General features: G+C 45.4%; 1 protein-coding gene across 2 annotated transcripts; it reads left to right on the top strand.

Annotated features, from left to right (window-relative positions):
- Window positions 1–3511: 3511 nt before the first annotated feature.
- On the top strand, window positions 3512–77099 carry ZNF185 (zinc finger protein 185 with LIM domain). 2 transcript variants are annotated; one of them, XM_036739893.1, is made up of 21 exons: window positions 3538–3601; window positions 10917–11063; window positions 33155–33227; window positions 33848–33968; window positions 34632–34697; window positions 37571–37609; window positions 38572–38649; window positions 40008–40100; window positions 43209–43250; window positions 44332–44415; window positions 45708–45800; window positions 50327–50416; window positions 51372–51467; window positions 53474–53560; window positions 53950–54039; window positions 57083–57181; window positions 60188–60277; window positions 64643–64840; window positions 71038–71140; window positions 74401–74499; window positions 75515–77098. In XM_036739893.1, the coding sequence occupies exons 3-20, from the start codon at window positions 33200–33202 to the stop codon at window positions 74497–74499; spliced, it is 1596 nt and encodes a 531-aa protein (XP_036595788.1). In that variant the 5' UTR covers window positions 3538–3601; window positions 10917–11063; window positions 33155–33199; the 3' UTR covers window positions 75515–77098. The 2 variants fall into 2 exon arrangements, with proteins under 2 accessions (XP_036595789.1, XP_036595788.1); XM_036739894.1 differs by lacking the exon at window positions 38572–38649 and having other exon boundaries at window positions 3512–3601; window positions 75515–77099.
- The last annotated feature ends 24669 nt before the right edge of the window (window positions 77100–101768 follow it).

The raw sequence follows: 101768 nt of genomic DNA, 5'->3' as shown, positions 1-101768 counted from the left end.
ATACATTAGCCATTTCTTTCAGGATCTGCATTCTTGATGACATGCTTAACAGAATTAAGAGCTTAAATGTTACCTAATTAAGAGAGTGAGTGGTGCTTGGCATGCCTTCCAGAAGTTGGTTTATTTCCATTACAACCTTTTAGTTTTAGCTTCTTTGAGAACGTGTCTTTCTGATCAGCAGTAACCCCAGGAAGTTTGGATCAACCTCAAGACTTGAGACCCCTCCTAGTAGTACCAGATCTCAAACTGCACTACAAAGCAGTAATCATCAAAACAATTTGGTACTGAGTCAAAAGTAGGTTGATCAGTGGAACAGATTAGGCACACAACATACAGAAGCGAACAAACACAGGGGCCTGGTGTTTAGTAAACTAAAGACTCCAGCTACTGGGGTAAAAACTTACTGTTAGAGAAAAATTGGAGAAAACTAGAGAGCAATCAGGTAGAAGATAGGTATAGACCAGTAACTCATATACTATGCTAAGCCTGGTATATACTATATACTAAGATAAGCTTCAAAGGAATAGACACAAAAGGTGACTTCATAAATATGGAAAAAATTACCTTTCAGAGCTATGAATGGGGAAGAGTTCTTGACCAAACAAGGGATAGAAAGGATCACAGAAATGGATCATTTTGATTACGTAAAATTAAAAGGGTTTTATACAAACAAAACCAATGCATTAGAAGGGGAACAAGTAACTGGGGGAAATTTTTCTCTGATAAAGGTCTCATTTCTAAGATACATAGGGAAACCAATAAAAATTTATAAGAATAAGAACAGTTCTCAATTGACAAATGGTCAAAGGATTTGAATAGATATACTTTAAAAGAAGGAATCTGAGCTATAAATAGCCATGTGAAAAAATACTCCAAATCACAAATAATTAGAGAAATGCAAATTAAAACAACTCTGGGGTTCCACTTCACACCCATAAGATTGGCAAAGATGACCAAAAAAAAGGAAAATGACAAATTTTGGAAAAGCTGAAGGAAAACAGGTACATTAATGCGCTGTTGCTGGTGATGTTGCAAATTGGTCTAACTGTTCTAGAAAGCAACTTGGAACGATGCCACAAAAATTACTAAAATGTGCACACCCTTTAACCCAGTGATGCCCCTACGAGGCCTATATCCTAAGGAAGTTTTTTGTTTGTTTGTTTAAAAGAGCCAAAGGACCCATATGTACAAAAACATAGCAGTTCTTTTTGTAGTGGCAAGGAGCTAGAAACAGAGGGTTCCCATCAATTGGGGAATGGCTGAATAAATGAATAGCATGGAATAACTGTCATAATGTTGTAAGTGTCATAAATGACAAAAAGGATAGTTTCAGAGAAACCTGACATCTGTATGAACTGATAAGAGAGTAAAGGGAGCAGAGCTAGGAGAACAGTGTAGACAATGTTATACAATATCAGCAACTTTGAAAAGACTTGGGAACTTTGATTATGGTTTGCAGTGACACCACAATTCCAGAGAGACCAGTGATGAAGCAGGCTGCCCACCTCCTGCCTGGAAGGGTGATAGACTCAAGATGAAAAGTGAGACATGGATAAATAGGGAATTTGGTTTTGCTTAACTGTGCATATTTGTTACAAGTATTTTGTTTCTTTTTTTTTCTTCAGTAGAGCGGATGGTGGGAGGGAGAGGAAATATACTTATGATAACTGAAAACAAAATAAAAAGTCTAACGGCCCCAGCCCCTTAAAAGACTATGTTATTACCTCTTCAGGAATATAGGTTCCTTCTATAGCAGAGTTAATTAACCGGGTGTCCATGAACTTGTATGAAAAAAAATCTTTATTTTTACTAACCTTTCATTTCCTTTGTAGTTCTATGTATTTTATTTTTTTCTTCATTTAAACGTGATTCTGAGGAGGGGTCCAAAAACTTCACCAGACTGTCAAGAAGGTCCATGACACAGCCAGGGTTAAGAAACCCTTGACCCCTATGAGGACAGGCTCTGTCTCAGTGCTTAGGTCTACTTCTCTGTCACTCTGTCACATTAATTTAGATTCCATTGTGGTTAGGGGTGGGAGACCAGAGAAAACTCAAGTCTATGGTTCTTCCTTATGCAGTCACCATTGCCCTGCTGACAGGGACAGACCCCTTGGAAAGTCCCAGCCTAACCTTTCTGTCTTTGGTTACTTGCTAGGTTCTTTTTCATACAAGATTCTTAAGTCAATATGATCCAGAATGCCTTGGACATCCACTAGTTACCATGGGCAAGTTTTTAACCTCAGTCTCATTTACTTATCTGAATAATATTAATAAGAATAATTAATGATAATACTAACCTACCTTACAGGGTGGGGTGTTGTGAGGAAGATGCTTTGAAAATTTTAAATAACCTAAATCTGACATCTAACCTCCACTGACACAAATACCAGATCCTCTGGGAAAGGCCCTGACTTAGCAGACAGGGACTTGATATGGATTAAAAAAAAAGTCAGGTGGAGAAGAGCTCAGGTTTACACTGGACTTGAGTCAAAAGTCCTGAATTTGAATCTTGGCACTGCTCCTATTCTGCAGTATAATTTTACATGTCCCTTAAGTATTCTGTGCCTCAACATTCTCATCTGTAAAACAGGAATGATGAAAATAATAGTGGCATCCCTACTGTGCAGGGCTGCTGAAGAAGGACCAAATGAGAGGCAATGGATGCAAAGTGCTTTAGAAACTGTAACGTGTTCTGAAAATGTCAACCATTGTCTCTTTTTGGATATTTTCTATGTCACTAGACATCAAGCCCAGAGTCCATTACTAGGGCCATGCTGGAGACCTTTTAGGCTTAGTCTTGCCTTCTAGAACTTATCTCCATAGTGAAGTACTGGCAGAGAACTTTAGTGAGAAAAAAGGTAAACTTTAAAACACTACAGAAATACGAAATTATGGGGGTACTACTAAAAAAAAGTTTTGGGCAAGTGAACACAATGTCTAAGACATGCCAAAGGGTTTCTATCACCCATTTTTCTACAACTCCACCTGCTAAATTGATTTTCAAAGTGACTAGCTAATTCTAAGTAGGAACTGTTGAGGTTCCAATTTATGATGCAGGGCCATAGTGGCCTTGGCAGACAGAAACTGGGTTAGAATCCCAGCTCTGCCTCAAAGATAAAATTTTAAAAAAAAAATATCTCTTAGTGGCCTTGGCCAACATTATTACTTTCTGTGTTGTTCCTGTGTCCCTATCTATAAAATGAGGGAGTTAGAATAGATAACCTCTAGGACCCAGTTCCTTTTGTCCGGAAACATCCATTGGTCAACCTACACAAGGCCACTGATTTGAAACCAAGTTTCTACTCATCCAGAAAGAACTAGTCAGCCTGGGCAGCCTTGATGGATTTGACACTAAGTTTCCCTATACCCCCAATTCTTATTGGATGATCAAGAAAAAAAGGGACTCCATTGATGATTGGGACCCCTGCCTCAGGCTACAATATGATTGGTAGACATTGAGCCTGAGGGGGAGGATCTACTAACAACCCCCTTCTCATGCCAGGCAATAACTGGTGTTGCCCAGCTTGCGCATCAACCAGTCTCACTTCGTTGGGTTGACTGGGACGATCTGCTGCTCTCTCTGAATTGGATTCTACTTCAGGTCAGTGATAATATACTTTAGAGTACCTCTCTATTTGGCAAGATGGAGCTCCTAATGTTCTCCATGTACCTTGGGCCAACCTTGGTGGACCCTTACTTGGGTAATTTTTTTTTATTGGGGGTTTAGTCCTCTGCCTTGGAAGATGTGGATGCTTTTCAAAAGCTTCCTGAATACCAGGGCCCATTTCTAGATCACTTCTCGTTTTTATTTTCGTGCTTTGGCCCTCAGCAAAACTATTTATGGTCCTAAATTTTATTTTGGTAAAACAGTAGAAAGGGCAATGGCTAAAAAAGGAAGAGAGCCCTGGGTTTTAATCCTCCCTCTTTAGCTCACTTAGTTATTATACTGTTCAATTTCCTGTAAAGTGGTCATAGTGACATGGTCTTAAGTTACCTCAGAGTTGTGAAAATTAAATGAGATGTGAGGAGTGCATTGTAAATCAGCTACAAGAACGTCAGCACAGCTTCTTCTCCTTCATTTTATTAGAATTACTTTTCTTGTGTTTGTTCTGGATCCTGGTCTGCCCAATTCTATAACCTAGTCACTTCTGTGACAGAAAATAACTGGGCATTGGACAATGGAGGCCTGGTAGAGGAGGCCTTCGGTAGAGACCTTGGCCCCCTGCTGAGTGCATTATGGGGGCCATCCTGACTGTTGGGCAAGAATTTTACTGGCAGTCCAAAGCAAGAACTGGCTCTGAGGCTTGGTCTTGGTTTGGCTGTTTCAGGGACTGGAACAAAGCAAGCCCATAGGCTTGCTTTGGACTGGATGTTTTCTCCTGAGGAAAATGGAGAAGAAAATGGGGAAAGCCAGAGCGGGGAGTGCCCTCTCAGGGGGCCAGGAGGTGCTGGGCAAGCTTCGAATGGCCGAATGGCAGTTTCTTGGGTCGGATTACTGAGCAAAATAATTATGAAGGCATGATATAAATATCTCCATATAAATAATAATACATTTTTATTGTTAGGCCTAAGTTTTCCTTTATTAATAATTTGCTGGCTGCTGACTGCCAGGAATTAAGACTGTATGGAGCTCTTTTGAGTCTATTAATTAACCCTGTGTGAGTTAAGCTGAATGTTAGCCACTGTATAAAAAAACCTTCACTGTCCCTGTGCACCTACTCTGGCGCTCCCTTCCCAGCCCCTCCCGAGCGCGCTCCGTGCCCCGCCCTTCTGTCTCTTCTTTCCCTCTTCCTTCCCTGCTCTACTCCCGCATTTCTAGACCCTTCCCCATTTTCTATTACTTCTAGCCCCTCCTCTTTGCGTTCACTGTATCATTTCACTTCACCCCCTCCCTTTCACTTGCTCTTCCTCTTCCGCAACCTCAGTTCCGCGCTTTGCCCCGCCCCTTCCGCAGCCTTACGGTCCTTGCTCCCGCCCCTTCCGCCTCTGTGCTTAGCCTCTTCCGCAATCCTATGCTCTTAGTCACGTCTCTCTGCACCTCACGAACCACCCCCCCACCGCCCCACACGCACCCCCTCCGCGTTTAGCCTCTTCCGTAACCCTATGCTTTTAGCCCCGCCTCGCCCGCAATCTCGGCGCTTAGCCCCTCCCCTTCCGCCATCTTCTCTCCTTGATCCCGCCCATCCTGTGGTCCTCTTTCCTTGCTCTCGCCCCTCCCTTGCCATCCTTGCCTGGATTTCTTTGCTTTCGTGGTCCCTCCACCTCTATGCCCCGCCCCGCCCCCCCTCCCTCCGCCTTCCCTTCGCCTCTTTCTCGTACTCGCTCGCTGTCTCTGAGCGCTGCCTCTTTCTCTGTTCTATACCTCTATTTCTCTCTCTACACATCTCTCTCCTCTCTGCCCCCCTGGAACTTGCTCTCAGTATCTCTCTGTCTTCTGTGTGCTCCTTCCTCCTATCAGAGCACCTGGGTTCAAATTTGGATGAGTCATTTAATCTCCCCTTGGGATGAAGAAGGCTTGGATTACGTGGGCCCTTTGGGTCCCTTCCAGCTTGGGGCTACCTTAGGAGATGGTGGGTTTGCCCTCACCATAAATCTTCAAGGATACTTGTTAAAAAGCAGATTGGTCAGTGAAACAGAGTAGGTACACAGAAACTCGGGAAAACTGGAAAGCAGTCAGGTAGAAATTAGGTATAGACCAGTAATTCACATGGTATATACCAACATAAACTCGGAATGCATACATACATGGTTTAGATATGAAAGGTCACATAAAAGAGTAAGAAAGAAAGTGCCTTTTAGATCTATGGAGAGAGAAGATTCATGACCAAATGATGGAGGGGATCACAGAAGATAGAGTGAACAGTTTGGGTTACATAAAATTAAAAAGGTTTTGAACAAATGGAACCAATACTGCTAAAGTTAGAGGGATACGGTGAACTGAAAAAAAAATATTGGTAGAAAGTTCCTCTGGTTGAGATCTCACTTCTAAGACCTACAAGGAACTGATTCAAATTTATAAGAACAATGAATGATGAATAAATTAATAAAACATTTATTAAATTAAACAAGTCATCTCCCAACTAATAAACGAAAGCTATATAGATAGGTAGTTTTCAGTGAAATCCAAGCCATCAGCAGCCTTATGAAGAAATGTTTCAAATCACTACTAATTAGAGAAATGCAAATTTACACCACTCTGAAGTTCTACTTCACACCCATCAGATTGGCAAAGAACAAAAAAGTAAGATGACAAACGTTGGAAGAGCTATGGGGAAATGCATATTAGTGCCCTGTTGGGGGCTATAAATTGGTCCAGCCCTTCTGCCTAAAAAGTCACTAATCTGCGTTACATTTGACCCAGAAATATATTTACTAGCCCTGTACCCCAAAAAGATGAAAGAAAGAGGAAAAGAACCTATATGTTCACAAATACTTATAGTACCTCCTTTTGTGGTGGCAAAGAACTGGAAACTAAAGGGGTGTCCATCATTTGGGGAATAAGTGAACAAATGATGACAAATGAATAGAATGGAATACTATTATATTCTAAGGCAGCTGGGGCCCAGTGAATAAAGAGCTAGAACTGGAGCCAGGAAGCTCAGGGTTCATCTCCAGCCTCAGACATTTAGTAGCTCTGTGACCCTAGGCAAGTAACTGATCTACCTCAGTCCCCTCATCTGTAAACTGGGCATAATAACACTTACCTCTCAGGATGATAAAATGCGATATTTGTGAAGAGCTTTGCCAAGCTCTTAAAGCACCATATAAATACTAGTTATTATTGCTACTGTTATGCTGTAAAAAATGATTGAAGCAGCTGGTTTTAGAGAAACCAGGGAAGTATGAACTGATACAGATTCAGGGGAAGAATTTTTATAATATCAACAACATTTTAAAGACTAACAACTTTGAAAAACTTCAGGACTCCGATCAATGCAGTGACCAACCATGGGTCCAGGGGACCAATGATGAAGCATGCTGCCCATTTCCTGATGGAAAGATGGAGGGACTTAGGGTGTTGATTGAGACATATGTTTTGGGACGTGACCTGTGTGGAGATTTGTTTTGCTTGATTATGTATATTACAAGGGTTTTGCTTTTCTTTTTTCCTTTTTCTTTCAGTTTGAGGGAGGGGAAAAAATAAATGCTTGTTAGTTAAAAAATAAAAATTCCCTCACTCCATTCCCCAGCCCAATCCCCAAAAGAGAGAGAGCTTCAAGCTCTCTCCAAGGTGTCTTGGGGCTGACTGTAGAGAAGATTCTTGTCCTGGTATCATTTGGACTATATTGTCTCCAAGGGTTCCTTCCAGATCTGCCTTTCAGTGATTGGCCTATGGCCATAGCTGGTAAGTGTCCCAAGTGGGATTTGAACTCAGGGTATTCCCTCCTGACTCCAGGTGTGGTGCTCTAGCACACAAGGTAGTTCTCTGTACTACCAGCTCGAAGTCCTATTCCTGGCTCACTCCTGTATGATGATGGCTCACAGAGTTGGGATTAGGGTTAGCCCCAATTCCCTGCCAGAGCCCCGGGCTCAGGAAGAGCTGTGGAACTCAGGAGTGGCCACTAGAGGGGGCAGAAAGGCCAATACCCTGTCCCAGGCAGGAAGTTCCCCAGGGCAGTTTGCAAACCTTGTTAGGGTTACCTACTCTGTAGGGGCCTTCCAGCCTTCCAGTGCTCTACAATTTTATGAGAATGGTGTGTGTGTGTGTGTGTGTGTGTGTGTGTGTGTGTGTGTGTGTGTGTTACATATACACACAGATACATTAAAATGTCAGTATGGCATAAATACAGAAGCTGGATGGAGGGCCAGCCCTGGAGTCAGGAAGACCTAGCTTTAAGTGCTGCCTCAATGAATCCTAGCTCTGTCACCCTTGGCAAGTCACCTAATCCCTAAGCGCCCCCTAGGAAACCATCTAAAACTATAAAGTTACACACTGAATTGCTGATCTGCATTGGTGGAAGAAATGTTCCATACTAAGAGCAATGCAATGCACACCTGCCTATAGCACTGCAATCCAAGGTCCAGACCAGAAACAAACAGCAATTTCACATCCCAAAAGGCTAGAGCATCTCACTAAGATAAGGGTACAGACCTTAAAGCACCCTATAAATCTTGGTTGTCAATATGGAAAGGGAGCCAGCTGGCTGAAGAAGGCCCTGAAGAAATAAACCCCAGTCTATCTGAGAAGGGGAAGGAGACCAAAGAGAGGCCCACAGCTGGCCCAGGAAACACTTGGCATGGCTTTTTTGGAAGAGCTGCCCTATGCCAGGTGATTGGGCATCTTGGGGCACGGGTCATGTCCTCTGAATTCTGGGGTCCTTTAAGAAAGCTGGAGGCCCAGTGTGCCTTGGTGAGGCAGGAAGCAGGCTGGGTCATGGCCAGGAAGAGCTGACAGAAAGGAGAGGGGTAAAATCAGATTGTTGCTCGAGCAAGGCTCTTCCTCCAGGCTTTGGAAGAGGAGGGCCTAGGGAGAGAGAAAATGAGCCAGGACCATTCATGCCTAAAATCTGACCTCCCCCCCACTCACATCCACCTTGGGTTCCATATCAGCCCCCAGCTGCGGACCCGGGCCCTGCCTTGCTTCCAGCCCAAGGCAAGAGTTGGAGGTCTAGCCATGGATCCCAAGACCCAGGCCCACTGGGCATCCAACCTCTTCCTCCACCCCTCCCCAGGACCCAACCCAGCACTACTCTCAGCCCCACCCACCTTCCGCCTCCCCAGCCTGGGAAGCTCCCCAGTTGGCACAAGAGAATTATTCTGTTCCCCAGAGCAGAGATAATCTCTTCATCATAAACTGCTTGTGGCGGGGGGGTGGCACTGCCCTGAGTGCTTGGTAACAGCTCAGCTTGTGAGGCCCACTCTGTTTTTCTTGGTACAGAAAAGAAAGAAACAAAATTGTGGAAAGCAGCCACCCTCTCCACTTTGCCCCCTTGTCCACTTCCCTCAGTCTGACCACCAGGCACTGCACCCCTGTCTGAAGTCCTTAGTGTTGTGCCGAGCATCCCCTCTGTTTGCAGCTAGTGGAAGACATTGGAATTGCAAAACCCTTTGCATCCATTCTCTCATTTGACCCTCACCATAAACCTTGCAAGAAGAGTACTTGGAGATGTTTAGGATTTCCATTTTTACAGAACAGGAAACCGAGGCTGAGGTCAAGAGACTTGCCAGTGCCCTCTCAGGAAATGCTAAAGCGGAAAGGAAGCTCGAGGTTCCCAAGCCAGCTCTCTCACTTAGTGCCTCGGGAAGGTCAGATTCTGACCGAGCCCCTTCCTTTCTTGGCCTCAGTTTTGTCATCTGTACAGTGAAGAGATCGGGCTAGATGATCTCGAGGATCTCTCCGGCTTTAAACCTTATCCCCTGCCCCAAGTCCAGCGCCCGGTCCATAGTAGGCACTAAATACATGCCTAGTGATTGATTGCCCCTAGGAGAGAACCGAAGCTCAGAGAGGTTTACTCGAATAGTGGGGGCCCTTGCTCCAACCCATCTTCTAGGTCTTCCATCCAGTGTTCTTTCCACCATACTTCACGGTCTTCCTGGAGCTGGGGAAGTTGCAGGGCCATCTGGATCCCTGGGGGCTGGGGCCTCCCCTAACTGGTAAACAGAAATCACCAGCTGCCATCTCCTGGGCCCCACATGATTATAGAATCATGGGTATGGGGGGGCAGGAGAAGGGATCATAGATCTAAAAGGGCCCTCAGAGACCATCTAGTCCAATGGTGTCAAAGTCAGTTAGAAATAGATCTGTGAAGGCTGTAAGCAGGCCAAGCTGGAGAAGTGGATGTCCCTCATCTAGGCCATCTCTTTCATGCTACCAGAGGCCAAACTTGGGCTTTCAGCGGTCCAGGGGGCTCCATTTGCCCAGTACATCACTACCTTCTGTTCTTAGAGAGGTGCCACCATGTGCCAGAGGCCAGTCTTAGACTCAGTCAGGCCTCCCTGACTTTGAGGCTGGCTCTCTCCCCACCTCACCCTGCTACTGGAAGGGGCCTCAGAATCCAACAGGATTGTTCAGGTCTTTGGAGCCTTAGAGCCCGAACTATTCTGATGCAGGGGAATAAGAAGGCAGAGGAGGAGGGCTGAAATCTCAGCACTGCTGTTTAGGGCCTGTGTGCCCAGGCAAATCCTTTTCTTCATGGCTATTTAGGGGAAATCCACTTGCTTTTCCAGCTACCCACTGGCAGAGAGTGGAGAAACACCTCCCTCACCACCTCAAGAGGAAAGAAGTATCTCTTTCTCTACCAAAAAGGACTTTTCTGCCCTGGGCCTAAACTCTCCATCTGTGAAATGGGCCCACTAATAAGTTTTCAGCTAGGGCAGGCTTAAAAAAGTACCTGTGGAAGTCTCAGCTCAATGTGAGACCAGGTAAATGAGGTTGGGGGATGGGTGGGGGTCATTCCTCTCCCTTTCTAGGCTGCTTTCAGAGATCCTGGCCTTTACCAGGAAAGGGCCCTGGTCTGCAGGGTCCACTCTGCCCTCCCCTGGATTATAGGAGGCAAGCAGAAAAGGGATCTTGCCCCGCAAGGTTGATTTTTCAAACAAGCCTCTGGGGCTCTGATCAGCAGCTGGGGGAGCTCTGAGAGGGGCTGGCAGTGGGGGAGAGCCTGGCAAGCTGCTGCCCCCTGCCTGGGGAATGGTGAGGGAGTAAATCCCTCCTCCAGGAGAGAAGAGAGAGGAGGATGGGGGCCAAGGAAAGGAGGTAGCTGAGGCCAGAGAGAGGGCAGTAGAGCAGGCAGGTGAGGTGCTGTGTGTGCGTGTGCGTGTGTGTGTCTGTGTGTGTGTGTGTGTGTGTGTGTGTGTGTGTATGTCTGTGTGTGTGTGAAGAGAAACCTGTTTGTTCCCCTGAAGGGCACAACACACCCAGCCTTCTGCTCCCAGACAGTTCCGCTCTCCTGAGTGTCTCCTTTCTCTCTGTTCAGGCAGGAAACTATCCCAGCTGACCCCAGGGACCCAGCCCCAAGCTAGCTCTTTCTTTGGAAGGGGCCGGCAGAACCCAGAAGATCCTGTCACCTTCGAAGTGGCAGTCAGGCCTCTGAAGCCTAGCAGAGACTGAAGAGCATTAGCAGGTAAGACTGGCTAAGCATCCAGCCCTGGTAGGGGAGGAAGATCAGAAGACAGATGGGGGGGGGCTACTGGGGAAACAGCACCCCTGCTTTGGGGCTATGATATCTGGGCTCTGCCACACATTTGCTGTGTGACCCTAAGTCCCCTCATGTCTCTGAGCCTCAGCTTCCCCATCTGTAAAGCTAGGGGAGCGGACAAAATGATCTCACAGGTCAAGTCCAATTTTAACATTATGGGAGCTTTAAGAAGGCAAGCAGCCTCCATAGATGTGTTCTAGTAGCATGGTTTAGTGGAAGGAATTCTGTGATTGGAGTCAGATGACCTGAGTTCCAATTCTGACTATGTCTTTTATAATACTGTGTGACTTTGAGCAAGTCAGCTAACTTCTCTGGGCCTCTGCCTTAGGGATGAGGGGTAGGAGGAGCTAAAAGGGCCACATTCTAGGTCTCTGTTCCTATACTTATCATTCATCAATGATGAAATAGCCTGATTTTTAGACTAAATCGCTTGGCTCCCTCCTTGGATATTGTCTTCTTTATCCTCACTCAGTCTTGAAGAGAGAGAATGGTTTTGGAGGGTTTGATCTGGTTGGGCCTTGTCCGCCTGTGAGACTCAGGCCCCAGGAAGCTCTTCGGAGGGCTCAAGGCCCAGAGTGTGACTTGGTATCTTAAGTGATCATGAATCCTGTGGGCTGACCCCAGGAGGTCTAAAGTGCTCTCTGAGATCCTCAGAGCAGAGACTCTGGGTTAAGCAGCCCAGGGGTGGTGTGGGGGGTAGGGGTGGGAGTGGGGGTATTCTGCATTATCTCATTAATAGACAGAGGAGCGGGAGTGACTTTGGGGAGGAAACACGAACAGGATGGGCCCCTTGTGAGGAGGGAAGAGGTGTAGAGCATGGGGCCCCTCGACTCAGGGCTCCATGATGGGCTTCTCTGCTCGCTCACTAGTGAAGAAGCTTTGGGCTGGCCGTAGCTCAGCCCTGGCTCCACAAGGCTGGCTGGGCTCTTATCTCCTTGGGGCTGAGGGAGGCAGGCCAGCCTTGATGAAAGGGAGCTGAATTCCTAGCCTGGGCCAGCTTTCTACCCTCCAACGTAGAGAAGCAGTGGGGTGGGGGTAGGGAGGACTGGGCCCTGGCTCGGTAGAGCCTCTTCATGTTTCTCACACCCCCATTCTCCCACTCCAAGAGCATCAGCCAGGCACCAGAGATCCAGAGAGCTGGGGCACAGGGTCTGGCATTCCTAATGGACTCGATTCTTGGTGGCAGCCTGGTTTGTGGGGAGCAATGACACATAGTAGAAAATAAAGCAGGCTGGGAGATGGAAGCTAGGAGCTAGACCTGGCTCTGCTATTGAAGTCAGTGGGTGACCCTGGGTAAGTTCCTTCCCCTCTCTGGGTCTCAGTTTCCCCAGCCACGTAAAGAAGTTGAGCCAGCTAGCCCTCTAGAAGCCCTTCCAGCTCCTCATCCTGAGTCTTTAACTTAGAGTCTGTCTGGAATCTTTCCTGACATCAGGTCACAAAAAGGAGAACAGTACGGTTCAAGAGAAGGAGCGCTACATTTGGGGCCAAAGGACTTGAGTCACGTCAGTGTCCCCTTTTGTAAAATGGGCGCTGGACTAGATAACCCCCCGTCCCCCTTCCAGCTCTGGGTCCCCTATGAACCTGCCCTGGGAAGCCAGTCTTTGCATAGGGTCCAGGAGGGAGCTAGGTGCCATAGGGGCTACAGTACTGGACCTGGAGTCAGGAAGACCTGAGCTTGTGACACTCATGACCCTGGGCGTATCACTTAAATTCGCTCAGCCTCAGTTTCTTAACCTGTAAAATGGGGCTAATAATACTACCTACCTCCCAGGATTGTTATAAGAATCAATATGTTAAATATTTTGCAAACCTTAAAGTGGCACATAAAAGTTACTACTGTTATTGTGATGATGATGTCCAGCTTCCCTACTTTCTTCCTTATCCCCTTTCCTTCTTTCAGTAAAGTTGGGATTCCCCTGTGGAACTTTGGGATGGAACAGGGGAAAGGACTCTGACCTGTTAGTCAAGAGGTTCTGCTATTAACTCAGTGTGACCTTGGACAAGGCCCTTGTCCCTGAGCCTTGGTTTCTCCCATTTGTCAAAGGATGTGGGGCTGGATGAGATGATGGCCAAGAAGAGTACTTCCAGCTGGCAACATTCCGTGACTTCTAAAAGTGATGCCCAAGTTAGTGTAGACTAAATATTCTGCATAATAGGTCTGGGGTTGTGCATGGGACTCCAGTTTCCAGGTCACGGCTCAGAGATAAGCATCCCCTTGGTGCTTTTTCCCGGCTGTGTGTGTGTTGGGAGAGGGGGTTACGGTGACTGCCCAGATATTAGCATCCAGCCCAGCCTCCCAGGAGCACCCTCCCCATCCCCACCTTGGCAGTGAAAGATGGCCATAAGGAAAGGCCCACCTGCCCCTTTTCCTTCCTGCCTTGGAAGAGTGTCAGTAACGCCCCTGTGCCACCAGCCTATGATCAAAATAGCTACCATTTAATGCCTTTAGGTTTGCCAACCACTCAAGGATTGTTGGTTCAGTGAGGGAAGGCCCCCCATTTTACAGATGAGCAGTCTGAGGCCCAGAAAAGTCTGGTGACTTGCCTGAGATCACAAAGCCAGTTAGTGAAAGAGATGGCCTTCAAAGCCCAACATACTCCAAATCCTCAGCTGCCCCCCTACACACCTTCTCACTGAGCCTCAGAAGAGCTTGGGGTGGGAAGAGATTTCCACATGAGGAAATAGATTCCTGGAGGTTCAATCCCTTGCTCCCCCCTGCCTGATGACCCCCTCATCCAGGGCTGTTGCCATAACGCAAAGCAAATGAAGAATAATGGTAGGGGTAGGGGGCCCTAATCCCTGGAGGGAGGATGCAGGAGTGGCCCCTTAAAGAAAGTGGCACTGGAGCAAAGCCCAGGATCCTGCAGGGCATGACACAAGGATGAAAGTACATTCCAGGTAAAGGCATGGAGGCCAAAGATGGAGTGGTTACATACTCGGAACAGTAAAGGGTCCTCTCTACAGTGGTTTGGGGGAGGGATTGTCAGGTGACCCCTGGGTGCCCTCTGGAGCTTCTTTATGCTGTCCTGAGAAGAACATTGGGTTTGGATCCTGCCTCTCTTCTTTGCCATCATGGGCTATTGAATCCCTGCCTGTCTGGGCCTCAGTATACTCATCTGGAAGATGGGAGGGTTAAACTGACTGGCTGTTAATGTGCCTTCCAGCTGTGAAGCCTGTGACTTTTCTCACTAGCTGCCCTCTTTGAGGCCCCAAATAAGGACGTGGGGGTGGGGGGGCATGCAAGGCCTGGGATCCTGATTCCACACACACACACACACACACACACACCCTTGCCTTCATTATTTTCCATCCCAGACAAACTGACCATAGGAGTTGTTCCCAGGTTGGGCACGGCACGTTATGTCTGACTCCAAGCCTTTCCTGCTATTTGTCTCTTGCCCCCTCTCTCTCCCCACCCCCGCCCCCAGGTTCATCACTCTTTAACCCATAAAGTCATTTTGTCTTACCTGTACACATATTATATCCTTCTTGAGCGCAGAGAAGGTTTCTTTCTTGTGTTTGTTTACACAGTGTCTGGCACATAGTAGGCACTTAATAGATGTCCTGTCAATTGAATGTAGTTGAGACTGTGGCACTTCCAAAGCAGCTGGAAGGGATAGAGAAATCAGCTTTTCTACAGCCATTAGGAGCCCTGAGCTTTCATCCTAATTCTGAGCTGAACTGAGCAACCATCTCCCCTTTTGGAGGTGCAGTGGGCCTAGAGGCTCACATGAAGCTAACAACTCTGAGGTCCCAAGGCTGCAGTGTCCCTCCCCTGGTCAGGATGACTCCCTGAGCTCCGCGTCCAAGTGCCATTTTGAAATGCTCTTCCACAGTCCATGGAGCTTCCCTTTCTCAGCTCCATTGGGGGGCTGGAGCTTTGGGAGGGATGTCATGGAAAATGAGGTGTATTCTTCCCAGGCATAGGAGCATCCAGGGGGGAAACAGCAGCCATCCAACTCTGGTTGGCTGTTACAAGGGCAAGTTCTCTATGAGGTGAGGAACTGGCAGCCAGGTACCAAAGAGACTGGCAGGAGAACATTCCCCAGAGAAGATAGCGGCTGCACTTTGTTTTCCCTGGGTGGCGCTGAGGTGGAGGATGTGCTCAGGGACTTCCTTCCCATGGATCATCTCACTGCCCTTCGACCCATGGAAAAGCATTCACTGCGTACCTACTGTGTACTGGGCAGTACCTACTGTGTGCCGGGCAGTACCTAACATGTACTGGGCAGTGTCTGCCATGTACCGGGCAGTGCCTACTGTGTACTGGGCAGTACCTACTGTTTTGAGGGAAATACCAAATTTTGATAAGGTCTGTTTTCTGTCCTCATTAAATTTATAGTCAATGTTACTAAGCAGCTCAGATGTGCCAGGCCATGTTATGCACATGCGGGGATACAAAGACAGGCCTTGCCCTTGCAGAGTGGGCATTCTGGGTGGAATTTAAGCTCTGGAGTCTTCTCTTCACCCATACCCATCACCCTGTTTTCTCCAGTCCCTGAGTGCTTGCCTGGGAGTCCTTATTCAGTTACTCAGGAGTCCTGCCTGACACCCAGGGCACAGCACCAGAGTCCTGGGTTCCAAATGTCCACAGACCAACTGGTCTATAGGAGAACCCCAGGCCAAAAGACACGGTGAACTAGGAGGAACGGTGGCGAGAGGTCCATTTCATCTAGGTAGGAGGGAAAAGTGTACCATGAGTCATCTCAAAGTGGGGAATATGCCAAAATATATTTACTTTGTAAATACAGAACACTAGGTCTGGAATCAGAAGAACCTGAGTTCATATCTAGCTTCAGATACTTCCTAGCTGTGTGACCCTGGCCAAGTCACTTAACCTCTGCCTCAGTTTCCTTATCTGTAAAATGGGGATAATAATAGCACCTACCTCCAAGGGTTGTTATGAGGATCAATTATAATTCTAATTAGCACAGTGCCTGGCACATAGTAGGCACTATGTAAATGTTAGCTATTATCTCAGAATAATGTTTTGAAGTGCACAATATGAAGTATATAGTATTACAAAGGAAACCAAAAATCAGTAAATGCTCACTCCCATCATTGCCTGGGAGCAGTTATCTCGGAGAGTGCTTGGATTCAAATACAGGTTAGACTGGCTGGCCTCAGAGGTCTTGGGACTCAGCTTGAGACTCAGCTTGAGACTTTAGAGACCAGACTTGAAAATCCAGCTCCTGGTTTCAGCAGCAAATACACCCAGGAAGCTGGTGTCAGATGGCACCAAGGTCATGTCTGCTCCTTGGTCCCCCAAGGACTGACCCAGAGGAGTAGGAGGGGGCACCTCCTTCCTAGAGAAATAACACACACCCAGCTTTGGTTTTACAAATTGGGAAAGGTTCTAGTGGGAGGATTCCCTAAGCGAAGTGCCTTCATTCTATCCACAGCCAGGCTGAAGCTGCCCTAGGCCTTGGAGAGCCAGCTGGCTCCAGTGTTTTCCTGCCCCTCTGTCCAGGGAGGAGAGGTGGGACAGGGCTGTGTTTTTCTGACACTTCAGGATTAGACTTGAGAATGCAGGCCTAGGTAGCTAGATGGCATAGTGGACCTGAGGTCAGGAAGATCTGAATTCAAATCTAGCTTCGGACATTCATTATCTGCATGGTCCTGGGCAACCAATTGCTTAGCCTCACTTTCTTCTTCTGTGATGTGGGGGTGATAATAGCATCTCCATCCCAGGGTTGTTGTGAAGCACAAACAAGATAACATGTGGAAAGTGCTTTGCAAACCTGAAAGTGTTCTAGAAATGCTGGCTGTTTTTCTTAACAAGCCTCTCAGCTGATCAGAGCATGGTTCCCACAACATGCAGGCCCTGAGAAGCAAAATGTGCCCCTGGAGCCAAGGGAGGTAGAAGAATTCAGGGCTGAGAGAGGGGAGTCCTTTGGGTCTGGCCCCTCTCCCCAAGGAGTCATCTGTGGCTCCACCCCACTCCTTTCCACTCTATACCGGGCTTCGGTGCCTGCCTGGCTGCCACAGTCATGCCCTAATTAGATTCCAGACCTTAATCCCACTGAAGCTACTGGTTCCTGACCAAGGCCAGTAGCACTGGAGTCAGAGAGGAAGGGCATCTAGTCCAACCTCCCTGTCTTACAGAGGGGAAAACTGAGAGGGGAAATGCCTTGTTGAAGGGTACCCAGAGAGTGGCAGAGTCAGGCCTCTGACTCCAATGCCAGGGGCTTGCCTGGGCACCATTTCATGTTTGGGCATCACCTATGGAGCAGTCATTCCATAGTGTGGGGGGCTTTGTAGTGCTGCACCGGAGGACCAGGTGGAGCCCTCAAGGCCAACCTGAGGCCTGGCACATAGAGCTGGGGGCTCATCCCACAGGTTGAGGGTAGGGGCTAGCATCCCCAGATCTGCTGCTCACCCCCCTTCCCCATTAGCCCGTAGGGAGCCAGGAACATGCATGTCTAGGGGGGCCGAGCTGCTCCTGCCACTAGGCAGGAGGGTGTCACAGGAAGTACAGGAGGAGTGGGGCCTAGCTAGTTCCCTGTGTGTTGCCTTAGGCAAGTCTCTTCCTTCCTCTCATCAATAAAATGAGGAAGCTGGACTCAATGGCCTCTCTTAGGTCTCTTCAAGCTTTAAATCTGTGATCGTCGGGTCCCATGATCCTGTTCAATTCTGACCAACTGTGTTAGACCACGTTTTATTACCACAGCCCAGGCTAGATAGAAAGCAATCAGGGCCTTTGGCTCCATGTCAATTTCCTTCCCTGTGCTAAGAAACCTTAACATGCCTTCTCAAAATGGCCACCCTCCCTTTTTTAGACAAGATGGTACTTAATATCGAACCTCAATACAGCTCACTAAACTTGCTTGGTAATTATATTTCAATTACTTTCAATCCATAAAATGTTACTCAAATCTCTTTCACCTCAATTTTCTTATCTATAAAATGGAAGAAATAAAGCTATTACACCTACCTTAAAACACTGTAGAAAGAGCAGCTTATCATCATTGTTATTGGTATTAGCCATAGTAATAATATATTTGTGCAGACCTCTGGTCTTACTGCGGTAGGGGAGCTGGCTGGCCATATGCCCTTGGGCCATATCTCTTGAACCTCTCACTAAGAGCCTAAGTTACAGACATGTTGCTGATCTGACCTAGTGGAGGGCTCTTAGAAGCACTCTAGACTTGGAGTTGGAAGGGACCCCAGAAGCCATCTAGTCCAGCCTAGAAAGTTTCAGCAATTTGGTCGTGATCGCCCTACCAGGACATGTCAAAGGCAGGGCTTGGTCCTGGGTCTTTCTGACCCCACGGTCACCATTTAGGAAGGGGCCTTTCATATGAATAATAGTGAAGAATACGCTTGTGCCCTTTCTGGCCCTCTCTGTCCCCATTGGCATCCTCTGCCCATTAATCCTCAGTGGCTTTTCCTTCTTCCGTCATCACTGCTGCGGCCTGGCTTTTTCTGGCTCTGCTTTGGCCCCCCCCTTCTTTGTTAGCCCTCCTGCCTATTAATCTTAATGGCATGAGAGCATTCCATAACATGAATGTACCACACTTTCTCTAACCATCCATCGTCCTGTTGTTTGATGTTTCTGTTGTTGCTAGGCTTTTTGTAATGACAAATAATACTGCTGTGAACGTCTGTGAACACATAGTTCTTCTCCCCCCTGCCTTTGTTCTCCATAGTTCATTCAGGATATGTTCCCATGAAGAAAATAAATAGATCCAAGGGCATGTTCATGACCACCTCTCTGTAGTCCCAGGCTCATCGAGTTAGAGGTGGAAAGGAGGCACTCAAAAGCCATCTAGCCCAACTACCTCACTGGACAGAGAGGGAAACCGAGGCCTGAGGAAGTCCTCGGGGTATAGAGTGGCAGAGCAGGTTGTTAACATCCAGATCATCTGAGTCTGATTCCAGGGCCCTCCATAGTTATTCGCCTAGCCCTCTCAGATGGAAAACTCACCATCACAGGCAGGCTGGCATGTTGTCTTTTGTCCTGAAGCCTAGATGAATGGGCCAGGGCTGAGGGTTATGGAATGCTCAAGTTCAGGGTACAGAGCCTAAGAAAGATGCTACAAAGCCACATTGGAGAAAACCCTACTGGCCTCTGGAGTGAGCATCTGCCTTTAAATTAACCATTGCTCCACAAGCTGATGGGACTGGGTTTCTTGGCCTTGTGCCCAAAGGGACCAGCTACTGCCTACTAGACAAGGAGGCAAAAATATCCAGTGACTACTCATCTATCAGTGACTCTACTTTCCTTACCTGTCAGTGAAAGGAGGCAAGGAAGTTGGCCTCTTCCTGATGACTGTGACTGAGAGAATTTGCTCATGGCTTCCCAGACTATGAGTGTCAGAAACGGGACTCTCACCCAAACCTCCAGTGACCCCAGTGTTCTTTCCAGGACACCACTAATGTGCTCACTCTACCCAAATCAGAGGGCTAGTGAGGGGAAGGAAGCTAGTCACCTTTCTGGCCAAGGGCACATTGATATATAGGCGGCATAGCTGGAAACTAGAACCTGAGGGCCCCAGACTCCCAGGCCAGGACACTTTCTGACACCATACGTTCTACTAATAGGTGGCTAGGTGGCTCAGTGGATAGTGTTGGACTTGGAGTCAAGAAGATCTGAGTTCAAATACTTCCTAGCTGTGTGACTTAACTTTTCTTAGACTCTGTTTCCTTGTCTATAAAATGGGGATAATAACAGCATCTACCTTGTAGGATGTTGTGAAGTTCAAAGGAAATAATGTCGATCAGGTGTTTTGCAAACCTCATAGCTCTGATAACAATCATTCTTATTTTTACTACTACTACTACTACTTCTCCTCCTCACATACCAGCTAGATGAAGGGCAGGAGGGGGCCATGTTTCTGTGGCCTCGTAATGGACTTGTCCTTGTCAGCCAAACTGGACCGTAGGACTATGGCACATCCCTTTGGAGTGAAGTTGTTAGTAAACTGGCCCAGCTTCATAGAATAGTTTGGTTGTGGCCTCTGGCTCTTACACTTGGCAAACTCAGCGAGTCTATGCCTACAGAATGTGCTTCTGGGGCCTGGAGGAGAGGCTTGGTAAGGCTGCTGGCCTATAATGGGGGGAAGGGAGTTTAGCAGACTAACCACAGACTTCATGAGTTAACAATGGCAGCCACAGAAAGCTGACTCAGTCGCAGACTGCATGAAGAAGAGGCCTGGTATCCAGGACTTTGTTGTTGTTGTTAAGTCGTTTTCAATCTTGTGTGACTCTCCGTGACCCCATTTGGGGCTTTCTCAGCAAAGATACTGGAATAGTTTGCCATTTCCTTCTCCAGCTCATTGTACAGATGAGGAAACTGAGGCAAGCAGGGTGAAGTGACTTGCCCAGGGTCACTCAGCTAGTAAGTGTCTGAGGCCAGATTTGAATTCAGGAAGATGAGTCTTCCTGACCCCAGGCCAGATACTCTGTCCACTGCAGAGCCCCCTAGCTAAGGAAATGCTAATCTTCTTTCAGTCTGCCCTGGTCAGATCTCTTCTGGAATACTGGGGCTAGATTTGTCCTCCTTGACCCCAGAAGGCAACTGGTGCAAGTCACAAAGAGGAAGTTTCAGACTTGCCGATGCCATGTCCTTCTAACTCTAAGGTTCAGTGATTCTTTTTGAAAGGGAGGGAGTGATTGCCCAAGGTGCCCCAGCCAGGAAGGGCTGAGCTAGGTCTTGAAGCCAGGCCTGGAGACTCAGGCCCAGACCACTCTCACTAAACCAGTTATTTCTCTCTATTTGGTTGGCCGAGAGCTAAGGATAACTCACACAGAAACCAAGGGAAATGTTGAAATAGGAAAAATCAGCAGGTGTCTATTGGCTATAGTAATTTCTTCCTTCTTTCTGAGCACCTTCCTACTGCTTTTTATTGCCGTAGAAACCTGATAGTGCGCAGGCCCAGAAAGGCCTGACAAAGGCCCGAACAAAGAAACCCAGATAGGCCTGAGCTCTTCTTGCTTGCTAGATCTGAGCACAGGGTCTCAGATGCAGGGTCTGGGAGGTAAGGAAGGGTCCCTGCATGGAGGGACATAGGAGGCCTTTCAGAAAGGAGGAATGGAGGCAGTACAGGTGGTTCAGTAGGTAGAGCACTGGCCTTGGAGTCAGGGAGACCTGATTTCAAATCCAGACTTAGATACTTACAAGCTGTGTGGCCCTAGGCAAGTCACTTAACCCCTATGGCTTCCAAAAAAAGAGGAGAGAGGGAAGGAAGGAGGAATGATGACAAAAGTGAGCTATTTAGTAACGGGGGGAATGCAGAGAGCAGTGAGCCAGAAGGTATATAGCAAGATAGATAGTCATAAGAACATGGTATGCATTTGTGCCCCCCTCTCCCCTTTTTACCAAAGGAGCTGGGATGGAAGCCTGTAGGGCAGGATAGAAATCGTCAGTGTGTTTGGATCCAAGGGCCACTGGTGGGGGTGCGGGGCAACGCTGTGACTGCCCTGAGAAAAGACAGTTCAACCGCCATGACCACACCTTCAGTTTCAAGCTGGATGGCCCACAGAGACCATCTAGTCTTATGCTGTCATTTTACAGATGAGGAAAACTAGCCCCCCAGAGGGGTTTAGTGATTTGACCGAGGTCACACGGGAAGTCAAGAAGCATTTACTAACTCCTACAGGGTGCCAGGCACTGTGCTAAACTTGGTAGATACAAAGAAAGGCTATAAAAATAGTCTGTGCCCTCCAGGATGTCATAATCTAATAGTGGGGGCAGAAATGGGATTTGAAGCCATATCCACCACTTTTTCCACCCACTTTTTCCAATGAAAGGGCATACATACGACGTGCCTCGCAGAGATGGAGGAATGAAGGAACTTGCTTGGCAGTAATCAACCAGCAGTAATAAGCAGGATACATTAAAGTACTGGAATCTGCATGAGCCTGGGAAGTGGGTCTCCTTCCAGCTTCGACCCCTGATTTCTGCCCATGTAGACACATCACCATACTTTTACCTTTGCTACCTCCCTCCTTTGTTTTGCAAAAGGCCTCAGTGACTTGTATTGGTTTATTGATGCTCTTCAGTTTCAGATATCACATCTTGTTCATTCTTGAAACGTGGAGGGAGAGTCACTAGAGCAGTGGCCCTGTCCTACATGATTCCATACCCCTAATGTGTGGGGATTTATCCATGTAAATTCCCTATCCCTCCATTACACTTCACTTATATCAAAGAAATGGTTAAGTCCAACTGGCCAGACTGCCAGTTTATGTGACATTCTGCTCCTTAATCCACCACCATTCTACCAAGCCAAGGGAATGCTGCTGATCTTTGGTTTTCCATGTCTAAGACTGACCATTACCATGAAGAGAAGTTCCAGTGCCCTTCCAAGTTGTTTTCTTTCAATGATCATCGCTGTCATTTTAGATATAGTTCTTTTGGTTGTGCTTTCTTCATACAAGTCTTCTCATGTTGCTCTGAGTTCTTAATGGTCATTGCTTCTTCTGGTGCAGTAATGGGCCATTATTTGAAATACCCCAGTTTGGTTAGTCATTTCCCAACTGATGGCTGCTAACTTTATTTCCACTTTTTGGCTAACAAAGACAATGCCGCTGTAAACATTTGTGTATGTGTGGGGCTTCATTTTCCATCTTTGGCCTCCTTGGACAGACACCTGGTAATTGGATTGCTGGATCAAAAGGTTTCAGCATTTGAGTGATTTTTGTCAAAAAAAAATCCCAATTGTCTTCCAGAACAGATGAGCCGACGGATAGCTCCACCAGTACTGTATTTAATGTGCCCATTTTATAAATGGGGAAACCTCAGCTCAGAGGGGTGAAATAGTAAGAGTGGGGTGCGTAGAAATAGCATTGTATCTGCCACTAAGGACCTGGATTCAAATCCTACCCCTGAAGCTTACTAACTGGACAAGAGACTTTCCTTCTCTAGGCCTCAGTTTACTCCTTTGTATTAAATGGTCTTTAAGTAAGATTTTTCCAGCTCTGGGCCCTATGACAATGTCTTGCCCCACAGTAACATGACTAGATAGATCAGTAACAGATCCAGAACTAGACCAGAGGTCTCCCACACTGTCTGTCCAGGGTTCTTTGCCCTTAGTGCCTACCATCATGGGCCCTCACTAAATCCTTGAGTGGGAAGAGTTGATAGGACTGAACTGTGTTCTGTCCAAGTGGCAGACCTCTTCTCTGCAAATGATGCCCCATGACAGGGACTTTTCAGTCAGCTTCACAAGCTGGGGGAAGTGTGACTATACAGCAGGGAGTCTCAAAAAAGATCTAGGGGTCTTAGAGTATTGCAAGCTTAACAATATGAGTTAGTGGCTTGATAAGACAGCCAGCAAGGCTAGTGAGAGCATGGACTGTATAAGAGAGGAAGAATGTCCTGAACAAGGGAGGTGATAGTCAGATATCATCTAGAATAGTGTGTTCATTTCTGCACACTGCATTTTAGGAGGGACACAGATAAACTAGAGGGAGACCAGGATCATGAAGAGCCAAAGGTGAACAGGTTGAACTGCGGATGATTTGCCTGAAGAAGAGAAGGCTTGTGGGAACCATGATAGCTTTCCGAGTATTTGAAGAGGAATTTACATACATACATAGGAAGAGGGATTTACCTTGGTCTACTTGGCCCCAGAAGACAGAAAGAGAAGCAATGGGCAGTAGTTACTAAGAGACATGTAAATCCAGATGTGAGGTCACAAAAAAAATCTCCCTTACAATTTGAGCTGCTTACAAGTGGACTGATCTGCCCCAGGAGGTAGTGAGTTCCCCACCTCCAGGGATGTATTAGAGAGGATACTTGTTTAGGGAGCAGATTGGACTTGAGGGCCTCTGAGGTCCCTTCCAGCTATGATGAATCCGTGACAGAGTTTGGACTATTCTCTATGAATGCAGAAGAGTTACAAATGCCAACAACCCAAAGCAAGTCAGACTTCTCAGGAATGAGAACAGTACAGCTAGAAACAACTTAAGAACGCTGCTGATTAATCTCCAGGGTTCAGGCAGCTCAAATTCCCTGACCCTTGCCCCCAAGAAGGACAAAGAGCCAAGCCAACTCAGACCCCAGGAACTTCCAGTCTAAAACAGACTAGAGGATCATAATCTAAAATTGGAGGGACCTCCAAGATCATTGAGTCCTGGGCCATCATCTGACAGATGCCTTTGTGTGCCTCAGCCAAGGTCCCCCAGGTTCCGTCCGGTTCAGCATTCTTTCCATAGTCCCCTTCTAAGCCTCCTCCAGCTCTGACACCAGTAAATCAAATCCTGACATTCTAAGAAGAAGCTAGGGTAACATTGAGCCTTGAGAAGGGGATGTTCTTTCTGGTCTTTTAGAGAAAGATTGGCCTGCCCCATCCCTGTGCTCAGTACAAAGATTGACCTGCCCCCTCCTTGTGCTCAGCCTCGCCTTAAACCCCAAACAACAATTCAGCCACATGAGCCCCTTGCAGTGTCAGTGTTCACAGGAATACGGGGTGTGCACTGGCATATACCCCTAGTACCTACAAGCCCAAACAACTACACACACACAGGCTGCCCCACATCCTCTTGTGCTGGGAGATGCCAAGCCAGAAGATGGGGTGCAGTGTCGATCTCTTTTTTCCCTCCTTTGCAGCATAGCTGTCCAGGAGGCAGCTGCTCTTGGTTCTGCTGATCAGCGCCTCTGGTTGTCCTGGCACCAGCCCAGTCCATAGGCCGAAACGGGTCTGAGTTTTGCCTGTGTGGGGCAGGCCTAGGCCTGGCTTTGTGGTGTCTCCAGAAGGTAGGATGGGACCCACAGGTAGCTGAACAATCAGCCCTCCTCCCCGCTGTCAATGACTTTTGAGGTTTGAGAAATGCTAAGGCATTTAGGCCAACCTTTCAAAGTTTTGGGGTATCACTATTTCTCCATGTATACTCAGAGGTCTCAGCTGCCAGGGTGGAGCAAGGAGGAGGAAAAAGGAGGTTATTTGTACCTTTGTGGCCTGGGCTATGATCTACAGAGCCCTTTGTAGGATTTAGCCCCACGAGAGACCTCAGAGATGTCCTAGTCCAGCCTGCCCTTGCCTCCCATTATTTTTTACAAACGAGTGAAATGATCCCTAGAGGGGAGAAGGATCTTGGCCAAGGTCATACAGGTGCTAAGTGGCAGAGTTAGCATTTGAACTCAGGTCTTTAGACTCCAAGGCCAATCCACTTTCCATCCTATCATGCCAATAGGATGGAAAGATTTGTTAGTGACCATCTAGTTCAGCCCTCTTTATTTCATGTCTGAGAAAACAGAAGCCCAGAGAGGAGGAGGGGCCGGCCAAAGGTCCTAACCTGGCCAAAGGTCCTGGCCCAGCCAGAGTCAGGCAGAAGGGCAGGCCTTTTGTGTAGAGTTCTGCTTCTGGCTCAATCTCTGGGAATGCTTTTCAGGGAGCTCTGATCTCCCTGACCCTGTGGACATGGTGGGATGCAACGAGCTGATGAGGCCAAGCCCCAGCTTGGGATCCTGGAGCTTCTTCCCTTTGGGACCTTGGGCAAATCATTCCTCATCTGTCTGGGCCTCTGTTTCCCATCCGTACAATTCAGGGGGCAGCTTGGATGATACATAAGGGACCCTTTCCAAGCCTGAATTCAAATTTCAATAATTCTTCTTGCAGGGGAGGAGGGGCCGGCATGGAGGATTCCCACTCCCAGCTCTAAGGAAAGGAAACTGTGCCATAGTGGGGAAGGAAGCAGGAGGCATGTCTGCCAGCCACTGCCCCAAACTAGCTGTGGTTCTTTGCACCCAAATGGGCCTTGTTCTGCCCAGTAGAAAAATGAGAGGGCTGCGCTTGATGGTGTCTCATTTCAAATTCTCCAGGCTCCGAAAACAAGAGTATAACTAGATATGAGGGTGGGGCCCAGTGCCTATGTGTAGGAAGGAAAAAATAAGCATTTTGAAGCACCTACTATGTGCCAGCACCATACTAAGCTATCTCGTTTGATCCTCATGGCAACCCTGGGAGGTAGATTTTACATTTTACAAATGGGGAAACTGAGGCAAACATAGGTTAAAAGACTTGCCCAGGGTCACACAGCTAGTAAGTGTCTTTTAGGTCTTCCTGATTCCAGGCCCAGCACTCTATCCACTGTACCACCCAACTGCATCTCTGTTAGCTTAGAGTATCAGGATCAAATGCTAGCAAGGGCTGACCTAGAGGGAGTTGGCATCAGCTCCCAGAATCTGCCCAACTTGGCACGATGAAGGCCAGGGAAGGAGACATTTCTTCCTATCTCTGAAGCCTGATAGTTGTTGAGCCCCGCCAAGGCAGCAGTCTCCACTTGCCCATCTCTTAAGCTATGCCCCTGGGTAGTGCTACTCTAAAGGCTCTGATTCCTTACTCTGACTTCAGGAAGGCCAGTGACAGGGAGCAATGAAACCAGCAGCAGGGGACCCTGCTGCCCTTCCTCGTCCCAAGCAGCCAAGAGCCCCAGGAGGAAGGCTAGTCAGCCAGGAGCTGTGGGCAAGAGACATCATCCTAGCATAGGTAGGCCACCCTGGGCCATTGCCACTAGCCCTCACCCTCCACTCCAGGCACATCTTTGTCTTGGCTCCTCTTCTGCTTTGCTCCCTATCACCTCCCCTTATCTGTATCTGTTCCCCTTATCTCTTCCTTCTCCTCCGTTCCAAGATTCAACCCTATATGCATGGGTGAGGATTTACTGAGCCCCTGCTCACTGTAAGGCTTTGGGAAGAGGAGAGGAGACAGGACTCCAGGGTCCCTTTCCCTCAGAGAGATTACTGTGTTAGAGGAGATGAGAGATGTACAAAAATAATTCAAACACAAGATGGACAAGATGTGACGAGTAGAAGCAAAGTCTGAAGGCTGTGGCTGATGAGTTCACTTGAGGGAGACAGGCCTGTTGCTATATGAGTGAATATAAATGAACTGTATAAATGCTTCTTCCATCTATATTGGATGGATAACAATCTAATACTTCCTGGAAGAGGTGGTCATTGAGCCAGGCCTTGGAGGATGGGTAGGTTTCCCTAAGAAAACTGGCATCCACCTTGTTGCATAGAGAGGAGAGACAGAAGCCTTATTGCTCTGGCTAAATGGCAGATGGGGCGGGGTAGCTGGGTGGGTAATGTAGTCAGGCCTGTACTTTAGAAAAATGGTTTGGCAGGTGGAGAGACCATAGAAGCCTGGAGTTTGATTAGGAGGCCATGTGATAGTCCAGGCAAGAGAGGTAAGGCCCTGAACAAGGTGATAACCTAGTGAGTGGAGAGAAAGAATTCCTTCCAGACCCTCTACCCTACTGCGCAGGCCTGCAGACCCATTGGAGATACATAGATGCTTAGAAAACCCTGGGCAGGTTGGGGGGATTGGTATCTGCCTTTCTTCTGCAGGTTTCTCTAGCTTGGGCAAGCCATGGGCCCATATGTTTCCACCTAGATGGGAGACTGAAGCAACCGGTAGGGTTTGTTAGGACAGGACAGGCTAGGACTGGCTGTCTGGAAGAACTATAGCCAAGTTATTCAGGTCTATAAAAACAAGCCAAGGGTAACTACTGTCAGCCTCCCACAGCCCAACCTAGCAGGCCCCACCAGGGCGCCCAAGAGGCTGCTCGCAAAGGCCCCACCATGCCCCAGGCCCAGCAAGCCCTGCCAGGATGGGCCTGGAGTGGGGCCCATAGGAGGCTCCCTCCTGCTTGGGATGATGAAGGTGATAATGAGGAACTAATCCCTTTCTGTCTTCCAAAGCTGGGTTCAGGAAGTCTCCATGACAGTCCTTATCACAGGCAGAGGTATGAGCCCTGTTTGAGAGATGAGGAGCCAGGCTCAGGGAGCAAGGAGAGTGGCTTCTCTAAAAGGACCATTTCAAGGATCAGGAAGAGGAGGGCTCATGAAATCATTTTGGCATTCAGAGGGACAAGGCCCAAATCTGTTCTCTACCATTCACTGCCCGTGGCACAAATGGAATGGGCTGCCAAGGGGGTAGTGAGTTTTCCCCTCACTGGAGGTCTGCAAGCCAAGGGGCATGGCCATTCACCAGGCATGTTGGAAAGAGGATTCTTTTTCCTATATGGTTTCAACTGGATGGCCACTGAGGTCCTTTCTCACATTCACATTCTATGATTCTGGTGCCCTTGTTAAATCAATTCATTCCCCCAACAAACTGGTATTAAGCAAAGCCAGTGACTGCCACTTTTACCATGGGCATGATCTTGAGCATTCTCTGAACCTCAGTTTTCTCATCTGTAAAATGAGAGAGCTGAATTAAATGCCCTCTGAGTTCCCTTCCCACTCAAAATGTGTGAGTCAATGGACACCTGTGTGCCAGGGATCAGCCTGGGTTGTCCTGAAAGGTTGCGTGATATTCCCTGGAAACCTATAGACCGAGCAATGGTCCCCTGGAGGTAGGATTCCTTTCTGACCGCTTTGGAAACCAGAGAGCACCTAGCTGTAGCAGGTGGTTTGCAGTGTTTGTTGATTTGGTTTGGTTTGCTCCGAGTGGGTGTAGGAGGACCTGCCCTGGAGGCCAGGGATTCCGAAATTGGTTCAAAGCAAGAACCCAGGGTTGGGGTTAAGCAGGCACATGCATGCGCATGCACACACACACACACACACACACACACACACACACATGGCAAAGTGTGTGGTCTTTTGGTGGCCTTTACTAAAGTGGCTTTTCCACAGAAGTTTGGAATCCACTTTTTAAGTCATCCAAGGGAGGCTAGGTGTAACCAATGGAATAACTATTTGCTACAGGCTGAAAGCAGCAGCAGATATGTGTTTGGAGGGAGGAGATGGAAGAAATGATTGATGGGATCTGTGGGTTTGCACAAACTGAACAGAATGGAAAAGATGGGAAAAGAGCTTTAGAGTCTCTCAATGCCCTCATTTTACAGTTGAGGAAACTGAGATCCAGAAAGGCAAAGTAATTTAGCCAAAGTCACATGATTAATGAGCAGCAGGGCCAGGTCTAAAACGCCAGTTTCTGGGGTCCCAGGTTTCACTACACCAGGCTGCTGCCTTAGACCATAATGGGGAGGGAAGAAGGTAAGAAGCATTTTTAAGCATCATAGAGGATCATGGGATCAGAAATCTAGATCTGGAATGAACCTCAGACCAAAGTCAAACCCACTCATTTGACAGTTGAGGAAACCAAGGCCCAGAGAGGAGAAGTGACTCACTCATTCAAGGTCACACAGCTAGTAAATATGAAACTGGGATTTGGAGCCAGGTCCTCTAATTTCAGATTCAGTAAGTTTTCCACTCTACCCAGCTGTAGCAATTCTAATCACTTAGATAAGAACAGAGTTCAGTGAGTGATAGGAAACCTGTTGTTTGATATGCATCCCTCTAAAAAAAGCCATTCAGTGACCCTTTCAATGAACAGAGCAATCAGAGAGGGCTGAGGCATCCCCCCATAAGTCTCAGCTCTTGGGCACTGGACAGCTGAAGGCACTGCTGGTTGAGCCTGTAATGGCAATTCTCAGCACCGAGCCCTGACCCTAATGGCTACACAGCCCCACCAGGACTTGACTGTACATGGGCTAATTTCTTTCTTTTTCTTTTTTTCTTAATTTATTTTAAACTTAAATACACAAAAAGAAAAGAAAAAGAAACATATTATAAACTTAAATACAAAATAAGAAGAGGGGGAAAAAAGCATTGCCATGTGCACAGCAGAATGTGAGACGATTCAAAATATACAGCAATTAATTTCCATTTCGAGAAAGCCTGTACAATAAACACTACACGTTGTGTTCAGAGCTGTCCAGCTTTTCTTTGCTTCCTTGTGAGTTTTCTTTTGTTCTCTGCTGTGCACTTTTTACTTTGTTCTTTTTTCCCCTTCCTTTTCCTCCTCCCCCAAGAAGGTTACAATTAAACACAGACATACATACATACATACATACATACACAGAAACATGCAGACATACACACCTACACTTACATACACATACATCTGCTTAGATATCTATAATCATACTCTGCCATATACATTCATATGCATCTACGTAAGACCATACCATACTTGTTTGTCCTCTGTTTCTCTGAGGGTAGAGAACATCTTCCTTCATAAGTCTAAGTCTTTCCATAGTTTTCTAAATCCACTGACTCGTCATTTCCTACGCCACAGCAATATTCCAACCTTATACTGTCTAGTTACTTTAAATAGTCCAAAATGATATTGATTAATATGACTGACATATAGTATAGTTTCTCTATTTTTCTCTTTTGATTAAATCTATTTTAGCGTGAATTTTGTTGGAGATTATGATTACTACCCCTGGCTTTTTCCCCTAATAAATTCTACTCCTGATCTTTATTTTATGTGTGTGTTTATGTTTACATTTTCTTTTATTTTGTGTTATGTTCTTATTCCTATCCCTTCTGACTCCTGCTTTACTTCTACCTCACCTCCTATTACTTAAGCTACCCCCCAAAGCTGTCTCCCTTATCCTTTCCCCCCAACATCTCCCCCTTGCCCTCTCGTTTCTGTCTGAATTTAGAACATGATAATTCTTCTGTAGGCTTGGCTTCATTTGTTTTCCTTTTCAGTTGTAATGGGGAAAAGAAGATGAAAGAGGGGCTCAGGGAACGGGGGTGGTGTTATGAGGGGATGGATCATTGACCAAGGGAAGACAGTACAACTCAACTCTCATTTTGATTCTATTTTCTCTGCCAGGGATCTTTGATCTTTGGACTAGAAAGCACAGAATAAAAATGGCTTTCAACCCAAGATAAGTAGGCAGATAATAAGAGAACATTTTGATGAGGACAAGTCACTTGTCCCAGAAGAACCATATGCCCAGGTACTGAAAGAACTAGCTGACGTAATTAGTAAGCCTCTATTGCTATTCTGGAGAACAGAAGTTAGCCCCAGGCTGGAGAAGAGCAAATGTCCCAAATTTCAAAGAAGAGGAGAAAGCTAGCTGCCGATCATGGGCCGGGGGCTTGATTGAAGTTCCTGGCAAACGTCTCCCACTTCTTATTAAGGGGACAGTTCGTGAACATTTAGAAAAGGGAGTATTTAATCAGAGAAAACCAGCATGACATCTTCACAAACAGGGTTATGACAGGTTGGCGATTGACTGGCAGAGGAGGGGGGTGCTAGAAATAAAAGTTTACCTAGATTTTAGCAAAAAATTTGCCCAAGTTGTTCATGCTCTGTGTGTGAACAGTATGGAGAGATGTGAGCTTTATTTTTTCCAATTACATGTAAAGATGATAGTTTTCAATATTCACTTTTATAAGATTTTGAGTTCCAAACTTTTTTTCTCCCTCCCCAAGACAGCATGTAAGCTGACACAGGTTATACATGTACAATCATATTAAACATATTTCCACATTAGTCATGTTGTGAAAGAAGATCAGAGCAAAAGGGAAAAACCACGAGAAAGAAAAAAAGAGAGAAACTAGCCTGCTCGATCTGCATTCAGATCTGCTCCATAGCTCTTTCTCTGGATGTAGATAGCATTTTCCATCATGAGTCTTTTGAAATTGTCTTAGATTATTGCATTGCTGAGAAAAGCTAAATCTATCAAAATTGGTCATCGTACAATGTTGCTGTTACTGGGGCACAACCCTTTATAGTTGGATGAATTTGGAAAAGGTGGGATGGCAACATCCAAAGAACAGTCCATAGTGGAGACTCCTTATGTCTCCTCAGAAAAAGTCCTCCAAGGAGTGCTCCAGGGACCTGAGCCCTGTTCTTCTTCAACATTTTTAGCTAGGAAGTGCTGGGCTGGGGGCAGGGGGTTAGGGGCCAAGTTGCCTGCAAGCTCACATAATCTTTGGCTGCTTTAAGAAGGGTTCTTATCCAGAACTCACAAGCCAAGGATATTGCCAATCTGGAATGCCCTGGGCAGGCCACGTCTGGAGTAAATGGGCTCAGGCCATTGATGAGCTGGAGACTGGCCAGAGGAGAGCAACCAAGCATGAGGAAGGAACTGGCTGAGATCAGCTGGAACAACTAGAAATATTTAGCTTGAAAAAAAGATGATTTGAGGGTGAGGGAAGGGGATCATTAAGGGATGACAGGCTCTAAAAGACACAGCCATCATGTGATGTCTTCAAGTAATTGGGAGGCTGGCCTATGAATCCGTCATTCAACGAGCACTTATTAAGTCAGGGGCAAGGGAGGGAGGGCCTTGATCTTAGCCCACTAAGATCCAGCCCAACTCCAGGCTGAATCCACCACAGGTAGTGTGCTTGGGCCCTAGTCCAATCTCTCTAGGATCCGAGGGTACTGAGAACTGGAACCTGTAGAAATCCTTGATTCTCATCCCCGTATCTATGGGGCACAGTACTGATGGTCTTCTTCATGCCGGGCTATGATTTAGCAGAAGAGAAAAAGCCCTGCTATTCTTGGCAATCGCTCCCACCTGGGCTTGACCCTTGGCCCTGAGTTTACCTCTCTGGGCCTCAGTTTTCCCATCAGTAATGCTGGGGGCAGGGGTGGGCAGGATGACCTCTGAAGGCTGTCCTAGGTCTAGCATTCAAAGAGCCTGGAGGAGGAAGAATATTTTCTAAGTGCATTATATTAGGGGCAGAGAGTGGATTTGCAGTCAATAGAGCTAGGTTCAAATCCTGTTTATATCTTATGTGTGTGTGACCTCAGACAAGTCACTTGATCTCTCTGGGCCTCATTTTTCTCATCTGTAAACTGAGGAGGTTGGATTAACTGATCTCTGAGGTTCCTTCCAGCTCACCATCTTTGATCTTATGATTTTCCATGAGGTTTCCTTCAAGGCTCAGCTTGGAAAGCTTTTCTGTAGTGGTTAGTGTTCGCTCCCCACTCCTTCAGTTATCATGTATGTACTGAGCCGTTTGCATGTTGCTGCTCCCCCCTCCTCCCAGCAGAATATAAGCTCCTGGAGGACAAGAACTGTTTCCATTTTTTGGTACTTTGTTGGATTAAGTTAGTTTGCTGGGCACACTCAGCTGCTCAAAGCTTCTAGGATCATTGCTGGTGGGTTTTGTCCCTATCTAATTATCCACAGATGTGAAAAAGAAGCCACTGCTGCCTGGCATAGCTCTCCAGGAGTGGTGGGACTTAGGGCACTGAACCAAGTTCTGCCACTGCATGCAACAACAGTCACTGTCTTATTTCCCCCAGAACCATTTGCTGTATTGCTCTGACCTGTGAATACACAACCACAGTATGATGCCTTTCGGAAAAACCCCCAAAGGTAAGTCCCTTGGCTCCTGCCTCTCAGGTCCCTATCCTTTTCTTTCAGGCCTCTGCCCCTCTCCTTTGCTCTCTGAGGATGTCTCAGCTGAGAGGGTTGGGCTGAAAATGCTCCAAGCCCAGAGCAGACAGTGGATATATCTGTCACAGATAAAGACTGAACTTGGGTGTAATTGAGAAACAGGAAAGAAGACCTTAGTCTTCAACTGTAACCATTGGTTTGAGCAAAGATCACCTTGGTTTTCTATATTCATTTGTGTCCATCAGTGAGCAGGGCTAATACTTGGAATATTTGAAAGGACCAAGTGTAGGACAATTGTAGGATGATACATTTACCATTCAAAATCACTAAATATTGTCACACACGCACACACACACACACACACACACACACAATGGTGATAATGACCCAGGCATAGAACCTTATTTAGCTAGCAGATGGTTATATTTCACAAGATGGAATAGGACCCTCCAAACAAATGGGCCCATCAGCCTTGCCTATTGAGGGACATTTACCCAGTTCATCCTTACCCATGACATGGTCACTTCTCCTCGCCGCCACCACCCCCCCTCCCAATTTCATTTTCCTTTGGAAAGTAGCTATCTGTACTTTCTTTATAGGAAATCCTCAATCCGAAGAAGAAGATAGAAAAAATGTCATCAAACAAATGAAAGTTCGAACCATCATCAAAGATGACAGTAGCTGGATTCACAAACCAGATGATACAGAAGGCCAGACCATGTGAGTACTCTAGAGAAATTCCTGGTTGTGACTCTAGAATGCCACAGTCTCCAGTAGTTCTCTTACCTGAATGAAGTGGGGAATGGGTGGAAAAGGGCAGGAAGGAAAGGAGCCCTGCTAAAGATGGTGAGAGAGGCCCAGCCCAGCCAAGAGCCAGGCCCTAACTGATGTGCCAGTGTCAAGCTCAAGGCAGTGGGGTGGGGGGAGATACAGAGCTTGAAGTATGACCAGGACTGGCTCCTTGTGCCCCTCATGCCTGGTTCTTGAATACCCTTTTCCCTGTCCTAAGGGTAGCTAGAGACCTTTTCTCTTAGTTTCAGGTGGTCAACCTAGCTAGCTTCCTGACTCTTGACTTAATAGTGGTTGAATTGTCAGATATCTTAAGTCAGTTCCCATATTCTTTGTCACTCATTCACCCCAAATCTAGAATGAGGAAGGAAGAGCTCCTGTCAATGGGCCCCAGAGGCCACCAGGTGTATCAGACTGAAGTACTTAATGGAAGAAGGTGGCAGCTGGGGAGAGAGAATACTGGCTGGGTAGATGAGGCAGATTTGGGCCAATAACATGGGATAAAGGTAGATTTGCTTTCCCCTTCCGGGAAGTAGCTCTAAGTGGGACATTACTGCCTAGGAAACTCAGCAAAGTTATATCTCTTTTTCCCAGAGAGTTACCTCCCAGTGAGGAGCACATTTCAGCTGTACCTCCACCCATAACACCCCGGAAGGACAGGTATGATGAAGGCACCTTTCCAGACTCCTTGGCTCATTCTCCGTTGAGGCAGGGGCATGGCCCACTATGTAGAGGGTAGCCCTCTCATCTAGCCCAGCACTTCTCACCACACACAGGTGGTAGAAATGCAGGGGGATAAGGATGTTTTGGAGAGCCCTAGGGGCAGTGGGGTCAGATGCTACAAGAGAAGTGACATGAATGTTCATGACATTTGGTGTAAGAGATCATCACTCACTGGAATATAGTCAATTCCTTCCTGCCAGAATAATGGGTTTGAGCAATCATGATCATAGACAGTGAAAGATATTCCATGCTAGGGAGAGGATTTTCTCTGTTACCCCATGTCTGCTGCCCTGCCTTTAAAAGAGAGGTGGGCTGTGTAAAGACGAAATTGTACATGTCAGAAGACCTAGAGTAAAGAATGGGCTCTACCATTTAACAGCTGTGGGATCTTGGCCAAGTCATTTTCCCTTCCTTGGGCCTCAGTTTTCCTCTTTTGCCCAGATGCCTGGGCACTGTCACCTGACCAACTTAGGCATCCTAAGGACTCCTGGACCTTGCCATCTGCCCTGCTAACAAACCTATCAGAGTTCGGGGCCTTTCTGTGTGCCCTGAGGCCAAGCCCTCTTTCATGAATATGAGTTCCCTGAGAACAGAAATGGTCTTGCTTTTTCTTTTTGTATCCCCAGCATTTAGCACAGTACATAGTTAGCACTTAATAAATGCTTGCTCATTCATTCATCCATTCATTCATGCCCTGCTCTATATAGATCAAATGAGGGCATATGTCAAAGTGCTTTGAAAACCGTAGACCCCCATCCATATGCATTCCTGAGAGTGTGCCTTCTTACAAAGTGCAGCGTGGCAGCCTCTTGGTGGCGCACATGGTGCATGCCAGTTACAAACCAGGGGGAAGGATGCTGTCCTACAAGGCGTCCTGACACTCATGTCTTTGAAGTGCTTAGAGCTCCTTGGGAGAGCATCGAACAAATGTGTTAGGAACTAGGGGCAGCATCTGTAAGTCCTGAGAGCCTCCTGACACATGGATGTTATACTGTTACTTTCCTTCAGGTTGGGAACAGCAGGTACTCAGTTAGCTAACTGACCCCCACGCAGGGTATCTATCTCTCTGCTTCTCAGGGTCATAGATGTCGGAGCTCGAAGAAACCTTAGGAGTCCACCCAACTCCCTTTATTGTCAAAGGATCAGAAAACTACCTTAGAGGCCAGGTAGTCCAAAGCCATCATCCTCCAGGTGAGGAAAGGCAGGAGGGAGAGCTTGAGGGACTTGTCCAGGGCCACACAAGTTCTTGTTGGAACTCGGGTCCTCTGCTCTAGAGCTAGTACTCTTTCCACTGAGGGAAGCCCAGGCCCAGAGAGGGGAAGGGGGTTGTTCAGGGGTGCACAGCACAGGTGGTAAATTGGCTGGCCTTCCTCCAAGCTCAATGAGCTTACCACTATGTCCCACTGCCTGTGCCAGGGGCCAGCTCCAAAAGTTTAGCCTAGGGGGAGGGGGGAGACCCTCTGACTCCAAGTCCAGAGTGAGAGAGGCCAGCCCAAGAGCTCCATAGGTTGTTCTCAGGATGTAAAAAGAAGTCCAAAAAGGGCTGGATCCTCTATGGAGGCAGAGCATGAATGAGAATCTCTGAGAGCAGAAATCACAGCTCAGTTGTGGTCTGCACTCCAATAGAAATGAGGGCCACTAAACCTGCATCAGGATCCCCTGTGGCCACATACTGACTTGGAAAACCACAAGGGGCCATTATGTCTTGGCTACTGTAGTTTCTCTTTCTTTTGTTAAACATTTCCCAATTACATTTTAATCTGGCCGCATTAGCCAGAGCAGCCTGCTAGACACCTCTGGTCTGTACTAACAAAGGAAATCTCCATGTGAAAGAAAGCACCACTCTTGGAGTTAAATAGCTGCAGCAGAGTGGATTGGGAGGCTGAGGACATGGGTTCCAATCCACACTGTTACTTGGTAGCTATTTGACTGTGAGCAAGTCACTTCTCTTGAGGCAGCTGGGCCTGGAGCCAGGAAATCCGGAATTCAAATATGGCCTCAGACATTTAACTAGCTGCATCATCCTGGGCAAATCATTTCACCTCCATTTGCCCCAGTTTCAACTGCAAAATGGGGATGATAACAGCACCTAGGATCAAGTGGGATATTTGTTTAAAAAAAAAGTTGGTACTATATAAATGCTTATTCCCTTCCCTTCCCTTTCCCTTCTCAGAACCTCAGTTTCCTCATCTTTAAAATGTGGGTGTTGGACTAAATGAGGTCCCTGCCACCTCTAACTTTCTAATGCCACCTCATTCTCTAGTCCTATGACATCTTTATGGATGTGTTGTAATCCAGTCTCACAAGATGTTATCAGTGGGGAAAACAAAGGAAGCCGGGCTCTTAAAAAAAAAAAGATTTTCTTTTTTATTGTGAACTTAACAATCACCAACAAACAAAAATGTTTCAATCTAAAAAGAATGAGAAAGAAGCTAGTATTGGAAACTAACTGTTATGTACACTTGACTTTATTTAGCAGCCCCCTCGAGGAGGAAACTGAGGCCCAGAGCTGACTAGTGATTTGCCCAAGGTCTCCCAGATGACTGATCCTTGGACTCCCAGTCCAGTATGATTTGTTCCCATGGTGCCGTCTGCCTCCCAGGCATCCCTTTCCTTTCTCAGGAAGGCAGGGTGACTGTCCCAATAAGCAGTGCTGGACCAAGGCTGGTACAAACCATGGGACAGGGCCTGTGCCTTTCCGCTGGCTGCTTTTGTGGCTCTTCTCCTTTGGGGCCTTTAACTATCCTTGCCGGGCCTCTCCATTGCAGCTGAAACTGGCAGCTACTGACTTGTGTTTTCTCTCTGTGCAGGTCTCCAGCTCCCAAGCCTTCATCAGGCTACATTATCAGGTGGGTGTTAACAGGCAGGAGAGCTAGAAACAGCAGGGGACTGGTGGGTTTCTGGGTGCTTGCCAAGGCCAGTGATGGACTCTAGCCTAGAGGCTGAAAGCCTACTTAGTGAGATCATTCCTTATCTCCCATCTGGAATTTTTAGGCAAAGGAAATGACAAGGTCAAGTTTGAGGTAACTGACCCCGAGGAAGTGCATTTGGAGCTTTAGAAGAAAGTAGTACTCATCACCTGGCTGGGGGCCTTGTCTTTGATAGGCCCATTGCAGAATGGTCTGCCTGAGAGAGCCTCAGAAAGTTCCCTCAAGGCCTAGAAAGTCAACTTCTGTTTCTTTTTTTTTTTTACAGGGGGGAAGGTAGGGCAATTGGGGTTAAGTAACTTGCCCAAGGTCACACAGCTAGTAAGTGTGTCACGTGTCTGAGGTCAGATTTGAATTCAGGTCCTCCTGACTCCAGGGCCGGTGCTCTACTCAGTGCACCACCTAGCTGCCCCCATAGAAAGTCAACTTCTAATGCAACCAGAGTTGGGAGCAAGGTTGCTGGTCAGGAAGGGACTATACTGTGACCTGGGGCCTCAGCAGACACTTTCCAGGCTAGTGAGTACCTGGAAGAGTGGATCCTTTTGTAAGTAAAACCCCTGAGATGGAGGGATCCAAGATGAACTTACCATCCCCCCAGGGTGCAGTGTGCCAGAGGGCTGTGAGATTGGCTCTAACTAGGCAAAATGCCACACCATAGGAAAGGAGGGTCTCTCTCAATGAGTTTGATGTGAGCTTTGTCAAACTTGAAGAGATACCCTCTCTAGAATGCATAGGCAGGCCTGCTTACCACCCGTGTAAGGAGTGGCTTCCCAGCCCACCTCCAGGCTTGTGTCAGCTGTGTTCTCCTTCCATGGATTTCTTCTGCCACCTGCTCTAAGTCATTTGGGGCGCTAATGACATGTCTCCTCCTCGGGTTCATACAGGGGCGTGTTCACCAAGCTGGTTGACAGCTCATCTCTGCCGCAGACTCAGTACCCGACTACTTTCAAAACCCCCAAAAGGTTGGTCCAGTGGGAGGCCCTAGAAGAAGTCCCATCAAAGAACACATCCTCTGAGTACCAACTGGTCCTGCTCCCTGTGGCCAGCATGCCATTCTGTGTGCCCTGCCAAGGGCTGCTTCCCAGTTCAACCAGAAGCTATTAAGTATGGAGTGGAGGGGGCAGGAGAGGAAGCAGCCAGCAGCTCCTTGGGTGCAGTTGGCTAGTGCTGAGCTATACTAAATCTTTACAAACAAATTTAAGTGGAGTCAGATTAACTGTATTTTAGGAATTAAGCCACCAGCTTCCCTCTTCACCCCGTCCTTTTCACACACATTGGCTTGAGATAGATTTGGAGATACTCAGAGACTTACAAAACTGTGGTTGGGCATCTCTCTTTCTTGCCACAACAGTGAAGGTGTGGGTATTGGTAGCAGCTGGTCCTCCTTCTGGCCAGGACTGATCTAGCCGGAGGAAAGACAATGCAGACGGTGGCATTGCTGGCTCTTGCTGTGAGATGCTCAATCAGTCAGTCAGCCAACAAGCATTTATTAAGCACCTCCAGTGTGGGTGCTTAGCACTGTGCTAGATGCTGGAGCTCAATCTGGGAGCCTTCCTTGTACCCAGAATCCTCTTCAGAGCATTTTATAGGTTCCTGTTTTAATTGGCTCCTCACAGCATCCCTATGATAATAGTGCCTATAATAACAGCTGATATCTAACCTAAGATTCCCAAAGGGCTTCACATAGAAATTTCACAGAAAAAGTAGATACTCCCTTCGCTGGTGCTAATAGCTTTCCTCCCACAATACATATAAATGACTTATTTGATGGATTACTGAGTTGTTGGGGGCTGTCTAGTTCCTCCTCTAGCAGCCATCCTCCTGTTGATGAGCCTGTGCAAACATAGCTAAGGCTAGTCCTCAGAAAACAGGCTACCTTATCTCCCTTGCTTAGGCTTGCAGGGCTTGAAGCTCTAGCCCAGTGAGTCACATAGCGTCCCTGAAGCACATCAGTGGAGCCACAAACAGAATAATTCATGTTTCTGTAGCACTGTATGGCTACCAAGTGCTACCCCCCCAAAATGGATCTGGCTAGACAGGCATCTTATACTTAGTCTTCGGGAAAGAGCTTTCGACATGAATTCCAACAACGCTGCACCCCAACCCCTGAGTTCAGGGGAAACCCAAGACCTCCATCCACAAAAGGCTGAGCTGAGAGCCTTCTTAGCACTCTCTTCCGAGTCTGAAAGGAAAGAGTAATTGGAGAGGGACTGGCTAATCTCTGGATCTGATAAAGCAAACTTTCAGATGTTTGGGACCCTGGACAGCTCCACAGGCCTGCAGCTAGAGGGTGCTGACTGAGTTTGCTTTGCTTTTCCAGATCTACGGTTTCAGAAAAACCTGTCCCTGCCATCCTGCCTCGGTTCTCGTCCTCTAGCTACAAAGTCAGTCCCGACGACTACAACAAGAAGATGTGAGTGTGCTTCAGGATTGACCCTCTTTTCTTTTTCCCTAGAGGTCACCATATAGTATGTAGTATATAGTATGACCAATGCATCTGGGGTCAGAGGACTGGGTTCTAATTGTGTTTCTGCCACTCACTTAGATGTGTGTCTTTAGGCAAGTCACTTCCCTTCTATGGGGCTCTGTTTCTTCATCTGTAAATCAGGGATGACAATAATTGTCCCATGGGCATGGCAGTTGGCTGATATTTGCATAGCACTTTATTATTACTTGGGCAGCTAGCTGGCCTGGAGTCAGTAAGACCTGAGTTTCAAACTGACCTCAGACATTTACTAGCTGTGTGACCCTGGGCAAGTCATTTAACTGCTGGCCACCTTAGTTTTCTCATCTGTAAAATGGGTATAATAATAGCACCTACCTGTCAGGGTTGTCATGAGGCTCTAATGAGGCAGGCCTTAAAATGCTAATTAATGCTAGTTATGATTATTAGTTCAGTCCTCTCATTAACTGGCTCATCAAGGCTGAAACAACATGACTTGACAGAGTTGCAGAACTCAGAGCCTTCTTGTTCCTGCTTGGGCTTGGCCGCTTGTTCCATTTCACTATAAGTCTCTGAGGGGCCTTGGAAGTTCCTGCCCCTTCTAAGTCCTCACGCTGAAAAATGCCCTCTACCTCCAGACAGATTGAAACAGTGTAGAATTCAGGGCTGGGGAACCTGTGGCCTAGAGGCCACATGTGGCCCTCTAGGTCCTCAAGTGTGGCTTTTTGACCAAGTCCAGGTTTTACAGAACAAATCCTTTTATTAAGGGGATTTGTTCTGGGAAGTTTGGATTCAGTCAAAGCTGCACTTGAGGACCTAGAGGGCCACATGTGGCCTTGAGGCCAAAGGTTCCCCAGCCCTGACCTAACCTCTGTCTGCCTCAGTTTCCTCATCTGTAAAAAGAGTATAATAATACTACCTCCCTCACGGGGTTGTTGTGTGGATCAAATGAGATAATCATTGTAAAGCACAGTGCCTGGCACATAGTAAGCACTTTAGAAATGTTAGCCATCATCATTATTACTATTACTACCACTACTATTAATGATCAGTTTTGGAGCAGGCCAAATAAATCTGGCTCTCTAAGGCAAGGCATAGTTCACGGAAGGCCTTGAATAGCAGGCAGAGCAGTTTGGAATCCGGAGAGTGGACTAGCATCCAAAACTTGGCCTTTTCTCCTTGTGGACAGTACTCTACAATATCAGACACAGCCCCATGGATGGGGATGATAGTGCCTTAGTTTTTCCTGTTGATCAGCAGCAAAGAAGATCCAATGACTAGAAAGGTTGGAAGAGGTTAGAGGAGGGGCCTCTCCCACTTTCACTTCCTCTCTGAAGCAGCCCAGGAAATTCCACCTTAGTGTCATTGGGCATCGTGCCTCCTAGTGCCCCCCTCTTGGGATGGGAAGGGTGGGATTTTCCTTAGCCAGGTGGCAGATGGTGCAGTGGACTTGGATACTGGGGGTGACACCCGAGAAGCTCAGCTTCGTATTATGGCACTCCTACCTACTTACCTACCTACTGACCTTGGGCAAGTCACCCCTCCTGGGCCTCACCTGGCTCTTCTGTAAAACTAGGGGGACTGGTTAGTATACCATAACCCTTCAAGCTTCAGGCTCCATCATTGCCTGAATGTTAGCTACAGGACCTACTTGACTTAACTGAGAGGGCTGAGATTCTTATGATCTCCTTGATGATCTGATCCCCTACCACATCCATATGCTTGGTGTAAAGTGAATTAGAAGAAGCCTGTGATGTATACAGAAGGGCTCCATTCTAGGGAATCCCAAATGCCAATGGTATCCAAGAGGCACACTCCAAGTCTGGAAGGTGCCCAATAGGTTCCAGCCTGCATTGGAAGAGGCTGTTTACTCACTAAAAGTACCCCATGCTAATGAAATCACAATCCAGTTAAAAAACCTGTCAGGTCTCCCTGAAACTTAGATTTAGGGCTTGGAAATCATCGAGTCTGACCCCCCTCCCATTTTACAGATGAGGAAACAGGTTTAGAGAGCCGTTGCCCAGGGTAAAAGGAAGGAATGAGATTTAACCCCAGGTTCTCTGACTCCAAATCTAGTGATGTTCCCCCCACCCATTGTGTTACTAATGTGTAAATATGAGAGGCGATGGAAAGGGAAGATCTCGGCAATGGCGGGATGGGGTCGGGGGGTGTCCTCTATACAGGCTCTCTTGTTCTCCTTCTCATTTCCCATTCCCCTAAACAATTTCCCACCTAATGCAGCTGATTTTATTCAGACATGAATGTAACTCGGTGTGGTGGAAAAGAATTTCTGGATTGGGAGTGTGAAGCCCTAGAAGTGAGCCCAGGATTCTGTTCTTAGCTGTGTTGGTCAGAGGCTAGGCATCTTACTTCTCTTAGTTTCAATTTCCTTGTCTGTAAACAACCCCTGCACTCCCTGCCTGGAATGGGGATGGTTGGAAGGGCAGAGGTGATGCTGGAAGGCCTATTTGAACTTGAGTTATGGGTATGGCCCCCGGTGTTCTGCCTCAGGAAGAATTGAACTCTTAGTGGTGAGGGACCCCTTCTTCTTGCTTGCCTGATTGAAACAGGGGTGGGCTGGGTTGAGTATCGGGACCCCTTGCTCTTTTATACAAGCCACCCAGTACCCTAAGCTGCCCGAAAGCCAAACAGGCTTCAGCCAGAAGCCAGGTGGGCCATGTGTCCCCATGAAAGGTACAGTCAGAGCCCTGGCCCCTGTCTCCCCACTTGGCTCTTCCCATTCCCTGCCCTTTTAGAGCCGAAGCCTCTAGAAACCTGCCTCAGAAATCTGCCACCTGGGAGCGCTCCTATGTGTTATCTGCTGCCAAGAAGAGCTCAGTGTGAGTGCATATCCCGGGGGGGGGGGGGAGGGAGTTGTGGGCTGGGGAGTGGGGGGAAAGAGAAAGGAAAAGGACCAGGGGGTGGAGACTGGGAGGTGGGATGGGGTGGCTTAAAGAGTGCAAGGTTATGTCATTTGAATTTGATCTGACACTGAATGTCTCACTCTTGTGTCACATATTTTGTTTTGTAATCCTACAGGCCAGCAGCTCAGGTTTTGTCTTTGTGTCCCCCTTCCAGGAGTTCCCCTCAGGATTTAGCACCTCCTTTTACGGCTAAGAGGTAAGGCTCTAGTGAGGAGGGTTCTAGCAGTTCTCTCCCTGGGCTAAGGAGAAAGTCTTCTCTGGGCTTTCCTGCCTTGCTAGTGGGGTGGGCCAGGGGAGGAGAAGGCCTTGGGCTCTCTTGGAGACCAGGAGCTGCTGCTTGCATGGCTTCACTGGGCACTGCCAGCCTGGGAGAGGCTCAGGGGGCAGGCCTAGAGCCCTTATCCCAGACAGGCTAAGTGTGTAGGGCTGGAAGTCACAGACAGATCTGGGTTCCCTTCACTTTGTCCATGGAAAAAAGTGTGCCCTGGGCTCCTGTGCCCGTGGAAAAAAAAAGTGCAGGTGCTACATCTTTTGACCAAAGATTCACAGACACTTGAAAGAAGAAATCATCAACCATTTTGCCTTCTCATAAAATATCTTTTTCTCCTGGGAAGAAAGGGTGTTGTGGTAGATAATCCTCTGGCCTTGGAGTCAGGAAGCCTTGCCTTAGACTCTGGTCACTCTTTATAATCCTTCTCTCTGAGCCTCGGTTTCCTTATCTTTAAAATGGAGCTCATAATAGTACCTACCTTATGGGGACTAAGCACACAGTAAGGATTTCATAAATGCTTACTGACTGTATAATGTCTATAAAGGGCTTTTAAAAACCTCAAAGGAAATGAAAGCTAGCTTTTCTACACCAAACAGGCAAGCGTCTTGTGTTAGTAGAGGAGAGTCTAGAAAGTCAGTTCCACAACGGAGAGCAGTCTTCCTTCAGCTTTAGCCCTGGGGGCAGGGCGGGGGGGGGGGGGGGGGGGGGGGCTGATGGCAGTGAGCGAGCCTTCTCCCTTTTGGCCCCTGGAACTGAATCACCTAAGCCTTGAGTTCCTAGAGGAACAAGGAGCTGTCCAGCATGGGGAGCTCTGAACATTCTCTTCCCCATCCACGGGAGTATGCCAAGAAGGAAGAGGGTGCCTTAAGACAGCCCAGAATGGAATGTAAAGCTGCTTCTGGGTTGGCCTTCTACTTTAAAAGAGAAGAGGCTGAGTAAATGAGGAAGACGTACAGTGACCCCTTGTATCTCTTACTGAGAATATCTTTGTGTTACTGCCTTGAAGAGTTGAAGTCGTGGAGGATGAAGGCTCTCCTGAGAGGAGTCAGACCCTGCCATCTTTGTCAAGACAGCGTTTCAGGTTCACCAGGTAGTTGTTTCCACTTTGTTTTGTTATACACTTTGCCCTGACCTCCCCTGCCAGCCTCAGTTTCCCTAAGAGCAATGGGCTTAAGAAGGCTCTCCTTCCATCTCTTGCTGAGGCAGTAACCTTAGCTCTCCAACCCCAAGTAGAGCATAGCAGGGAAGAGGGGAAGGCTTCAGGAGACCTTCAACACTCAGGTCCTTCTGGCTGACCTCTCCTATGCACTGAATCATTTTCTTGCACCTCTCATCTAGTTGATGAGAGGTAGCATGGCCTGATGGATAGAGAGCAGGCCTTGGATGCTGAAAATTCTGAGCACAAAGCCCATCCTTGCCTGCCACATTCTAGCTGCCCCTCCCCAAGATATGTCACTTCTCAATGGGTCAGGGCAGCTCTCAAAGATGAGAAGTTGTAAAGGATGTGCAGACCTGCTTTGGTAGGGCGGGTGCCCTCCCTGGGTGCTTCCTACACCTATAAAATCACAGGGCTGGGGGCAGGAGGGAAAGTGCATTCATGGATTTAGAGCTGTATCTGACCCATCCCCCTCATTTTTCAGATGAGGGCACTGAAACCCTGAGAGGTTAGGTGCCTTGCTCAGGTCATACAGCTAGGAAGCTCCTGGATTTGTTCCCAGGTCCTCTATCTCCAAAGTCAGGCACCTCGTCTGAGAACATGTCTCCTCTCCCCTGATAAGAGTCAAAGATCTGAGAGCAGATGGGCCTCCTCTTTCATCTCCATATCCACTCAAGAGAGGAGGCTTTACCAAATGTTTCTTGAATCTTCCACCTTCTCTGGCACTTTTGCAACTATCGCATTAAATTTAGTGTACACCTAAAAAATCTGTACACAATAGAAGTTTACAGTTTTATGCATTTCTCTTTTTTGTTCTTTGTACATTGAAATGTTGGTGTTTGTTAGTGTTTGCTAGATTCATAATGAAAAAGAAAAATTGAAATGAAAAATAATTTTCAAAAATTGACTTTCCCCTCTTTCATGGCCCTTCCTTGCAGAGCTGTCTCTAGCTCCAGAGGGGTCTCTTCCCACTCCTGACCTCTGTGCCCTCTTCTCCACCTCCCGATGGTTAAGGGTCAGCCAGGCTCCTGATACCCCCAGCTCCAGCAGCATATGCGTGTGGGCTTGTTAAGGGTATCTGATTGTTCTCTCTCTCTCAATCTCTCTCTCTCTCTCTCTCTCTCTCTCTCTCTCTCTCTCTGTCTCTTTCTCTCTCTCTCTCTCTGTCTCTCTCTCTCTCTCTCTCTCTCTCTCTCTCTCTCTCTCTCTCTCTCTCTCTCTCTCAGTCCTGATTCAAGCAGAGAGAGAGCAGGCTGCTCAGCTTGGGCTGGAAACGTGTCCAGGAATCTGTTTTCATCTCCCAGAGTTCAAGAGTCCAGGTAAAGGCACTTTGCTGTTTCTCTGTGTCTAAAATAAGAATAGTAATCCTCATAGTGCCTCCCTCCCCCTCCCAGAGTGGTTGTAGGGGTAGGGATCAAAGAAGACAAAGCAGGTCCAGTATAGTATGGCTGTAAATATAGTTGTTATTATAGGCTGCCCACTGTCCCCCGGGTCCCCAACTTCAAGAGCAGGACCTCCTGTACCCTCCTCCTACACGTCTTGGTTTCTGCCCTCTGATTGATGCCCATGGCTACTCTGAGTTCTCATTATTTCTCCTTGTCCCTTGCAGGTTCTGCCGGGGTGGGGGTGGGGGGGCAGTGAGAGGACCAAACTGTACCTTCTTGTCCTGAGCCCTTTTAACCCAGGCTAGGTACTTAGGCTTAAAAGGCTTGACCGCCAGGAGCTCTCCCCCACCCCCATCCATTCCCCTATCCCACCTCAGCCCCTCGTTTCCTGTTCTCAAACAGGAGGCTCTAGATTCCCTTGACCTGAGCCTCCAGCTCACCTCTGTGGCCCAATTTCAAGGCTGACCTGAGCTCTGATTGAGGTTGGGCTGCTTTGGCCAAGCTATTTCTGCTCAGATGCTATCCATGATGAGCCTGACATAGGTTATCCACCTACCCTGCCAATACTAGGTCAGTGTTATAGGTTAATACCATGCCATTCATGTCTTCTTGCAATGGTCTCCCTTCTGCTTTGATGGGGCTAGCCTCAAACCATCCAGGAGCGCACTTTATACTACTGAAAGCTCCCCTTCGGGCAGCTTCCATCCTCCGTCAGAGGAGTTGCCCATTCCCAAGGGGCCCCTTGTAAGGATGACCTGTACCTGATCTGTCAAAAGGGGAAGGCCATGAAATCTATTTGAGGCCAGGCAGTGGGACTCTAGGTGGCTTAGGGGAAGAGGACTGCAAGGACAGTCATTCTAATATAAGTGGCCCTTGATGGGGCCACAGCCTAGGAGGTCCAGTGTGCCATTCACACAGCTATTTCCTAAGCCTCTGGGTAGTTGATAGCATGCCCTCCAGGGTGCCAGAGGAAAGGTAAGGGTTTGGACACACCTATGCTAGTAGAACTATAACACCAGAGGTCCTCAAATAGGATCCTAGAGGACCAGGCCAGGATCTCCCATTGATCCCCTTTGAGATATGCAGCTAGGCTGAATCTAAGCTACCATATCATTGCAGACTCATCATTCTGGTGAGCTGATCCTACATCTGGCTAACAAGCACAATCATAGCATACGAGGTATCTGGGAGGAGTGGGGGTAGGGAAAGCCAGAAGCGCCACAACTGGCAGGCATATTGCCTTCCCAGAAGGTCAACTCACTGGTTAAGTACAGCCAAAACACTTTCAAAAGGGAAGACCGGGTTCCCCCCATATAACGAAGGCTTACTAGGATCACTTACTATTGCCACACCTAAACAATGGTTGACTTACACATGCCAGCAACAGTGATCACTTTCTCTCCCCTTTTATTTCCCTAGCTGTGTGTTGCCTCCACATGCTTAAACAGCCATATATTTATACATGGCATATTTCTCCTATTCCCCTCACTCCTCTGGCTCTTCTGAGTTCCCCTACTTACCATGCTGATAACTCCCCAACCCTCTTGTACACATATATACCCTTATGTACTCACAGCCCCACATGTTGTCCTAACAGCTCCCCCATCTACCCACAGACATATACACAGACATGTTTCTTTGCCCTCACCCACACTCACACACAAAACAAAGAAAAAAAACAAGAAGGGGAACAAGATGGGAGAGGCCCACGAAGGGGTGATAGTGGTGAGGAAAGCTTAAGCAGGACTGTTGGACCCCTGGTAGGTTCATCTTTAGTGCAGAGGCTGGCCCCTCAGCGTGATAGGCAGAGAAACTTAATTTCCTGAGCTCCCCCGCTAAGGATCAGGCTCTGGGGAAATGACTCAGATATGGCTGATGTGGTCCAGAAAGCCAATTTATTCATTTCCAAAAATAAGAGTAATTGCCAAGCAGACCAAGATGTTCTTGTCGGGTGGCCAGCCTGTTCTCACCCCAGCAGGGAAGCCACATTAAAACCTGGCGGCTACGTGACAAGGAAGGAATCAGAGCAGAGGGAGCTGGGTGGGCTCAATAGATGTTTGCATTGAGCTGTGGTCGCCTGATAAGTCCCAGCAGCTACTGTCGAGCTGTTGCCATAGAGATAGAATACTGTTTCTAGACTCAGATAGTAGTAGGTAGAAATGGCTGAGCCGGAGGCAGGCCTACATTATATGATAGAGTAAAAAGCCAAGATGCAGAGAAGGGCAATGGCTGTTTAAGATCCCATAGCTAGGTGGGGGGCAAGCCAGGACTGGAATCATGTTTCCTGACTCCCAATTCAATGCCTGTGTTACCTGTATCTTGAGAAAGGCTCATTCTTTCCTTCTACCCACCTACTCCTAAGGTTTAGGCCATCTTGGTAGTGATTCTGAAAAGGGGGGTGGGGTTTTGAGCATCTTAGAATCTCAGAACTCTGTGGGACCTTTGAAGTTATTTAGTCTAGCTTCCTAATGCAGAAATCTCTTCTACTACATCCTTAATAAGTGGTCATACAGCCTCTGTTAAAATAATCACAGGGATGGGCACATCACCATTCTATAAAACAGCCTGCTCCTTTGTGGTGAACAGTTCTAATGTCCAAGCAGCCGTGCCCTATGTTAAGCTGAAATTCACTCCCCTCGAACTTCCACCATTTCGTTCTAATTCTGCCTTCCTGGAGCCAACTGGAAAATCTGAAGAAAACCCTCATGTCCTTCTGAGGTTTTCCTTTCTCCAAGTTAACCATTCTCTAATCTTTCAACAGGGTCTCTTATGACAGAGCTTCTGGTCCCTTCCCCTATTCTTGTCAGCCTCCTCTGGAGGTCTTCCATCTTGTCAGAGTCCCTTCAAAAACATGATGGGGACCTAGGCCAGAGAGGGGACAAGAGGCCCCCCAGTTCCAAACCAGCCACAGATGACTGGGGGACCCACCTGCCAATCTATCTGGAGCTCCTAGAAAGAACTGGTTGTCTGTGATCAAAAATGGGGCAGATGCATTCTTTCTCTGCTTGACACACTCCTCCCCCACCCAAGTCCTAAGAATCTTCTCCACCAGGAAAACACAGGGAATCTTCATTGTAGGGATACTTGCAAATGCAACCTCCAGGCAGCCCGCTCTCAGAAACTGTTTGGGAAGTTGAGTCATTCAGAACAGTTGACATATGTCTAAGGGAGAACAGTGCTGACTGTTCTCCAGGAGGATGAGCCTTCTTGACGGTTCCCCCAATCTCCCTGGTGATTGCAGGTGCTGGACATCTCTGGCCCTATGCAGTAGTCATTGTAAAGTGTTTGACTTCTTAGTCCTATCATTACTACTGTTTTATTAGAAAGGTATCTTCTGGCAAAGATATGCCTCTCAAAGACTTCTCACGTTTTTTTTCTATTTCTTCTGTGATGATAACCAATATTAATGAGGATCTATGTTTTGTTTTTAAAAAATCTGACCGATATACAAATCTCCACAACAAATTGATTGTCTAAAGTGAAGTATGCCTGTGAAACAAGGGAGTAATTGGAGTAGCTTTGGGGGGGTGGTTCTGATTACCATCATCATTATCCTTTTTTTAAAAAGACAGTAGAACTACTATGTGAGAAAGGCCAATGAGAATAAACAGAAATGACTCTTATTTGAGAATTTACAAAGCCCTTTCCTCAGAACAACCCCAGGAGGTTTGTAGTATAGATATTCTTATCCCCATTTTACAGATGAGGAAACTGAGGCTCAGAGAAAGGAAGTGACTTATTCAAGGTTGTAGAGTTAAGCCAGGCAACACCATGATTTGAACCCAGGTTCCTCTGACTGCAGACCTGGCACTCCCTTTACTGATGAGTGGTTTTCACAGGGAGAGAAATAGAGAGGCAACTGGATTTTCTACTCCTTTAATGGCAGCTCTGACTTCACTCTGGTCTTTTGATCAGAGCAACCACTTGGGCCCACACTTGAGAAGAAATATTTATGAAAAGCTAATCTGGAGAAAAGAGAGTCCTTGATATGGGGTGGGTATGGAGCAAATCAAGAATAACCAGAATTTCTGGGATCAGAGATCCAGAGAGGATCATCTGAGGAGATCATCTAGTCCAGAGGAGGAATTGGGGCCTAGAGTGATGAAGCAACTTGCCCAAGGCCACACAAGTGATAAAAGAATCAGAGGTAGGATTTGAACCCAGGTCCTCTGATTCCAGACCCATGCTTTTGCCCTATACCATGTTTTTATCTAGCCCCAGAGCAAAGAATGGAAAGACACATGGGTGCAATGGAAAGAGCATTGGATTTAGAGGCCAAAGAACTGGGTGTGAACCCTAGTGAACTTGGGCGAGTCTCTTTATCTCCTTAGGTCTCCAGGAATTTTGTGACCTCTGAGGGCCCTTCCAGTTCTGAATCTATGTTCTGTGGTCCTCAGTGATTCATAATTTGTGGTAGAATGAAGGGGGGTTGAATCACACTTTCTTTTTTTCTTCCTTAGTGGGAAGAGAGAGGAAACTTACACTCCAGTGGGCCATGACCCCAAAATGGAATCCACTCGTGACCTTTCTCCAGAGACCCGTCAGAAGAGGTAAAATGGTGGTGATTGGACAGAGGATGTGAGCTGGCAGTCCTAAAGGAACCAGAGAGCCCATCAGGGGTTCACCTCTGTCCCCTAATGTGCCTCATGAATTTCTGCCATTTTCATGCTAGCCATTGCCCCTTCCTTGCCTCATGGGTATACACACATGTGTGTGTGCAGGTACATATGGAGGAGTGGGGAGTGTTTTATCAGAAAAAGACAGTTAAATCCATCCAGATCCTGTATGCTTCCCTTATAGTCCCTCTTCCCCATGGGTGGTGAGAGAGGCCTAGCAGCCCGGAATTATGTTCCTTTAGCTGGTCAAACTCCCAGGCTAAAGACAATTCTAGTTCCTCCTGGGAGATTCTCAATGAAGTCATCACTTTCAGGTACATTAGCCATTTTTTTCCCTAGAAGGCAATCGAGGTGGGATGGAAAAGGCCCTGGACTAAGAGTCAGAAAACCAAGGTTCTACTGCCAGTTCTGCCACTCACTGGCTATGTGACCTTGGGCAAGTCACCTTTTGGGGACCTCGGTTTCTTCCAGTGTAAAGTAGATGGGTGGGCCATGGTGTTTTCTTACATGGTATCTATGCTCCTCTGACAGAGCAGACTCTTGTCTATGAGGATCATTGAGACCTATTTGAAAAGATCTGTGGAAAATACATTGCAGGTGTGAAACAGGGCATATACTGCCAGATGCTGTGTCCTCTGCTTTTGAAAGTTCAGTGGTGTTGTTTGTTACACGCCCAGGGCTGTTTGCGTGTATGTGTGTGTGTGTTGTGCATGCACGCACACTCACACACAGGGATGGGGGTAGGGAGTGGAGGGAGATGACTGGCACCTGAAAAAAAAGGCTTTAAACAAATCTCAGAGGAGCTTTTGAGTTCCTTAGGGAAGGATGACTGTCCATGGGATAGTAGCAGCCTCTTTTCCTGAAAGAAAGTGAATTGTCTCCTCTCTAGAACTTTCTTGGAGTATAAGGAAAGAAACATTTCCAGCACTAGAGGGGACATTCCCAGAGAAGAAGAAGACCAAGATCTTTATGCTGATGCCGACAGGTACTGAGGCCTAGGGGGCATCCTCTGATCTTTCCAGGTTATCTTGAATTTGGGCCCAGTTTCAGGGCTACTCAGCATCATGCCCCTTACTCCAAGCTAGCCTTTGGGCACTCCTACTGATGTTCCTTACAGAAGTGAAGGAAACTGTCCATTGAGAGTTGGGCTTCAGTGGCACATTTGAGTTCATTGGAGAAATGAGTGTTTACCTTCTTGGGCTCCCTGGCTGGCTCAGAGTTTGTTTCCCATCTCTCACTCTGGGTGCTCCCCAAGGCTCTGCTCTGGTTCCTTATCTTCCTCTGTCTACTCTTTCTCACTTGGTAACCTCATCAGTTCCTGTGAGTTTTATTACCATCTCAAAGCAGATGATTCTCTTTATGCAGCCCTAACCTCTTTCCTGACCTCCAGTCTTGCATCACCAACTGCCTAGTGAATATTTTCAACTGGATAGTCTGTAGGCCTCTTGACCTCAACCTATCCAAAAGATAACTCATTACCTTCCCCACCAAACCCTCCCCAGTCACCGTCAAGAGCACCACAATCTTCCCTGTCACCCAGGCCTACAACCTGGGTGTCACCTTCGACTCCACTCTCCCTCACCACTCATGTCCAGTCAGTTGCCAGAGGTTCCATTTCCAACTGCAGAGCATCTCTCACATGTCTCCTGCCGCCACCCTAGTTAAGGTACCCACCTCTTTGCTGGACTGATGCAGTTGCCTTCTAACTGGCCTCCCTGCCTCAAATCTCTTTCTGCTTCAATCCATCCACCACATAGCAGCCAAGATGATTTTCTCAAAGTTTGGCCCTTTGTCACTCCCCTACTCAAGAAATTGTCCTGGCCCCTTATTACCACTAGGAGAAAATATGAACTCTTTTTGCATTTAAAGCCCTTCACAATCTGACCACAACCTACCTTTACCTTACCTCTTAATCGTTACTTTCCTTCACACACATTACAGCACATTCACGCTGGCCTTCTTGCTGTTCTTAATCCGTGGCATTTCATTTCCTATTTCTCTGTTTTTGTTGGGTTTTTTTTGCACTGGCATCTGTCTCTCTTGCCTGGAATGCACTCTCTCCTCACCATTACCTCTTAGAATCTGTAGTCTCTTCTAAGAACATTTGACTCAAATGCTACCTTCTATGTAAGGCCTTTCCTACCATACCCAACTGCTGGTACCTTTCTCCCCACATTATCTCGCACTAATTTAGTATCTGTGTCCATGCTATCTCCCCCCTATAGAATGCAAGCCACTTTAAGGCAAGAATTGTTTTGCTGTTGTCCTTGTTACCCAGTTCCTGGCACTTGGTATATAATAAATGCTGGGTTGGTACCACTCTAGGCCATGGCACTTGATGAAATTGCATCTTGGGAGTGAGAGAATCTGAGCATTGCAGAGCTGGCAAAGCCCATCATTAGACATAATCTTGTCCAGCTCCCTTATTTGACAGATGGAGAAACCAGGGCCTGGAGCAGGGAAATGCTTTGCAATCAAATCATATTTCATATTGCCCAATTATTGGCAAGAATCCCATGACTTGTTCCCCTAGAATCCCAGGATGTTATCCAGCTCATTCCTTACAATCCTCTCTACAGCCCTAACAAATGGTTTCTAACTTCAGCTTGAAGACCCCCTCACTTCCCCCAACAGTGAGGGGGAGCTCACTACCTTCCCAGGCCATGCATTTCACTTTTGGAGAGCTCTAGTTGCTTGGAATTTGGCTTGATATGGAGCCTAAATCTGGCTTTGCATTTTCCATGTGGCCAGGTGCTCTCTCCCCCGACTATTTTTGTATTTAGCTGAGCCAGACATTTCAAACATGAATTGGAACTCAGGTCTGGAATGACCCCCAATTTTCAGATGGGGAAATTGAGACACCCATGAGTGCTCCCACAAGGAACTCAATCTCTAACTTCTCATGCTTAATGTCTTAACAGTTGGTACTTGTGGTTAGGGGAATCTAGATGTAGAGTCCTGGGGCTTCTAATGGGTCTTTGCTTCTAACAGGTCAAGTACCTGGTCAACTGACAGTAACCATGGCTCCAATGGTTCACAAAATGATCTGGATGAAATAGAGATCACCTCCAAGAAACAGTAAGTGGCTCCAGAGCTCAGCCTCTCCCTGGTGAGTGCTGGCCTTAGCATATGTAGTAGCATTCATGGCAGGGAAAACAGGGCAGATGGACGAAACAGTCCAGGCACAGAAAGGTGGCTAGGAGAGCAGATTTAGCCCTAGGAGAGCTCTTAGAACATTTTGCAAAGGCCTTTGACCAAAAGCAGCAGAAATCCATCAGCCCTTCGCTTGGTTTGCTTCCACCTTTCCACAGTGGACCACGGGCTGTGTTGCAGATTCTACAGCAGGCCTAAGTGGATGCTACTGATAGAACCCAGACATCCTGGTTCTTGAGCATGGGCCTCAGCATTCCTTCAGCTGCCCTCAAGTCCTGCTGAAAGGACTCAAGTGTGCTTCTCTTCCCATGCAGGTCTACCTTCAGCTATGATGAGGAATATATCAGTAGCACTAAAGGAGGAAGCTATGGTAACCAGCAACATGGTGAAGGCAACGAACCTGGGTGAGGAGGTCATGAGACTCCAAGGATCAGTAGGGTCTGGCCTGTCAGGACCCTTATTTTACTCTGGAAGAAACAAAGGCTTAGAGAGGGCGAGTGACTTACTCAAGGTGATACAGTACAACTGCTGGGCAGCCAAGACTAGAACCTAGAGGGGAAAAACTGTTTATTTTCATTGCATCAGAACAGAGTGTTTGCTACAACGAGTCAAATTCACATTCAGTCTGATCACCATGTGGCCATTTTCTTCATGGTCCATGGGCAGCAGAACAGTAAGGATACTCTCATCTCCCAACCATGAAGTGCACATATCATGATGTTCTAAAGGAAACATTCTTCCAGGCATTCACAGCAGCAATGACTTACAGTCATACCATGCATCATGAAGTCCATGAGCTGTAGGGCATCAATAGTGTTCCAAATGAAACTGGAAAATCGGGTATTTGGATTTCATCAGCAGAGCCTGGCAGCCATAAGATGTAGTAGAAAGGTCACTGAACTTGGAGTCAGAAGGGCCTGGGTTCAAATCCTTCCTCTGATACTTACTAGATGTATGACCCTGGGCAAATTGGCTTTACCTCTCTGGGCCTGTGCCAACTTGAATATGGTATCTGCTTGCTAGCTGTGCTCATGATGTTATTCTATGATGTGATTATTAAGATGATTAAGCGATCTGGGGAGTTCCTGCTAATGATACAGATCACAGACTGCCACGACTATCCATGCCATGTTATTCTCCTCTGTGTCCTCTCCACAGTTCACCAGTAATAACTAATTGGAGGCACAGCTATTACTGGTGTGACTTGAGGAACTAAGAAACCATTCTAGCCCAAAGCTAGCTTGTCACAATGCCTGATATTCAACTATTAGAGATTCATTACTTTGGATTAACTGCTGTATATAGGTAATCAGGAATCATTAGCTCTATTCCCGATTGGGACACTAAGTAGAATGTTAGCTCCCTAAAGATTTTCTTTTTTTTTTCCTTTTTGTCTTTGTATCACTAGCACCTAGGACAGTGATTTGCGCATAATAGGTGTTTAATATGAATGCTTGTTGAGTTGAACTCTTGAATGCCTGGACAAATCATTTTCTTTTTCTGAGCCTTAGTTCAGCTATAGTATGAGAGGTTTGGATCAAATGATCTCCAGCCATTAAGAAAGCCATCAGTAGTTAGCCCCCTAAGTCCAAATTAGCTCACTCACATGGTTTGAGTGTCTTACGTCTTACAGATCATTTGGTATCCATTTTCCCACTGGCCCCTCACAACTCTTTGAACTGCCTAAAGGCAGATGATACTATCACTATTATACAGATAAGGACAACTGAGACTAGATCAGGGAACTGATTTACCCACAATCACACAGCTAGTAAGTATGGAACTGGGATTTGAATAAAAACAGGGCTTTTGATCCAAATCCTATGTTCTTATTTAAGAAAAAAAGAAACAAAGTAACTCCCCACCAAACATTCAGACAAACCCATTTACAAAGTATATCCCACCCCCAAAAGCAGATGATCAGTTCTTAACAGAAAGGAGGGCTCTCTGTCCCTTAGCTCTGGTGTTAGGCTACTCATATTAACCACTGGATTTGACCTGAAGTGTGTTACTCCTCCATGTTGTCCTTTCTGTAGTTGAGGTCATTGTGGCAATAGGAGAGAAGGGACTTGGCCTCCACTCTGCATCACTTCCTGTAAATCTTGCAGCATTTTCCTGAATTCTTCCCTTTGTCAACACTGTTCAATTCTCAGTTTATTTGGTGTTTGTTCAGTTGTCCAGCCATTCCCCAACTGATCAGCATGTATTTTGTTTTGAGTTTTTTTCTTATCACAAATTATGCTGCTATGATCCTTTTAGACATATGGGTCTTTTTTCCTATCAGTAACCTCCTTGGGATGTAGTCCCAATAGCAGAATCTGAATCAAAGATATATTTAGTTACTTTTCTTAGATGGATGGATGGAGCATTTATTAAGAACTTACCTATATGCTAGGCACTGTTTTAAGTGCTAAGGATATAAATACAAGCAAGCAAGATAGTCTCTGCCTTCAAGGTGCCTACCTTCTAATGAAGAAAGACAGCACATAAAACTGCTGAAAAATGATGGAGGGGAAAGGAGTTATGGTATAGAGATGTCCAGGAGGTTGCGTGAAGTCCTGGTTCTAGGCAGTAAAAGGCAAAAGAACCTGCTGTCCCAGCTTCTAGTGGGGGAGGGAAGATGAGTAGGAGGACTTCCTTGGGGTATAGAGTCCCAGTACTTACTTTTCTTGGATAATTCCAAATTGTTTTCCAGAATATGTGAGCCAATTCACATTTCTACCAACACTTAATTAGCATGCCTCTCTTCCCACAGCCCCTCCATTAATGAATTCTTCCATTTTTAGCACCTTTGCTAACTTAATGTATTTGAGGTGGTGTACCTACCACGGCTTTTTTGATTTATGTTTCTATGATCATTAATGATTTTGAACAGTTTTCTTAGGTCATCATCCATAGTTTGCATTTATTTTTAAAACCATCATATGATATTCCTTAACCGTGTCCACATCTAGTAGCAATGTTCCAATGTTCCAGCTCTGTTCCAATGCTCTTTGCCCACCACATCACCACTGCCTCTTTAATTGTGAATGGAAGTGGAGAGAAAAGGGGGAAACAATTAGACGGCACCAGACACTGGCCAAGGAGGATACACTAGGCCTGCCTTGGCTCTGGGTTACTGAGTGCTTAGGCACTTAGGTTTTAGGGAGATGAGAGATCCAAGGAGGTAAGATGGCCAGCCATCTCCTACTCCCTGACCCTCAGTCCATCCAGTAGATAGTACATGAATGTGGTATCTTATGCCATCTGAAAATGACTTTGCTATAGGGTATTTAGAAATGAGTGTACCTTGGAATGAAACTCAATCTGAGACCAGCTGGCAGTGGTATTTACTTTAAGAAAGATTTCACTAAAAACCGTTCTGAATCAGAGCCTTTAAGGCACAAAATAAACTTCCAGAGAGGAATCAAATATTTGTTAACCTGGTGCATGTTTCCTTGTCTTTAGCCTGTCTGATCCAGATCCTCAACAAAGCGATATTCGAGAGATGTGTCTGGTTCCACCTGTACCCAGAGAATATGCAATGCCCTATTGGAACTTGACAAGGTAGGGTACTCCCAAAATGAGAGATGCATTTACTTGGGTCTTCACTGATCCAGATTTCCTGGCCTCAGACAACCATTTGATCTCTGATGTGGCCTTAGAGCCACAATGACTTCTCAGAGGGAATTGAAAAGACCTTTTTCACATGAACAATAACTAACTTTTGTTTCCTGCTGAGAGCCCTATCTTCTAAACTCAGGGAAATGGAGAAACACGGAAGGAGAAGCATGTTAATTACAATTCCCAGCTGACTGCTCATCCCAATTGCACTCTTGATTCTTTGTGTGACCCTAGTCACTTTGAGCCTCAGTTTGTCAAACTACAAAATGGGGGGAAATAATACTTTATTGAGTGTTGGGGCTCAAAAGAGCCCTTGGAGATCATCAACCCCAAACCCCTTCCTTTTACAGATGAAAGAAACTGAGGCTTAGAGAAGGGAGGTGACTTGCCCAGTTCCCCCATTATCATCAAGCCTCATAGCTAGCATTTCTACAGTGCTTTGATGTGTGCCAGGCACTTTATATTTCTTATCTAATTGGTCCTCGCAATAACCCTGCAGGTAAAGTACTATTATGAAATTAGTTGCAAAGCCAGAACTCAAAACCATGTCTCCGGACTCCACATTTCACATGCTTTCCGGTACATCAGGCTTCTTCCTCATTCTATAGCAGGGCATCTTAACCTCACGTAACCCATTATATACCAGAAAAATCTATATATCCAGAATGTGCATATCGAATTATATTTCACTAAACATTTCCATCTGAACTACAAAAATGGGCTCTCATGGGGGAAAAAACTTACTTCCTCAAAAATAGCTTTAAATAGTGGGTCTTTAAGACCCCAACATGGTATCATGTCACTTTCCTTTTCTGGGCTTTGGTTTCACCATCTGTAAAATGGTGGCTGGGCAAGTTTCTCTCTAGCATCTGTCTATTCTAGCTCTAATCTTCTTTGCCTTTATTAGAATAACATGTAGCTAGAAATGAGCATGCTTCTTACTTATGGGATGTCCTTCTTTTCTTCCAGGGAAACTGAATGCATGCCTTCCTCCCTCCTTCCTCTCCCCTCTCCTCTTGGTATGCTATGTATGTGTCCATTTCCAAAGCCTCCCCAAGCCTGGTGCTATCACCCAAACACACAGATCAATCAGTCAGCCAACCAACTGACAATCTTTTATGAAGGTCTAGCCCAGAAATTCTTCACTTGTCTGCGTCCCGGGCCCTTCTGTTTTACTGAAGGTCCCCTAAGGACACTTTCTCAGAGTCATGATTGTAAATCATTGAAGGTAATACTGTATTTCAGTTAGTGGCTAGTGAACATGTAGTGAGTAGCCTCTGGCTCACTTACTTTCCCAGAGCCGGGCCAGCTACTTAAAGATGTAGCCCTAGAAAATGACTTCTCCTTCTAGTCCACAGACCTTTTGAAATTGATCCGAGTTCTCAGTTGTGTTCTGGGTGCTGGGGATGCAAAGACAAAACCAGTCTGTGACCTCAAGAAGCTTACATTCTGTCAAGAGAGCCAAGTACATGAATAAGCATCTACAGAAAAATAGCAAGTACTAGTCTAAACACAAGGGGGTTTGGGAGAGAAGCCACCAGCAACAATCATAGGGATTAGGAAGGGCTTCTTGTAGAAGATGGTGCTTGAGGAAGAGATCGACTCTGTGAGGTAGAGGTAAGGAGAAATGGCCAGAGCAAAGGCACAGAGATGAGAGCTAAAGGACCGTGTGTGAAGAAAGAAGGCTGCTTTGGCTGAATCACAGAGTGGAAAAGGAGGTAGAATGATAGCTTGAGGCTGGCGTGTGATAGGAAGCCAGTGCAGTTCATTGATTCAAAAGGCACCAGGAAGTGGATAATCTGAGTAGAAGACTAAAGCTATAAGGCCCTTAGATAGCTCAGCTAACTCCTTCATTTACTTTTCCTTTTTTCTCTTTTTTAAATGTGTCAATTAAATAATTTTTTCAATTGTTGAAGATACCCAGAAATGTGTATCTTATTCTGCATTTTGAATCCATTACCTCTCCTGTCAGGAGGTAGGCACCATTCTTCATAGGTCTTCTTGAATTATGGTTGATGCATTGATCAGAATTCTTAAATCTTGCCAAATTTTTCATTTTTACAATGTTGTTATTTATAGTTCAAACTGTTTTTCTGGTTCTGCTCACTTCATTCACATGGAACCTTTTCTTTTTTTATCTTTTTGGAATGTAGACCTAGTTAAAGTAGTATTACTTGGTCAAAGAGTTTGCAGTTTAATAACTTCCAGGGCATAATGCCAGATCACTTTACAGAATGACTAGAATTTAGGATTCATGCTCCACCAACAGGGCACCAATGTGCCCGTTTTCCCACAGCCCCTCCAACATTTGTCATTTTCCTATTTTATCAGTTTTGCCAATCTGATGTAACCCTCTCATTTTCCAGAGGGAATAACTAAATCCCTGAGAAGGGAAGAAATTTGACATACACAGTCAGCTAGCTGTAGATGCTAGACTAGAATCCAAACCTTCCGTTGCAAAGTGCTTTCCACCAGCTCCGCCTAAGTCTCTCTGATGGGAACTCAGATACATCCATTACGGCGTGTGACTTATAATTTGTTGCTTTTATTAGGCTTGGTTCAGAGGAATGTGATGTGTTTTCTCCAGATGACCATTATGATCATTCCGTGAACCTACAATACTGCATACCCAGTGAGAACCCTACAAAGTAGGAAAAGACACTAATGGGGACCCACCCACTTTCACAGTGGCACTGGGCTGAAGAATTTGTGTGCTAGGACTGTGCAGGCCCTCTCCCCTCTTAGCAAAGAGCACCACAATGGGGAGAAAGCACTGTCTGGGGAGGAAGGAACCCATGTAGTAGGCCTGGCCTCCCCTAGCTGTGTGCCTTTGGCCAAGTCCGTCTTCTCTGGACCTCAATTTTCCCCACATACAAAGTGAGAGGGGTAAACTACATGGTCTCCAAAGACTCCTTTCATTTCAGAGGTTCTTTGTTTCTATGATTGCAGGTATGCCTCTGCCTCCACTGATACTGCCACTGAAAAGAGATATGGAAGTTCAACCAGCTCAGATGATCCTATGCCATCTGAACCCCAGAGGTAAGTAAGGAAGATTTGTCAGACAGTTGGAGGGGAAGGGCCACATGAAATGTGTCCTTGGATTACAGGATCATCTCCGTAGAGCTCCAAGGGACCTCAGAGGTCATCTGGCCCAGAGAAGGTCACTGAGGCCCAAAGAGGTTAAGAAAACTTAGTCAAAGTCACACAAATGTGAGACATATTAGTTAGAATAGATACATAGCTTGAAGGGACCTTGGAAGTCAAGTAGCCCAGTTTCTATTTTACAGATAATGAAACCAAAGGCCAGAGAATGGAAGTGATTTACCCAAGGTCATACTAACCCTAAATATGCCTCCACTTCCAACTCTAGAGCTGAAAATCGAACCCAGGTTGTCTCACTCGTAGTACAGTACATGGCATTGCCACTGAATGTAATAACGTGCTGCCACTGTAACAGAACCTGATTTTGAATTTGGGGCCTCTGCCTCCAAATTTAGCACTTGTCCTCTCAAGTGAGCAACAAGCATTTGTGAAAGGCTTCCTGTGTGCCATGTAGTGTGCTAGATGCAACATAAAGCAAAAGAAATGATCTCAAAGAGCCAATACTCTATTGGCAGAGATATCTAAGTGTTTTCTTTAAATATCTCCAGAATAGATCCAGGGTAGTTAGAGAGGAAGAGGACAGGAGAATTGAGGGGATGAAGAAAGGCTTTGTCTAGAAAGGAGGCTAAGGGGGAAAGAAGAGGGCATTCCAGGCTCAGGGTCCCCTCCACATTAGCCACTGTCTTCTCTTTTGGCCTGGGACCAAGAAAGAAGTCAAATAGACTATAATCCAGAGACTTAGCCTCATGAGCTGGAAGTCCAATTTCCTCATTTTACAGATGGGGAAACTGAGGCCCAGATAAGGGAAGAGACTTGTCCAAGGTCACCCAGTCTTAAATGACAGAGCTTGGTCTAGACTCAATGACTTCTGTCTCCCAGCCTTCTATCCTGATACTCCCTTTTCACTACTTCATATGTACTGTGCTGACCTTGAGAGAGGAATGCATCATTAGGAATGAGAGGTCCTTCTTTCCATTGATGAGCCTAGTTCTGCTGACCGTGTAAGAGAGAGGGAGAGGGAGAGACAGGCAGACTGGGCACTAAAGGCAGGGCTCCAGAATATCTAGGGGACCCCCCTCACCTCCCACCATGGATCACCAATTTGGACAATTCCTCCAGCTTCCTCTGGCACCAATCACAAAAGGGAATGGGGGTGGGGAATCATGCTTTTGCTTGCCAGTTAGAAGGCTGGTGTGATGTACTCTTCCAAACACTAGATGGCACTCCTATCTCATAAAATAATAGGAGTGGAGCAGAGATCATGCCTTTAGATTCTTAACCTTTGTTATGCCCTGGCCCCCTGTGGTAGTCTGATGAAGCCTAGGATGACAAATTATATTGAAATACAGTTGTCAAGTTATTTAAAAAAACAGGTTTGTGGATCCTAGGTTAGGAACCCTTCAATCAGTGTAAACGGGACTTGAGAGATGAAAGAATGAATGAAAAGACATTTATTAAAATCACCTGGTTCCACCTTCACTCCCCATTTTATAGATGGGGAGACTGAGGCCCCAAAGGGAAGAGATCTGTCCAGAGTCTTTGGGGAGTAAGTAGCAGAAGTGGCCTAGGCTTCTCATGCATGACTCTTTCCCCAGGAGGGTACTGTTCTTTTTGGATCCTTGGCCTGAGGGCCAGAATAGGTATTAGATACCATTTCTTCCAACTGATCTTACAAAAGAGGAAACAGACCTAGAGAGGGGGATTGACTTGCCATGGGTCACATAGTTTGTGGCAGAGTTGGGATTCGTACCAGGTTTTCCAACTTCAAGTCTAGTGCTCTTTCTACTCTGCCAATCTACCTGATCAGAATATACAGGGTGTTCCTAAAGTCTGGATACATATTTTCAAGAAATGAAATGAATGAAATTTTCAACCACATTTTATTTAATTGGAATATTAACAAATAACATCTTCAATATGATTTGCATCATTTGTGATGCAAAGGTTGATGCACTTTGCGAGATTCACGTGAGTTCAATGCAATAACTCCACATTGCCGTCAATTTTAGCACATTCATTCAAGTGTGTTGCATCTGTGATTTTCATTGAGTACACCTTCTCCTTTAGCATACCCCAGAAAAAGAAGTCAAGGGGGCTAAGGTCTGTTAATATTCCAAATATTTCAAAATATGCATTTTTCCTATGTGTCCAGACTTTAGGGACACCCTATATTATACCTTAGAGGTTGTCTAGTCTAACTCCCATGCTTTACAGATAAGGAAACTGAGGCTTGGGGGCAGGGAGGCATGCATTTATAAATAGTCCTAATCTATTTTGTCATGTACCCAATGAGCAACCTATTTACTGAGAACTTTCAAGACCATTTAAGCTAACCCCCATTTTTCAGAGGATGAAATTGAGGTCCAGAAAGGCTATATGTAAATGACTTGACCAGGATCACATGGAAACTTAAGGGTAGAAGTGAAGATAGGATCTCCCAGGCTCAAGGCTCCTTCCAAGTCTGTGAGTTGGAACCTCCATGTGAGAGAAGCAGCACAAGGCTAAGGTCTCTGCAAGCAGGGGCAGGCTTCTGGAATGCAGGGGTCTCTTCCCCTAAATGTCCCCTTCCCCCACCTGGCTTGGACCTCAGGTGAATCCCACCTAAGGTATTGCTGATGCCACCATCCAGATAGTGTCAAGGACCTCAGGAACCATCCCAATTAACGCCCTCTTGATATTCATGGAAATTCTTAAGTGCTTAGGTTTATTCAGTTTGGCCTCAGAAGGTACAACTAAGAGCAATGGGTAGAAGTTAAAGAGAGACCCATATAGGTTTGGTATAAGGGAAAATTTCCCAATGCTTAAATGGAATGAGCTGCCCCAGGAGGGAGTGGGCTTCCCCTTCCCTGGAGGGCTTCAAGCAAAAGCTAGATGACCATTTTCTGGGGATGTTGTGGAAAGGGTTTCCAGTTCACTTGTCGGATAGACTTACTTTGTAATTCTAAAAGCCCATTTTTTCAAAGGTAGTGGAGAGGTGATCTCATCTGATTCAAAAATAGGCCTTATGATGAAGACAGGATGAGAATGGGGAAACTGAGGCTCAGAGATGAAACAATTTAGCATCATCAATGAGGGAATCACAGATTGAGGGCTGCATTCTCTTTAGCCATCAGCTCATACTTTTTTTAGCTAGAGATCTCAGAGAGATTGCCCAAGGTCACATGCCTAGTCAATGGCCCAACTTTTGGCAGGGCTGGGGCTAGAATGGACAGATCTCAACGTCCTTTCCAGAGCTCTTTTCGTGTTACCACACCTTTCCTAAAGTCAGAGAGAAAGCAAGGGAGATGTATGCCTTGGACCCGGATCAGCTAAGTCTGAATCTAGTGTGCTGCCCCCTACCATAGACTATATTCCTAAGGCTTGCCAGAAATTGGCAAAGGAGCTGATGAGCAAGAGTGGGGCAAACTTGTTGGTGGGCAGCACAAGCTGAATGCCCTCCTTTCCTCCTCCAGATGGATGTGTAATTCAGGAAGGATAACGAATAAGAAAGGGTTTGGGGCAAACTCTAGCATTTGGTATGTGTGTGGGATTCTGATCCCACCCAACCACTGGATGACCGACCACTGGTTGCAGATACTGGCAAAGGGATTACTTTTAGGGTGGAAGTTAGCCTAGCTATAGCTAGGTGGCACTACAGTGGATAGAGTGCCTGGCCTGGGGTCAGGAAGACTCCTCTTCCTGAGTTCAAATCTAGCCTCAGACACTAGCTTGTGACCCTGGGCAAGTCACTTAACCCTGTTTGCCTCAGTTTCCTCATCTGTAAAAAGAGCTGAGAAAGAAATAGCAAACCACTCCAGTATCTTTGCCAAGAAAACCCCAAATGGGGTCATGTAGAGTTGGACACAACTGAAACAACTGAACAACAACAGTCTACATGAGCTCTTCAGTCCATTACCTGTGTGATATCTGGAAGTCCCTTCCCTTTTCTCGGACTCAGTTTTCCCATCTGTGCAGTGAAAGGGTTGGCCTAGGTGACCTCAAAGTTCCCTTTGGATCCCACATCCTGTTGTGTTCTTGTAGATTTGCATCATCCTCTGCCAGCTCTACTGGTCGAAGACTTGGAACCCTGCCCAGCATGGACAGCATCATGACATCTGACCACAGGAGGTTAGCCTGGAGTTTTAGGGATTCTCTATTCACTTGATCAGCAAAATGAACAGGGGCAAAAAAGAAGGGATTTCTTGAAAGCCCCTGTACCCTGAAACTATGAGGACAGGGGTTTTTTGCTTGTAAACTAAATCTTAAATTCATGTTAGTGTTGTGTGGGTCATGGGCTCCATGAATGGTTTCCTTCTTTTCTAGCTCCCTCTCTGGTTATGAGGAGAGAAGTGTTACTACCATAGTCAGGGAGGCCAGATGGGACAACACTGGACTTGCTGCAGCCAGGGGAGGTGCCTGCCCAGAACCAAATATTCACTCCAGTGACTATCGAGCCATGGCTCCTGCTTCTGCTAACCAGCTGCCCCTGAAGGGCAGTGGCCAAGAATATGGCTCCAGAAGGTAAGGGGTGAAGCAAGACTGGTGAACAATGGATAGCTGAAATGTAAGTTTTGGGTGCTTTAAAGCAAAACTCTTCTGCCAGGGCTTGCTTCTTCCCAGCCCATTTGTAGCTGTACTCACTCTCTATCATACTGTTCTTCTCAGATGGCCCAGGGAGGCAGAGGAGGGAGTCTCATTAGATCTTTATAGTGGGCTTTGGGTAGCCATGGGACCCAGAGCCCAGACAGATCTGCTGAAGGTAATCGATGGGGCAGGTCATTTGGGAAGCTCATAAGATCAGAGGACTAGAGCTAGAAGGGGCCTCAGAGACAATCTAGTCCAGGGGTAAGGAACCTGCGGCCTCAACGCTACATGTGGCCTTCTAGGTCCTTGGGTGTGTTCTTTTGACTGAGTTTGTTTTACAGAACAAATCCTTTTATTAAGGGGATTTATTCTATGAGGTTTGGATTCAGTCAAAGGGCCACACTTTCGAGGTCATGGGTTCTCCACCCCTGACCAACCTCTTCATTTTACAGATGAAGAAACTGAGGCCCAGGGAGGCTAACTGATTTGTCCAGTGTCGCAGTTAGTGTCAAAGGTGATATTTGAACCTAGTTTCTCTGGCTATATAGCCAGTGTTCTTTCCATGTTCATCAAAATGAATACCAGCAAATCTGTGGAATGGAATGGAGGGGACAGGGAAAAGGCACTATCTGTGGGATAAGGACTTGATGGGGAAGGACGTTGAATCCCTAGGACTGGTGAAAGCAGGGCCAGGCTCCAGTCTTGCAGGAAGTATGACTTCAAGGAAAGCTGGAAAACTGAACACATTTTTGAGGTGAAGAGGAGCCAGTGATGAGAGACATAAGACACTGTTTCCATGGATAACCAGAAAACGTGACTGTCTGTGGTAGAAAGCTTGGGCACGTGAGAGCAAAAATGTGAATCCTACTGAAATGGAGAGGACATTATGCCATTGTTTGTTTAACACTGACAGTATTGTTGCTGAGGAATTCATCCCACCAGGTCAGACATTTGGGTTCTGAAGCATTTGCAAGGGCCCAGGCTCAACAGAGGAAGGCAGGAATGGGGGGTAGCTATTGGCCTCTTGATCATGACAACATTCCTGTTGACTGGAGCCAAAATCACTATACCCCAGCTTGTATGCCAAGCTTGTTCACCATACTTGCCTCCAAATAACTTCTGGCTGTATCCAAAAGTAAGTCCACCCTCAAAACCTTTGGCCTTTGTGAGGAAGTTCTAAAGAATGGGCTGCAGAGCCTAAAGGACTTTCCCATAGAGGTCATTGAAACTGATGGTTAGAACAGACCTCCTGTGAAGTCAATATTTCTGTTTTGTTTGTTTATTAAGAAACCAGCCTCCTTAGGTTAGAACTGCTTGGTGTTGTTACCCAGGGTTAGAGAGCCATTACAGGAAGCCCTCATGTCCTCCTAGCCAAGGGAAAGGCATATTGAAGCAGTGATTAACGTACTTTCCAGCAAAGTGGTCAAGTCGTCAACAGTGAGAAAGCATTTATTAAGTACCTAGTATGTGCCAAGCACCATGCTAAGCATCTACCTAACACCAAGGCTATCTCAGATGGAATGAACCCCAGAGTTTGATACTGAGAAATGCCTGACTTCTTTCTGCCTTTCTGTAGGTGACACATCTGGGTACCTGCCTTTGGGTGCCCCTTCTCTAGACAGTTGGGATGATGAGATAGGCTGTTCTAGGCCAGGTCTGAGGCACAGTTCCCCCATTTACTGTGGATAGGCTCTGGAGTAGTGCTAACGAGCCATGACCTGAACTTGTCTGACCTTGATATCCAGGAGCAACCTACGCTCTACACAAGGAAGGCTGTGAGCTTAGGGGCTATTGCTGCTGCTAAGCACTCCTCCAGGTACCCTTGGCCACCCTACCTATACTCTCTCTGCTTACTGTCATGTATACATCAGTCTAACATAGATATGCCAGTTCTCTTGCCTCAGATTGCTCTGAATACCCCACCATGCTCTGCCTCCTAGCAGAAGAGTAGGTGTTTCCTAGGGCTGTACAGCAAGCACATTCTCAAGGCATCTCCCTCTTGCTGTGGGAGGCACCCCAAATGCCTTCTGCTGCCTTTGCAGCTCACATGGCTCATCCTCCTTTCTGGCTCTTCTTGCTGGTTCCCTGAGGCAGGGGAGGGCCCCTGGCCCTGGGCAGGAGTCATAGCTTCCTGCAGAAGAGAAGATATGCCCCCTTTTCTTTTGGTTCTTGGATGTTAATCCATTGCCTCAACTGTTCCTGGGCAGGATCTTCCTAAGCTATTCATACTGAGACTCTCAAAAATGATTTTTAAATCACTGAGGTAAAAAGCCCAGAGGACACGTTACCTACAAAGGATGTATCAATGTGACCTAGTTTAAACCTCCAGAGAACCATCAAGTTGCCGCTTTTACAGTTTTGCTGCTGTGGAGCCTTGTGCCCTGAGGAAGCCCTGGCTTCTGTGCTCACAACTACCTCTCCTCCTTCCTCAGATGTGTCTCTGCTTCCAGGGAGAGAACATCCATGGGCAGTATGGCTGCCAGCTCTCGAGACAGTTCCTCAGCCTCAGACGGTGAACCATCTTCTAATTCTTCCAAGTAAGGAAGAAGAAGGGCTGGTCAGTGTCTCTGTTCTGGCACAGGGAAGGAGAGGAGTTAGCCATCTTGGCTCTCCTGCTGATTGCCTGGAGCCAAATGCCATAGCTTCCTTTCTTGGCTGGGCCACTGCCTTGGGAAGACCAGTGAGTGGTGAATGCCCTTTAGTGACTTTACATTCTCAATGCACTTGAATATCCACCTAAGTTCTGGTTCAGTTCCAAGGCCTGTGGGCCTGACCTGAGGTAGGCTTTGTAGAAGAGAGGTTACTTCTTGTCCAGGATTGTCCCTCAGAGTCCATTCCAGGTAGAGAGATTATCAAGAAAAGCCATGGGTTTACAGGGTTGAGTGAACAATTTGAGGCCAGTCTAAAGCAAATTGTGGCATCCATTTGGGCTTATGTTATATAACTTGGGCCTCCCCTAGAGAGAATCTTAATTCCTGGCTCAGCCCCTATACCCAAGACTCCCATCTGTCCATTGGACTTCTATGACCCAGAGGTGGGTCAGATGCTTCTAGACTCCCCAGTCTGCCCCCCCCCGCCTTTATGGACCTGAGCCAGAAGCTGACTACCTCATTTCTCCTCTCACCCCACTGGAGATGAAATGTTGGGGCTCCCTTGCGTGATTGATGGTATTTTGCTGGATGTTATGGCCCTGAAATCATAGAAATGCTTGTAGCCAAGGCTTCCAGAGAGAACATCTATGCCATTTGCTAGCCCCCAGAAAGAAATGTGCAAGTTCTTCAGAGAAGAGTCGACACAAGGGAGGGTGTGTCTTTTCTCTCTGCTCCTCCTTGCTCTGAGTCCTCCAGTCTACATTTCTGTTCTTTGTCTCTTTCTGAAGCAAAGGGATTCTCTTTGCAAAGGAGAGCTGTCATCTGCTAGGCCCTCCTCACACTTCAGCAAGTCAGAGAAAGTGTAACTTTCAATTCCATGGGTTTCAGCTTCCAGACACCCTTGTCTGGGATCTCTGGTGTCCTGGGGACACACCAAGCAGCCAGTCATTTACTTTCTGCCTTTCAAACACCCCTCAGTCAGTCCCATGTCAAACGTGCACCTTGCTATATGTCTTAGCTCAGCCCCCTGCTTCCAGCCTGTCTCCTCTCTAATGGGGCCACCTTACTAATGCACAAGTGGGATATATCCACATCTTCTGTACTCAAACATCTTCACTGGATCCCTCCTGGCTTGAAGAATAAACCACCAGGGCTTCCATCGTCATTCCAGGGCCTCCCCAATTTAGCTGCATGTCCCTCACATCTAGAATGGTCGCTTCTCCCTTTCTACTCTATCTCTACCTATTCAACTCCTGAGTGAAGGCCTGTCTGAGCTCTTCCGCAGTTCAAAATCCTTCCCTCCTCCAGTTCATTAGCCTCACTTACTGTCCCCATGCACTTTCATCCCTTTCCAGCTTGTCTTATAACTACTTCAGGTGCCCTGATTTCATCCCCTCTTTTAGATGATAAAGCCCCTTGAGAATAAGGACTATCTGTGCCTAGCTGGAGGTTGACAAATGCTTGATTAGAATTGGTATACTATTTCTCTGAATCCTCACTGAGGTTGGTAAACGCTTGATTAGAATTGGTATACGTAGCTCTCAGAATGCCCATTGATGTGAGGGCTGTGGTGTGCTTTACCTTCCTAGTCTACCAAGAAAAAATTTCTTCCTATGAAAATGGTGATTCTGGGGCCTGGGTCTTGGCTCCCATAATTCTCTTTCTTCTGACTGGCCTAGCAAACTGTCTAACCCTAGGGCCCTTGGGTCTGCCTTGGTGCCTTAGTTGAGGCTCTGCTGAATGCTCCTTCATTACTCCTTGGGTAGTGACCAGGTGTCCATCTTTCCCACCCTTCTCCTGGAGCACTAGAAACCCAGATGGCTGGACTGAGATCGAACAGTTCTCCTGGCATGTCTCTTCCTTCCTGGAGAAGGGCATCCACTCCTGTGGTGGTGCCCTGTTGCAGAGATGTCCATTTGGTGGCTATACTACAGTTTGGTCTCACAGGGTCACCAGGATATGCAAACCAATGAAATCATGCAGGTTATTTATACCCGCAAATGCTCTAGTACAGTACCTGGATTACTTGCGATCTGAAATTCTAACCCTTCAGAACAAGAGATCCTGTAAACACAGGAAAGCAACTATTACAGAGCCCGTGCACTCCTCTGGGCAGGGCAGGGCCTTGGGCCTGCTTCAAACCTGTTAGATTTCACTCAACACAATTATCAGAAGCTTGTGGAGGCACAGAGCTAGATGACAAACTAGGCAGGCATTCGGGTCAGGGCTAGCAACCCTACATACATTGACAGTAAACCTGTGTAAGGACACCATACTTGACAGGCTTATCATAATTTCACTGTATTCTTATGAACAAGATGGAGAGGATTGGACTACACATTTAGGTTTAATAGGAGCCAAGTGACCAATAGGACCTATGTCAGGTGTCACAGGTCTCTCTCCTTAACCCTATTCTGGTCAGTCAACAAACTTTAAATGCCTATTGTGTATCAGGCACTGTGCTAAGCACTGGGATTACAAGGTGAGGCAAAAGATAGTCCCTCCCCTCAAGAAATTTACAGTCTAGTAGGGGAGACAGCACACAAACAAATATATACAAAGCAAGCTATATATGGGGTAAATAGGAAATAATGAACAGAGGAAAATGCTCAGAGCCAAGAGATGGAGTGTTTTATTACTGTGGCATTGCATACAAGTAGATTTTACTGAATTTGGAGATGACAGATGCGGGAGAGAGGGATGACATGATCGCTAACAAGATCGAAATCCCAAAGAAACTTGACAGGCCAGAAGAATGGACCAAATCTTTAGTCTACTGCTAATTGCTTCAGATGTTACAAACATTTATCAGTGCTTTGGTCTGGGTCCTAGGGAGCTATTTAACCATTGGGGTTGGGTAGCAGTCTTTGCCTGACTTTACCTGAGAATCCTAACACATGCCCCTCAGCCTGCTTCTTCTGAGTCATGCCTTTTGAAGGGAGGGGAGGGAGGAGATAATTAATAGAGATGAATAAGTAAATGGGACATGGATATATAAAAGTGGTCACCGACATCAGCAAAGTATAAGTGCCCAAGGTGAAATGAAGACCTTTCGTGCCAGACTAACCTTGGAGTGGAGAGCTTAGGAAAACAAGCTAATAACTCATTTTAAGGGAATGAACTGAAATATGCCTCTTCAGAGATTTGGGCTAGATGGAATGTTGCTATCTGGCATAGCAGGTGTTGGTTCTAATATCCAAGGCTTCAGCCAGCAGCTGTAAAACTAGACAAGTGGGAGGGCAGGAAGAAAGAGGGTGGTTCCAAGAAGAACTGCGTGTTCACATGCCCACTGATTAGTCCTTGGAGCTGAGGAGAGCCAGCAAGTCCCATGCCCTCCAGGTAGAAGTTTCTGTGCCAACTCCTGGCTGACCTGCAGGAAACTGCCCTCGGGCCATCTCTAAAGTGGGAAAGTAGGAAGATTGTCTGTGATCCTGGCACTGAGCCTGTGGCTGATGGAATGGATTCCGAACCATCTGGAGCCAGTAACCCAAACTGGTATTGTTGCCCTTTGGCCATTCACCAAGATCTCCTCCTTCTCCCTAGGATGAGTGCTGTTATCTGCACTTACTGCTACACAGAGATCAGATATGGGCCCAAAATTACTCTGGAGCACTTGGGCATCTGCTGCCATGAGTGTTGCTTCAAGGTAAGGATTGTTTTACTATTAAAAAACAAAACACATTTCCCTCTTCTCCTATCCATCCCCCTCATCGGGAAAGCATGGTAATTCTTCAGATTCCACAGATTATCCAAAGCTGAGGCCTTTTGTCTAAGGTTCTCACTGGATACTCCCAAATAGATTCAAAGGCTTTTCTTAGAACTTTCAGGAGCTACAGCCATTAGATTCATAGCCACATTGATTCAGAGCTGGAAAGGGCCTTCAGGATCATCTAGGTATCTTCATTTTACAGAGAAGGAAATTGAGGCCCACAGAGGGGAAAATCATATTGGCCACAAGTGGAAAAGATGCAGCACTTCAGAAAGTCAGCAAGCATGAGCGAAGCCCTGTGTCTTGGGTGCTTAGCGGGGTTGCAGGAGTGAAAGGCATGGTCCCTGCCCTTGAGGATACAAGATCTCCCTACAATAAGGATCAGAGTACAAGATAGGACCCAGGCAAGGACTGAAGGATTGCTTGTGGGGTGCAGACTTGAAGTGCTCCAGGCAGAGGCTGCTACTCAGGGTGGGCTACACAAAGGGGGAAAGGGGGCTTTCCAGACAAATCAAAGCTTGATCAGGGAAAATTGGTAGGAATAGCATGAGCAAAGGAGACAGGAAATGAATGTGGCTTGAGGGGACATTAGGAAGACTAGCCTGAATGGATTAGCAGGATCTTTGGAAGTTTAGAAGTTGAGCAGTGGTAGATTGGTATGGGAGGTCATGAATACCAAGTAAAGATTTGATAGAACATGGGGATAGCTGTGATTTCTTGGTGACAGCTGTTTCCCTAAACATGATGGAAATGGCACAGCAAAGAGGAAACTACTTCAGAGCCTAGTGCAGTGATAGACGGGGCGAGGTATAGTTAGGCTAGACTAAAGAATGTGGGGTTTGGGGATACAGATAAAATAACTGATATGGGATATTTCAAAAGAAGGTGTTGAGAAAGATGGTGGTATTAGGAGGACTGGACATGACAAAAGAACTTAGAAATTAATGGGCAATGGAGAGGCAAGATGAAGTATTGCTGTGATTGGCCAAAGCAGCAGGGTAGGGAGGGGATTGGTTTGGGTGCAGTAGGGGCCTAGATCTCAGAAGAGATGCCAAGGTAAGAGCTCAGGTTTGGGAGTCCTCTGCAATGAAGTGGCAAGTGAAGCCATGGTATTGAATTTGACTACCAGGTTGTAGGGGAGAGGGAAAGAGAGACAGAAGGCAAGGCTCAAGAGCCTAAGGCCAGAACCTTGAGAAATAGCCACAGTCCAAGGGCAGGAAGATGATGTTCAGCAGAAGAGATGGAGACAGAGGAAGTGGAAAAGTGGAGGATCCAAGAGAGTGTTCTGAGTGTGATTTCTGAAGCCCATGGAAGAGACAAAAGGAATCAACTGGTCAAAAGCCACAGAGCTGATAAGGAGGAACAGAGCTGAACAAAAGACCTCGGGTTTAGCAATCAGGAGGTCAGATGTCAGTAGTGATGTGTGAGAGCTGTTTCAATCAAGTGGTGAGGGAAGCTTAACTGTAAGAAGCTTAGCACTCCCAAATCCTCAGGTCACTGCATAGTGTCTCCATCCCCATCTCTTCAATGACATTTCGGGATGGAGGAAGAACTTCCAGCTGGGGGCCTAACTAGGGCAGTATGCTATGGGATTATATCCCTGAGCCCCAACACCTCTGCCTTCATTTCTTTCCCTTTCTCCCCTTCATGGTCAATACTTCAAAAGATGGGTGATTTCCATCAGTGGATACTACCCCAAAGCCCTGGTAGCTGGTCTCTGTGAGTAGCTGAGGCTTCAGCGGGCCCACCACCTGGGAACTAGCTCCTCTCCACTTAACTAGGTTCATCCCTAGCTAACAGGCTCAGGGTGGGTAGAACCTTCCAAAGCTTACATGTTGCTTACAGGAACCCAGGGTCAGCAGCAGGATAAGATATAAGTGGCAACTACTTTTTTTTATCATTAATAGTATTTCAACTCCCTCCAAAAAAAATACAATTGTGGAACATATTGCTACAAAATTTGATTAGTTACCATTTTTCATATGGAAAATACTCCCATGTAGACATAAACATTTGTATTGTATAAGCCAGCCTCAAAGCCAGGAAGACCAGGTTCAATTCTAGCCTCTGACCCATACTGGTTATATGACCCTGGGCAAGTCACTTAACTTCTCAGCTCCCTAGGCAACTCTCTAAACCTAGCAGTTACAAAAGAGCTGCAGATCTGGCTCAGCTAAGGGAACTACATATAACATCAGGAATTTCCCACACCGATAGTGCACAGCTCCAGACAAGTGTTCCTTTGGGCACCTGTGCAGTGTACATGGGCAGGACGGCCCCACACTCCATTTATACATACATATCCTTGCATAATGCATGTTTATGTATGTGTAATATATATTCTAGAACTGCAGCCCCACTATGAAGTAGCTCAAAATGGTCTTTAGTATCTTTCCCTCAACCTGCCCTATGAGAATTTCTCATAGACACACATACACACATAAAATATCCCACCTCAAGCTGTGTCTTGTTTCTGGCAGCAATAATAGAAATAAAGCTGGCCTGGGAGTCAAAGAGATTTGGGTTCTGTTCTGAGCTCTGCTGGAAGTTATTTATGTTATCTTGGGCAAGTGGCTTCCCCTCATGGTACCTCTGTTTCCCTATCCAGCTCTGTCACAGGAAGAGTCTCTGATTATCATCCCTGCTAAGGTGTTAACTGATTATTAATGTTTTAGCCCATAGGGGCTCAAGGTATTTCCCTCACCACCACCACCACCACCACCATTTGCATTTTACTGGGCTGAGGTCTGAAAGTCAAGTTTTCTTGATCCTCCAGGAATGAAGTGCTAATGGTAGGGTTGATATTTTGGTGGGAGGTAGTTCAGCTTCTGGCCCTCTTGGACTATACCAGTGCTGAAGGTGTTTGCCTAGAGGTGTTTCCCATAATTCACTTTTGATGGTACCTAGAGTATTCAAAGGTCTTTTTAGCCACAGACATCAACTGGGCTGTGAGGGCTTCAGGAAACAGTCTGCAACAACTTTCAGATTCCTTTCCTGAGTCAGAAGTGGCCCATCATCCCACAACTGGACTTTGGATTATGTTTACCTATGTTGGCCAATGAAACTGAAAGAGGAGGGCTTCCAATGGTAATGTCACAACAGCACTGCTGGCTCTTCCTCATCCAATCACTTTGATTCTGGCCTGCCCTGTGCAGGATTTCCACTAACCTCATCATCGTTCTTCATCTCATTTGTAGTGTGGGATTTGCAAGAAGAAAATGGGCAATAGGCTGGACAGTGTGTACATCCACAAGGGAATCATTCACTGTGACCAGTGCTATGCAAGACACTTCTAGGTGGGTCTGCCCCTCCCTATTGTTTGGGCCCAGAAAATGAGGTTCCTTTGAGATCATTTGGGGAACATTTTGATTGAAGGAATCATGCATTACTGGTGTGGATGCTCACTTTGCCTATGTTAATTGGGCCTTTTTATTCTATGGGATTTGGGTCCCTGTTTTCCCGTAAATCCTCCTTAGAAAATCTACCCAGCCTTTCTCTTTCTTATAGTAGCTTAGAGCCACCAGTGTACCTATCCCTCAGGCTGTCCATATGTTGTCATTCATTTAAAGTGAATCTTACTGTAAGAGGTTAATCTAGGCAGTCCCCTGATCAATTGATGAGCTTATAGGGTAGTGAGCCTTTGTCTGGGCCTTTGATTGGATTTCCCACTGGAGGAGATGGGCATGCATGCCCACTGTCACATACCTCATTAAAGATGAGTGATTGGGGATGACTTGCTTAGCTTGGATTTTTATGGGTCAGGTTCTCCTTTTTTGAGGACAGATCATAGAAGAGCAGAGCTAGAACACACACACACACACATACACACATACACACACAAACACACAAATGATACTAGATTTAACCATCCCCACTTTCCAATTCCACTTGTCTATACTGTAAAGTACTGATTATGCAACATCTATTGTTATCACTCACTCAGTACAACTATGAGAATAGCATTTAAGTGAAGGAAGGCCCCCAGATATTTCTGCAAGTGATGAGATAGGCAAAAGCAGTTTTATCCAAAGCACTCCTAGAGCAGCCTCGGGGTTACTGTCCTAAGAAATGCCAAACATTCCTCCATGAAGCCATTTGAATTTCTCTGTGGGCATCCAAGCACAAAATTTGGTCCAGTTTGTGTAATGCAATTTTAAGTAAAATACTGGCCTGGTGCTTGTTGGGTTTTTTCCCCCAAGATTCAATATTCATTTCATTTTAGCCCCAGGGCTTTGGTGAGGACTGGAGGAAGAAGTACCTTCCTCTCATCCCCACATTTCAGAACTCATGTTTTCTTCTCTTTTCTTACAGTTTCGATCAGCTCATTAAGAGTCATCATGAAGATGGGGACCCATCTTCCTAAATCTCCAGCCCCCCTGATTCCCCTTGTTACTAGTTCCAGTTGTTTCCTTCATCTTTTCCCATCTAAATCAGTTGGAGAAAATGTGTTTCATGAAGATCATTAGTTTTATCTATCTATTAGCTTTGATTATTTGTATTATCCAGTTTTTTATTAGCTTTGATTATTTGTATTATCCAGTTTTTTATTAGCTTTGCGGTTTTGAATTATCCAATTTTATTATCTTCGGGATTTTTTATTATCCAGCTTTTGATTAGCTTTGATGTTTTTGAATTATCCAGCTTTTTGATTAGCTTTGAGTTTCTCCTTTATCCAATTTTCCATTAGTTTTGGTTTTTTGCATTATCCAGCTTTTGATTAGCTTTGATTTTTTTTAATTATCCAGTTTTTTATTAGCTTTGGGGTTTTTTATTATCCAGATTTTTATTAGCTTTGATTTTTTGTATTATCCAGCTTGGTATTAGCTTTGGGTTTTTCCTTTATCCAGTTTTTTTTATTGCTTTTGATTTTTTGCTTTATCTAGAGTAGATAGTTTGTAGGTGCAGAAACCTAAAGAATTCTAGTAAGTTAAATCCCCGAGGAGGAATAGAGGTAGCTGTGGCCCAGAGGGGTTGTGGGCTGTGGGCTGTGGGCTGTGGGCTGTGGGCTGTGGGCTGTGGCCCAGAGCCTTATTACTACCACCTGGGCTGAGTGCTGGAGACATCTTGTCCAGCCTGCTAGAGGAAGGGTCACCTGAAGCCAAAGAGCCCCCATGGTCTTTGTTGCTATTGATGTTTCCTACTCCTCTTTAACAGAAAGACAGCCTTCGCCTGTAGTATCAGAGCAAGCCCAACTTCTGAGCAGCATGTATGAAAATACATGCCTGGGGAGAATTCCTCACAGTTTTGGCTGGTCATCTCACACCAGAGGATGACCAGCCCCCTTCACAACAGACATCCCCTGAGCTCAGCATATTATATTTCACTGCAGTCACCTGGAATCTTGACTTCCCTTGGGGTGAGAGTGGGTGTCCTTCAAAGAGGGTGGAAGTGGAGTGAAGAGAGGACAGGTGGGCAGGGTAGCTCAGGATGGGGTCCCAAATGCAACGTACCTTCTCCTCTCCCCACCTGGCCCCTTGGAGAAGAAATAAGCAGAATATCCATTTGGGGGAATTTTTTTCATCTACCAAGGGGTAAGGTGGTTGGGGAAGAGGGGTTATTGCTGGAGGTCCAGGTCTGTGCTCACCAGGAGACTTGCAGTTACCCTAGAGGGAAGTTTCAGAAGCGGCAGTCCACGTAGGCCAAGGAGCAGGGAGTGTTGGTGTCTGTTCTCTTCAAACAGGCTCAGAAAGTGGGCAAGCCTTGGCCAGGTTGGGGACATTGCAGTTTGGCTTTTCCATTACCATTTCAGTTTTCAAGGCTGATTATACCTGTTTCACTCTCACCTGGGGACCCTCATTTATTATGCTTGTTGCTTATTATATTTACTGTTTGTTCGACTTGGAATTCCACCCCCCTTCTTTATCACAATTCTAATAAATATTTAGGTTTCAGGTTTATTGCTGGCCTGTGTCTCTAATTGTCGCTACTTTTGACAAAAGGGTTAATTTGGATATGATAGGCTTTTGTGGTTTGATTTCCTCTATGACTTGAAGGTGGACAGCTAGGTGGTGGGGTGAATAGAGTGCCAGGCCTTGAGTTAGGAAGACTCATATTCCTGAGTTCAAATCTGGCCTCAGACACTAGCTGTGTGACCCTAGGCAAGTCACTTCACCCTGTTCACCTCACCTGTAAAATGAGCTGGAGAAGTAAATGGCATACTCCAGTATCTTTGCCAAGAAAACCCCAAATGGTATCTTGAAGAGTTGGAAATAACTGAAATGACTGAATAACAACAGTGGAAGGAATTTCCCATGCAAAAGCAAAGACTCACCTAGTACTGCAGGGAGTGTGAGGGACAGTGAGAAGGGACATGGAGCAGATGCTCCCTCAAGGACCTTCCCAGGCAGAAACCCAAGTGATTTGGACCTGGAAGGAACATTAGAGATCACCCAATCCGGGGGTTGTTAACCTGGGGTGTATGATCTTGGTCACAAAAAAAATTATGACTATACTTCCATATAATTTATTTCCTTTGTAATGTATTTTATACATTTAAAGCATTGCTCTGAGAAGGGGTCCATGGCATCAAACTGCCAAAAGGGCCCCAAATGAATCCAAACTCCACATTTTACAGAGGACAAAACAGTCTCAAAAAAGGAAAAAGGCCTGCCTGAATTCACAACAAGCAGCCAGGTCAGCCTGAACAAATGGAAAGAGACCCATCCACAAAACAGGCAAAGAAAATAAAACATACTAGACTCCTAGAATGTCTGAATCAGAAGAGACCTCAGAAACCAGCTAGTCTGAATTAACACCCAGCACTACAAGGATTCCTTCTCGAGAAAGGTTATCTAGGCTCTTCTTGAGAAACCGATGGCAGAGAGCTCACTTCTACAAGGCTGTCCATTCCAGCTTGAATTTTTACAAGGTTCTTATGCATGCTAAGCCAAAATCAGCCTCCTTGAGAAACACAAGTATAATCTTTCCTCTAATTGATAGCACTTTATATTTAAGTCCTGCAGTCCTGTTTGCCCTCAGCTTTCCTTCAGCAGCTATGTCATAACTGGTTAGATGTACAGTGAAGTAAATGGCATCCAGCAGCACAGTGCTGGATTTGGTGTCCTGAATTGGAATGTTCCCTTCTTACCTGTCTTACCCTGGGCAAATCACTTCCCTTTACTGGTACTGCATTTTACCTTTTTGCAAAATTAGAGAGTTGGGCTATGTTCTCCTATGCGATCCAACCTAGTTGCACTCCTCCCTCTTAAAATGTGATGATCAGAATTTAGCATGAAACTACAGCTTCACTTTGTATGGTGGGACTATTACTTCATGTGATCTCTAGGCCCCATAAATTAAGCCCACAATTGAGTTACTGGCTTGAGGTAGCCACATCACACTGACAGCTCATGTTAGGCTTATTGTTCACTGAAAACAAGCTTTTGCACTATGCTGTACCCCATGCTTAGAATCCTCTCCCTCCTCACCTCTTGTAATACCTATGGTAAGCCCTTCCTGATCCCTTAAAGTGTTTGTTGACTGCCCCCGTGAGGCGAGGCGGGTCGGGGGAAAGACATAGTGCCGGGCCCCCACTCCTCTCCATCTTCTCAGCGGGAATGGACGGTATCGAACCACGACGCCCGTTACTGCCACTGCACTTTATGGGCATTATCATCCCAATAGCCCCTCCCCACTAAGTACCACTTTCTACGGATTGGGAACTGAGGCTAAATGACTTCCTCCTTATGACACACAGCTAGGATACATCAGGGGCGGGACTTGAACCCAGATAGCTGGAGACTGCCAGAATCTGCTCACTGTACACACAGCCCCTCCCCTCCTCTTTCCCCAGAGCCACCGCCCCAGGCCGGGTTCCTTTCGTTGCCCTTTCTCATAGCGTTCCGCCAAGCTCCGCATTGCACATGCGCACAAACCCCATGCCCCGGAGTAGACGCAGGTCGGAGGCTGCGCACGCATCCCATGCATCATCGTGTTGTTTCCTCGGCTCTGAGGAGCTCAAGAGAGAAATAGTAATTCTGTCTTCCCCCTACAAGTATCGGAGCTGCCGAGCTATGGCTCCTCAGGCTCCTTCAGGGCCTTCCAAATTCTGTTTCCCAGAACCCACCCTGGGGTTGTGTTTCCCCGATTCGGGGCATTAACCTCGGCGCCAGCCAACGGAACTACACTTCCCAGAATCCCCAGAACCGTGATTGCGCTGCGGCCAGAGGCCGGAAACGGTGCCGCCCTGAGGATTCTGGGAATCGTAGTCCTGTTCTACCGCCACTCCCGGAGACTCATAATTCCGCCGGAGCCCGGAGCATCTTCTATCTTTAGCCTGGGCGGACCTCTAGGGGGAGCCCGAGGCCACATTCTTAAGTGGGATAAAGGTGGGGTGGGAAATGGGGGAGAAGGAGAGGAAAGAGAATAGGGCTTGGCCGCCAGGGGGTGGAGGGGCGGGAAAACCAAAGGTTTGCATCCTGCCTCGGGCAGTTTCTGCCAGTGTAATCCTGGGCAAGTCCTTTCTCTTCTCCTTGCCTCAGTTTCCCCATTCCCACCTGACCTAGATGACTTCTGGGTTAGTGGGCTTCCTGCTTACTGTGAGCCCTTTTTCACGGAGTTCTGAGAGCCCCCGTAGACTGTCAGTTCCAACGCCATTCCTCTTTGTAGTACACCATATTGTCTGTACCTCTCTCCAACAGATGGATCACAGGATTTTGAATTGGAAGGGACCTTACCCTATAGAGGGGGAAACTGAGGCCCAGAGGTTAAGTCAGTCATCTAGCATTTATTAAGTGTCTTATATGTAATCACTGGCTTGTCTAAACTCACACTTGCCCAAGGTCACATAGCACCAGGGCCAGAATTCAGACCTTGACCCTCTGTTACCAAGTCCACACACAGTGCTGAGTTGATTTGGCATTCCCCCTCCCCAGGGCAGAGTCTGCATTTGGCACCACTGAAAAAGGCCAGACAGTGTGTGTACCTGTATGTACATATCTGTGTGCATGCAGAGTTTCAGAAGACTGTCAGACATTTACAAATGCCTAGAAATGTGCAAATTGGGTGAAAAAACCTAGTTAATGGTGGTGACATAGTTACTTTGCAAGTGGAGAATAAAATAGAAATGATAGAATCATGTCTGATGTTAAAATACCATAAGTGGAAATGTGGGAGTCGCCAAGTCAACCATACCAGCAACACAGAGAACCCCTTCAAGACAGTGTGATAGGTTTGAGGTCAGAATCATCTGCACACGCATTTGCCTAGATGATGGTACAAGGAAGTGGAGAATTGTGGCGCAAGTGTGTGTGTGTGCGTGCGTGTGTGTAAATCCACAGTAGGTTTGTATCAGAACTACCTTACAAAACAATGTTGGATGTTGGCTTGAATAGGCTGGCTATTTGAGCTTGCTTGACAATAACATCTGACTGTCTCTATGTTCCAAGGTCACTTGGTCCTCTTCAGGCTTCTAGGGTGGGGTTATGTGATCAGGGCCCCCAGGTCCCTCATGAAAACTCCATTGTCAATAGAGTAGACAGCCTGTGATACCAGGAGCTCTAAAGCTGAAAGGGCCTTCAGCTGCCATCGAAGCCAAGCCCCTCATTTTACAGTAAAGGAAATCAAGACCCCAGACAGGTTCTGTCCAAGGGCACACAGATAGTGCAAGAGTCAGGATTTGAACCCAGGTCCTCCTAGGTGGTACAATGGACAGCATGTCAAGCCTGCAATCATGAAGACTCATCTTCCTGAGTTCAAATCTGGCCTCAGACACTTACTAGCTGAGTGACCCTGAGCAAGTCACTTCACCATTTGCCTCAGTTTCCTCATCTGTCAAATGAGCTGAAGAAGGAAATGGCAAACTACTCCAGTATCTCTGTCAAGAAAACCCCAAATGGGCTCATGAAGAGTCGGACATGAGTGAAATAACAACAAACCTGTGACTCCAGAACTGATACTCTTCTGCTCTGTGACACCACTTCCAGCCTCCTTACTGTTGCTCAAATAAGAGGCTCCATGTCTATTCTCACTGGCCATCCCCCATGCCTGGAAGGCTCTCCCTCCCCATCTCTGCCTCCTGGCTTCCTTCAGATTCCAGCTCAAATTCCACCTTGTACAGGAAGGCTTTCCCAAGCCCTCTTAATCCTAGTGCCTTCCTTCTGTGGATGATTTCCTTTTAGTCTCTGCATTTGGCTGGGTGGTTACATAGTTGTTTGCATGTCATCTCCCCCATTAGCCTTGGAGCTCCTTAAAGGTAAATTTGCCTTCCTGTGCATCACCAGCACTTAGCATAGGGGCACAGTCTAGGCACTTAAGAAATGTTTATCGATTGACTGACTTCATGCTGGAGAATTAAGATGCAAGGCCTTTGTCCTCAGGTTCCTTTGCTGGATCATCATCCATATCCTATCCCCACTGGGTGCCCCCCGAGGCTCTCCCCGGCTTTGGCTGACCTTCCCAGCCCCAACATTGAAATGTCTTCCCTGGTCCCTCTCCTGAGATTTACTCCCACACTGCCAACTGCCTGGTGAGCATCTTGAATGACCTGGATTCCTACAGGCATCTCAAACTCAACATGCCCAAAACAAAACTCAATGTTTAACAACCAAAAATCCAAACCAGCTTCCCTATTTCTGTCAAGGGCACCGCTATAACGATAGCTCCTCTGGCTCACAGTCTTGGGGTCCTCACTTACCCATCTTACCCAGCTTCTCACCTCTCCTTTCTTCAGTCTATCTTCTGCATAATTAATATTCACAAAACATAGAGCTAACTATACTAGTCCCCTACTCAGAAGACTGCAGTGGCTCCCTATTGCCCCTAGGGCAGGGGTGGGGAACCTGCGGCCTTCTAAAGGTCCTCAGGTGCAGCCTTTTGACTGAGTCCAAGTTTTACAGAACAAATCCTTTTATTAAAGGGATTTGTTCTGTGAAGTTTGGATTCAGTCAAAGGGCTGCACTTGAGGACCTAGAGGGCCACCTGTGGCCTGGAGGCCGAAGGTTCCCCGCCCCTACCATGGGATATAGTATAAATTCCTCAGCTTGGCATTTAAAGCCCTCCACAATCTGGCTCTATGTAACATGGTAGCTAGGGGGCCAGCCCTAATGTCCGGAAAACCTGAGTTCAAATCCAGCCTCAGAAACTTACTAGCTGTGTGAACCTGGGCAACTCACTTAACTGCTGTCTGCCTCAGTTTACTCAACTGTAAAATAATACCACCTACCTTCCAAAGTTGTTGTGTGGATCAAATGAGACAAAAATTTGCAAAACACATTAGCACAGTACCTAGCCTATGGTAGGTGCTTAATAAATGCTTATTCCCTTCCCCTTTCTAGTCTTATTTTACATTACTCCCTTTCACATACTCTACATCTCTACATTCCTGCTAAAGGGTTCTCAAACTTGATTTTTCATCTCCTGTCTCCATGCTTTTGCACAGGCCATGCCTCTATGCCTGGAATGCTCTCCCTCCTCACCTCTGACTATTAGAATCCTTCCTTTCTAGGACCTATTTGTACAAAAATATTTCTAGCAGCTCTTTTAGTGGTGGCAAAGAATTGGAAATTGAGGGGATGCCCATCAGTTGGGGAATGGCTGAACAACTTGTGGTATATGATTGTGACGGAATACTATTGTGCTATAAGAAATGATGACAGAGGGTTTCATAAAAACCTGGAAAAACTTATATGATCTGGTTCAAAGTGAAGTAAGCAGAACCAGGAGAGCACTGTACACAGTAACAGCAATATTCTGTGATGATCAGCTGTGAATGACAGCTATTCTCAGCAATACAATGACCCAAGTTTTGCATGACTGCCCATGTATAGTCTATATCAAATTGCTTGCCTTCTCGATGAGAAGGGGAGAGAAGGGAGGAAAGGAGAGAATTCGCAACTCAGAATTTTAAAAATAAATGTTAAAAATTGTTTTTACATATAATTGGAAAAAATAAAATATATAAAAAGAATTCTTTGTTTCCTTCATGGCTCAGCTGACCTGCCCCCTACTATGGGAAGTTCTTCCTGATTCCCTGAGTTGTCAGTACTGTATTATTTCCAAGTTGTCCTGTTTTCACATTGTAAAGCATCCCTCCCCCAGCAGAATGTAAGTAAGCTTCTTGAAAGTAGGTCCTGGGTTTTTTTTGGTCTTTGTATCTCTAGGGCCTGGCACACAGCAGGCACTTAATAAATGTTTGAATCGAAGTTTTTGTAGAGAAACTCACTGTACTCTTAAACTTTGATACAATCTAATCTGAAAATATTTGCTTAATACAGTAATTACTAATTGCTAATTCAATTTTCAAGGATTTCATTTAGGTTAGTTAGAAATAAAGTCACATATATCCTGAAGAAATAACAGCCAGGACATATTATTCCTAAAGGACAAAGTAGGACAAAATAGTATGCATCTCCAGACCACTCCCAAAAGAAAATGAGCTCTTCTGATAGGATTTCTAATTATAAAAGATCAAGAAACACAATAACCACAATATCATAAAGGAAAAGAACCCTCAAGGACATCAGAACTCTGATCCGCAGCGCCCCCATCTTGTACCCTGGAGAGAGTGCCGAATTTAGAGCCAGAGGCTCTAGGTTCAAATTCTGACTCTCTTACCTACGTGACCTTGGGTAAGTCACTTCACTACTGTGGAAAATATTATACTATTTTATATCATTTCTTATTGCAACCAGACCCAGAGCCTGATTTAATGAGTAACTGGATGAAGATCCAGGACCTGGGCTTCTTTGTTCTCTCTAAAAGTTTGCTCAGGAAATACCCTTACCACTGTCAACAAGGCCAGATTAGACTGACCTAGGGACATTCTTACCCCTGTTAGCCATTAAAGGATGAGACCCTAACCCTAAGAGAGACTACCTCACTTAATATTAACTGACCTTTGTCAACATTCTTTACAAATCCTATTCCATTAAGGAAAATCCTCTTCTTGTATCATGGTTAAACATACATGGGGGCAATAAACGTGAGGTAATAAACGTAATACAGGCTTGCTAGGTCTGCTAAAATAACGTATATAAGTTTTCTCATTCCTTTGTTCAGACAGCCAGAGCTTGTGCTCTGACTCCTTGTACGTACAAGTAAGCTAGCCTAGCTATGCTTTAAGGGAAAATAATAAACAACATGGATTTTTCTATCACCTAGCTCTGTTGTTTCCTTCAACCAAATTTTCAGGTTTAACACTACTCTTAGCTGTAGGACATGGGGGTGGGGCTAAATGACCTCTAAGATACTTGCCAGCTCTCAGACTGTCAGGGAAGCATATTTCCTTCCCAAGGAAGATGGTAGACCATAAGTGTGGAAGGAGGTAGAGGCTGTCATTTCCTTTTGTTTAACTGTACCTTTTTGTTATGAGGGAGGATTCTGTTGGAGGATGGCAGGTATGATTGGGAAGTGAAAGCAGTGGTTAAAATAGGTCAATAACAATTTTCTTAAAATAAAAGGGTGAGGAAAACAAAGACAATGTGGTGATCACTACCATGTCCAAGTCATTAAAGAGTCAGTAGAAACAGCTTCTGGAAGGAATGAAGAAGAAACTACAGATCCATCCAGTCCTTTAGCACCTCTTGCTGATTTCGTTTTTGTCTGGGTTTTTCTTTAAGCTGGGCTCAATTTACTGGATTGTTTTTCTTCTTTTACTTGCCCTAAAAGAGCTGCCTGGGGCTCTAAAACTCTTAATTACAGGTGAGTCACTAATCTGAATTGCTAGAGGGAGTCTCCTCTTTGGGAGGCCTCATGTTCAGTGGCGTTATACCCCACCCTCACCCCCCCAAAGAGCTCCAATTCTCCTGTTTCAGGGGTTCTTGGCCTGTTTGTGTGTCCTGGACCCCTTGGGCACTCTGGCAAAGCCTGTGGACCCTTCTCAGAGTCATGTTTTTAAGTGCATAAAATAAAATGCAAAGGATTATGAAGGAAACTAATTCTATGGAAATACAGTTAGCCAAACGAGTTCAGACCCCAGCTTGGGAACCTCAGATTTGAATACCTGTATTTGTTAATGGAAGCAAAAGAAAATGTATATTTTTTAAAAATGAGGCTTCATCTATTTTAGTAAAATACGTCAGGATATTGACAAGTGTTGAGCATTGGAACCAGCTGGTAACCAATCCTGGACAGGAGGCTTCTTATATTCACCCCCTTCACAAGGATGCCTCTGATAACGCATTGGGATTCACTCCCGGACTTCACTATTGGCGGAGGGATTCTAGTAATCACATTGCAATGGAAAGAATGCTGGTTTGGGGCCTGGGCTCCTACCTGGAATCTGCCCTTCACTAACCGTGCCACAGTGGGCAGGGCCTGGTCTCCTCCTCTGTGAAATGAGAGCGTTGGACTCCGGATCTCCTCCACCATAGACATGTGTCTATGACCTCGGAAGACCCTCCTGGCTCTAAAACTCTGATCTTAAGGTGGGAAGCCATTTCAGTTTCTCAAGCATGGAAGTAACATATGATGAAATAATAAAATACTAGCTAAAAGAATGAGGCTAGTTCTTGGGGTCAGGGGTGAGGTAGGGGAGGCGATGGGAAGGAAGCCAGACTTGTTCACACAAGGCAGGGAAACGTTGAGGGAAGACAGAACTGTGATAGGGCAGCCCAGACCCCAGGATCCTGGAGAAACTGGGACTGCTGGAAAACATATGAGTGAGCCCAGTCCCAGAAAAGCAGGGAATCAGTTAGGGGGAAAGACTAAACACTAGGTCTTCTGATGCCTTCCACTCCTCCCCCTCCCCACCCACCCAAGCCACTTGGAGTAAAGCTGGTCGAGCAGGTTTATCTTCTGGGATAGCCCTCCAACTAGGAGTGAAATGATTTCAGCACTCCTCCGGCTTCCTCCTCTACCACCACCACCCCCCCCCCCCACCTCCTCACCTGTTTGCTGAAGCCTGAAATTCCTTTAATCAATCAACAAGAGTTCATTAAGTTCCCCTAAGTGACAGGCACTATACTAAGAACTGCAGATGCAAAGACAATGCATGAAACAATCCCAACTTCAGCAGAGGATGAAGCCTTTTAGGCAGTAATTAGACAAAAATGCACAGTCTGTTTGCAGTAACACTAACAAATTTATATCAGTGTTGGCAGTCATGCACATTTAAATGCGTGCTATCTGATCCTTTTCTGTTTTGAACCTCAGAAGGGGTTTAAGGTGAGGATCCCATGGGGTCCCTTAAGGAAAGCATGGCAGAATCAAGGGGATGGGGAGTAGAAGGCAGTGGAATGAGGCTATTAAGCCAAGGAGGATGGGCCTAACATGAAAAGATGATGAGAGGAAGAAGTATCCAAAGACAGATTTCATTTGTTTTACTATTTCGTCTATTGCTGGCCTTGTCCCAATATCTATCACCCACACACATATCCACCTGGAAACTTTCCTCCTGCATCAGGCCTTTCCCCACTGTTCAGTCATTCCTTCTCATACTGACACTCTGAAAATCAAGAACACTTCTAGGAGACAGAGAAGCAAAGTGGTGTTAAGGAGAAGAGAGTCAGTCAACTAGCACTTATTTAGTGCCTACTATATACCAGGCACTATGCTTAAGAAAGTAAAAAATGCTACCTGTCCTCAGTGTTACTCAGTCTTGGAAGTGATAGGAAGTCACTGAAGTTTACTGAATATGGGGGTGGAGGGCGCTGATGTGGTCAAGATCAATTTGACAGTTGAGTAGAAGATGAACTGGAGTGGAAAGGGACCTGAGTCAGGGAAATCAATTAGCAGGAGATTGCAATCATCCAGGCATGAATTGATAAGAGCCCAGACCAGAGTGGTGGTAGTGTCAGAGGAAAGAAGAGAGTGAATAGGAGAGATGTTATGAAGGTAGAAATGATGAGATATGGAAGGTGAGAGAGAGTGAGGAGCAGAGGATGACATCTAGATTTTGTGCCTGGATGACTGGGAGGATGGTGATTCCCTTGACAGTAATAGGGAAATTAGGAAGAAGGGAAGTCTTAGGGAGAAAGACAATGAGTTCAGTTTTTGATGTGTTAAGTTTGAAATGTCTACAGGACATTCAGTTTAAGATGTCCAAGAGGCGATTCGAGACTCAAGGTCAGTGAAAAAAAAAAAAAGTTTGGTCTGAATAAGCTGACTTGAGAATCATCTGCATAGAGGTGATAATTAAACCTATGGAGCTAATGAAATCATTAGGCAAAAGGTATAAAGAGAGAAGAGAAGAAGGCCCAAGACACAGAGCTTCAGGGACATTTGCCATCAGTTGGCACAACCTAGAGGAAGACCCAGCAAAGTAGATGGAAAAAAATGTCAATCAGACAGGCAGGAGGAGAACCAAGAGAGAGAAGTATCACAAAAACCGAGAGAGGAAAGAATATTCAGTAGAAAAGGGTTGCATCAAAGCAGCAGCATCAAAGGCTGCAGAGAAGTCAAGAAGGACGAAGATCATGAGGAAACCATCAGTCCCCTGGTAACTTTGGAGAGTTGAAGGATGAATTTGTAAGTTAGACAATAGAAGTTTAGAAGATAAGGTAAGAGTGAGTAGAGCCAAAATGATGAAGTAAAGCAGGGACTCATCTGAGCTCTCCCAAATTCCTCTCCAAACGATATTAAAATAATGCCTCAAAACAAATTCTGGAGTGGCAGAACCAACAAAGGGTTGGAATGAAACAATTTTCTAAAACAAGACAACTTAGGAGGTTGTAAGGAAAGGTCTGTCTCACTGGGGTGTGAGTAGAGCACAGTCCAACAGCAGACCTTGAGGGGGTGGCTGCTTCAGTGATCTGGAGGTCTCAGCCCACAAAAGGTGAGGGTAGAACAAGTGGTCAGAAGGAAATTACAGGGGACCCTTTGCTGGCACTGGGAGCAAGACTCTGTTGCATTACCCATACTCGGTTTCAGGTTGCAGTCCCAGGGCAAGAAGTAGCACTACAAGGAGAGAGAACTCTGGTCGCAGTTCCAGTGTAGGAAATAGTACTTATGGTCACTCACAGACCAGAGTACAGACCAGGAGAGCAGTGACCACACCTCTCCTTAGATCGTACCACCTCAGAAGCACCAAAAACTTACAGACCCCCCAGAACTAGCTCTGAAAACTGCAGCACAAAAACCCTGAAACTCATGCCCCCTCCACCTCAAGAGCAGAGCCCACCTTTAATATAAAGTTAAAAGTCAAGAAATAGGCTGGGAAAATGAGCAAACAACAATAACAAAAAGAACCTGACTATAGAAAGTTACTATGGTTACAGGGAAGGTAAAAACACAAACTCAGAAGAAAACAGCAAACTCAAAATAGCTATGTGCAAAGCCTCAAAGAAAAATGTGAATTGGTCACAGGCCACAAAAGAATTCCTGGAAGAGCTCAAAAAGGATTTTAAAAATTAAATAAGAGAGATAGAGGGAAAACGGAGAAAAGAAATGAGAGAGACGCAAGAAAATCAGGGTGGAAAAAGAGTCAACAACTTGGTAAAGGAGGCACAAAAATACCAAAGAAAATAACACCTTAACAAACAGAATTGTCCAAGGAGGTACAAAAGCTCACTGAAGAAAATAATTCCTTAAAAATTAGAATTGGGCAAATGGAAGGTAATGACTCCATGAGACATTAACAAACAATGAAACAAAATCAAAAGAATGAAAAAACAGAAGAAAATGTGAAATATCTCATTGGAAGAAGAATTGACATGGAAAATAAATTGAAGAGAGATCATTTAAGAATTATGGGATTCCCTGAAAGCCATGATCAAAAAAAAAAGAACCTAGACATCATATTTCAAAAAACTATTGAGGAAAAGTGCCCTGATGTCCTAGAAGCATAAGGTTAAATAGAAATTGAAAGAATCCACTGATCACCTACTGAAAGAGATACCAAAATGAAAACTCCCAGGAATATTGCAACCAAACTCCAGAGCTCCCATATCAAGAAGTAAATATTGCAAGCAAACAGAAAGAAACAATTTAAATATCGTGGAACCACAGTTAAGATAATACAAGATTTAGGAGTTTCTAATTAAATGATCTGAGGGCTTGGAATGTGATATTACAGAGGGCAAAGGAGCTAGGATTACAACTAAGAATAATGTGCCCAGCAAAACTGAGTATAATCCTTCAGGGGAAAATGGACATTTAATAAAATAGAGAGCTTTCAAGCATATCAATGAATTTGACATGCAACTAAAAAAGCTAGAAAAAGAACAAATTTTAAATCCCCAACTTAACACCAAATTGGAAATCCTGAAAATCAAAGAAGAGATTAATAAAATTGAAATTAAGAAAACTATTGAATTAATAAATAAAACTAGAAGCTGGTTTTATGGGGAAAATAGATAAACCATTAGTTAATTTGATTTAAAAAATAAAGAAAGAAGAAAACCAAATCACCAGTATCAAAAATGAAGGATGAATTTGCCACCAATGAAGAGGAAATTAAAGCAATTATTAGGAGCTATTTTACCCAATTATATGCCAATAAATCTAACAACCTAAGTGAAATGGATGAATGTTTACAAAAATACAAATTACCCAGATCAAGAGGAGAGGAAATAGAATACTTAAATAACCCAGAAATTGAACAAGCCATAAATGAGTTCCCTAAGAAAAAATCGCCAGGGCCAGATGGATTCACAAGTGAATCCTCCCAAACATTTAAAGAACAATTGATTCCAATACAATATAAACTATTTGGGAAAAAACAGACAAAGAAGCAGTCCTACCAAATTCCTTTTATGACACAAATATGGTGCTGATACCTAAACTATGGAGAGCAAAAACAGAGAAAGAAAACTATAGACCAATTTCCCTAATGAATATTGATGCACAAATTTTAAATAAAATACTAACAAGGAGATTATAGCAATATATCACAAAGATCATACACTATAATCAAGTGGGTTAAGAATGAATGGATCTAGGAATGAATCATGGGTACATGATCTAGACATAAAAGGTGATACCATAAGCAAATCAGAGGAGCATGAAATAGTTTACCTGTCACATCTATGGATAAGGAAAAAATTTATTACCAAACAAGAGACAGAGAGCATTACAGGATATAAAATGGATAATTCTGGTTACATTAAATTAAAAAGGAGTTGCACAAACAAAACCAATGCAGCCAAGATTAGAAGGAAAGCAGAAAACTGGGAAAACATTTTTGCAGCAAGTTTCTCTGACAAAGGCTTCATTTCTCAAATATATAGAGAATTGAGTAAAATTCATAAGAATGCAAGTCATTTCTCAATTAATAAATGGTCAAAGGCTGTGACCTGGCAATTTTAAGTTGAAGAAATCAAAGGAATCTATAATCATATGAAAAAACCTCTAACACACTATTGCTTAGAGGAATGGAAATTAAAACAACTCTGAGGTACCACCTCACACCTATCAAATTGGCTAATATGACAGAAAAGGAAAATGACAAATGTTGGAGGGGGTGTGGAAAAATTGGGACACTAATGCACTGTTGGTGGAGTTGAGAACTAATCCAACCATTCTGGAGAGCAATTTGGAACTATGCCCAAAGGGCTATAAAACTGTGCATACCTTTTGACCCAACAATACCACTACTAGGTCTATATCCCAAAGAGGTAAAAAAGGAAAAGGACCTATATGTACAAAGACATTTTGTGGTGTCAAAGAATTGGAAATTGAGGGGATGCCCATCAATTGGGAAATGGCTGAACAAGTTGTAGTATATGACTGTGATGGAATACTACTATGCTATAAGAAATGATGAGCCGGATGCTTTCAGAAAAACCTGGAAAGACTTACATGAACCTATGCAAAGTGAAGTGAGCAGGACCAGAAGAACAGAGTACACAATAGCAGCAATATTGTATGATGATCACTTGTGAATGACTTAGCTGTTCTCAGCAACACAATGAACTAAGACAGTTCTGAAGGACTTTATGAAGAACACTATCCACTTCCAGAGAAAGAACTGATGGAGTCTGAATGTAGATCAAAGCATACTTTTTTTCTTTATTTTTCTTCTTGTCATTGTTGTTTTTTTGTTTTGATCTGCATTTTCTTTCACAACATGGCTAATATGGAAATATGTTTCTCATGACTGAACATATATGACCTATATCAAATTGTTTGTCTTCTCAAGGGAGGGGAAGGGAAGAAGAAAGGAAGAGAATTTGGAACTCAATTTTCTAAAATGAATGTTAAAAATTGGTCTTATATGTAATTGAAAAAATAAAATACAAAATTTTTCACATAAAAAAGATTGTGTGAGGAGAGGAAGTGGAGGCATTGATTGTGCTTTATCAAGGAGTTTAGTCATGAAAGGGAGGGGAGATATAGGGCAATAACAAGTGAGGATGTTGGGACAAAGGAAAGAAAATTTTAAGCAGGGAGAGGCATGGAAATGTTTCTAGACAGCAAGGAAGCAATCAATAGATAAGGAAAATTGAAGATTAGTGAGAGAGTAAGACAATCTGCTAGAGAAGATGGGACAGAATGAGATGACTTATGCAAGAAAAGAGGTTTCCTTAGGCAAGGAGAAGAGATGCTCCATATGAGGCAGCAGTGAAAGAGCTAGTAGGGGAAAACATCTAAGTGGTGTGAGATAAGGAGGGAAAAGAAGGAACTCTAAGCAAACTGCCTTCAAAGACCTTTCTCATCCTTGTCCCGCTATGAAACGATGAGCAAACAGGCCCTGTGGCTCATCCCATTCTGCCAGAAATGTCCATTTGAGGCTCTTTTTATGGCTCTGGCTGGTGATTGAAGGAAGAATGACACCAGTCCAGTTCATTTAGTGTGGATGGGGGGGGTGTTTGTGGACCAGACTCTAGAGCCTGATGGTACAGAAGACTTTGAAGGAGTGGTCAAGCACACAGGAAGAGAAACAAGAGAATATAACGTCACCAAAATCCAGGGATGAGAGAGTGTCCAGATCTAGCAGGAGGGAATAGTTAACAGTATCAAATGAATGAATAAGAAAGCATTTGTTAGTGTTTTTTATGTGTCAAGCACTATTCTAAGTGCTTCTGAGGATACAAATGTAAGCGAGCAAGACAGACCCTAACCTTGAAGAGCTGACATTCTAATTGGAGGAGACAACACATAAAAGGGAACTAAAATGGCAGTAGGGTACACATGGCAGCACATTCTGGAAATGGCCAGAAATAAAGTGAGTGCCTGGTTCTGGGCCAGAGTCCCAAGGGCAGGGGCTAGAATTCAGTGAGAGGGAGATGAAAAGGATGACCTGAGTACAGGTGGCAGGGTTTGGAAATGCTCCAGGGAATCCAAAAAGGATCAGAGCTGAGAAAATTCAAGTGTTTTGATTCAGAAGTTAGTAGATCCTTGGTAACTTTGGAGAGAGCCCTTTCAGTTGAATAATGGGGTCAGAAGCCAAACTGCAAGGGATTAAGAAATGAGTGGGAGGTAAAGAAGGAGAGGCAACAAGTATGTACAGTTTTTTTCTAGAAATTTGGCAAAGAAACAGGTGAGAGATACAGGCTGATAGCTTGAGAGGATGGCAGGGTCAAATGTAGGGTTTTTAAGAATGTTGGAGACCCAGACATGTTTGTAACTAGTATGGAAGGAAATAATGCAGAAAAAGAGATTGAAGATTAGAAAGACATAAGGGATGATTGAAGGGGTACAGGCCCCTTTCCCAGAAGAAACAAGAAGAAACGAGAAGAGGGACACAGATGGAGGAGTTGGCCTTGGTAAGGGCAAAGACCACCTTTCCTTTTTTTAGGCTTTATTTAATTTTTCCCAACAAAAAAATCTCTTTTCTCTCCTTCCCTCCCCCTGCCTTGAAAAGAAAAAGAAAAAGAAAACCCTTGTAACAAATATACATAGTCAAGCAAAACAAACTCCTGAATTGGCCATAACCAAAAAATATATGTCTTGTTCTACATCATGAGTCTATCACCTCTGTCATTAGGGACTCCCTTGCTGCTTTTGAGACTGGTGCAAAGGAGGAGAGTGGGCCAGGAGGTTGAATTAATAGAAGTGGGGAGAAAAGGGAGCTTCAGCTGAATGGCCACAATTCTCTCAGTAAAACCTGAAGCAAGTTGTGAGGCTCAGGCTTGTTTGGCCTTGTCTGGAAGGAGATAAATAGATGTCTCATTTCCTGACTCAAGCAGCGGGCTTCTAGTTTCCAAACCCAAAGTTATATCCCAGTTAGAGTCACAGATACTGGATCTGCAGAGAGCCAAAAAGCAAGTGGGAATGAGGGGAATCTGTCTAGATGAGGAGTGAGAAGTAGGTAGATGAAATTTAAAGAAGTGACAGTCTGATTGCTCGGGTCTGCCAGGTATGCTAAGATGGCTACTGCCATTGTCCTGGCCAATCAGAAGCAGAGATTCTTCTTTTTCCCATTTCCTACTGACCCCGGACAAATGGTCATTCAACCTTCACTTGAAGACCTCAAGGCTGCCCACCTTGGGCCAATGTAGCTGGTTCCCCATAGTAATAGGCCTTCAAGGAAAGGCTAGATGACAAGTTGAGTAGGACAAGCTGAGTGGAGGAGGTTCTTGTTCAGGTAGGAGGTTGGACTAGAGGCTTCTGAGGTCCTTCGCATTCTGAAACTATCATTATTCTGAAGGTTTTCTTTATTGTGAATGCCTTTGCAACTTCTCCTCATTGCTCCTAGTGCTTATGGGTCAAACTGAAGCCATAATAATGGCTCTGTGTGCTTTGTTTGACTACTAGACCAATCACAGTGACTATCTAGGAGCAGTGGGTCCAATTTTAGAGGAGCTGCCTCAGGAAAGTAGTGGGAGGACTTTTCTTAAGACCCCCTTGTCTTCCAAGCTTGAAATGAGCAGCTCCTAATGGGCTGACTAAAGGCCTGACAGTTATGTCCCTTGGATGGCAATGAAATCATCCTGAATGTGATGACAATTCTAGAATCAAACTTTACCCATGATCAAAACTAGATTTTAAGAAACTAGGCCTAGCAAAACCATGCAAGGCCAGTTTGTAATTACCAGACTGGAACCTAGAAGAATACAATCTACAGAATGTCCCCATAGGATGTCCTCTTATCCCCATTCCTCAGTAAATACCCAACCTATAATTCTCTCTTGTACATTTATGTAATTTGTAAAGAAGAAACAAATATTTGGTGAAAATGAACAAATAGAAATCGTACAATGGTACAAAATATACTCCATCTAAGTCCCTATCCACGAGAAAGCAGGCAGTGACAATGACATCTACATACTCTGCAGTTGTAAAAACTGAAGAATAAAAGCAGGCTTTATTCCTTCTTCTCTCTTATTCTCTTTCACCACTTCTTGTTTCGGGAAGCGTAGTTTTACATGGTGTTGGGGTTTTGGTTTTTTCCTGGCTTGGAGAGGAACTCAGTGGGATTTCTGTTCTGCTTTCTCATCCTCCAGTTTTCTGAGGACTGACAGGCTCCAGCACTTGCTAATTCTAACCATTTGGGAACTTCAGCAGGCCTCAGAAAGAAGCATCCAAGGGTAGACTGGGAAAATTTATCCTTCCTGCTCTGTCCTGTATGCCCTTCACTTCTACCACCATAATTCAGTAAGGTTATCTTCCTCCTCTCATTTAGTCCCATTCATCTCCCTTCTCTACTAGAGATGGTCTGTATGTATTCAATTGAATGTGAGCCACTAAAGCTAAGTCCCTTAGGCACAATACTATCTGACTGAACCTAATTCCATATTGATGAACAATGATTCGTATATTTATCTTTAAGCTAAAATTGTCCCAATGTAGATTTTCGTTCTTCATGTTTTATGCTCCTATTTCCAAAGAAGGACCTGGAAGAACGTGTTGCTGTCTCCAATGAGCCAAGATGCACTACTGCCCAAGTTCACCAGACTCTTGCAACATGTGTAAAATAAGCACATGTCCACACTTCAGTAGCTGTGTGACCTTGGGCAAGTCACTTAACCCCAATTGCCCTGCCTTCCCCTCTGCAAAAAACAAAAACAAAAAAAAAACCACATGTTGATGGGAAGAGTATTTCAAGGAGTTCTGGCCTAGGATCTAAAGAAAAAGGAGTCTCACTCACTAATATAAGTTTTGTCTTCTATGGCCAAATAAAATATGCCTAACCTCTCTTCCATATAACAACCCTTCGAATACTTAAAGACAGCTACCATGTGTCCCTTGAATCTTTTCTTCTCCAGATTAAACATCCACAGTTCCTTCCACTGATTCATGTCTGACATAGATGACATCCTCACTACCCTCTTTGGGATGTGCTACAGCTTGTCAATGTCCTTAATAAAATGTGGTGCACAGAACTGAAGCCCAGGCTTTAGACATAGTAGGACAAGAGGATCAAAAACACCCCCTCCTAAGGAGATAAAAAAGGGGAATGATGTAAGGGAGGGCAGATGGGGGAGGAGGTAATCAAAAGCAAACACTTTCAAAAACGGACAGGATCAAGGGAGAAAATTGAATAAAGGGGAATAGGATAGGAAGGAGCAAAATACAGTTGGTCTTTCACAACATGAGTATTGTGGAAGGGTTTTACATAAGGATACACATGTGGCCTATGTTGAATTACTTGCCTTCTTAGAGAGTGTGGGTGGGGAGGGAAGAGGGGAGAGAATTTGGAACTCAAAGTTTTAAAAGCAGATGTTCAAAAAAAAGCTTTTGCATGCAACTAGGAAATAAGATACAGGCAATGGGGCATAGAAATCTATCTTGCCCTACAAGAAAGTAAGGGAAAAGGGGATGGGGGGGGAGTGGGGTGACAGAAGGAAGGGCTGACTGGGGAATGGGGCAATCAGAATATATGCCATCTTGGAGTGGGGGGGAGGGTAGAAATGGGGAGAAAATTTGTAATTCAAACTCTTGTGAAAATCAATGCTGAAAACTAAAAACTTTAAATAAATAAATAACAATTTAAAAAAACACCCCCTCCTTCTAGATGCTACCTTTGCTGTGTTTTTAATTACTTATTATATTATATATACTTTATTTGAAATAGGGGACTGGGCAATTAGAGCCCAATCCTTATGAGCAAGTACAGCATGTGGAGGTATTCTACGACTGTTTCTTGTCCACTTATCATGTGGCAAAGAGGAGCCTTTTAATTAGATACTCAACATGAATTGAGTATACATATAAGAAACATTAACCAGACAAACTCGTCTCTCTCTTTCCTCTCTGGCTGCATTGGAGTGAGAAAGACAAACTGCTGTGGGCCACGAGGTTCATTATGTATTTATTATTTACTTTTTTATATGGACTTTCCTCTCCCATTATAATATAAGCTCAGAAGCAGAGCCAAGGTGGCAGAGTAGCAAAAAGTAGTACAGTGAGCTCCCTCCCCCTGGGAAAAAATTCTCCAAACAGATCTAGAAAATATATCAGACCAAATCCTGATGGAGAAATCCAAGAAAAAGTCACAGTGGGTCATTTTTCCAGCTCAGGTCAGCATAGGGAGACAGAGAGGTCTTTGGACACTGGGGACAGGATCTGGCCAGGAGTGCCTGTGCACAGAGTACTCAAGGGCCCAGACAAGATGAAGTCCCTGACCAGATCCATACCAGGGTAGGAATCTCAGACCAAAGGGAAGCCTACAGTTCTGTTGCTTGGAATCAGCAGAATTTTCCAGATGGCTCATAGTGGCTGAGTCTATCAGTAGTCTCATATTGCTCAGAACCAAACCCAGGTCAAGAATTTGGAGAGCTCAGATCAGGGGAGCAATAATCAGACTTTTCCCTGGATCAGACCACCCTGAGGGCACTGAAAGCTTGCAGGTCCCCAGCCTGAGCTGTCCCTGAGACCCTAGAATAACATAGCACTCAATACCCCAAGAAAGCAGCAACAGGACCAGCCTAGACCTTCCCTCCAGAAGGGTTCAAATCCAAACTCTAATATTAAGTCCAACATTAGATTATCAAGGTGTAAATGCTCATATTGAAAATTTAAACATTGACTTCCACAAGAATGTAGGAGCTGGGGGCAGCTAGGTGGTGCAATGGATAGAGCACTGGCCCTGGCATCAGGAGGACCTGAGTTCAAATTTGGCCTCAGACACTTGACACTTACTAGCTGTGTGACCCTGGGCAAGTCACTTAACCCCAACTGTCTTGCCTAAAAAAAAAGAATGTAGGAGCTGGGTTTCAGAATTAATACATCTAGGATAGGAAGAGATCAATTGGTAAAAGATCTTTGTATCAAATATCTCTGATAAGCATCTGATATCCAAGATATCTAAGAATTAAGAGAAATATATAAGACCAAAAGCCATTCCATGATAGATGAATGTTTCAAAGGATATGAACAAACAGTTCTCCAAAGAATTGAAAACTATTAACATCCATATGAAAGAATGCTCCAATTCACTAGATAGAAGAGAAATGCAAATGAAAACAATTCTGAGGTTCTACCTCCTACAAAGCAAATTGGTAAAGATGATAAATAATAGGAATAATCAATGTTGGAGGGGCTGTGGAAAGGCAGGTACATATTAGTGTTCCATGAGAAATGACAAAATGGACAGTTTTAGAGAAAACTAGGAAGACCACTATGAACTAATACAGAGTGAAGTGAGCAGAACTGGAACAATTTATACTATGACAACATTATAAAGAAAACAATCTTGAAAGAGTTCGAATTTTGCATTGAACTTTGATCAATACATTGACAAACCACAATTCCAAAGGACTGAAGATAAAACACACTACCTGCTTGTATTTGTATTCTCAGTACTTAGCATGGTGCCTAGCAAGCAGTAAGCGCTTAATAAATGTTTGTTGCCTGGTTGTCAGAGAGATGGTGAACTTAAAATGGAGACATACATTTTTGAGCAGGACCAATGTAGGAATTTGTTTTGCTTGAATCTGCATATTTGTTATGAGGCTTTTCTTTTTTTATTATTGTTCTATTATGGGGGTAGAAGATGGATAAAATAAATGTTTGTTAATTAGAAAAAATAATAAAATGAAATGTAACACTCCTGTGGGGCTCACTGCTACTAACAGATTGGGGCTCCAGAGGGGTAGCTGTCATTACTCCTAGGGATGTAGGAGTAACCCCTACGGATGGCTATCTTCCTGAACACTAGATCATTCTGTTAACTACTCTTTATTTTATCCTGTATGTAAGTATCCTGTATTTCATCCTCTGCATATGGCTTTTTAAAGTCAACATTAGTTGCCCAGAGATCTCCGTTTGGTCCCATTAGTGTCTTTAAATCATTCCTCCTTTCCTTCCTCATTGAAATTATTTGTTTGTGTCATCAGAATTTCATTTTTGAGAGAATTGTATCTCTCTTTAGCCTTTTCTCCTATATTATTTTAGTCAAGAGGCTCCTACCTTCATTTTCTCTAAATTCTTTGAAATCTGCTCTCTCAATGTCAAAGATAGGTGGCAGACTGTTCCTAGCTTTCCCCTCCTTCTCGCTGACTCTAAGGTGTGGTCGCCTCCTCTCAAGATTCCAGTCATTTTTACCTTGGCAGCTACTTCATCCTTCTAGATCTGAATTGGGGTCAGAAGAGCACTTCTCCTCGTTTCCTCCACCTTCTGCACAATAAAATGATTAAGTCAAGAGAGAAAGCTCCAACACATATCCACATAGCCAGGTCCCCTCCATCACTATCAACTCATTTTTCTGTGCTGGGGTATTTAGGCTTTTTTAGTATGTATGTATGTACATGTATAAACATATGTATATACACTGAGATTTCTGCAAAGCATTTGTCAGTCTTGAAAGTTATTATTTTAACATTAATTTTTTTAAAATTTTGAGTTCCAAATTCTATCCCTCCCTCCTACTTCTCCCCCACCCCTTGAAAAGGCAAGCAATGTGATATTAATTATACATGTGAAGTCACGCGAAACATATTCCCATATATCGTGCTGGGTTTTTGAAAGGAACTCCTGGAACTCCTCATCCATTTACTCCTCGAGACTGGGAAGGCCCGTATGGCGCACTTCCTAAACTATCCTACTACTTATATTAGTGTCACATAGTATGGCACTGTCTTTGCATTGATCCTTACCTAACTACTCTTCCCCATGCCCCCATCCCACTCACTCCCACCTCCCTTTGTGGCTTTCTTCATAGTAGTAACACAACACTAAGAGAGGCAGTGTGATATAGTGGATAGAGAGCTGGCCTCAAAGCTTGGTAGCCCTGTGTTCGAGCTCTGCCTCTGACATGTATTACATGAGTTACTGTGGGCAAGTCAAAAACCATTTCAGGGCTCTTAGCTCTCTTAGTCAGACTAAACTGCAGAGAAGGTGCTAACCTGCACTGGTCACTTTCTCACTTGGGAATTCCCTACGTCGATGGAATAACAGGTCTGGTCCCTATCATAGTATGTAGTGTTATTTCATCATCCCTTTTACCTGAACAAAGTATACCCTTCTAGTTAACATTCTCCAGTTATGAGCCACATCCCATGTCTAAACGATGTCTATGACTTTGAAGTTCAGTAACTCTAGTTATTGTGGGCTACACCTAAATCTGCATTAGTCCAGCAGGTTCAAGGTTAAAACTACTTTAATAAATGAAGCTTAAAAGCACATAATACAAGAATAAAAAGGATCTAAAACACAAGTCCCCTTCCACAATCACTGTGTCTGGAACTGAAAGAAGGAACCTGCAGATAGTTCAAGCTCAGAAAAAGATTTCTGACCCCTTTCCCCACTCTCAGGCCAATCTATTTATAATTCAAACCACCAGGTATACAAAGAACCAGCCAAGGCTGAGCCGAGGGGCTGGGAAGACCAGCTGTGGACACAACAGCTGCAATAGCAACAGGAGCCCACTCAAGCTCCCTCTACACTAGTTCATTTTATGCATTTTTGTATAGAAATCTTCAATCATAAATATTATTCCTGCCCCTCTAGTTTGGGGTCACTTTTTTTCCAAATAATGATCCTATGAACTGTCACCCTACTCATATCCGGCCCTTTCCAGCTGTTTTTTCTTTCCCTTTTCATTCAGCAATACATTCCCAAACAACTTCTCTCTCCTGACCATTTCCACCTTCCCCCACTCATATGTTCATTCCCATCTCTGTTTAGTCTGTTTCTGTGGTCACCCTTCGCACCCTGCAGAATGGACCCACTGGGAGAGCATCCTCTTCCATTCTTTTGCCCTGTTTGACTTTTTATCCTTCTCCCCATATTTCAAGGTTGTTTTTGAAAAGCCATTAAGGATGTGGATTCATAGTCCGCATTCATTTTAGTCATGATTTTCTCTTTCCTTATTTTTTTTTGTTTTTGCTTTTTGGCAGGGCAATTGGGGTTAAGTGACTTGCCCAAGGTCACACAGCTAGTACATGTGTCAAGTGTCTGAGGCCGGATTTGAACTCAGGTCTTCCTGACTCCAGAGCTGGTGCTCTACTCACTGCACCACCTAGCTGCCCCTCTTTCCTTATTTTTATTGATAATTTTGCCTTACGTTAACATGTACAAGTATTTGAATACATGAACAAGAATAGATAAGCAAATGTAAATGTTTATACATCCCTCTGTTCCCCACTGAGTTTTAACTGAACCAAGGTAGTGTCTCCTTGTTAAAAGGTCTCAGGTGAGGATACATTTACAGAGGTGGGGAGTTGGGGGGCTTGTGATAGCCACAGGAGCAGGACGATGCAGCAGTGGCCGCAGAACTGAAAAGCAGGTAAATCTTTGAAGTTCTTGTGAAAATGAAATAGAATTTTATACGGAGATAATGGATAGAGAGGAGATCACAGTGAGTTCATGTATGTGGGGGTGATATCCTTTGAAGGTCATGAATTTATTGTAAAGAGAGGCTACACTAACATGAGGAACAATTAAAGTCATTAAGTGGTCCAGGTCAGTTCACTGAAGATGAAAGCTATGAGGTTATTATTCAGCAATGGGATGTCTTCTCTCTCATCCCCTACAGCTCAGCCTTCGCTATCCTGGAATGAAGTGATAGAGCTGGGGCCCTGTTCTCATGAGTTCAGCCCAGCCCCTTGGGACTCAATCACTTTAGTAGTCAGCGGCACTCCTGGGCTGGCCAGGAGTGGAGCAATGGCGGCAGCAGCAGAGGGGGGCATGCTAGTACCCAGGGAAGGTAAAGAGGCTGTGACCAATCACCAGGGCTGGAAGCACTGCAGCCCAAAGAGATCCCAGGGGATCCTTGAACGGGCACTGGCAGCACAGAGACCTCCAGTTCTTGGTCACAGTGTACAGAGCAAAGAATAAGCTCCAAAAACTTAGCTCTGAGCTAAGTTTGGTCTTAGCTTACTTTGAGCTCTCAGCTAAGTGTGGCTCTGAGCCCAAGAACAGAGCAGGGACTCAGTGGGCTAACATTTAGCCAGAGTCAAGCAGTTTAGTCACTCAGAACCTCTCAAAGGCTAACTACGACTGAGCCCAGCAACAGTCTATGGAAACTCAACCACACACAAGCCAACAGACCCAACCTGGATCAGGAATTTACAGAGCTCATACATACCAGGAGGGCAGTGACTAAACCTCTCCCTAGACCATACTACCTTGGAACCACCAAAAACTAGTAGGCCCATAGACTGAGCTGTGAAAACAGCACAAAGACATAAAAATATACAAGCTCAGGCCAGACATCTCAACCAGGGGTGAACAGAGCCCAACTCTAACATAAAGTTCAAAGTTCAGAAGTAGGGTAGAAGAATGAGCAAACAAAAGAAGAACCCAACCATAAATAGCTACTACAATGACAAGGAAGCTTAAGACACAAACACAGAGAAAAGACAAT

The sequence above is a fragment of the Trichosurus vulpecula genome, chromosome X (assembly GCF_011100635.1).
Source record: "Trichosurus vulpecula isolate mTriVul1 chromosome X, mTriVul1.pri, whole genome shotgun sequence".
Lineage (NCBI taxonomy): Eukaryota > Metazoa > Chordata > Mammalia > Diprotodontia > Phalangeridae > Trichosurus > Trichosurus vulpecula.
Note: the sequence above shows the minus strand (reverse complement) of the source record. Positions and strands in the feature narration are given on the sequence as shown.

Excerpts from the sequence above, each read along its gene's own strand:
- ZNF185 (XM_036739893.1), top strand. The coding sequence starts at position 33,200 with ATGATGCCTTTCGGAAAAACCCCCAAAG. Across the intron at positions 33,969-34,631 it reads GATACAGAAGGCCAGACCAT|AGAGTTACCTCCCAGTGAGG; the intron begins GTGAGTACTCTA and ends TCTTTTTCCCAG. Across the intron at positions 45,801-50,326 it reads CCCAGAGTTCAAGAGTCCAG|TGGGAAGAGAGAGGAAACTT; the intron begins GTAAAGGCACTT and ends TTTCTTCCTTAG.